The 144,179-nt window shown below is 29.1% G+C and overlaps 4 protein-coding genes and 8 pseudogenes across 4 annotated transcripts; all 12 read right to left on the reverse strand.

Annotated features, from left to right (window-relative positions):
* Positions 1-8,942: 8,942 nt before the first annotated feature.
* On the reverse strand, positions 8,943-10,402 carry LOC111279935 (UPF0481 protein At3g47200-like). The gene has a single exon (XM_022867007.2). It carries the CDS (start codon positions 10,311-10,313, stop codon positions 9,186-9,188), a length of 1,128 nt encoding a protein of 375 aa, XP_022722742.2. The 5' UTR covers positions 10,314-10,402; the 3' UTR covers positions 8,943-9,185.
* A 3,664-nt stretch (positions 10,403-14,066) lies between these two features.
* Positions 14,067-20,045, reverse strand: LOC149510983 (wall-associated receptor kinase-like 1; annotated as a pseudogene).
* A 12,532-nt stretch (positions 20,046-32,577) lies between these two features.
* LOC149510984 (uncharacterized) lies at positions 32,578-33,677 on the reverse strand. Its single transcript, XM_089756362.1, has 5 exons — positions 33,500-33,677; positions 33,288-33,386; positions 33,092-33,165; positions 32,737-32,964; positions 32,578-32,655 (listed from the first exon to the last, which is right to left on the reverse strand). The coding sequence occupies exons 1-5, from the start codon at positions 33,675-33,677 to the stop codon at positions 32,578-32,580; spliced, it is 657 nt and encodes a 218-aa protein (XP_089612488.1).
* A 2,943-nt stretch (positions 33,678-36,620) lies between these two features.
* LOC149510985 (uncharacterized) lies at positions 36,621-38,002 on the reverse strand (annotated as a pseudogene).
* Positions 38,003-47,891: 9,889 nt separating this feature from the next.
* On the reverse strand, positions 47,892-62,494 carry LOC149510986 (putative wall-associated receptor kinase-like 16; annotated as a pseudogene).
* On the reverse strand, positions 59,716-61,395 carry LOC149510987 (wall-associated receptor kinase-like 1; annotated as a pseudogene).
* A 31-nt stretch (positions 62,495-62,525) lies between the features above and the next one.
* Positions 62,526-63,160, reverse strand: LOC149510988 (wall-associated receptor kinase-like 3; annotated as a pseudogene).
* A 2,800-nt stretch (positions 63,161-65,960) lies between these two features.
* On the reverse strand, positions 65,961-68,272 carry LOC149510989 (UPF0481 protein At3g47200-like). Its single transcript, XM_089756364.1, has 3 exons — positions 67,782-68,272; positions 67,465-67,710; positions 65,961-66,667 (listed from the first exon to the last, which is right to left on the reverse strand). Exons 1-3 carry the CDS (start codon positions 68,270-68,272, stop codon positions 66,094-66,096), a joined length of 1,311 nt encoding a protein of 436 aa, XP_089612490.1. The 3' UTR covers positions 65,961-66,093.
* A 4,059-nt stretch (positions 68,273-72,331) lies between these two features.
* LOC149510990 (wall-associated receptor kinase-like 1) lies at positions 72,332-76,767 on the reverse strand (annotated as a pseudogene).
* A 7,475-nt stretch (positions 76,768-84,242) lies between these two features.
* LOC149510991 (wall-associated receptor kinase-like 1 pseudogene) lies at positions 84,243-85,158 on the reverse strand (annotated as a pseudogene).
* Positions 85,159-90,311: 5,153 nt separating this feature from the next.
* Positions 90,312-98,138, reverse strand: LOC149510992 (uncharacterized; annotated as a pseudogene).
* A 19,807-nt stretch (positions 98,139-117,945) lies between these two features.
* LOC149510993 (wall-associated receptor kinase-like 6) lies at positions 117,946-119,292 on the reverse strand. Its single transcript, XM_089756163.1, has one exon. The coding sequence runs from the start codon at positions 119,028-119,030 to the stop codon at positions 118,338-118,340; it is 693 nt and encodes a 230-aa protein (XP_089612289.1). The 5' UTR covers positions 119,031-119,292; the 3' UTR covers positions 117,946-118,337.
* Positions 119,293-144,179: the final 24,887 nt, after the last annotated feature.

Genomic DNA, 144,179 nt, shown 5'->3' on the forward strand with positions numbered 1-144,179 from the left:
AAATTATGCATTTCAGGAAATTTCTTCCAATATGTTGATAAGATTCATGAAAATTATTTCTTTTCCAAACATATTTTTTAAAACCAATATAATTTTTCAATATGTCGTTAAAATCTTATTTAAGATTTTAGAATTACAAAACCTTTTAATATGTTAGTAAAGTTTTATTTTTTCAGATCAACTTATTCTTCAAAAATCTATTTTTAATTCGATAAACTCTTCAATAAATTAGTAAGATTTTTATTTTTTTCTAATTTTTTTTTAAATTTCAAACCTTTCATTATGTTGGCATGGTTTTATTTCTATTTTTTCAAAACAAAAAATTTCATTTTCAATCAAATCTTCTAATATATATATTGGTAGAATTTATCTCAAAATTAGTTTAAAAAAAGGAAAAAAAAAAAAACCGAAATCTGAAAAGTCAACATAAAGTCAAAGATTGAGTCAACTCTGGTCAATATTTCCAACCGGTTTGATCCGATTTAATCTGGTTCAAGTTGGTTTTTGGTGGTTTAGGAGCTTAAGAAATGCAGGTCAGGTCACATGGGTCGGTTTGCCTAGTGGGTTGTGCATATTTTTCCCATTGGACCAAAATAAACCCTAAAATGCCAAAATCGTGCAAAATCATAACACTAAACATTGGAACTTGAATTACCACTACCTAAAAATTCTTTTCCTCGCTGATTTCTGCTCTCCTTGTTATCCTTTCTATTGAATTGCGTGATTATTTATAGGGCAAGAGTCGTGATCATAACCGGCTCCTAAAAGATTAAACCTCTAAGAAACCCTTTATTATCAATAAAATTCCTATTTTAATCCTAAAACTAGAAATTATCTTCAAATAATCCTAACCTAAATCCAATTTCGGTTATCACTAACAATAAAAACATTCAACATTAGCCAAACCTTCCCTTTTTATTTTTTTTTATTTTCAGTCTTTTCTTTATTTTGTTATTTTTTATTATAAAAAAATAGGTAAAGATAAATCGGATAAATAAGACGAATGAAAAGAAAATTATAAATAAATAAATAAGATAAATGATAAGTAAATTAAAGTAAAAATAAATTAAATAAAAAAAATAAAGATAAATAAGATATACGAAAATAAATAAAAAAATGATAAATACAATTGTGAAGATTAAAATAAAACTAAGAATGAAATAAAATATAAATATAAAAATTGAACATTTGGGTTTGAAACTAAATTGAGCCCAATTGGTTTAGACTCTGAATAAAATGGGGTTTCTATATCTACAAGATTTAGGCATAAGGATGTTTTTCTAAAATTATCAACAATATTTCTATAACTTTTGCACTTAAATTTTCAGTACATTGCATTCTTATTTTATTTTGAAGTTTATCATCGGTTCCGTAAAAGTATAGTTAAAAATAGCATGGATTAATCAACTCTAACTTGAAAGAATTCAAAATTGAAATTAAGTTTAAATAAAATTTTTATTCATTTTAAATTTTAGTTTAATTACAAATATTATAATACATATAATTATAAAAATAAACTAACTTGACTTAATTTCAATGGATTTTAAAAATTCAATAACTTAATAGTTATGTAAAACCCGAAATAATTGAATATAATCAAATTCTGAATTGAAATAGTAACCAAATTAGAGTATTCATCTTCATAAATAATTTAGAAGTTCCTTATTTAAACTTCTTTTTTTCCTTTATATTCAATGTCTCATTTGTATTATTTTTATGGTTAAATTAGTTAATTAATTTTTAAGGATGCTTCTAAAGTAAAATTGTAATTATAACTAACTGAGTATATTTTTTTGTTTATTTGGATTTAGAATGATTTGAATATAACTTTTTAAACAAAGAGAAGCATACACCAATTATTGAATCAAATTTGCTCAAGTGCAAAAATAAATAAATGAATATACAATGAATAGAAGTAGATAAAAACACTTGACTAATGCAAACACTTGATTAAGTCTAAATCCAACTTGAAATTATGAAAAATCAAAATTCAAAATAATTGAAATACTAAATACACAATTAAATAAAGATTTATCAAATGAGCATTACTAATAAATGCTCTTAAATCACCTAAGTTTAATTAAATTATAATTTATAGTAATATTTTTATATTAAATGCAATAGTGATTATTAATTTGATGAATTCCAATACTTTTGAATAAATATTACATAGTATAGTAACCTTCATGAATATTCTTCAATTGATATAAGGGAGAAAATGAAAGAGTATACAAAGTTTCTTCTAATAAAAAAGTTTTATATTAATTCTAAAGAAATTTGAAATCAATACATTTGTATATTCTTTAGTAAAATATCATATAGCACTAATCTTGTTTGTCATATGAAAAAAATAGAGCTACACATTACAAGTTAAATTTTCATCTCAATTTTTTGCTAAAGATAATCTTCAATTGGTGTTTCCATCAATTAAATGTAATTTTACGTCCTAACAATTGAAAGTATAAATTTTCTTTTATTTGAAATTTTTATTGTACATAAATTCTTATTATATAAAAATATATAATTTCAAAAATTAAAAGGAAATAAAACAAATTCTCAAAATAACAAACTTGTTATGTAGCACATATACAATTTAAAATAATTTCATTTTCAGCATTGATAAATTAAATTTTCCTAAATGAATGTAATTTTAACATGAACACATTTAAAATATGGTTGTAATGAATTTTATCACATATTGAAAGAGTTCACTAAAAATAATTAATTTTACTTCACTTAATAATTCTCTACTTATAAAAATTCACATTAGATCTTTCAACCACTTGGATGAAAAAAAATGAGTAATTTAATATAATTAAGAAAGATTAAATCAGCTTGAGATAGAAATTAATCGTATATATGGACGTTAAGATAAAAATTAAGAGCAAATTAAATTGTTTATTGTTTTAGTCAATGTGAATAATTCTTATGGCAAGTTTGTGAGATCCAATCCTAAGCTATTGATAGTCCTATCATCTCCTAAATCATCTAATTCTATAGGCAGGAAGTCAAATTAAAGTGTTTAAAGTGTTTAATGAATCACATAGTGCTAATTGTTTCCAAATTGTGTGCAATTATATTTGATTTAAAATTATTTTTGTTAACTAGAATAACAAATTATAAAATTTTAGAGGAAAAATACAAAAGGGAAATTAATTATAGAAGTTAGACTAAATTGTAAGAATAATATATATTAAAGAATTATTTCAAGGGACTAAAAGGATTTAATTATGTTATCAATGATCAAATGATCAACTTATAAAACATATAAACAATAAAATCATTAACATACATATATAGTTAGCAAATCAATTAAAACAAAAAATTGAAAGGAAAAAAATGGAAAAAAATAAATATACTTCGATAACTTAATTACGATTATTTTTAATGAATTTATTTATCAACATAAACTGTATGTGTAATTATTTTTACAATAATTAAAGAAACAAACTATTGTCCTATTTTTATGCACACAAATAAGCTTTGATCTCGTTTTATTTGCATTTTTATTTGATGTGGAAAATAATAATTTGTATCTTAATATGAGTCTAATTAAAAAAAAGGAGTCTAATAATTAAAATTTTATTTAAATTAAAATTTATAAAAAATTTACAAATGGTATTTTAATCAACAATTTTAACATTTTTGGAATTAAAATTTTATTAAAGGTATTTTAGTCAATTAATATTTTTGAGTCTAATTATAAAAAAATTCATTTAAATTAAACTTTATAAAAAAATTACAAGCACACTACCATAAAATTGTTTAATATTGACAGAAATTTTCCATCGGTAATAATTGATAGATTGCCAATGGTTTATTGACAGATCATAAAAAAAAAAAAAAAACCACAAATTTACCAGCAGAAAAAGAATCTGTGAGTATTTCGTAGGTGATGTTGGTGCAGAAATTTTACAAATCAGAAGATGCAGCAGCATAGTGATATGTTTTTGAGGACTTGTATGATGGATTTTATGGATGTTGGGGATGTTATAGATGTTAATTTTCTAATTTGGATTCTTTTGTAATTTGTGATGTGAATTTGATATTTTATTTTAATTAATAATAATAGACAAATAATAAACTTTTTAAAAAATTACAAATGTTTTAATTTTAATTTATAAGTTTCTTAAATAATTGTAAATCGAATTAAAAAAATTATCGACCAAATTATAATTTTATCGATGAAATTTGTTGATGGAATTTCACTATTACCAATAGAATTTAGACTATTACCAATGGATTACTAATGTAATACCAACGGAATATAGATGGATTACTGATGGAATATTAATGGAAATATTGATGAATTATCGACAAAATATCAATGAAATTTATTGACGGCTTATTGATGAAATTTACCAATGAATTTCTGACAAAATTACTAATAAAATATTATCGATGAAATTTTACATTTACCGACAGATTGGTATTACCTACTTGCTTACGACCAATGGAATTTTTCATTGGTAAATTCCATCGATAAAAGTATTATCGATGGAATAGAAGCTATCATCAATAGAAAATTCCATCGGTAATAACGTTTTTTTTTGTAATGAGATATTTTAGTCAATCACTTTTAATGCTTTTGAAATTAAAATTTTAAATTTTCAAATAGTTTAATTTCACATAAATTCTATTTTTAATTTTTTAATTTACATTAAACTTAAAAATAAATTATGAAAAGCTACAAATTTAAAGATAAATTTGTTAATTTAAAATTTATAAGAATATTTAGTTCAATTACTTTTAATACTTTTAGAATTCAGACTTTTATATAACTAACTAAATAAATAAAAAGATGATATATATACATATACATACATATAAAATATATATGTATATATTTATATATATATATATATAAATATATCCACGAAGCTCACTTCATGCAATATGAACCAGTCCAAAATTTAGCTTCCATGGCAACAACTAATATGTCAATATAAAGGAACAATAATATTAAACTAGATATATAAAAGTAACATAGCAAAGAATTAAAAGAAACAAGCATGACTTTAATTTACCTTGTGTCAAAGTTCAGAATTTAAATTTGGTTTAAATCTTCCAAAGACCTTCCAAAATAATCCAATAACTGATAAATTTGGATTTAAAGTTATGAGTTATTGAATTATTTCACAACAGATAGTGGCAAAATCTTATCAAGACGAAAAATTGTCAAAATGGTCTGAGATCAAATTTTAATTTGATTTAAATTGACTAAAAAACTTAAAGTTTGAATGTGAAAAAATTCGAATCAAAACAATATGAAGTGAAAGCAACTTGAATGTAAATTAATCTAAAAACAAACTTGAGATGGATTCAATTTAAAACCTAAAAAACTTGAATTTTTAACTTTAGAATATTCACATTATAATAATCCAAGATCGATCAAACTTAGAAAAGAAAAACCCAAAAGGGAGTAAACCCAAAGTAGCTCGAATTTGATAGGATCCAAATCTAAGATGGTTCAAACCCAAAATTGTTTCGAGATAGACTTAATAATTTAAAATACGATACGATGATATGATATAAAAATAATATGAATAAAAAATACGAAGATGACATGATTTAAAATTTTAATAAAAATTATATATGGATTTAACAAAACAAAAAAAATTATATTTTATATTTTTGTGTTGACATGAAATATAATACGTAATTTTCGTATAAAACATTATACGAATATACAAATTATCACTATTTTTCATGATATAAATACATAAATTGTCATGTCTATCTTGAGGTGACCCAAACTATCTATGCCAATTTAAAGATATAATCTGTCCCGTTGCTCTTTAGGTGTGTTTGATTCAAATTATGTTAAAGCGCATGCTATTAAAGTGGCTTTGGAAGCTTTTTGCAATTGTGTTTTGTTGGTACTAAATCTTTAATTATCGAGGCTGATTCAACGATTAGAGTGCTTAATACGAGTAAAAGACCTTGGAAGTTATGGAGATTCTAATAGAATATCCTCACTTAGGGAAAAAAAAAAAAAGAAAAAACCTCAACGTTCAAACTTGAGTTGAAGCATTAGGGACTTTTATCCGCGAAATAGTATTTTTTAAAAAATTATTATAATTACCATCAAATATTTTATTAATATAATTAATTAAATAATTAATTATTATATTATAATTAAATTATAATCTTCTAATAATCAGCTCACAATCTAAAAAATAATTAAACAATCAAATTCATATATAATAAAACTTAAAATCTAAAGCCTCATAATCGTAGGTTTCATGCAAATGTATATAGCAATAATGAAAAGGTAATTTATGGAATAAAAATTAAATTAAAATAATTAAAAGGAAAGATTTTTCGTACTATTCTATCAAAATAAAGGGCACATTAATGAATGAAAAGATGAGCAATAAATATAGAGTTTATATAGTATTACTATGATTTCAGACATTAATGACTGTTGGTTATACGTAAATGTATGTGTTATAAGATGTCAGACATTATACTTGAGAGGATGAGTACATGTACATGTCAGATTGCATTAATTTAATGAGAACAATAAAAGTCAATATTAAGAAGGTAAATAAGAACATAGATGATAAAAATTTGTAAAATTTAACTAATAAAACATATCAGTTAATGGAAGTTTATTTTAATAATTAATTAAGGACTTCAATTTCAAAAAGAAAATAAATAAAATAATTAATACGATAATTTAACAAAAAGGAAAAAGAAAGGTTATCAGCAGAGCGGGAAAGAATATGAGGCCGAGGAAACAAGTGGTGATTGTAAACCCCAAGGTAGATTGCAACATTGCGTAAGTATCTGTGCTGAAAGCAACCACCATCGCTGCCATTGCCAAAATAGTTTACCAATCCGCCGGATGTTTCCAACGAACTAAGAAATAGACTTTGGTCCGAGGAAAAAGCACTGAGAGAAAGTGAAGGAAGATGGCTATAAGAGGGGAAACAAATGCCAGTGTATCTGTTATGATGAAGGCTTGAAAAGCTGAGTCACGACTCAAGGTCGCAGTGCCTTGCTCACTCTTGTATCCACCAGGTACTCTGAATGGTGCGGCAAACATTACGGTTGCTATAAGTGTTGCCACCAGTAAATGGGCCTCCCTAGCTTTTTGGTCAATTTCGTGTTGGGGAATAGCCTTCTCCTCCTCATTCGCATTCTTATCGAAGTTGCAGTGAACCGGAGTCCCCACCACTTCTGCATTATTAGCTATATCTTTCAACAATTCCTTAATCTGTTCCACACATAATTACGCGTTGATTTCAACAATGATTAATTTTTATCATTCTATAGAATTTTGGGATGGAAAAAGTGAGATATACGAAATGATAGAGCCCTACTTCTCATAGCATAATCCAATGTTACAAATAAAACAAATCTATTAATTCAATATTTAAATAAAAATACTTTGTTTGCTGTTAAAGATATTTTTATTTGTAATATTTTTTATTTATTGAATTACAAATGATATAAACTATTTATTTATGTGAAAAAACATAAGAACACACACATTTATATATATATTCCTATATATGTATATATATAGGAAGAAATTGCACGTGTTAGGCTTCCTCTGTTTTCTCTTCAACACCTTCTTTTCTCCTAATCTCTTCTCTCATCTCCTTGTCATTCTTCGCCGCTAGCTTCTTCTGCTTCCTCCGATCCATTCCAGCCCTAAACCCTCGTCCGAATAAAAGCTGAGCCTCGTGAGGGTTTTGGTACAAAGAATTCATGTCTCTCGAAGTATCTTCGGTGGAGGTCTTCGAGGCGGCGTTTCTGTTGGGCGCGTTGCTCTTCGAGGCGTTGGAGGGCTAATTGCTCGCGTTGGGCTTTGATTAAAAACACGGGTTTTGGAGGATTGTTGTTGTTGCTCATGGCTTTCTTCAAAGAAAGAAAAGAGGATTTCGCTTGGTTAATTGCAGGAGGGGAGATGTTCAAAGGAAAGGATGGGAGATTTCCAGAAACCTTCTGTAAGTAAATTTTGATTACTGCTTTAGGTTTTCATTTCATTTTCTTTCTGCTTTTTCTTACTGTTATCCCCTCCATTCCCCTAGCAAATTTCCACTTTTACCCTTCTAGTTCGATAAGACAATTTCACATCCAATCGATATTTTATGATTTGGCATTGCATGTGAATTTGACACCTTATAATTATATTGACGTACATAAAATTTTGTATATACAAAATCGCTATGTAAAAAATAAAATAATATAGTCTGTATCATAAATTTTTAATGTATTATTTTAATTTAAAATTTAATATTATTAATATAATTTATCTATATGATAAATGATAGGTTAAATTAAATTTGTTTTGTAAGAGTACTCAATTTTAGTTGTTAAATGAATGCAAAAAGTTTTATTTATTAAAAAATGTTATTAAATTAATATATGAAAAAAGTTATTATATAGATACATATTTTTTATAAATTATATTTTTGATCACTTAATTTAAATATATTAAAACAAATAAAAAATAACTCAAGCAGTATACATTCTAGTTAATAATTAATTTTGAATAGTGGCAAAAAGAAAACAATTAATTCTGAATTATTCTTTTGAAGTGCATAATGAACGAATTTAATTATTTTATATAAAAAATTTATCTTAGAGTTGGCATTACAGTTTAGTTTCATTACTCATTTAATCAATTATTATAATTTGATTTTCTACTTTGTATTTATTTATTTTTTTTAAGAACTTTTGAAGCAGCTATAAAAGTAAATAAAAAGACAGAGTTAAAAGTAAATACATAAAAGCAAACCTTAACCATATATTTATTTAATTTATCCAATCAAACATCAAATCAAATCCATACCAATCTGCCACAACAAAGCTAAAGAGACGGTTTCAAACATTTTGAAACGATGAAAGCATACATTTTCTGAGTACATAAATCTATTATTGAATTTGAACACACATACCAACTAATTAAATACTAGTGATGATTACTTCTTTTGTATGATGGTGAAATAAGTCTGAAGAAGAGAGAGAAGTAGTCCTGCTATGGCGCCCAAAAAAGCAAGAAAACTCCAGTTTCTACTAAAATAATTGGAAGATATACGTATTAACCACGAGTTGCAGTATCTTTGGATACTTCCCATGACTTCAAAATATAAAAGAAGATTTGGTGTCGTCAAGGCCTCGCTTATCCCATTGAAAAGATTAACCACTTCTTCATCATTGCCGAAGAAATTTTAAAGGACACCTCTAACTCGCAACTCCTTAACATCTTCTGGTGTTTGAAGCAAAGAAGAAATGAACCATAAGTAAGAGGTGACGGCATGATCATTATCAAAATCTCGACACATTTCTAAAGCTACCAAGTTCACGAACTTGGAGGCTGCTGGCCCATCCAACCCAAGGCATGGCATCTTAAGGCTTCCCAGAATGTTGCAATGGAAGGAAATGTTTCGAAGGTTGTCTGTCATGTTGGGGCTCACTTGAATTCCTGATTCTTTAAGATCCTTGATGCTCAGAACTAGCTTTTTATTCTTTGCGCTGTCTCCGCACCAAAAAAGCATCTTACCAATCACGCCACTGCTACACTTTTCTACTATTCCTGTGAATAATTCTGTCCTCAACCGCTCCAGAAGTTGAGCGTAATCTTGCCTTTTTTTTTCTTCTTCCGGTTGTTTGCTCTGTATCCTACCTGGTATATTTGTCATAAGGTTCCAATTCATGTATTTTGTGATTGATAGTTCCCACATTCTGGGTTCTTTGGTTAAGCCAATCAATATCTTGAGGACTCTGTAAGGAAGTTGATTTTCTAGCAAGAATAAATCAAGTTGCGCAAATGACAGATCTACGTTTTCTGAAATGAATAACTTCTTAGGGTCAGCGATGGACTTTACGGTATGCAACACCGCACAACCGTCCACGAGGAACATCCAAGCTAGCTCATCATCATCGTAGTCTTTTATGTCCTCCCATTTATAACACTTCCTAAGGTCCTGTATCTCTGCTTTAATCTCGAGGAATAGAGCATTGTCACTTGTTTGGTTCTCCTGTATGAAGAGAGCTGCCCATTCACGTTTCATTCGCTCTGCCGGATCGAACTTCGGGTTGCCATGATGCAAAGGGCCGAAGGCTACCATCCTCGGTTCAAAATATGTCTTCAAGTTCTCCTTGATACCGCTAATTAGGAGAGGTGTAACTCTTTGTATTAGCGGTTTGGTTGTTTGAGGTACATCAATTCTCCGGTTTGGGATTTCAAGCGATGCTGATTTCAATTTCTTCCTCTCCTCGCTTATGAAATCCGATTGTTGCTCTATCTCAGGGATTGAAATTGTCACTTCCCGCGGGTACCCCTGCTTGCTCGTCATCAGATTCTACCAGCTAGCTTAACGGTTCAAAGGAGGTAACACAACGACAGTTAAAGGGAATTTGGTAATCTAGTGGGTGGTTGGGGCTAGAGTTCCTGAAGAAACGAAGGACGAAAGGATAGAAGAAATGGTGAGTTAGGTTTCTCTGTTTCTACATGCTATATTGGGGTACCCGAGCTGCAGAATTTATACCTTACACTACCCTGCAGATAGTTTCTAGCTTTAACTTTAGATTGATCCAATCTTCTTTATACTTTATTAAAATAACAAGTTTGGCATATTAATTTATATGCTTTATCTTTTTGAAACAGTGATAGTCAAGACCAAATTCATGAAATAATACGGATCGATCAAAAAAAAAATTATACTCTGGAAAAATCCAAAAATTTTATATCGCTAAAAGAAAAAAATCTCGCGTTTTCTTCTACTCACTCTTATTCTCTTTTGGCTGTGCTTGTAATTTGTTTAGAATGAATCACTATAGGTCTTTTCGTTTTTGCTGGAAAGATAATAATATTTTTTCACTCACAAAATAATTCAACTGATTTATATATTATATTTGAAAGGTAATATCTAATAGATCGAGACTCAAACTTCTATTATCATATTATAGCCTACTTCATGAAAAAACTTGTCAAGTATAGTATATCAATTAGTTTTATTTTTATCGAATATGTTCAGTAATATACATACCAACTCGAGGTATGTGTGCAATTTTTTAATTAATTACAGCTTAAAATAAAAACCAAAAAAATATAATTATATTCAACATGATTCACATGATCTAAGAAGAATTATATTCTTACTTATGGAATAAAGATTAGAATAAAGTATTTTAAAGTGAAAAGGACTGCGTACTAACCAATAAATGCAAAGGTATTATATTTTGTAATAGTGAAGTTTATTGATGGAATAAAGATTAGAGTGATAACGAAGGCAAGATGATTGGAATGAGACCGATGGATGATTGAAGATATATCAAGGCAAGAGGATTCCATGATTTGGTTCATTAAAATCCATTGCCTAGCTATTTGGTTAATTTTTTTGAACACTTTTAGTATTTACCAAAAAAAAAATGATATTGGTTGTACAGCAGAATCTGCTCTTGGAATTAAGACTTTTCAAAACCTGGAGATTAAATTGTGTAGGACCATAGAAGGATGCCATTGTTCTTCACTTTCTAGCTATAGTGTGGAAGTCGTAGCAATCATTTCTAACGTAATTGCTTATTAGAGTCAAAGTTCATGTAAAATTGAATCTAAAGTTTAATTTGATTTATGCAGTTTTTCTTATAAGATTATATTTAATAAGTTTAAGATTTAAATTTTAGTAGTTATAATTCTATCTTCTATCTCTTTTATAATTTTTTTGTAAAAAAAATTAAAAATAAAATGAAATTTCACCAAAAAGATTGAAACAAGCTCAAGTGGATCAACAATAAGCAATTTAGGAAGGTCTTGATCACTCACATCATCCCAAGAGTGGCTTTGTGCGTAGTAGCCGTTAGTCTTAATTTCTTAGTTAAATGGGAATGTTCATTGCTCAATGTAATAGAATAATAATATTTTTTTATGAAATTACAATTAAAAATAAAAGTTACAATTATAATCAAACTTTATATTTTATATAAAAATTATTAAATAAATCGAACTAATTAATTTATTAAGGGTTAATAGCATCTATAGTTTCTAAATTTTAATCCAAATTCTATTTTGATTTCTAAACTTTAAAAAATTCTAATTAGATCCCTAATTGCCTAATATCATTTTATTTTAGTCTTTTTATCTATAGAATCATCTAAATTGATAGCAAGAAATTACGTAATAACGTTAGTTAGCTCACATGGCATATGAAAGATAAAAATAGAATTGTCTCAAATTTTGGAGACTAAAGATGAAATTATCTCAAAATTTTATATATTTCATACAATTAAAAATTATAATTATAAGCAAAATTTATATTCTATATAAAAATTAATAAATAAATCAAAATAATTAATTTATTAAAGGTTAATAGCACTCGTACTCTCTAAATTTGATCTAAATTGTATTTTGATTTCTAAACTTTAGAAAGCTTTAATCGGATTTTTAATTGTACAAAATTATCCTATTTTGGTCATTTCGTCTATAAAACCTTTTAATTGATAGTAAATGTCAGTTGATACCACATGATGATTTCAAATAGCTCACATAACAGATAAATGACCAAAATAAAATTGTTTCAAAGTTTAGAGACCAAAGATAAAACTATCTCAAAATTTTATACATTTCATACATGTCTTATAAAAAAACCTAATTTTAAATTATATTTGCAAATTTTTTATAATATAACTTATTACATAGATTTTTGTTTTAAATAGAAATTAAATATTCAAAACTTAAAATTAAGTTAAAATTTTAATACGTTTTAAAAACAAAAGAAAATTCTTAAAAATATTATTTTACTCGTATGTCATAATAAAACATATTATTTATTATCCAAAAAATGTAATTTTTAAAATATTAAATATCTTTTATTTTTCCTTTTTAAAATAACTTAATTTTAATTTTTAAAGAACTATTTTCTATTAAAAGCAAAAAAATATAACTAATATATCAAAAAATATAAAAATATAATTTTAAATTTAATATTTTATAAAATATATATAGAATATACAAATTTTTGAGATAATTTTGTCTATGATCCTAAACTTTGAGAGAATTTTATTTTAGTCCCTAATATGTCACGTGAAATATTAGTTGATATCATATGTGATGCCAATTAGATTTACCATCAATTTGGGTGGTTTCATAGATAAAAAGATCAAAATAGGGCAACTTTTGACAATTAAAGATCTAAATAAAATTTTTTAAAATTTAGGATCAAAATTTAGAGATTACGAATGTGATTAACTTATTTATTAATCAGTAAATAATTGAATAAATTAATATACAATTAGAACAAAACTTGATTCTAAAACTTTATAATTCCATAATTAAAACAAAGCCTCATGCGCACAATACAATAACAGGTCGCAAGCATTAAAATCGAAGAGCAAGATACAAGAAAAAAATAGTTTAACCAGAAATAATTAAATCATTAAAATTAATCAGGGCCTTTTTGATGAGTTAAAAAAAATAAAATTTTTATAAGTAAAATATGATGTTCGATGCAATTAAATCGTTCCGAGTACTTAAATAATAATGACATTACTTATGAATTTTTTATTTATTACATTTACATCTTTCAAAAAGAGTAAAATTTTCATATTATTGGATAAAATATATAATATTATTCTTTTTTATAAATAAAATAATAATATCATCCTTATGTTAATGATAATATAGCTCGCGCACAAGTCAAAGAATCGCAAACTAATTTAAAAGATGAAACATAGATTTATTTAATATAATACACAAGAATAAGATTTTAAGTTGATATGAACTTTTTCATTTTGGGATATGAATATTGGGAGAGATAGACAAATTTGTTTTGAGCCGGAAAAACATGTACTAACTATGGACAAAAGGTTCAAAGAATCACAGGTTGATTTGTTTATTGTGTTAAGACTTTTAATTGTAGTGATTTGGAATCAAACCCTTATAGTCTTGAATAAAAACAAAAAAAGAGCACGATGAGGAAATAAAACAAAAATAGTTGAATTTAGAAGGAGGATAATAATATAAACTAAACATGAAGATATATTACATCGAGTACACACCAAAGGAAAAACGTTTAAAAACTAGTTGATAACTAGGAGTACCATGGATGTAATTACAATGGCAACTACAAATTGTTTGTAATTGACATAGTTGAACAAGAAGCAATAGTCCAAGGATCGATAATGTCATCTGTATCAGATTCTTCATTGCCACTCGGATCAATCGCATTAGCTTCTTCGGACGATTTAATCAACTCCAACTCCATTGCAACTTGTTTCATTGTAGGCCTTTTCTTTCCATTAAGATTCAAGCATCTTTTTCCTAGCTTTGCGACTGCTAGAATCTCTTCTTCTGGACCATCATTCATTACCATTGGATCAATAATGTAAAACAATGAATTCTTCTTCATTGAAAGCAGAAAAATTGGTACGAAGCTTCTCACTTCCTCTGATTGTCGAGAGGAGATGGGTTTTTGTCCCGTCAAAAGTTCAACAAGAACAACCCCAAAACTATAAACATCAGTCTTCTCTGTGAACTGACTTGATCGAAAATACTCAGGATCCAAGTATCCGAAAGTTCCTTGCACTCGAGTGGTTAGATGGTTTGTTCAAGTGCAATTGATCTTGATGTTCCGAAGTCCGATACTTTGGCTCTGTATTTATCATCCAAAAGTATGTTGCTGGATTTGATGTCTTGATGATAAATGGGGACAGAAGCAGCCGAATGCAAATAGGATAATGCATTGGCAATTTCTATAGCAATTCGTAAACGCATTTTCCATGTCATTGGAAATTCTTCATTTTGATCATGTATGAGTTGAGACTGTGTTCCATTTGGGATAAACTCATACACTACCGAAGGGACCTTTGTCTCTAGGCAACATCCTAAAAGCTTAACCACGTTTCTATGGTTAATCTGCGATAAAATTATCACCTTATTGATGAACTGTTCAAGCTTCTTTTCATCAAATGTCTTCTCTTCCACCATTTTAGACTACTTGATTGCCACAATGCTTCCATCTGTTAACATTCCTTTATAAACAGTTCCTTGCCCTCCTTGACCAAGGATTCGATTCTCGTTATAGTAATCTGTCGCCTTTTCCAACTCCTTTGAAGTAAACAACCCTATTTTTTCAACATTACCTTCATTGCTGGATAATTGTTGTTGTAGTAGTAAACCTTCTTTCCTTTTAAAGTATATTTGCTTAAGCTTGATGTCTTTTCATCTTTTTGGTGCTTTGTACATACCCCATGTACCTGCTGGGAATTTTTTAAGTGGAAACAAATTCCACAATGAGATCAACACAAAATAAATCACACGCAAAAGGTAATATTTAACGTGATTCGATCTAATTGCTTACATTATCAAATGAGAGAGAAAATTCACTACAAATGTAGAGATTACAAAAAGTACAAAGCACCATAAACAAACACTATTCTTGAGTCTCTGAAATAATCATTGTTTCTATACTCCCTAATATTTAACTTATGAAATATCTTTTATCTCATGCATCCAGTATTTTTCAAAACAAACTCTTTTTCACATCCTTACAAATCTATCTCTCATATAAAGATCTCATAATTTTTTCTCATAATTCTATGAGTTAATACTCACTCTACATCTATAAAGCTGAATTACTTGATCATCGAGAATTCTTATGTACTAAGAACTCTTACCCATTAAAAATATTTATTCTTAATTACTAAGTATTTTTTTAATTAGAATTTGAGTCAATATCTAACAAATCTACATCTTGATACAAATTCTACCACAACATTAACCTTTAAGAAATCTCGACCACACATGGTCGAATTAGTGCTGACTCCACTTGATTCAAACAAGATAGTCAATACTCATGTGTAGCCAAATCAATTTCACCCGGTTGACTTTACCTACAACTAATGCCTTGTTGCAACATCATCTCTTGCATGTCTTTGATCTCACGAACATAGTCTACAATAACAAATCTTCTTTCACAATTGATGTGGGATAACTTCAACAATATGAGCAGTTATTGGGAGATTTGTCATACTTGGAGCTATGGGAGCACATCAAAGAGCCTATATATACATGTTGGACATCACTTGAATCCAAAAGTTTAAGCTATTGGGTTTTTGGGTTCTCCATGTATATATAAGACATTTCATTCAAATTTCTTTATGATGTGAGATTCTTTACTAACATGTGAACCTTATTCTAACAATCTCCCCCATTCACTTATGAGTTTTGATCAAATCCTACCTTGGTTATCCTATGCGAGTAAGTCTTATCAACACTTTCTTTGGGCCAGGCAATCTCACATCTCTAATGCGCTTTTTAGGCCAGGTTACAGCACTCAACCTTGTCACCTAGGTTGTCTCAATGCCTCTTCAAGCTTGCACTCTAGGTTGACTCAATACATCGTCCATTTAGGTGTTTCACTTCTGCATATTATTATATACTTGTTGTATCCAAGTCGAACCTTACACTTTAATGCCAATATTCAAGCACATGGAGTTGATAGACATGGCCAACCTCAAATTTACTAACAATCTCCCTCAACAACACCACTGAGACTCGAACTCGTAACCTTGACTTTGATACTAGTTGTTGGGATATTTGCCACACTTGGAGCCATGAGAGCACATCAAAGAGCTCATACATGTTGGACATCACTTGAATCCAAAAGCTTAAATTATTGGGTTATTGGATTTTTTATGTATATATAGGATATCTCGTTTACATTTTTTTATGATGTGAAATTCTTTATTCACATGTGAACCTTAACTCAATTGTACCAAGTAACATAAATATTGTTTCAATACTTGTGCTGCAGCCTATATAGGGCAAAAATTTTATTAATTTAAAGGGTAAATTTGAATACTAGTGATAAGAGGGGTGAAATTTGAATTTACATAGTAAGGTTTCATTAATTTTGGAGTCTAATTGGAAGGCTCACGCTGCACCGAGAGAGGGTACGTTTATAATTCGACTCAATTATAAAACCAATCTTCCAATGCAATGAGAACCCTTAAATGAAGCTGTCAAATGGACTGTAAGTTTGGTTCTCTTGCATAAAAAAAAAGAAAAAAGAAAGAGCCAGTTTGACACGTACCTATAATGATTGCCAAGTCTCGTTCCTTTTTGGCTGGCAACGTTGGTGAATCAATCGCTATACGCACGCACCTCTCTTCAGCAGTTACGTATTTATATTTATCAGGGCATGGCGACGAACAACAGTTGCAAGGAGTATTCCGATAAAGCATATGACAATACTTATATTTAGGATTCCCACATTTACGTGTTTCTGTCATTTATGAAATGAATAAAATAAAGTTAGAAACACATATAGTATAATCTCATATGGTATATCAGAAGACATGAATTAACATGTTACCTCTGCGGACATCAATAGAATAACACTCAACAAAGTTGGAGTCGACGCTGCAAACACATAGATGCCTAGAGCTCATTTTGGACCAACAATATCGACCATCGGAGCTACAAAAGGCGTTTGAACCTTCTTTCAACTTGCACAGCCCACGTTTTGGTATGCCTCATTGCAGTGTTGTATTAACATGTGTCCAACTGCTTATCTCTTGGCGGTCATGTTTTATTGTCAAACTTTCATTGAAGTAACTGAAGTCACTCACGAAAGCAAATACACATAATCTGTTGCAGCCATTATTAGGACCAATCTCTGCCATGTTTGCGGTTGCAGGCAGCCACCAATGGGATAAACATTGGCTTGATTCCGGAAAACAGTGGCCAAATTGCCGCAACCTGAAGACCAGAATGCGCTGTGGATATTTGAGAAGTAAAATGGGCTGCCTGTCAGGTTGACACTAATCCCATTATCATCTTTATCGCGACAGTTGACATAAGTAACTGGATATTTGATGAGAACATTGCCTTTGGAAAATGAAACAGAGTAGCTGTAGATTGATGCTACTTATGAAAGGCTTTTGCCCATCGTCGTTTTCATTGCTAGTTACCCTAAACCAATCGTTCATGTGACAGCCGCCTTCAATTCCAAACGGGTACCGAATATCAACATCGCCACATTTTTCTTTGCACGACTTGTGACTTACTGTGCCTATTTCTTGGCGTAACGAGGCTGCTTAGCAAGAAGTAAATTATACCAAGTTAACATCAATTAAAATAAATAACTAAATAAAGTTTTTAATAATAGGGGGATCCACCCTTTGATGTAGGTGTTTATATCCCATTATCATCTTTATTGCGACAGTTGACATAAGTTACTGGATGTTTGATGAGAGCATTGCCTTTGGAGAATGACAGAGAGCTGAAGCTATTTGGGATTGGCCCAACAAAAAACCTTAATCTAATTAAAGCAAAATCAACTAATTAATCAATTACATAAGATATAGCAATTTAATGTGATTTGACTCAATCTATTTATATTCACAGATGAAAAAAAAATTCACTAATTGTAAAGAATTATAAACATAAAATCAAAGTAAATACTCACAATTAATACTCATTGACCCTCTCATTCTTCTCTTGTCTTATAAATTATTCTCAACCTAAATAAATGTGTACCTATATGCACCCATGCACCATTCTTATGTGGACCATCTTAATCTCCCATTGTTTACTCAAAACATTCAAACATATATACCCATAAGACATAAATCTTCCATAGTGTATCTATATCATAAAATCCTACTACTATTACATATTTTTCTCATACTGTAAAGACTTTATATATTTATAAATATACAAATTTGTCTATAAAGAATCTTTTTCGTTTTAGAATTTTTTTTCTTACAAGTTTTTTTATCAATAAAGCAATATCTAACTAATCTTAATTAAATTTGTTATGGAATTTGAGTCACTATTTCTAGTAATCTCCATCTTGACTCAAACTCTATCAATCATTAGTCTTTATGCTAGACATATTTGACTCCACTTATAATGGAAGTCTCGCAATCATCTTCTTTTGTGTGCTTTCAAACTTCATGCAAACTAATATATTAAAGTATAAACTCGAACTCTTCCCTTGAATCGACTCTTATAAGCTTGTTTTTTCTCTTTCCAACCTTACTTTGATACTAGTTGTTAGGCAAAAAGCCTGAATCCAATTGAACATTTACACAAACAAAAACAAAATCAAACAATCAATCAATAACACAAAAGACAATAATTTAACATGATTCGGCCCAACTGACCAATGTCCATGGATAAAAAAAAAGATCTATTAATTGTAAAAAATCACAAACATACAATTAAAACAACCACTCACAATTAATACCCATAGACCTTCTCATTTTCCTCTAGCCTTATGGATTATTCTTAACCTAAACAAACGCATACCTATATGCACCAATGTACTATCCATATGTAGACTCTCTCAATCTTCTCTAATTTACTTGCAAATATTTAAATATATATATCATAAGATGTAAATCCCAAGTAGTTCTATGAGGTGCCTATCTCATAAAATCTTATAACTCTCTTACATTTTTTTTTTCATATTTAACATTGTAGAGACTTTATCTATTTATAAATATATAAATTTGTCTATCAAGAATTTTTTTTCTCTTAGAATTCTTATGTTATAAATCTTCTTGTCCATAAAGTAATATCTAACTAATCTCAAATAAATTTATTATGAAATTTGAGTTACGATTCCTAACACCAACAAAGTCAGTTTCATTGCAAGATATGCCCAGCTCGCCACATCCTGGTTGTATGAAGCCACGCAAGGGATGATCAGTCTGGTTACCAGAAATAGCAGCCAAATTGCCGCAACCTACTGACCCGAATATGTTGTATTTACTCGAGAAGAAAAATGGAGTGCCAGTCAGGTCGGAAGCACTAATATGAGCAGAGCCATTACAATTGACGTCTGTTACTGGATTATTGACGAGGACCTCGCTGCCTAGCGAGAACGAAACGAGGAGCTCCAGATTGATCCGACTGATGAAAGGTTTTTCCCAATCAGCTATTATTGCAGGTTACTCTAAACCACGAATCTGTATAGCAGTGGTCTCTTATTCCAAATGGGGATGGAATCGTAACATTCCCACATTTTTCTGTACAACCGGACTTGTCTGGCTTTTGTGATACTGCTGCTTATGTCAGCCATGGCAGCAGGATGAAGAAAAGCACCAAGTGAACACCCATGATCTATCTTGATTTCTCCCTCCTTCAATTGTTAATTTCTTTCGTGGGAAACGACGATTTAGCTTCTGCTTGAAGAATTCATTAATAAATATATAGACTTATGGTTATTGTGTGATCCATCATTTTGACAAAGGAGGTGATAGTCCCATAATAAAGAATGGATTACAAGTGCTAAAATTTTTATCATAAATTTATTGGATGCTATTGATAGTTACATCAATCAATTGAATTAAATTTAAGAATTTAGTGTGATCTGTTGATAAACAGTTAACTTTCATAATTTAATCTTGATAAAGTCAAGTACCTAATATATATATATATATATATATATATATCATCTATCATCTATCATTTATATCTATCTATCTATATATAAGAGTGTAAACTTTAAAAATACTAATAGTGATGGTGCCTAAATATTTTTATAAATTTTTAAATTAATAAATTTATCCTTAAATATATAATTTTTATTCATTTATTTAAATTTAATTTAAATCTAACTAAAATTAAAAATAAAATTTGTGTGAAATTAAACTACTTAAAATTTAAAAATTTTAATTTCAAAAAATATTAAAAATAATTGATTAAAACATCCCTAGTATTTATATAAGTTTCAAAGAAATTTCTTAGGTCTTTAGCTCCCATTTTGCACTTTCACGCCACTAAAGGGACGAAGAGAAACATATGCAATTAATGAAGCTGGAAGCTTTAGCACAAGCAGCTTTTCAATTTTTAATAGTGGATAATATAATATATAATTTGCACTCTTGTGATAAAATATTCAGTCTACCAATCTTGAATAATTACAAGTGATCTTGTTATTGCCCCTTTACTATGTGTTTGGTAAAAAGAAATAAAAAAGGGTGTAAGACTAGATCAATTCAAAGAAATAAAAAGCACATGATGACACAAAGGCTCAAACAGGCTACTGCTAATATTGCAACAAGTCTCACATGTGTCTGATTCTATAGATATCATGCTAAATTACAACTACACCACTATCGGATATTGACTCAAATGGCAAAAAAAAATTGTTGTTAAAAAATTACAAAGAGACTAATTATATGGACATAGCACTATGGATTCTCATTAGGAGCAATTGGGGCAATTCGGCTAACCACTTAATTCCTCAATCCGTCTCTGTAAATGGACAATTATATAAGAATAGAAACCAAATCAATGGAAAATATGGAAATTCAAGAATGGAATGAAAATAATAAGCAAAATGCAGAGAACCACAAGATTGCTTAAGACCTTGTGCTTGATTCATATGGAAGAACTAGATAATTGAAAAGGTTTCTCCCTTACTTTTGGCTTATAAAAAGGTACGTACGTAATGCAAATATGTGTTATATTACTCAAAATTGAATGAATTTTCACATACACATACACACACATATATATATTCCTAGTCTTCGATTTACACACAATTTTCTTTCCGGTTCAAATAATATTATTTTATATTAGAATGAAATCCGTTGCAGGACCATTATTAAATATTTGATGGCATAAACTTTATCAATAATTACTAAAAATATATTATAAGTTATTAAAATTATATGAAATGCTACCAAATTACATCAAAAAATTATCAAAATTTTATTAAAGATTACCAAAATTATATTAAAAGTTACTAAACTAATAACAAAGGTTACCAAATTTTTTTAAAGATTATCAGCCTTCTAACAAAGGTTATCAAACCATATCAAATGCTATCAAAATAAAAAATATATTAAAAGTTAATAAAATTTATTTATATTATACTAAAATCGAAATTAAATTGTTAGTATTATCTTTATTATCATTGTATTTAAAAAATATTTACTAAATTGAATTTTTAGAAATAAAAATTATAAATGCGTCACACATGTGCAAAAAACTAGTAAACATATATACAAGACAAAAGGGAGCAACAAATTAAAAACAAATAAAAAGATGTGATAATTCATGTATTTATATTATATTTGTTTTGTGTCAAACTCATTTAAAAATACAAAAATTATCGTATCACAATTTATGTCAACACGTTAAACATAAAATATATATTTTTTTAATTTTTGAAACCCATGTATAAAATTTTTTCAATTTTAAACCATGCAATTTTAAATTTTTTATATCATTTTTCGTATCGTATTATTATGTCAAATATAAAATATCATGTAAAATGTAAATTGACATATTGTTAAACTCTTATAATTTCAATAATTATGATTTAATCATAACAAATTCAATTATCAAATAGTGGGTAATATATATAACTTGCATAGTTGTGATAAAATATTCAGCCTAATAAGCTAAGGCAGTATAAAAACATTATATACAAGACAAAAGGGAGTAACAAATTAAAAACAAATTAAAAAAGTAACAATTTATATATTTGTATCATATTTATTTGGTGTCAAATTTTTATAAAAATATAAAAATTATCATATCACAATTTGTATTTAAACATCAAATATAAAATATAATTTTTTTTTTTATTTTTTAAAACTATTATATGATTTTTTTTCAATTTTAAACTATGCTATTTTTATTTTTTTACATCATTTTTAGTATCAAATTATCATACTAAATATAAAATTATCATATCTAATGTATATTAATAGATTGTTATTCAATGTCATTCAATAAATTTAAATTCAAATTTTAATATTTATAATCTCTTCCTTTATCCTCAGCCTACTATCTTCTTTATCTAAAATAAAAAAAAAGTTTCTTATAATCTTTTCTTTATCATAATGTTAATACATCTTCTCAATCCACCATTATCATCTTTTGGAAATTTAAAAAAGAGAAAAAGAAATAGCAATTCTCCTAACTTACAACGAACAATTGTCAATAAAAAGACAAAAAACAAAGGAAGGAAAAGACTTGGAATGTACAAACTAGTGGACAGGCTCTATATAATATATGGTGCATGAACCCAAATATTCTTGTTTATTAACAATTTAGTCAATCCCACTATCAATCGTCTTTCTGCTCCCCAAGTCGCTGCCATCATTCTGAAATGACACTGGCATATCATTTGGCGTCTTGGAGATTTGAAGAAAAAAAATAAAAATAAAAAAGAGAAATTATCCAAGCGCACAATGATCGTCGACCGACTGTCGAAAAAGGAAACGAAAAAAGAAAGACTTGGAATGAAAAAGCAGTTGACCAGGTTTTCTAATACGGAGTATGAATCCAAATATTCTTATTTTATAACCATTTCAGCAACAAATTGAGTACCAAAATTCCCATTCTCCACCAAAATAAACACAACCCAATCTGATAAAGCTGCCATTGGCTTCGGCCAGAAATCAGTTTCTTATCAAACATGCACTGTAAGATGTCCCTTGTTCTCTCAATACTTGTCCTGCTACTATCACGTTCACTACTCTTGAGTCCTGCCTCCAACTTTAACCAGAAAGACACGCTTTGGTAAGTGTAAAACTTTATATGAAACGTTCTTCTTATTTACTTGTATGATCTCCCCTTTGGGTTGTTCAGTACTCTATTTTTTTTTTTATTTTGGGGTTATTGTAGGAAGAATGCCGACGAAGAGATTCAGAGAAATCTAATAGCTGTAAGGCCACCAGATCCATGTAATCGTAAACATGCACCAAGTGGCTGTTCTCTTCCTTATCTTGATGACGAGAAGGAAAAATTTATTCCGGCAACCAAGACCCAGGGCCATAACTAGTAATTTACCTTCACAAAAGATTATCAAATATAAACACTTTATATAACTCGGGTATAATTAAAATATTTTAGTTGATGCACAAAATTCATGTGCTTTCATAATATAAGCAGTAAGGCAGCGACTTAATTTTTATGAAAGTATACATTTTTCTATAAGAACTTATTTCAATAAAGTTTGCTATAATACCTTTCTTTTTTATAAATCACCTACAAGTCTTTGCTATACATGTGCCATTACTCTTCATGTATGTCTTTAAAATTAAGTTTGTAACAATTAATCTTATATATTATACTTAAAAAAAAAACTTAAACATTTTATCAATAGATAAGCTCGTCAATACGTTTAATTGTACGTCATGATCGTGATCATCATTTGTAAATTTAAATTAGAGAAGAAGAGTTGGCAGTTCTCCTAACTTATACAACGAGCAATTGTCAAAAGAAAAAGACAAAAGAAAAAAAAAGGACTTGGAATGTACAAACAGGTGGACAGGCTCTATATCATGGAGCATGAACCCAAATATTATTGTTTATTAGACAATTATAACCTTTAACAATTCAATCCCACTATCAATCCTCTTTCTGCTTCAAGAATAATCAGACTCTCAATCCGATGAAGTTGCCATTGGCTTCAACAAGATGCCAGTTTCTCTACAAACATGCCTTTTATAAGATGTCTCGGATCAAGATAAATTGAAACTTTTTAGATATAAATTGTTTTGATATTTTTATCCATTAATATTTTTTTATAAAATATATTTAATTAGAAAATAAAAAAAAATCAAATAAAATGTCACGTGACGAATTATTAAAAAATATACTTTAATTTAAACAACATAAAATAAAAAGACAGGAAAAAAAAAAGAAAAAAAAACCAGGAAAAACCAAGTAAAAGTTAAAAAAATTAAAAAAAAAAATTCATTGGGGTACTTACATGGACATCCTAAAATAGTGGGGATCCATAGGATATGAATTGTTTTATCCGGCTCCCCTTCCGGCTCCTCTGGCTCCCCCTCCGGTGTCTTTCTCCGGTGCGACTTTCCCCAAACTTAAAGCCGCTTGTTCTTCGACTAGGCCCCACTCCAAACGTGTTCGTGTTGGGCGGTTGCTCCTCCTCAGCTTGCACCCTCCAACTATTTGACAAAACTCCTCACTCCTTAACACTCTTTTCGCCCAAGCCTTTGCTCGCACTAGCCCTTACCTGCTCTTTTGTCCTTGCACGTCCAAAGCTCTGCTCGCTCCAATTTCCACTACGCTCACGACCTCTATATTAGCCCACGGATTTAGAGGTTTTCATTAATGCTGTGGGAAAAAAATTTTTCATCAGGACAGTGAATCCTAGTCTTGAGGTTCTTGCGTAATCACAGGTTTATTTTGAGATGCTATCTAAAGGAGAATTAAGGAGAGTTTCAGAGTAGCATTCTATAAGCCAGAGAGATCAGCAACACCAGCAAACTGATGCAAACTTCCACGGTGAAGGTATATCAGTGCCTTTTCATTTTACTAACTTCCCTGATCTATGGTTCACTGCTCATTTCTGGGACTTGTTCAAGTGGTACGGTGACATTGTCAATATATACATTCCTGCTAAAAGAAATGTTCGAGGTCAAAGATATGGGTTTGTTAGTTTCAGGAATGCTAAGAATTGTGAGGTTTTACTTTTAGCTTTAAATGGCATTTGGATTGGTTCTTATAAACTTAGAATTTTCAAAGCGAAAGGAATATCCGATGTTCTAGACCAAGTTCAACATGCTAAGACTGCTAAGATTAGTGAAACTAGTAGTAGGCCTGAGGTCCCTTTAAACAATTGCAAATCTTATGCAGAAGTGGTTAAATGTAGGTGGCAAGAATATGACTCTTGCAGCCATAAAAAGAGCTTGTCGGAACCTGGAATAAAGAAAATTATTGATTCTTGCATGGTTGGTGGGGATAAGGTTACTATGAGTTCAGTTTCTGTTTCTTATGGTGTTGCATATAATCATTTTCAAGTTTCTTCAGACAAAGGGTCTTTAGTTATCAAAATCAATCTAGATGAGATATTAAAAGCTTTTGTCTAACCATGTACAGGCTAAGGAGCTATGGGAGCATGCAAAACAGTGAGAAGGTGTTGTCACATGAGAATCTGTCTTTGAAGGTGGCTAACCATGTATAGGCCAAGGAGTTAGGGGATGAACCAGTACAAGCCTGCCATTTTATTGATGACAAGCAGTCTCTAAGTGGTGCGGTGTCTTTGAATATTCCTAATATTGATCCAATTTAAGAAAATAATTGGAGTCCTGATCCTTTAGTGAGTTGTGAAAGAGGAGTTAAAAGCTATGATGACTGTGATGTGGTTCCAAACTATTATGAAGTAGCGGGAGAACCTAATGACATTAGTGGTGGTCTAGATATGGTTAAATATGGTAAAGGTGAAGGGGTATTCAAGGACAGGAAGTCATTAGAAGATCGGCTGAGCTCAAATTCTACTAATTTAGTTGAGGAAGTTGAGAAGGAGAAAGACAAGGAATCTGTACAAATGATGAGAGTGATCTAGAAAAGGACGATGAGGAGTATGGTGGTAATTGTGAAGATATTGTCGACCATTTTGATCACTCAGGTAAGAAGAATCTGAAAGGTCATAAAGTCAAGAAAAAGAAATGAAAAAACTAAAGTAGTGTAGGAAGGAGATTTCAAGGGTTCCATTGTGTATTCCTGATCCCTCTGTGATCCTTGAAAAGGATAATAGCATCTCAGATAATGATATTTGATGGGTAAATTCAATGCATAGAGAAGAGGCCATCAAAACCTAGGAGCTTGGGAAATGTCTCAGGTTGTCATTTAATGGTAATGAAGAAATTATTATTGAGAAGCTAATGGAATTGGAGCAGAGGAATTTAGATGATAATGCTAGCAGCTAGTGTTTGATAGTTGGTACATGGTGGTTCTATGTCTTATGATGGTGTGGTTTATTCTCTATCGACTGGTCATTACTTGATATCTCTGAATCCATAAATATATCCTTTTCTTGCTTTCAATGATTAGTTGTCTATATTTCCTTCGAAACTCAAGTGTGGTGGGCTCTTGCATAATTGGTCATATTTTGGATCCCTGGCTTTGGATCTTGATTACTCATGGATTTTCTGGAGAAATTGTAGGGTGTTTTTCTTTGTTTTGCTGTTAGGTGATCTTTGACACTCATATAGGTTTGTAATGGTATTGGGGATTTTGTTTTTGCTAGTCTTTACTAGCTTTGTAACCTTGTGGTTACTTTAATAAATTTTGGCTTAGCAAAAAAAAAAAAAAAAAGGAATTGTTTTGCCGTTTCTATCTATTGATTCCATTCGTTGCAAAATTTATTTAAATAAAAAAAGGTGCAAAAGGGAAAAATCAAATCGGAGTATCATGCGGACACCTACATTGTTTCTTTTTTTGTTTTCTTATAGAATTTATATCCTTATATTACCCGAAGATAGTAGCTAGCTTTAGATTAAAGTAAAAAGTTTGGTATATAAATTTATATGCTTTATCTTTTTAAAATAGTGATAGTCAAGATCAAATTCATGAAATAATTCGGATCAATCAGGAAAAAAAATGTATCCGGTAAAATTCATAAACCCCGTGTTACTTAACAAAAATAATTATTGCGTTTTCTTCTACTTATAATTTGTTTAGAATGAATCAATATAGGTTTTTCCTTTTTTGCTGGGAAGGTAGTAATTCTTTTCAACTCAGAAGATAACTATGGTTCATGTGTTATCTTTAACGAGTGATAATTAATAGTTTGAAGCTTAAATCTCTATCCCACACTGCAGTTCATTGTGTAAAAAAAAATGTCAAGTTTAGTATATCAATTAGTTTTATTTTTACCAAATGTGTTAAGTTTAGTAATACTTTTTTTTCATAAATAAAATCAGTGATAGACTACTAAAAATCTTAAAGAGAAGTAGTATATATGCAATTTTTTAATTAATTACGGCTTCAAATAAAAACCGAAAAGTATAATTATATTTAGTATGATTCACACAATCTAAGGAGAACTATATTCGTATTTATGGAATAAAGATTAAAATAAAATATTTTAAAGAGAAAATGATTGTGTACTAACCAATAAATGTAAAAGTATTGTATTTTGTAGTGTTAAAGTTTATTTATCGAATAAAGATTAAAGTGATAACCAAGGCATAACGAATGGAATGAGAGCAAAGAATGATGAAGATATACAAAAAGGCAAGAGGATTCCATGATTTGGTTCAGGAAAAATCTATGACTACTTGCCTTGGCTTAATTAGATTGAATAAGAAAGCTTTAAATATTAGCCAAATTAATTATAATGATGCAATTGAATCCTTCAATTAGCTCATTCCTTCTTAGCGGCCTGTGCAAGTGGAGGCTATCACCTACGTGAACCATGATTGGTTCAAAGCTACATTGGTTGATGATATTAAGTATCCAATTTAAAATCAATTGATAATAAGTAGATGAGCTCAACTTGAATATAAAACTATAAAAAATTGAATATTTATTAAATATGAAATAATATAATTTAACAGGTTTTCCTCACATGTAGATGAAGATGAAAAAAGCTTATTAGTGACAGATTTGGAAAGGGTAATAGAAAGAAATCATGGTTCTAATACCATGTTAAGTATCTAATGGAAAGGGTAATGGTAAAAAATCATGGCTCTGATATCATGTTAAGTATCTGATTTAAAATCAATTGATAGTAAGTGAAGAAGCTCAACTTCAATATAAGACTATAAGATATTGGATATTTATTAGATTTGAGATAACACTACACTAACATGGCTCAACTTTAATATGAGATTATAAGATATTAGATATTTGTTAGATGCGTGATAACACTATACTAATAGACCAAGTGACAAATTTGGAAAGGGCAGTAGAAAGAAATCTTAACTCTGATATCATGTTAAGTATCAAACTTAAAATTAATTGGCAATAAGTGGAGAGGCTCAACTTGAATATAAAACTATAGGATATTGAATATTTATTGAATATGAGATAACACCACACTAACAAGTGACATGGAACTATTTAATAAGTAACAAGGTGGTCTTCATTGCCTGGTTTACGGAAAACACACTGCTTCATATTTTCTCCAAAATCGGAGGATGTCAGTAGTCAAATAAAGTACGCAAGCTAAAGAGTATATGATATAACCTAAACGTCAAGGTAATTCATGGAATAAAGATTATTAGGATAAAATATTTTGTTAAGCATCTAACTTAAAATCAATTAGTAATAAGCGAAATGACCTAATTTGAATATAAAACTATAAAATATTAAAAATTTATTAGATATGAGATAATTCACTTTAATAGGCTCACATCATGTGTGGGAGAAAATACAAGAAGTCATCCACGTGACAAATTAGAAAATGACAGCGGAAAGAAATTTTGACATTGATATCATGTTAATCATCCAACCTAAAATTAATTGACAATAAATGGAGCGTCCAACTTGAATATAAGACTACAAGATATTAAAAATTTATTAAATGTGGAATAATCCGCTTAACATATTTAACAAAAGAGAAAATGAGTGCTTACCTAGTAACCAATAAATGCAAAGGTATTGTATTTTATAATATTAAAGTTTATTGATAGAATAAAAATTAAAATGATAAACAAGGCACAACAAATAGAATGAGAGCAAAGAATGATGAAGATATATAAAAAGGCAAAAGGATTCCATGATTTTTTTTCTTTTGCTAAATCATAAGTTTATTAATAATGATGTTCAAGATACAGTACAGAGTACGTTATACAAGTCACCTTTCGTGCCTTCATAGCCAGGCCGCAAACAATTTCGACTGATGTACTCCCTGCTTTGCCAAGGCATCAGCCATGCCATTGGCTTCACGTAATACAGTGACAAACCTCACCATACCAAGTTCCTTATTCAAGCAATCAATCGTTACAAAAGCCCTTTGGTGGAGGTTTCCAATGTTCACCACCTCTACTATCACCATTCTGTAATTTCAGAACACACTTTCTAGCGCACTCCCACCACTCCGATTCTTGAATCACCACCTTCTTCTCCACTACCTTTATCCAGTGAAACGTCCTCATCTTTGTCAGGAACATTAGATCATTCACCATAAAGGTTTTATGATCGAAAACCAGTTCGTTTCTAGCCAATCAAATGGTCCACAATGCAGCTAATATAGAAACTAGCCACCACTTTTTGCAATAACCCATAAACAATGAGTCGAAACCTTCTAAGAAAAATGTCCTTAGCAACTGAGGTTGGCACCCACTCACACACCACCATTCAATAAGCTTGCACCAAAAACCTCCCACCTATACACATGAAAACAATACATGATCTGTACACTCTTCCATCCTTTGACACCATGGACTTCGCAGATCGATTATCAGAATTCTGTGTTTCGCTAGAAAAGACTTAGTAGGGATCCTATCCAGCACTACTAGCCACATGAAACATTGAAACTTTGGAGGTATTTTGACTTTCCACAACTTACTAAATTCAAACAAATTAGAATGACCAGGGAAAGCATTCATTAGAGATGAAATTTCTTTAACTCAAAATTTACCATACAATTCCTATTCCCACACAATCCTGTCTCGCTTTCCTTTTACTAGCTGAATCATCTTATAATTTGTGCATAGTTCTTGCAGCATCTCCTCCTCCCATTGAAAGAAATCTCTCTTGAAAAAAGAGGCCCAATTCAGATGATCTAATTTGTTGTTTACTGCATAATCAACTACCATTGCATACTCATCAGGTGCGATCCGAAACGATCTTGGGAAACATTCCATCAGAGGCTCATTACCACACCATTTGTCAAGCCAGAACAATACGTCCCAACCATTTCTTACCTACCATCTACACGCCCTTATTCGAATGTACTTTTTAAGTGGCTCTTTTGACTGTGTCCCATTATGACTTGCCAAACCATTGACATCTTCTTCATTTTTGTGTCTGCAGGAATCCAAGTCTGAATATTCTCACCATACTTCGCCACCACTACCTTCCACCAAAGTGAATTCTGTTTGTTAGCATATCTCCACCACCACTTTGCCAGCAAAGCCAAGTTCTTTAGTCGTAGATCATGAATCCCCAGCCCCTCCGCTTTCCTAGGTCGACAAACTCTGCCCCAATTAACCTTTGCCATTTTCTTCTGTGATTCGCTTCCTTCCCACAGAAAACTCCTTCTAATTCTATCAATCTTCTTAATAATACCAATCGGTGCCTTGAAAATGTACATATAATATATGGGCAGGCATGATAGCGTTGAGTTTATTAGCATAACTCAACCCCCAATAGCGGTGTAGTTGTGGTATAGTGGCCGCTATTTTACAGTAGCATCACAACCTGCCACCATTATTTAAAAAATATGGGGTGAGAATTTAAATTTCATTGATAATGGAGTGTCACGGCACAAAAAAAAAATGATGTAGCAGTGAATAGCGGTCTTAACGGACCGTTATTGCCGCTGCTCCATTTTTTTTGTCAGAGAACCAGAATAAAAAAATAGCAGCCCCCAAAAAACTTTAATTTGATATCAATATCAATCCAGCCTCAAACAAACTCAAATTTAATCTCAAATTAATCATCAATCCATCACAACCAATAGTTCAACACAAGTAATTATCATTGTAAAAAAAATTGCAAATTTCTGTTGAATTTTAATGGGACTAAACCGATCGGTGAAGTTAGCCTCTCTATCTTACATCTTTTGCTGAGTGAGGGCTCTGACTCTGATAGTGAGGGATTGGGGCTCAGCCACCAGAGTGGGGCACTGGGTGGTGGCGATGAGTTTTCTTGGTAGAGAATTAGGATTTGGGATAATGAAGAAAATCAGAGCCTAAGCAGAAGCCAGACGCATGTCGCCATGATTGAATCGCCTAATCGGTAGGGCCATATCTGGTGGGAGGGGGAAGCTTCTATTTTGGACTTTTGGTTTGAGTTTGAGAGTTGAGAGAGTGCACATTGAGAACTAATGATAAGTAAGAGGTTAAGATGAACGAGAGTGCGAGAATGAACTATAGAAAGTAAAAAGGAAGAAATGTCGAGTGGAGAGTGATTAGAGGGGAATAAAACCAAAATTTTAGTTTTGGGGTAGGGACCATGGGTTTTGTTTTCATGTGAAATTTTTTTTTTTAGGGAAAATTTTGTTTTTAGGAAAATTTAAAGGTTAAATTTTATGGTAGGAAAATTTAAAATTAAATAAATTTAAGAATTAATGTGAGATAGATAGAGAAATTTTGGAGAAATTAGATAAAAATTGAGGTGAAAAATTTTTTGCATAACTTAAATGAAAATTAATTAAAGTTAAATGACTATATATTGATTTATTATTTTATATTTTATATTTTATATTTGAATTTTATTAATGATATTTTGTTTTGGTATTTGTATTGTTAATTTTCTTAATATTAGATTAATTTTTATTATTATTATTTTTGTGTACTTAAATAAAAATTTAAAGTTCGATCCCTTGTATAATAATTTAAAAGTAATTTATGATAATAATTTTAAATTAATTAATGTGTAAAAAATTAAAATACTTAAAAATTACTGCATTTCAAAATCAGAAAATAATAAATATTTAATAGATTATTACATTTAAAAATCAAGTAAATAAAAGATATGTGACATTATCAACTATTTTAAATAAAAATTTTTATAATTATAATTTTAATTATAATATTTTATAATATATTGTACGAAATTAAATAAATTCATGATCACAGTAACTGTGATAATTGCAATAATTTTTGTTATGTCAGTAATCACGATAAACGTGATACGACTAAAAACACGATCAAAATCGTAATTTAAATCCCTCAAACAAAAGAAATTTCCTTTTCCACATTGCCAACTTCTTCTAGAACTTTTCTATCACCAGATTCCAAATAGACAGCCTGTTTGGGCTTACACCTAGGGAATTCCCAGATACTTTAATGGCAGATATCCCCTTGTACAACCAAACTCCTGCGCCAAACCTTCCACCAACTGACTACCACCCCGCATTCAACCAGGTTACACTTCTCATAATTCGGCTCTAGTCCAGACATCAACTCAAAACATTTCTTAATCTTCCTTGAACTCTTAACCGTCATTTTATTTGCTTCCAGAAACAGGATGGTGTCATCTACAAATTGCAAGTGAGAAATAGTGAACTCAGAGTAAGGGAACATAGTACCTTTTATCAGTGATTTGTTTTCTGCCTCCTAAAGCAGAACGTGCAAAACTTCTGTAATAAGGATGAAAAGGAAAGGAGATTGTGGATCTCCTTGTCGAAGCCTCTTTTCGATATGAAACTGATTTGTTGGAGAATCATTGACCAGCATAACTAACCACACTGTTGAGATACACTTTCGAATGCCCCCTCTCCATGTCCTTCCGAAACCCATCCTCTCCATTACCTAATCCTTAAACATCCAGGATACACTATCCTATGATTTCTCAAAATCCAGCTTTAAAATGATTCCTTCCTTTGCACACCCATGTCCTTGCTTTAAATAATGGATCACCTCGTTTGCCAAAAGAACACCATCCATGATCTGCCTTCCAGCCACAAACGCACATTGTGTGTCACTAACCAGATTACCCATAACCTTCTTCAATCTCCTTGAAACACTTTTGCCAAAATCTTGTACAGGGAATTAATAAGCGATATAGGTCCATAATGATTCCATGCTGTTGGGTTGTCCACTTTCGGTATTAACGATATAAATGAGGCGTTTACTACTTTTTCTAACTTACTACTACTGTAAAAATCCCCTATGAACTTCCTCACATCTTTAATTATATGCCAGCCTTTCTTGTAGAAGCTAAAATTAAAACCATCAGGCCCAAACGCCTTGTCCCCTTCACAGTCCCAAACCGCATCTTTCATTTCCTCCGTAGTAAATGGCATCTCCAATTCTTCCATCTCTTCCATCTCTTCAAGGAACAGACTTTTCAGTGGGAGAGCGAAGTTCACAAGACCTTTCTTTCTGTTTGCTTTGAACTGATCCCTAAAGTAATCAAATACCACCCCTTTCACTTCCCTTCGATTTGAAATCCAGTCTCCATTTTTGAAAAACCAGGGATCAAATTCCACGGTTCAGGAAAATCCATTGCCTAGCAATATGGTTAATTTTTTGGGAGCACTTTTAATATTTAAAAGAGAAAAATATATTGGAATCCAAACATGTTTTCCTTGAGGTTGGGATTTAGAGACTTGTTGGAAATCACACAAGTTATTTCTTTTCACATAATTTAGTCAGAGAGGAAAGCAAAAGCATCGCAGAGTCTGCTTGGAATTGCTACTTGTCGAAACTTGGAGATTAAAGTGCGTAGGACCATCGAAGGATGCCATCGTTTTTCACTTTCTAGCTATAGGTAGGAAGTGGTAGCAATCATTTCTGATGTAATTGTTATTAGAATCAAAGCTAAAGTGGAACTGAATCTAGAAGAGAGCTTAGTTTGATTTGTATAATTATTCTTATAAGAGAATTTTTAATAATTATAAAGTTCATATCACAATATTTAAAAATTCATCCTCCATTTTTTATAGCTTCTTTCATAAAAGAAAATTTTCAAGTGGAATTTCACCAAAAAGATTGAAACAAGCTCAAGTGGATCAACAATAGGCAAATTTAGAAGGTCTTGATCACTCACACCATCCCAAGAGTGGCTCTCTTTGTGCGTAGCCGGCCTTGGTTTTAATTTCTTAGTTAAATGGGAATGTTCATTGCTCAATGGTAATAGAGTAATAATATTTTATTTATGAAATTATTACAATTAAAAAGAAAAGTTGCAATTATAATCAAAATTTATATTTTATATAAAAATTAATAAATAAATCAAAATAATTAATTTATTAATTAGTATATAATTGATAAATTTAATATATAATTAAAATGAAACTTGAATGTAAAACTTTATGATTCTATAACTAAGACAAAGTGTCATGGGCAGATTACAATAACAACTCACAAGCATGAAAACCCAAGAGCAAGATTCAAGCTTGACTAGAAATAATTAAATCATCAAAATTAATCAGGGCCTTTATGATGAGTAAAAAAAATAAATTTTTAGTAAGTAAAATATGATGTTTGATATAATTTAATTTTTTCGAGTACTTAAATAATAATGACATTGCCAATGAATTTTTTTATTTATTATCTTTACATCCTTTGAAAAGAGTAAAATTTTCATATTATTAGATAAAATATATAATATTATTCTTTTGTATTAAAATAATAATAATAGCATCCTTATGTTAATGATAATATAGCTTGCGCACAATTCAAAGAATTGCAAACTAATTTAAAAGATGAAACATAGATTTATTAAATATAATACAAAAGAATAAGATTTTAAGTTGAAATGAATTTTTTCATTTTGGGATAAGAATAGTGGGAAATAGACAAATTTGTTTTAAACAGGAAAAAACATGTACTAACTATGGACAAAAGGTCAAAGAATCACAGGTGTTTTTAAGAGTTTTCATTTGATTTGTTTATAAAGTGTTGGACTTTTAGTTATAATGATTTAAAATCAAACCCTAGAAGTCTTCAATAAAGAAAAAAGAAAGCAACATGAAAAAGAAATGAGACAAAAATAATTGAATTTAGAAGAAATTCTAAATTCATTAAGACAATCTATTTTAATTGAATTTTGATTTATGACATATCACTTTATCATAGTTTAATTTGTTAGCTAATAACAATTTATTTAAAAAATAAAAATAAAAGACAAAAAAGATCATTAAGAAAATTTTAGTTTGCATGATTAGAAATCATATTGGAAAATTGATAGTACTAGATACAAACATTAAATAATAAAAAATTCTTAAAATTCTAATTTTTAAGAATGAATAAATTGTAGATTATTAAAATAATAAAAATAGATTAAACGTTAAATTATATTATGCTAATATAATTTAAATTCTGTTAGGACTTAAATTTTGTCTTAAGAATTTTATCTCTTTGTCATAAATGTGGACATAATATACCAATAAAAAAAGATTAAATTGTCTTGGTTTGTGTGGGTTAAGTTAATATAAGTTAACAGTGTTTAGGTTACCAACTTTATTAGCCACTTAAATTTACTCTTGTAAATTATGTTTATAAAAGAACTTTTATTCATAATTAATTAAATTTATATAAAATAATTAAACATTATGTGTTTAATTTAATTTGGTTTTACTTATTACCATCACATGTTTTGCATGTGAATATTTATATTTTATTTAATTTTAAATAATAATTATTATATTTAAATACAAATTATGTATTTAACATGGTCGTTTGAAAATATGATTACCACTAAAAAATCACTCTACACTATTTAGTTATTCTAAAATAAATAAAAAATCACTCTCATACTATTTAGTTATTCTAAAATAAATAAAAAATTACTCGAGCAGTATATATTCTAGTTAATAATTAATTTTGAATAGTGGGAAAAAGAAAACAATTAATTCTGAATTATTCTTTTGAAGAGCATAATGAACGAATTTAATTATTTTATATAAAAAGTTTATGGTAAAGTTGGCATCACATTTTAGTTTCTTTACTCATTTTAATCAATTATTATATTTTGACTTTCTATTCTATATTTAATTTTTTTTTTTTTGAGAACTTTTAAAGAAGCAATAAAAGTAAATTAAAAGACAGTAAAAAGTAAATAAAAGCAAACCTTAACCATATATTTATTTAATTTATCCAATCAAACATCAAATCAAATCCATACCAATCTGCCACAACAAAGCTAAAGAGTGCTGTAAAAACATATTTTCAAACATTTTGAAACGATGAAAGCATACATTTTCAGAGTACATAATTCTATAATTGAATTTGAACACACATACCAACTAATTAAATACTGGTGATGTTTACTTCTTTTGTATGATGGTGAAATAAGTCTGAAGAAAAGAGAGAAGAAGACCTGCTATGGCGCCCCAAAAAGCAAGGATCCTCCATTTTCTACTAGAATAATCGGAAGAGATACGTATTAACCACGAGTTGCAATACCTTTGGATGTGGTCTATAACATCATAATATAAGAATATATTTGGCGCCAAGTTCCTGCTTATCCCACGGAAAAAATCAACCACTTCTTCATCACTGCCCAACTAATTGTGAAGGGTACCTGTAGCCCGCAACTCCTTAACATCTTCTGGTGTCTGAATGAGAGAAGAAATGAAGCTTAAGTAGGAGGTGACAGCATAATCATTATAAAAATCTGGACACTTTTCTAAAGCTACCAAGTTCACGAACATGGAGGCTGTTGACTCATTCAACACGAGGCCTGGCATCTTTAGGCTTCCCAGAATGTTGCAATGGAAGGAAATATTTTGAAGGTTGCGTGCCATTTGGGGCTCACTTGAATTCCTGATTCTTTAAGGTCCATGATGCTCAGAAATAGCTTTCTATTTTTTGCTTTGTTTCCGCACCAAAGAAGAAACCTACCAATCACGCCCCAGCTTTTCTGTTCTACTATTCCTGTCAGTAATTTTGTCCTCAACCCGTCCAGAAGGTGAGCGTAATCTTGCCCTTCTGCTTCGTTTTCGTCCAGCTGTAGGCTCTTCATCGCACTTGGTATATTTGTCATAAGGTTAGCATTGATGAATTTTTTGATTGATAGCTCCCAAAATGTGGGCCATCGGTTTGAGCCAATCAATATCTTGAGGATTCTGTACGGAAGTTGGTTTTCTAGCAAGAATAAATCAAATTTCGCAAATGTCATGAGATCTAGCATATCTGAAGTGAATGACTTCCAAAACTCACTGTATAAACCGTAATCTACGGTATACAACACTGCACAACCGTCCACGAAGAACATCCAAGCTAGCTTATCATCATCGTAGTCTTTTATGTCCTTCGGATTATAATACTTCCTAAGATCCTTTATCTCATCCTTAATCTTGTGGAATAGATCATCGCCAGTCGTTTTGTTCTCCTCTACGAAGAGAGCTGCCAATAAATGTTTCATTCCCTCTCCCCGATCGAACTTCGGGTTGCCATGATGCAAAGGGCCGAAGGCTACCATCCTTGGTTCAAAATATTTCTTAAAGTCCTCCTTGATAACGCCAACTAGGTGAGGTGTAACTCTTTGTATTAACGGTTGGGTTATTTGAGATACTCCTCTTCCCCGGTCTTGTAATTCAAGCGATGCTGATTTTAATTTCATCCTCCGTTCTCTCATGAAATCCGATTGCTCTATCTCAGGCATCGGAATTCTCACTTCCTCCGGGTTCCCCTGGTCGCTTGCCATCAAATTCTACCAGCCAGCTTAACGGTTCAAAGGAGGTAATACAACGACTGTTAAAGGAAATTTGGCTGGAGTTGCCTGAAGAAACAAAGGACGAAAGGATAGAAGAAATGATGAGTTAGGTTTCTCTGTTTCTACATGGCTATGTTGGGGTACCGGAGCTGCAGAATTTATGGCTTACACTACCCCGAAGATAGTAGCAAGCTTTAACTTTAGATTGATCCAATCTTCTTTATACTTTATTAAAGTAACAAGTTTGGCATATAAATTTATGTGCTTTATCTTTGTGAAACAGTGATACTCAAGACCAAATTCATGAAATAATGCGGATCGATCAATACAAAAATTATACTCTGGAAAAATCCAAAAATTTTATGTCGCTTAACAAAAAAAAAAACTCGCGTTTTCTTATGCTCACTCTGATTCTCTTTTGATTGTGCTTGTAATTTGTTTAGAATGAGTCATTATAGGTTTTTTCTTTTTCACTGGAGAGGTAGTAATATTTTTTCACTCACAGAATAATTCGATTGGTTCACATATTATTTTTAAAAAATAATATTTAGTAGATCTGAGACTCAAACTTCTATTTTCACATTACAGTCTATTTTGTAAAAAAATCAAGTTTAGTATATCAATTAATTTTATTTTTATCGAATATGCGTTCAGTAATATACATACCAACTAGAGGTATGTATGCAATTTTTTAATTAATTACATCTTAAAATAAAAACCAAAAAAATAATTATATTCAACATGATTCACATGATCTAAGAAGAATTATATTCGTATTTATGGAATAAAGATTAAAATAAAGTATTTTAACCAATAAATGCAAAGGTATTATATTTTGTAATAGTGAAGTTTATTGATCGAATAAAGATTAAAGTAATAACGAAGGCAAGATGATTGGAATGAGACCAGTGGATGATTGAAGATATAAAAAGGCAAAAGAATTCAATGATTTGGTTCATGAAAATCCATTGCCTAGCTATTTGGTCAATTTCTTTTCAACACTCTTTTAGTATTTACCCAAAAAAAAAATTGATATTGGCCGCACAGCAGAATCTGCTTGGAATTACGACTTGTCAAAACCTGGAGATTAAAGTGTGCAGGACCATGGAAGGATGCCATTGTTTTTCACTTTCTAGCTATAGTGTGGAAGTCGTAGCAATCATTTCTAATGTAATTGCTTGTTAGAGTCAAAGTTCATGTAAAATTGAATCTAAATTTTAATTTGATTCATGCAGTTTTTCTTATAATTAAGATGATATTTAATAAGTTTAAGATTTAAATTTTAATATTTATAATTCTATCTTCTATCTCTTTCACAATATTTTTGTAAAAAATTAAAAATAAAATGAAATTTCACCAAAAAGATTGAAACAAACTCAAGTGGATCAACAATAAGCAATTTAAGGAGGTCTTGATTACTCACATCATCCCAAGAGTGGCTTTGTATGTCGTAGCCCTTAGTCTTAGTTTCTTAGTTAAATGGGAATGTTCAATGCTCAATGTGACAGAGTAATAATATTTTTTCATGAAATTACAATTAAAAATAAAAGTTACAATTATAATCAAATTTTATATTTTGTATAAAAATTAATAAATAAATCAAAATAATTAATTTATCAAGTGTTAATAGTACCCGTAGTTCTTAAACTTTGATCAAAATTCTATTTTGATCCCTAAACTTTAAAAAGTTTTAATTGAATTTTTAATTGCCCAAAATTATATTATTTTAGTTCTTCCATCTATAGAACCATCTAAATTAATGACAAATGTCAACTGGTATCATGTGATGACGTTAGCTAGCTCATGAGGCAAATAAAAGACCAAAATAGAATTTTCTCAAAGTTTAAGGATCAAAGATGAAGCTATCTCAAAATTTTATATATTCCGTACATGACTTATAAAAAAATACTAATTTTAAATTATATTTGCATATTTTTATAATATAACTTATTAGATAAAATTTTGTTTTAAATTGAAAATAAATATTCAAAACTTAAAAATTAGTTAAAATTTTCAAATTCCTTTTTCAAAAATTTTTAATGCATTTTAAAAACAAAAAAAAATTATTAACAATATTATTTTACTGATAAGTTATAATAAAACATATTATTTTCTATCCAAAAATTTTATTTTTTAAAATATTAAATATCTTTTATTTTTCCTTTTTAAATATATTTTATAAAATAAGTTTTATAAAAAAGAAAAAAATTAAATTGTTTTAAATTATATTTTTTATTTAATATGAATTCAAAGTTTTTATATTTTTGAATAGATTAATAAATTTATTTTAATTTTAAAAATGATTTGAAAATTTTTACATAATATTTTAACATTATATAGAGTTTTTATTTAATTTTTTAAACCAATATAAAAACTTTTACTTAATTTTTTAAAATGATATATAATTTTAACAAAATTATTTTCAAATTTTCAAATTAATTTTAATTTTTTAAAAATCTATTTTCTATTAAAAATATTATTTTATTGATAAATCTTATCATAATAAAAATTAAAAAATATTTTAATTTATAGTATTTTATAAAATATATTTGAAATATATAAAAATCAAAATTTTCTTGAATTATTTTTATCTTTTCCTTTATATATTTTGTATAAAATAAATTTCAAAAAGGAAAATAAAAGACATTTAATATTTTAAAAAATATATTTTATTGGATAGAAAATAATATTTTTATTATGATTTACAAGTAAAATAATATTTTTAATAGAAAATAATTTTTTTGTTTTTAAATGATTTTGAATTTTTGAAAAAAGAATTTGAATTTTTAACTTAATTTTAATTTTTAAAGAACTATTTTTTATTAGAAACAAAAACTATAACTAAAACAAAAAATATAAAAATATAATTTTAAATTTAATATTTTATTAAATATATATGAAATAAATAAAATTTTGAAATAGTTTGATCTTCGTTCTCCAAAACTTTGAGATAATTTTATTTTGATCCTTAATCTATCACGTGAAATATTAGTTGACATCATATGTGGTATCGATTATTATTTGCCATCAATTTACATAGTTTCATAGACAAAAAAAAAAAAAAAAAGAAAATGGGATAATTTTGGACAATTAAGAATCTGATTAAAACTTTTTAAAATTTAAAGATCAAAATAAAATTTAGATCAAAATTTAAGAATTACGAATGCTATTATCTCATTTATTAATCAATATATAATTGAATAAATTAATATATAATTAGAATGAAACTTAATCTAAAGCTTTATAATTCCATAATTAAAATAAAGCCTCATGGGCACAATACAATAACAACTCACAAGCATGAATATCCAAGAGCAAGATACAAGAAAAAATAGTTTTCTCTGTTTCTACAAGGCTATATTGGGGTACCCAAGCTGCAGAATTTATGCCTTACACTACCCCTAAGATAGTAGCTGGCTTTAACTTTAGACTGATCCAATCTTCTTTGTACTTTATTAAAGTAACAAGTTTGGTATATAAATTTGTATGCTTTATCTTTTTGAAATAGTGATAGTCAAGACCAAATTTATGAAATAATACAGATCGATCCAAAAAAAATTATACTCGAAAAAATCCAAAAATTTTATGTCGCTAACAAAAAAAAAATTCTGGCGTTTTCTTCCAGTTATTCTGATTCTCTTTTGGTTGTGCTTGTAATTTGTTTAGAATAAATGACTATAGGTTTTTTCTTTTTCGCTGGAGAGGAAGTAATACTTTTTCACTCACAGAATAATTCAGTTGGTTCATGTATTATTTTTAAAAAATAATATCTAGCATATCTGAGACTCAAACTTCTATTTTCACATTACAGCCTATTTTGTAAAATAAAGAAAGTCAAGTTTAGCATATCAATTAATTTTATTTTTATCAAATATGTGTCAGTAATATACATACCAACTAGAGGTATGTATGCAATTTTTTAATTAATTACAGCTTAAAATAAAAACCAAAAAATATAACTCTATTCAACATGATTCACACGATCTAAGAAAAATTATATTCATATTTATGGAATAAAGTATTTTAAAGAGAAAATGATTGCGTACTAACCAATAAATGCAAAGGTATTATATTTTGTAATAGTGAAGTTTATTGATTGAATAAAGATTAAAGTGATGACGAAGGCAAGATGATTGGAATGAGACCAATGGATGATTTAAGATATGAAAAGGCAAGAGGATTCCATGATTTGGTTCATTAAAATCCATTGCCAAGCTAATTTTCAAAACTTTTAGTATTTAGAAAAAAAATGATATTGGAATCCAAACATGTTTTCCTCGAGGTTGGGATTTATAGACTTGTCGGAATCATTCAAGTTATTTCTTTTCACGTAGTTTAGTGAGAGAGGAAAGCAAAAGCACTGCAGAATCTGCTTGGTATTATGACTTGTCAAAACTTGGAGATTAAAGTGTGTAGGACCATGGAAGGATGCCATTGTTTTACACTTTCTAGCAATAGTGTAGAAGTCGTAGCAATAATTTATAATGTAATTGCTTATTAGAGTCAAAGTTTATGTAAAATTGAATCTAAATTTTAATTTGATTCATGCAGTTTTTTTTATAAAATGATATTTAATAAGTTTAAGGTTTAAATTTTAATATTTATAATTCTATCTTCTATCTCTTTTACAATTTCTTTTGTTAAAAAATAAAAATAAAATGAAATTTCACCAAAAAGATTGAAACAAGCTCAAGTGGATCAACAATAAGCAATTTAAGGAGGTCTTGATCACTCACATCATCCCAACAGTGGCTTTGTCTGTAGTAGCCCTTAGTCTTAATTTCTTAGTTAAATGGGAATGTTCATTGCTCAACTTGATAGAGTAATAATATTTTTTTATGAAATTACAATTAAAAATAGAAGTTACAATTATAATCAAAATTTATATTTTATATAAAAATTAAAAAATAAATCGAACTAATTAATTTATTAAGGGTTAATAGCACTTATAGTTCTTAAATTTGATTCAAATTTTATTTTAATCCCTAAATTTTAAAAAGTTTTAATTGAATCCCTAATTACCCGAAGTTATTTTATTTTGGTCATTCTGTTTATAGAACTATTTAAATTGACAACAAATGTCAGCTGGTATCATGTGATGACGTCAGTTAGCTCACGAGGCAGATGAATGATCAAAATAGAATTTTCTTAAAGTTTAGGGACCAAAGATGAAACTATCTTAAAATTTTATATATTTTATACATGACTTATAAAAAATATTAATTTTAAATTATATTTGCATATTTTTTATAATATAACTTATTAGAAAGATTTTTGTTTTAAAAAGAAAATAAATATTCAAAACTTAAAATTAAGTTAAAATTTTCAAATTCCTTTTTTTTTTTTAATTTTTAGTACATTTTAAAAACAAGACAAATTTTATTAAAATATTATTTTACTCATAAGTTATAATAAAACATATTATTTTCTATCTAAAAATTTTATTTTTAAAATATTAAAATTTTTTATTTTTCCTTTTTAAATATATTTCATAAAATAAATTTTATAAAAAAGAAAAAAATGTTTAAATTATATTTTTTATTTTATATGAATATAAAGATTTTATATTTTAGAATAGATTAATGAATTTATTTTAATTTTGAAAAATGATATGAAAATTTTTACATAATACTTTAACATTATATAGAGTTTTTATTTAATTTTTGAAACCAATATAAAAAATTTTACTTAAATTTTTAAAATGATATGTAATTTTAACAAAATTATTTTCAAAATTTCAACTTAATTTTAATTTTTAAAAATATTTTCTATTAAAAATATTATTTTATTGATAAATCATATCATAATAAAAATTAAAAAAATATTTTAAATTATAATATTTTATAAAACATATTTGAAATATATAAAAATAAAAAATTTTGAATTATTTTTATCTTTATCTTTTTTTTATATTGTATAAAAAATGTCGTAACGTATAAATTCATAAACCTATCACTTGATATAAATTAAAAGAATCACTACAAATTTTTTTTTGTTTAGGTGTAATTGACACTTGAAAGAATTTGTTCCATTTAAAGAGAAGTCCCAAGATTGACTTAGATACTTTAAATAGTAAATTTTAATTCACAAAATCAGATTTTAGATTCGAAAGTACGATTACGCGTGATAAAGATTATAGCACTATCACAACACATATATAAAGGATGGTACTAATTTGGTTTTAAATTTTCCAAGCTTTAACTATATTTGTGATTTACCAAAATATTTAATATTGAAAATTGATTTTAAAATTATTTCAATAATTTGGTAGCAATTTAAGATAATTCTCTTACTTCAAGAGTATCTATAGATATTAGTATCCTACTTTGAAGAAGCTCTATCATCCGATTCTTTTAATTTTGCTTTTAGAAATAAATATCTATAAATTGAGTTTATAGTTAGAAATGTCCTTCAATTTGTTAATAAGATTTTTTGTTGAAAACTATCATTCAATTTGTTGGTAAGATTTTATGCAAAAAATATTTATAGAAATATTCATTAAGTCCTTTAATAATTTAATGAGACTTAATTCGAGATTTAAATCCTCCAATAGTTTGGTAAGATTAAAAAAAAAAATTTTGTGAAAACCTTTTTTAAATTTGAAAGAAAATAAAAACAAAAATTATCATGCAAATAATATCACGTAATATCATGCAATAATATAGTTTAGTATATCAATTAATTTTATTTTTATCAAATATGTTCAGTAATATACATACCAACTCGAGGTATGTATGCAATTTTTTTAATTAATTACAGCTTAAAATAAAAACCAAAAAAATATATATTCAACATGATTCACATGATCTAAGAAGAATTATATTCTTATTTATGGAATAAAAATTAGAATAAAATATTTTAAAGAGAAAATGATTGCTTACTAACCAATAAATGCAAAGGTATTACATTTTGTAATATTGAAGTTTATTGATCGAATAAAGATTAAAGTGATAACGAAGGCAAAATGATTGAAATGAGACCAACGGGTGACTGAATATATAAAAAGGCAAGAGGATTCCGTTCACTAAAATCCATTGCTTAGCTATTTTTCAAAACTTTTAGTATTTAGAAAAAAAAATGATATTGGAATCCAAACATGTTTTCCTCGAGGTTGGGATTTATAGACTTGTCGGAAATCGTACAAGTTATTTCTTTGCACGTAATTTAGTGAGAGAGGAAAGCAAAAGCACCGCAAAATCTGCTTGGTATTATGACTTGTCAAAACTTGGAGATTAAAGTGTGTAGGACCTTGGAAGGATGCCATTGTTTTTCACTTTCTAGCAATAGTGTAGAAGTCGTAGCAATAATTTATAATGTAATTACTTATTGAGTCAAAGTTCATGTAAAATTTAATCTAAAGTTTAATTTGATTCATGCAGTATTTTTTATAAGGTTTAAATTTTAATATTTATAATTCTATCTTCTATCTCTTGTACAATTTTTTTTTGGTAAAAAAAAAAAATAAAATGAAATTTCACCAAAAAGATTGAAACAAGCTCAAGTGGATCGACAATAAGCAATTTAAGGATGTCTTGATCACTCACATCATCCCAAGAGTGGCTTTGTATGTAGTAGCCCTTAGTCTTGATTTCTTAGTTAAATGGGAATGTTCATTGCTCGATGTGATAGAGTGATAATATATATTTTTTATGAAATAATAATTAAAAATAAAAGTTACAATTATAATCAAAATTTATATTTTATATAAAAATTAATAAATAAATCAAACTAATTAATTTATTAAGGGTTAATAGCACATGTAGTTCTTAAATTTTGATTCAAATTCTATTTTAATTCCTAAACTTTAAAAAGTTTTAATTGGATCCCTAATTGTCCAAAATTGTTTTATTTTTATCCTTTCATCTATAGAACCAACTAAATTGACAGCAAATGCTAGCCGATATCACGTGATGACATTAGCTAGCTCATGTAGCAAGTGAAGGACCAAAATAAAGTTCTTTTAAAGTTTAGGAACCAAAGATGAAATTATCTCAAAATTTTATATATTTCATACATAACTTATAAAAAAAAGTTAATTTTAAATTATATTTGCATGTTTTTTATAATATAACTTAATAGTTAGATTTTTGTTTTAAATAAAAAATAAATATTCAAAACTTAAAATTAAGTTAAAAATTTCAAATTCTTTTTTTATAAAATTTTTAATACATTTTAAAACAAAAAAATTTATTAAAAATATTATTTTACTCATAAGTCATAAAAAATTATATTATTTTTATCCAAATTTTTTTAAAATATTAAATATCTTTTATTTTTCCTATTAAAATATATTTTATAAAATATGTTTTATAAAAAAGAAAAAAAGAAAAATGTTTTAAATTATATTTTTTATTTTATATGAATATAAAGTTTTTATATTCTTTAATAAATTAATAAATTAATTTTAATTTTGAAAATGATCTGAAAATTTTTACATAATATTTAACATTATATAGAGTCTTTATTTATTTTTTAAACAGATATAAAAAATTTTACTAAATTTTTTAAAAATGATATGTAATTTTAACAAAATTATTTTCATATTTTCAATTTTAATTTTTTAAAAATCTATTTTCTATTAAATATATTATTGTATTGATAAATCATATCATAATAAAAATTAAAAAATATTTTAAACTATAATATTTATAAAATATATTTGAAATATATAAAAATCAAAATTTTCTTGAATTATTTTTATCTTTGCTATTTTTTATTTTGTATAAAATAAATTTGAAAAAGGAAAATAAAAGACATTTAATATTTTAAAATATATATTTTATGGATGGAAAATAATATTTTTATTATGATTTATGAGTAAAATAATATTTTTAATAGAAAATAAATTTTTTTGTTTTTGAAATGATTTTGAATTTTAAAAAAAATTGAATTGTTAACTTAATTTTAATTTTTAAAGAACTATTTTCTATTAAAAAAAACTATAACTAATAAATTATATTACAAAAAAATATATAAAAATATAATTTTAAATTTAATATTTTATAAAATATATATGAAATATATAAAATTTTAAGATATTTTTGTCTTTGATCCTTAAACTTTGAGAGAATTTTATTTTTATCCCTAATTTGTCGCATAAAATGTTAGTTGATATCATATATGGTGCCAATTGGTATTTGTCGTCACTTTAGACTGTTTCATAGATGGAAGTACCAAAATAGGATAGTTTTGGATAATTAAAAATTTGATTAGAACTTTTTAAAATTTAGAGATCAAAATAAAATCTAAATAAAAAATTAGAGATTATGAATGCTATTAACTCATTTATTAATTAATATATAATTGAATAAAATTAATATATAATTAGAATGAAACTTGAATCTAAAACATTATAATTCCATAATTAAAACAAAGCCTCATCGGCACAATACGATAACAACTCACAAGCATGAAAATCCAAGAGCAATATACAAGAAAAAATAGTTTAACTAGAAATAATTAAATCATTAAAATTAATTAGGGCCTTTTTGATGAGTAAAAAAAATAAAAATTTCATAAGTAAAATATGATGTTTAATATAATTCAATCGTTCCGAGTACTTAAATAATAATTACATTACTTATGAATTTTTTATTTATTACCTTTACATCCTTTGAAAAGAGTAAAATTTTCATATTATTGGATAAAATATATAATATTATTCTTTTTTATAAATAAAATAATAATATCATCCTTATGCTAATGATAATATAGCTTGCGCACAAGTCAAAGAATCGCAAACTAATTTAAAAGATAAAACATAGATTTATTTAATATAAGACACAAGAATAAGATTTTAAGTTGATATCATCAACTTTTTCATTTTGGGATATTAATATTGGGATCGAGATAGACAAATTTGTTTTGAGCAGGAAACAACATGTACTAACTATGGACAAAAAGTTCAAAGAATCACAGGTTGATTTGTTTATTGTGTTGGACTTTTAATTACAGTGATTTGGAATCAAACCCTTATAGTCTCGAGTAAAAAAAAAAAAAAGGAACGCAATGAAGAAATGAGACAAAAATAGTTGAATTTAGAAGAAGGATAGTAATATAAACTAAATACGAGATATATTACATCGAGTACACACCAAAGGAAAAACGTTTAAAAACTAGTTGAAAACTAGGAGTACCATGGATGTAATTACAATGGTATCTACAAATTGTTTGTAATTGACATAGCTGAACAAGAAGCAATAGTCCAAGGATCAAGTATGTCATTTGTATCAGATTCTTCATCGCCACTTGGATCACTCGCATTAGCTTCTTCTGACGATTTAATCAACTCCAACTCCATTGCAACTTGTTTCATTGTAGGCCTTTTCTTTGCATTAAGATTCAACCATCTTTTTCCTAGCTTTGCGACTGCTAGAATCTCTTCTTCTGGACCATCATTCATTACCATTGGATCAAGAATGTCAAATAATGAATTCACCTTCATTGAAAGCAGAAAAAATGGTACCAAGCTTCTTACTTCCTCTGATTGTCTAGAGAAGATGGGTTTTTGTCCCGTCAAAAGTTCAAAAAGAACAACCCCAAAACTATAAACATCAGTCTTCTCTGTGAATTAACTTGATCGCAAATACTCAGGATCCAAGTATCCGAAAGTTCCTTGTACTCGAGTGGTTAGATAGTTCGTTCAATTGCAATTGATCCTGATGTTCCGAAATACTACACTTTGGCTCTATATTTATCATCCAAAAGAATGTTGCTGGATTTGATGTCTCGATGATAAATGGGGACAGAAGCAGCCGAATGTAAATAGGATAATGCGTTGGCAATTTCCATAGCAATTTGTAAACGCATTTCCCATGTCATTGGGAATTCTTCATTTTGATCATGTATGAGTTGAACAGTGTTCCATTGGGAATGAACTCATACACTAGCAAAGGGACCTTTGTTTCCAGGCAACATCCTAAAAGCTTAACCACATTTCTCTGGTTGATCAGTGATAAAATTATCACCTCATTGATGAACTGTTCAAGCTTCTTTTCATCAACTTTCTTCTCTTCCACCATTTTAGACTTCTTGATTGCCACAATGCTTCCATCAGTTAACATTCCTTTATAAACAGTTCCTTGGCCTCCTTGACCGAGGATTCGATTCTCGTTATAGTAATCTGTTACCTTTTCCAGCTCCTTTGAAGTGAACAACCTTATTTTTTCAACATTACCTTCATTACTGGACAACTGTTGTTGCAGTAGTAAACCTCCATTCCTTTTAAAGTATCTTTGCCTAAGTTTGATGTCTTTTCTACTTTTTAGTACTTTGCACATAACCCATTCACCAAGTAGCCAAAATATTGTTCCAATACTTGTGCTGCAGCCTATATAGGGCACAAATTTTGTTAATGTAAAAGGTAAATTTGAATACAAGTAATAAGAGTGGGGTGAAATTTGAATATAGATAATAAAGTTTCATTAATTTTGGAGTCTAATAGGAAGGTTCCCATCCCACCAAGAGAGGGTACATTTTATAATTGGACTAAATTATAAAACGAATCTTCCAATGCAGTGAGAACCCTTCAATCGAGTAATCGGAAGTTTGGTTCTGGTATATATATATAAAAAAAAAAAAAAAGAGAAAGCAAATTTGACACGCATCTATAATGATTGCCAAGTCTGGTTCTTTTTTGGCTGACAACGTTGGTGAATCAATCGCTATGGGCTCGCATCTATCGTCGATACTTAAATATTTATATTTATCAGGGCATTGCGACGAACAATAGTTGCCAGGAGTATTCAGACAAAGCATATTGCAATTCTTATATATACGATTCCCACATTTGCCCGTTTCTGTCATTTATGAAATGAATAAAATAATTAAAGTTAGAAACACATATAGTTTAATCATCTTTATTGCCACAATTTATGTAAGTTACTGGATTATTGACGACTACCTCGCTGCTTGGCGAGAACGAACCGAGCAGCTCCAGATTGATCCGACTGATGAAAGGCCTCGGTCCATCAGCTGTTTTGTTGCAAGTTACTCTAAGCCACGAGTTTGTATAGCAGCGGTCTTTTATTCCAAGTGGGGATGTAATTGTAACATTCCCACATACTTCTGGTACCAGTGAACTTGTCTGTCTCTTGAGATGCTTGTGCTTGTATTAGCCGTAGCAGCAGGATGAAGTGAAACATCAAGTGAACACCCATGATCTGTCTTGATTTTTTAACTCCTTCGATTGTTAATTTCTTTCCCTGCTGCAGGAAATGAAGATTTAGCTTCTGGATGAATAAATAGAAAGTAGATTGACAGACCGCTAAGCTCCTATAATTTCAATAATTATGATTTAATCCTCAAAAATTCAATTATCAAATATGTAGAGAGAATTCAAGGTTTAGCTCGATTAGATTATGTAATTATTCATAAAGATTAGATTATGTAATTATTCATAAAGAGTGACATTTAACAAGTAAAGATTTAAATCTCAATATTTACAATTTTTTTTCAATCTCCAAATCGGTGCCTTACAAAGAAATTTATTAGGTGTCGCGCTCTCATTTTGTAATTTCACACCACTAAAGGCACTAAAAATGTTCATATGAAGAGAAACATATAGAACTAATAAAAATGGAAACTTTAACACATGCTTTTCAATTTTTAATAGTGGATAAAATATGTAATTTGCATGCTTGTGATAAAACTTTCAGCCCACCAATCTTGAATAATTACAAGTAATGTTGCTGTATGTTTGCCCCTTAATTTGCTATGTGTTTGGCAAAAAGAAATTTTAAAAAAAAATTTTAAAAAGAGGTGTAATACTAAATCAATCCGTGGAGATAAAAGAGCATGATGACACAAGGCTCAAACAGGCAAAGATACTGCTAATATTGCAACAAGTCTTGCATGTGTCTGATTCTATATATAGCTAGCGTAGTAGCAAGTTAAATTACAAAAGAGATTATGAATTGACGTTGGTTTAAATGATAAGATAGTTTGTTTTTTTTCTTAATTGTTTGAATTTGAATCTGTTGAAAGATTATAAAAAATAAGTTATCATGAATTAACTAATTCAGACATATATAAACCTGTTGAACCCTGTTGAACCGGTATTTATTATGATATATTGTTAGAACATATGGATGAAACTTTATTTTGTTGGAGGTATCGTGTGACAAATTTTGTTCATATTTTAGCATGGTATTGACGGATTGACGGGTTTGAAACAAATTGAAAACATCAGAAATGAAAATATTGAGCTTTTTTATAGTGCAAATAAAAATAAAACATTAAGAAAATATTAAATGGATGACTAATATGCAATTTACTCATGGTAAATTAGTAATGTTATTTGAGAAGGAAAGAAAAAAGTGTATAAATTGAGGACCGGAAAATATGTGTGAAAATTGATTAAATATGAATGAATTTGAAGTAAATTCAAAATATTTAAAACTAAAAAAAATTAAATACTAATAAAATGTAACTTGAGAAATGACCACTTACTAATGATGCAATTTACTCCCATTACTTGAAAATAAGATGTTTAAGCTTGAATTTTGTTTTTTTTTTTAAATTTTTTTATATAAACAACAACAAACTCATCTGATCTCTCTTTTTTCATTCTGATTATATTACAAGTTTTTTTTTCATTCTAATTATATTACAAGTTTTTTCTTAGCATACATGCCCTGTAAGATGTCCCCTGTAAGTTTTAGATTCTATGAATTGTTGAGTACTTTGTTTTTTGTTTTCAGGTTATTGTAGGAAAGAAAGTCAATGAAGAGATTCAGAGAAATCTAATAGAGGGGAAGGGACCAATTTGTCATGTTCATGCAGGAAGTGGTTATTTCCCGACCGAGTGTCCTCTTCAAGCCAATAGCGAGAAGAGAAAATTTACTGGGGCAACAAAGGGCCATAACTAGTTGTTACAAAACAAAGCCTTGCTATGTGAGAAATAATTCTCTGAAATTAAGTAGCAGATATAAAAGAAATAAAGAGATTAAGTGAGGAGAATGCTACAAGTGTTCCTGAGCAAATAGCCTGAAACATAACTCTATCCCTACTCTACATGTTCTTCTCTCACCTATTGAATTGAACACTAGTAAAAATATTTTTTGGTTCTCCTTTTCTCCTTCCATTCTCCCACTTTATTCTACAAAAAGGAAGCGTTAATTTCTAACTTACAGGTTACCACTCAATATAGTGGGGTTGCAATGTCAATGAACTCAGTGTTTCTATCTTAATTTGTTGACTAAAAGATGGCTAATGTATTCGACAGCATAATTGTGATTATGATTATTATGATGATTATTCCTCAAAAACTTAGAAGTTGCTAGAGTGATAAAGATTATATAGATTCCTTTTCTTTTTCTTTTTTTCTTTTAACAGGATAATTGAAGATCATATAGATTCCATCAAAAGAATTTTACATGCAGTTTGTGATGCTCTTTGCACATGTTACAGATTTTATAGGGGTATATGATCTTATATATGTACTGCTCATACCACTAACCTACTGGCCTTGAACAATCGAACTTATGAAATTTTGCCTTCAACTTAAAAGCCATCACTGAATGTTTGCTCCTGCCAACTTTCTTGGTCCCAAAGTACGAAGCAACTCGTAATCCTGCATATTTCGATCCATTAGAAGTGCTGAAACAAGCACAAACAGACAATTTCATTTCATCGTCCTATTGTATGGACTCATTGCCACCTTTACAAGACTACTGGCATGGTGTATTGCAACAATTTTGGCATCTAAGACAACCAGTAATTTGAACTTTATACGGAAAAAAAGTGAAACTTATGCTAGTTCAGTTACAGCAACATGGCAGAGCAAAAGAATGCAAAAAGTACCTGTACAATAGACTGTGCACAAAGCTTCCCTTGGAGAACAGCACCTTCCATCGAAGCTAAATACTTTTGCTTTGTGTAATCACCTGCTAGATAGAACCCCTCCATCGTAGATCTTTGCAAGGGGCAGCAGGTTTCACAATTTGGAACAGTTTTACATACAGACCTGAAATGATAATTAGCTTTTAGTTTCAGTAGGAATCTAGTGATCAAGGTACAAACGTAAATTGATTTAAGGCTGCAATCCATTTAAAATAGGTGTACAGTTCCACATATTGATACATGCATTCATGCATTTATGTGCAATATGTATGTAATGGTACTGAAATCATGTTTAGAGATTGTCCGAACGTTTGTCCAAGATAGTATTAAAAGCTTCCATGAAAATTTTGAAATAAATATTTATGTTACATGTTTCTAGCACAATTATACTCTTTGATGCATCACTACATAAATATAAAGGGAAGCCATCCCCGGCCATGTATTTTTCAGCCACAACATAACACTTCAAGCAATGACTAGAACTTGATTTAAAAAAAAAAAAAGTACTAAGAGAGATTCTATATAAATGCACTGAGTCTAACCTTGGTGTTTCAACAATATGGTATGTTGCGACTTCTGTTTTGCTCTGATCTGCAGAAATTTCATCAGGAAAGAGCTTTGCAAGTTCCTTCATTGTAGCATCAATAATTTCTGAGTCACTTAGTGCAATCCATTCTTCTGCAGGAGCAAAAACTAACTCCAACATGGATTGGTTTGGATTGTAATATTCCTGCATAAAAGCATAAACCATTAATTAGTGGTCACATGCACGAATGAGAAGACAAGAAGCTAATGAAGTTAGCCTCTTTTTATATAAAAAGAATTATTAAAAAGGGGGAGAAATGCTCATGTCTTGGCACCTATCTTTTTATTCTTTTATAATTATTACTTTCTCAAATTTTCCATTTTCTCGATTCCCATGGAAGGTTGAGTCAAAATTACACTTTAATTTCCAAATGTTCTTTGGATTTGAAAGTTACCAATAATTAAAAGGTTCCCCTAACAAGGCTAAGTCAATTTAAGTCCCTAGCATCTGCCATTTCACCATATTCTATGTTTCAGGATTTGGAACTTAACATGATACATTTCCCCTCATTCCTTCATTTGTTTTCTATTTAGGGAAAATGGAAAGGTGTCAATCAACAATTAATAACTAAAGCATTTTTGTTAGATGTTTTCTTGGTTTCTCATTATTAGTAGATAAAAGAAGGATTTTAACATCCAACAATTTTGTTAGCCAAAGAAACCACACTGTAATTAACACATGTAATTATATCATACATCGAAAAATTCTTGGAAGATTGCAATTAATGTCACTGATATCTAATATGTAGGAAAATATAGGCAATATTGTGGTCTAAAGAACATGAATTCAATGGCAATAAACAAGAAATTTTAGAGAGGCTTTACCTTATATGTTACAGACATGTCAGCATAAACACTTAGAAGGGGACTTCTGCGAGCAAACAAGAACAAAAGTGAGGAGAATGTAAAAGAAAGTAGTTGGTACGAGAGGGAGCTATGCTCAAGAGATTCACCCTAGTAAAGGAAAATGAATAGAGTGAAAGACACTATTGCAATATAGTTCAATACAAAAGATTTCCCAATGACTTGGTTAGAGAATGAAGGAAAACCATTCTCCTTAAACCCCACAGTCCCTCATGGGATTATTTCAAGTTTTTTGAATCTGGAACAACATTGTTACAAATATTTAATAATGCACCAAATGGTCAACTATAATATATTCAATAGCTTTGATTGTGTTGAATTCATGTATAATTTTGTTATATTCAATAATATTTTTTATTTTATTAAATTCATATATAATTTTTGCTATTATTTTCATTTTTTAATATCGTATTTGTTTAAAATTATCAAATTTAATTCACTTGCACACCTTCATTAGTTTATTACGTTTGGTGGGGTATGTGAATTATATTTTATCACGAATATTCCTGAGCATGTTTTATATGTCTATCTATCTCCCACTACTAAATTTGAGAAGAGTTATGTTTTAAAAAAAATTAAGAAAAAATTGGATAATCTTTTAAATGGATTTTTTTAAAGAAATAAATAGATAAATGCATCCTTGATTTTAAATATTTTATAATAATTTATTTGATATTTTATTCAATTTATCTCATTAAATTAATGTCTTTGACTTATGAAATCAATAATTTTTTATTATAAAAGAAAAAAATAATAATAAACTAATAATATTTTTAAAAAATAATAATATATTTTTTAAAGAGTAGAAATTTTTATTGATGAGAAACTGAGATACAAAATAATGACGAGAACAACAAATAACTAGTTGCATATCCTGTCAAAAGAAAATTACAACTGAAGAGACAAAACCAACATCTAATTATACCATTCTAGAACGTTTCGGGATCGATTCACTCCTAATTTGACAATGCTATCGGCAACATCATTTGCCTCCCTTGGTATGTGATGGAATCGCCAACTTCTTGTTTCTTCAAGGTTTCCAAATATATTATGTGTTTTCTGAACCTCCAAAGAGTAGTTTGGGGTGATTTGATTCAACTGACCGCATAAAAGAAATCGTTTTCAATCACCAATATATGCATATTTGTCCAAAGAAAAATTATATAAAGAACAAATGCCTCCTTTATTGCCATCAAATCAGCTTTATTTGCGTCCGCTTTTCTCACGGATTTAGAAAATTTCCCTTTGACGGCCCCAAATTCATCCTTATGTATTCCACTTATTCCTGCATTACCATCAATCCATCCACATTAAATTTCAAAGATCCAAATATAGGTTTCAACCGTATAACTTTGTCTTTGTTTAACTTGCGTTTCCTAGGAAAAACCCATTTCTTTTGGGGATCTAATTAGCTCACTGACTACACTTTCGACTATTGGCCACATGGCCTTGAACCACCACACCACTCTCAATTTGATGATATCGACAATTTGTGAAAAATCAAACACCTTTCCATTGAAGATCATTTCACTTCTACATAGCCAAAGAGACCAGATAATAGCACAAAAGTTCAGTCGCCATACCTTGTTACATTTTCCCTCTGGTATAGTGAATTGCCAAATAATAATTTTTTAAACCATTAGAAACTCTACTCCCATGCATGAGCTGAAAAAAGATGCGGAGACTTAAATTGAAAGTATATTTTACTATTCACATATTTATGTTTGTTTATTTCGTGTTTAATAAGTATAAAATACAAAAAATTATTATATTACAATTTATGTTAACACGATAAATACAAAACACATTGTTTAGCTTTTATCAAACTTATATATGATTTTTATTAAAATTTTAAATCAGGTTACTTTCATTTTTATCTTGTTATCCTATCATATTTTAAATTGATAAATCTAACTAAAAAATAATAGAATTTTAATATCTATATCCCTATCATATTCTGGTTTTGCCAAAAACATGTGCACATTCGTATGGAGATTAAGTGAGATTTTTTTTCCCAAAACATTCTTACCCCATGTTTGGTTGGATGGAATTGAGATTTCATTCCAACTATTTTCCTTATGCTGTTTTTTTTTTTTTTTTTTTAATTCTATTGTTTGTTTCCTTTTTTTAGCAAAGAAAGTAATTCCATGGAATGTCAATTTCTTAGAAACAAGTAATAACAATTCTTTACTCTTTCCTAGGAATTACAATTTCTACCTCATCAGGAATTAAGAATACCATTTATTGGATAATTTTATCTTTATATATTTGATTAATTCTAAATTTACCCTTTTAATATTTAAGAAATAAATAGTAATTCCAAGGAATTATAATACAAATATAGATATTAAAATTTTATAATATTTGAATTTGAAGTTTAATTCAATTGATTTATACAATTATTTTTAAGAGATAACATATACTAAATTTATATTCAAAATTTAATATCTATAATTTTTTCTCTTATTTTCAAACTACAAATTCCTTCATACTAAAAGAAATTAAAATATCTTTTCATTGAGGTCTTAGCGCTTTTTTTTGGTTGATTAGCGTTGATGCATGGGAATAGAGTTTTTAGGGGTTTAAAAAAATTATAATTTTATTTTTTTATTTTTTCTTTGTAATTCAAAAAAAATATTGATGTAACGAATCAAGTAATATTAATCCAGTAAAATAAATTGGCTAAATTATCAAATAAAATTATCATAGAATATTTAAAATTATGGACTTTGTTTTTCTCTTTTTTTCTACACAACCTCAGTCATTAAGATCAAGAAGGGTAAAAATAACTTTTTTTTTTTATAAATTTAAAACTTGTCATTTCCTTTAATGTAATAATTTATTCCTATTGCACCAATTAATAAAAATTTGTAATAGACCGGAGCTTTTTCTAATTCTCCCTAAAATATAATTCAGCTACCCCACCAAACTTTAAAAAATAATGTTACCGAAGCATGAATTACACTGCTATTATTGCAATCAGTCTCATCAAACTTTGTGAACAAGTGGAAATGCATTTACCAATTTAATGCAACCAAACCTATAAATGGAAATTAATATCATACTTATCTTTTTTTTTTCGAGTGAACATAATAATCTCTTAACTGTTAAGCTGACTAGCTAGTAACCAATTAGGCTTATAAATTTTAAAATAAAAAATAAAATCTTAAATTAGAAATATTCAATAATTTAATAAAATTAATTGTGACAACTATTTATAAATAGTTTATTTTATTTTGTTTTAAGTAGATATTAAGTAGCTGCCAAAGATAATAGCTTAAAATGCAGCCGAAGAAGAACAAGATTAATGACTTTCTTCATTTCAATTAAAAAAGTTACCATTACCAATTATTTAAATTTCATAAATAAACTTTAACTTTTAATGAAAAAAAGACTTAATTCAATATTATTTACATTCAAAATTTTTCATAGCTTTTTTTTTTAAAAACTTCTCAATGAAATTCTAATTATAACATACAAGAAATTAATTAACACCACTTCTAACTTTTAAAGTTATGGTTGACCTTGCAAATCTTAACCATAATTATGGTGAATTACTAATAATCAATGAAATGAAAATAAAAAGTAAATATCAATCAATCAAAAATTATAAATTGTATTTTTGAAAGAAAATTTTTAATTTCTTATATAAAATAATTCCAAATTACAAAATGACTTTTAGTTAACATCTTTTTTTCCATTGTGATTTAGTGATTTTTGTAAATTTTATGTAATACAAAAAATTCAAAATAAACCCAAAATGAACAGAATGTTAAAAAAAAAGTCTCGAGTTCATGGTTTACGTGTCAAAAACCAAAAAGACAAGCAAAGAAAATTCTCAACATCAACTCAAAAAGAAATTTTCATAAACCAATTTAATCTTTTACATAATCATCAAGTTAGAGAAAATTTAAAAACATGAACATCGTATCATGGATTGTTGACAGTGGATTTGTTGTTGGTTTTATCCTTTTTTTGTTATATTGGATGATTCTCACGTATATTTTGTGTTTTTTATTTTTTTTTCATGATTTTTTTACATAGATAGCAGCTTGAGAATAAAAATTTTTTTGTAAGTATTAAAATTCGAATTTTAAATCTGTTGAATGTAAACTTTTGAAATAATTACATAAATCAATTGAATTAAATTTTAATTTTTTTCTTATTCCTTGCAGCAACATCTATTGATTTATATTTTGTTTAGTTGATTGGTTTGGATTGATTATATTATTGTTATTATTATTATTATTGTTGTTGTTGTTGTTGTTGTTGTTGTTGTTGTTGTTAGATGGTTTTTATGTATATCTTGTGGTCTTTATTTGCATTTTTTATGCCTAATTTGAGAATTTGTATTCAGAATTCGGTTTGTAAGTGAGAAATGTATGGTTTCACTTTTAATAGTTTGATTGGTGGTGATCCATAAACTCATTTAAATAATATTCCATAACATACATTTAAGAGTCTCATGTTCACATCTTATGTGTAGGAAAAAAAAAACACAAATTAGAAAAAGGAAGAAAATTGTCATCGACCAAATTTCTCTTATACATGATACATTTAAGAGTCTCATGTTTACATCTTATGTGTAAAAAAAAAAAAAAGAATCAGAAAAAAGAAAAAAATTGTCATTGACCAATTTTCTCCTATAAATGATACATTTAAGAGTATGATATTCACATCTTATGTGTAGAAAAAAAGAAAAACACAAATTAGAAAAAGAAAGAAAATTGTCATTGACCAATTTTCTCTATAAATGTGTATAATAGAAATAATACTTCATTTGTCCCTAAATTATTATGCTTTTTTCTAATATGGTATCTAAATAAAAGAATTTCTAATAAGGTACCTAAACAAAAAATAATGTTATTAAATTAAGATATTAAATAATAATTTGATTAATATAATGCATAGATATAAATATAAATATAAAACAAATAAATAATTAAAAATATAATTTAATATCTATTAAAAGTAAGACAAAACATTATAAACTTGTCTCTGACTCGAGTTTGATTTTAGGAGAAAAACCTCAATTAGATCCCAAACAAAAAACATATCCATAGGATCTAGAAGAATCGAAACTCATTTATATAAATATTTTTAACATATAAATATATACATATTCAATACAAGACAAAACATTCTAAATTTGCCTTTGATCCGACCTCGATTAAAAAAAAATCTTGAATTTATTTAGAATTTTTCAAAACATGGACATATTAGATAGGGGGCAATCAAAATCTATGAAAAATGGATTGTTTCGTCATCTTTACTTTTATTAAATTTTTTTCTTGCAAAATGTATCTAAAAAAATTGAAAATATAAAAAGAAGTCTTCAATAAAAAAAAAAAAAACATGAGGAAGAAATGAGACAAAAATAATTGAATTTAGAAGAAGAATAAAAAAATGAACTAATCATGAGGATATATTACATCGAGTACACACCAAAGGAAGAACGTAATTACAATGTTAAACTACAAATTGTTTATAATTGACATGTTTGAACAAGTAGCAATAGCCCCAGGATCGATTATGTCATCTGTATCAGATTCTTCGTGGCCACTTGGTTCAATCGCATAAGCTTCTTCTGACGACTTAATCAACTCCAGCTCCATTGCAACTTGTTTCATTGTAGGCCTTTTCTTTCCACTAAGATTCAAGCATCTTTTTGCTAGCTTTGAAACCGCTACAATCTCTTCTTCTGGACCGTCATTCATTATGATTGGATAAAAAATGTCAAATAATGAATTCTCCTTCATCGAGAGCAGAAAAAATGGTACCAAGCTTCTCACTTCCTCTGATTGTCTAGAGGTGATGGGTTTTTGTCCCGTCAAAATTTCAACAAGAACAACCCCAAAACTATAAACATCACTCTTCTCTGTGAATTGACTTGATGGAAAATACTCAGGATCCAAGTATCCGAAGTTCCTTGTACTTGAGTGGTTAGATGAGTTTGTTCAAGTGAAATTGATCTTGACGTTCCGAAATCCGACACTTCTTTCTGTATTTATCATCCAAAAGTATGTTGCTGGATTTGATGTCTCGATGATAAATGGGGATAGAAACAGTCGAATGCAAATAGGATAATGCATTAGCAATTTCTATAGCAATTCGTAAACGCATTTCCCATGTCATTGGGAATTCTTCATTTTGATCATGTATGAGTTGAGACAGTGTTCCATTGGGGATGAACTCATACATTAGCAAAGGGATTTTGTCTCCAAGCTCTTGTCACGGATCGAGACTTAAGCTCCGACCTGCGAGGCTCCAGGACTCGGGCATGCACTCATTTGGTGTCTCAGATCAGCCTTCCTCACGGGTGCTTATATACCCCCTCACCCAATCTCGTGACGACTTTGTCAGGGAAGCTGACTACCCTACTTACCTCCCTCGAGGGGCTTGACGTGGATCGAACGGTTTATGACTGGCTCTGATACCACTTGTTAGGGAGATAAACCAAACTTGGAGCCCATAGAAATACCACTTATTGGGGAGATAAAACCAAACTTAGAGCCCATAGGAACACATCAGAGAGCCCATACATACAACACCACTTGAACCCAAAAGCTTAAGCTATTAGATTCTTGGATCCTTCATGTATATATAGAACATCTCATTCAGATTTCTTACTAATGTGGGATTCTTTACTCACATGTGAACCATATCCCAATACAGGCAACATCCTAAAAGCTTAACCACATTTCTGTGGTTGATCTGTGATAAAATTATAACCTCATTGATGAACTGTTCAAGCTTCTTTTCATCAACTTTCTTCTCTTCCACCATTTTAGACTTCTTGATTGCCACGATGCTTACATCAGTTAACATTTCTTTATAAACAGTTCCTTGTCCTCCTTGACTGTGGATTTGATTATCGTTACAGTAATCTGTTGCCTTTTCCAACTTCATTGAAGTAAACAACCTTATTTTTTTCAACATTACCTTCATTGCTGACAATTGCTGTTGCAGTAGTAAACCTCCATTCCCTTTAAAGTATCTATGCTTAAGCTTGATGTTAGTTCTTCTTTTTAGTACTTTGTACATACCCCATGTACCAAGTAGTACAAATAATGTTCCAATACTTGTGCTGCAGCCTACATAGGGCACAAATTATATTAATGTATTTAAAAGGTAAATTTGACCACAAGTGACAAGAGTGGGTTGAAATTTGAATATAGATAATAAACTTTCATTAATTTTGGAGTCTAATTGGAGGACTCCCGCCGCACTGAGGGTACTTTTTATAATTGAACTCAATCATAAAACGAATCTTTTGATGTAGTGAGAATGTTCAATGGAGCTGTCAAATAGACTGTCAGTTTGGTTCTCTAGTATAAAAAAGAAATGGGAACCTGACACGCACCTATAATGATTGCCGAGTCTCCTTCCTTTTTGGCTGGCAACGTTAGTGAATCAATCGCTATAGGCTTGCATATATCTTTGTCCCTTGCGTATTTATATTTGCTAGGACGACGAGCTATAGTTGCCAGGAATATTCAGACAAAGCATATGACAATTCTTATATATACGATTCCCACATTTTCCAGCTTCTGTCATTTATGAAATGAATAAAATAATTAAAGTTAGAAACACATATAGTATATCAGAAGACATGAATTAACATGTTACCTTGGCAGACATCAATAGAATAATCCTCGTCAAAGTTGGAGTCGACACTGCAAACACATAGATGCGTAGAACTCATGTTGGACCAGCAATATAGACGATCGGAGCTACAAAAGGTGTTTGAACGTTCTTCCAACTCGCACAGCCCACGATTCGGTATGCCCCATTGCAGTGTTGTATAAACATGTGTCCAACTGCTTATCTCATGGCGGTCATGTTTTGTTGTGGAATAACTTTCATCGAAGTAACTGAAGTCACTCACGAAAGCAGATCCACATGATCTGTTGCGGCCGTTATTAGAACCAATCTCTGTCATGTTTGCAGCAAAAGAATTGAGGCCCGGAGGAATCATCATAAGGCAGCCACCAATAGGATAAATATCAGCTTGATTTCAAAAAACAATGGCCAAATTACCCCAACCTGAAGTCCATAATGCGCTGCTGATATTTGAGTAGAAAAATGGGCTGCGTGTGAGGTTGACACTAATCCCATTATCATCTTTATTGCGACAGTTGAAATAAGTTACTGGATGTTGGATGAGCAGTGCTGGAACATGCGTCGTTTCATTGTTGATGTGAATGGGAAATGTTAAATCTGACTATAAAATATTTGTCATCACGAAAGCAATGAGCATCTCTTGCTGTCCAGCTTACCAGGATTAATCTCCGTCACATTTACAGTATAGAAAGTGAGATTTTCACGAAACTGCGGGTCAAAGCAGCCAGCTTCAGAACCCAGGTCGCCACATCTTGATTGTATGCAGCCACCGACGGGATGATCAGTTTCGTTACGAGAAATAGTAGCCAAATTACCGCAACCTACCGACCTGAATATGTTGTTTTTACTTGAGAAGAAAAATGGAGTACCGGTCAGGTTGAGAGTACTAGCACGAGTTACTAGCACGAGCAGCACCATTGTCATCTGTATTGCCACAATTGACGTAAGTTACTGGATTATTGACGAGGACCGCGCTGCCTACCGACGAATCGAGCAGCTCCAGATTGATCCGACTGATAAAAGGCTTTCATCCATCAGCTGTTTCGTTGCAAGTTACTCTGAACCACGAATATGTATAGCAGCGGTCTTCGATTCCAAATGGGGATGGAATTGTAACATTCCCACGTACTTCTGTACAAGCGGACTTGTCTCTCTCTTGGGATGCTGCTGCTTGTATTAGCCATAGCAGCAGCATGAAGTGAAACACCAAGTGAACACCCATTATCTGCCTTGATTTTTAACTCCTTCGATTGTTAATTTCTTTCCCTTCTGATTCAGCTTCTGGATGAATAGATAGAAAGTAAATTGATAAACAGTTAAACTCTTATAATTTCAATAATTATGATTTAATTTTGACAAATTCAATTATCATATATCTAAAGGAAATTTAAATTTTAATTCGATTAATTTATGCAATTATCATAAAAAGTAATATTTAATAAATAAAGATTTAAATTTTAATACTTATAATTTTTTTAATCTCTAAATCCATGCCACACTAAGAAATTTCTTAGGGGCTAGCGCTTCCATTTTGAAATTTCACACCACTAAAGGCGCTAACATTGTTCATATTAAGAGAAACGCATAGAATTTCTCAATTATTTTCAATCTGTCAATCTTTCAATTATGTGATCTTTTCAATGTATTTTCAATCTGTCACTCTTTCAATACACTACTACAATATGAACGAAATTTCTCATGCGGTATTTCGCTAAAAATAAACATAAAAGATTTCATCTATATATATTCTAATAATATATTAATAGAGATGTAGATAAATTTAAAATATCATAAATTAAAAAATTTTTAAATATGAATAAAATGTTTAAACTTGTATAAAATTCTGATTCTCTCACTTTTTTTTTTTTTTTATATAAACAACAACAAAGTCATTTGATCAGTTTTTTCATTATAATTATATTATAAGTTGTTTTTGCAATTGAAAATTTATTCAATTAATTAAAGAAAGTTAGAACGATCAATGCAAAGACGCTAGATAAGGAATACTCGTGTAAAGTGAACTTTGAGAGAAAAGCAAACATTGACTTCTAAAGTCCACAATGAAGTCAAAAGTCACATTTCTTTATTAAAAAAAAAAAGCCACATTTCTCTTCCAAGAATTTGTTTATCTCTGTAAAAATCAAAATAGAAAAAAGTGAAAAAGTCTTTGTCGTATTTATGTTGGGGGAAGCCGAAATGCATGAAAAAATAAGTGTAAATGCATGGGCGAATTTTGGAGCATCAATTGCTTAAGGATATTGCATTTGAAAAAGAAAAGAATGACAACCAAAACCCCACTAAGCCAAATTATAGTAATCTCGTAGCTGTTAAGCTATATAAGCACCAAATTTTTAAATAAAAAAATAAAATTTAAATTTAATTCGATTGATTCATAAAATCATTTAACAAATTTGAGATTTAAACTTTAATATATACAATCATTTTTTTTTTTTATTTTCAGACTACAATGTCAATTGTGTCAAAAAATTTTCAAATAAAAATATAATTTAATTTTAAGTTCATTGAAAATAATTAAACAACCAAACCTCAATACCTTTAGTTTTTATTAAATATACGTGTACATCTCACATATGTATAATTTTATATATACTAGTTTACGCTATATGTATAATTTTATACACTCCAATTTAGATTTTATATATATATATATATTTTCCGCATTGATAATTTAGTTAAGATGTTAATATAATAATTTGTTCATAGAATTTTAATTTTTTAATAATAAAAAGTGGTATTTCCATAATAAGTAATAGTAAAATGATTTTTATGGAATAAATACATTGTCTAGATTATTATTATATTAAACATTTAAATTTAATTGATTAAATAATAATTAATTAATTAAATAATAATTAATTAATTAAATAATTGATTAAATGGAATAAATACATTGTCTAGAAATAATTAATTAAATAATAAGAATGAATAAATTGTATATTATTAAAATAATAAAAATAGATTAAAAGTTAAACTATATTATGCTAATATAATTTAAATTCTGTTAGGACTTAAATTTTGTCTTAAGAATTTTATCTCTTTGTCATAAATGTGGACATAATATACCAATAAAAAAAGATTAAATTGTCTTGGTTTGTGTGGGTTAAGTTAATATAATTTAACAGTGTTTAGGTTACCAACTTTATTAGCCACTTAAATTTACTCTTGCAAATTATGTTTATAAAAGAACTTTTATTCATAATTAATTAAATTTATATAAAATAATTAAACGTTATGTGTTTAATTTAATTTGGTTTTACTTATTACCATCACATGTATTGCATGTGAATATTTATATTTTATTTAATTTTAAATAATAATTATTATATTTAAATACAAATTATGAATCATGGTCGTTTGAAAATATGATTACCAATAACAAGTCGCTTCCATACTATTTAGTAAGTATTAATTATGAATTCATGGGAGTTCAATAAACATTAACATCTGAATGTTTAAAATGAAAATGATAAATAATACGTTAGATTAAATAAATATGTTTTGTGAGAGTACTCAGTTTTAGTTGTTAAATGAATACAAAAAGCTTTATTCATTAAAAAATGTTATTAAATTAATATATATGAAAAAAGTTATTATATATAGATATATATTTTTTATAAATTATATTTTTATCACTTAATTTAAATATTCTAAAATAAATAAAAAAATTACTCGAGCAGTATACATTCTAGTTAATAATTAATTTTGAATAGTGGCAAAAAGAAAACAATTAATTCTGAATTATTCTTTTGAAGTGCATAATGAACGAATTTAATTATTTTATATAAAAAGTTTATGGTAAAGTTAGCATCACATTTTAGTTTCTTTACTCATTTTAATCAATTGTTATATTTTGACTTTCTATTCTATTTTTAATGTCTTTTTTTTTTTTTTAAGAACTTTTAAAGAAGCAATAAATGTAAATAAAAAGACAGAAAAATAAATAAAAGCAAACCTTAACCATATATTTATTTAATTTATCCAATCAAACATCAAATCAAATCCATACCAATCTGCCACAACAAAGCTAAAGAGTGCTGTAAAAACACATTTTCAAACATTTTGAAACGATGAAAGCATACATTTTCAGAGTACATAATTCTATAATTGAATTTGAACACACATACCAACTAATTAAATATTAGGAATGTCTACTTCCTTGGAATGATGGTGAAATAAGTCTGAATAAAAGTGAGAAGAAGTCCTGCTGTGGCGCCCCAAAAACCAAGAATCCTCCATTTTCTACTAGAATAATCGGAAGAGATACCTATTAACCACGAGTTGCAATACCTTTGGATGTCGTCTATAACATCATAATATAAGAATATATTTGGCGCCAAGTTCCTGCTTATCCCACGGAAAAAATCAACCACTTCTTCATCACTGCCCAAGTAATTGTGAAGGGTACCTGAAGCCCGCAACTCCTTAACATCTTCTGGTGTCTGAATGAGAGAAGAAATGAAGCTTAAGTAGGAGGTGACAGCATAATCATTATAAAAATCTGGACACTTTTCTAAAGCTCCCAAGTTCACGAACATGGAGGCTGTTGACTCATTCAACACGAGGCCTGGCATCTTTAGGCTTCCCAGAATGTTGCAATGGAAGGAAATATTTTGAAGGTTGCGTACCATGTTGGGGCTCACTTGAATTCCTGATTCTTTAAGGTCCATGATGCTCAGAAATAGCTTTCTATTTTTTGCCTTGTTTCCGCACCAAAGAAGAAACCTGTTGGGGAACACCACAGCTCTGATACCATTTGTTGGGGATCACCACAGCTCTGATAACATTTGTTGGGCTAAAAGCCTCCAATCTAATCATACCAGCGGAAGCAAAATCAAATAATAAATCAAACACACAAGAGACAACAATTTAACGTGGTTCGGTCCAACTGACCTACATCCACGGATGAGAAACAAGATCCACTAGTTGTAGAGAATTACAAACATACATCATATCATCAACCTCACTCAACAATCAATACTCATAAGACACTCTCAATCTCCTCTAGTCCTATGAAGTATTCTTTACCCAAACAAACACAAACCTAAACCCTTGTGCACTCTTTCAACATAATCAAACACATACCCATATGCTCTCATATATCATACCTATGTGGACCCTCTCAGTCTACTCTAGTCCACTCACAAACAAACACACACACCCATAAGATGTAAAGCCCCAATACTCCTGGGGTGTCTATCCCACAAAACCCTACAACTCTCTTACATCTTTTTCTCATACCTAACCCTGTAGAGACTTCACTTATTTATAACCAAACAAACTTGCCCATTAAGAATCCCTCTCTTCTTAGAATTTTTCTCCTGTAAGTCAAACTTGCCTATTAAGAATCCCTTTCCTTTTAGAATTCTTCTCTTGCAAGTCAAACTTACCTATTAAGAATCATCTTTCTCTTGAAATTCTTCTTTTGTAAGTCTTCTTGTCCATCAAGCAATATCTGACAAATCCCAAACAAATCTCAAACAAATCTCTTATGGGATTTGAGTCAATATTCCCAACAAAACCTACCAATCACGCCCCAGCTTTTCTGTTCTACTATTCCTGTCAGTAATTTTGTCCTCAACCCGTCCAGAAGGTGAGCGTAATCTTGCCCTTCTGCTTTGTTGTCGTCCAGCTGTAGGCTCTTCATCGCACTTGGTATATTTGTCATAAGGTTAGCATTGATGAATTTTTTGATTGATTGTTCCCAAACTGTGGGCCATCGGGTTGAGCCAATCAATATCTTGAGGATTCTGTACGGAGTTGGTTTTCTAGCAAGAATAAATCAAGTTTCGCAAATGTCATGAGATCTAGCATATCTGAAGGGAATGACTTCCAAAACTCACTGTATAAACCGTAATCTACGGTATACAACACTGCACAACCGTCCACGAAGAACATCCAAGCTAGCTTATCATTATCGTAGTCTTTTATGTCCTTCGGATTATAATACTTCCTCAGATCCTTTATCTCATCCTTAATCTTGTGGAATAGATCATCGGCAGTCGTTTTGTTCTCCTCTACGAAGATAGCTGCCAATAAATGTTTCATTCGCTCTCCCCGATCGAACTTCGGGTTGCCATGATGCAAAGGGCCGAAGGCTACCATCCTCGGTTCAAAATATTTCTTAAAGTCCTCCTTGATAACGCCAACTAGGTGAGGTGTAACTCTTTGTATTAACGGTTGGGTTATTTGAGATACACCTCTTCCCCGGTCTTGTAATTCAAGCGATGCTGATTTTAATTTCATCCTCCATTCTCTCATGAAATCCGATTGCTCTATCTCAGGCATCGGAATTCTCACTTCCTCCGGGTTCCCCTGGTCGCTTGCCATCAAATTCTACCAGCTAGCTTAACGGTTCAAAGGAGGTAATACAACGACAGTTAAAGGAAATTTGGCCCGAGTTGCCTGAAGAAACAAAGGACTAAAGGATAGAAGAAATAGTGAGTTAGGTTTCTCTGTTTCTACATGGCTGTATTGGGGTACCCGAGCTGCAGAATTTATGCCTTACACTACCCGGAAGATAGTAGCTAGCTTTAACTTTAGATTGATCCAATCTTCTTTATACTTTATTAAAGTAACAATTTTGGTATATAAATTTATATGCTTTATCTTTTTGAAACAGTGATACTCAAGACCAAATTCATGAAATAATACGGATCGATCCGAAAAAAAAATTATACTTGGTAAAATCCAAAAATTTTATGTCGCTTAACAAAAAAAATTATCGCATTTTCTTCTACTTACTCTGATTCTCTTTTAGTTGTACTTGTAATTTGTTTAGAATGAATCGCAGTAGGTTTTTTCTTGTTTTGCTGGAAATGTAGTAATATTTTTTCACTTACAAAATAATTCAATTGGTTCATATATTATCTTTAAAAGGTAATACCTATTAGATTTGAGACTTAAACTTTTATTCTTACACTGCAGCCTACTTTGTAAAAAAAAAAAAAATGTCAAGTTTAGTATATCAATTAGTTTTATTTTTATCAAATATGTCAAGTTCAGTAACATACGCACCACTCGAGGTATGTATGCAATTTTTTAATTAATTACAGCTTAAAATAAAAACCAAAAAAACCTATATTCATCATAATTCACATGATCTAAGAAGAATTATATTCGTATTTATGGAATAAAGATTAGAATAAAGTATTTTAAAGAGAAAATGATTGTGTACTAACCAATAAATGCAAAGGTATTATATTTTGTAGTAGTGAAGTTTATTGACCGAATAAAGATTAAAGTGATAAAGAAGGCAAGATGATTGGAATGAGACCAATGGATGATTGAAGGTATAGAAAGGCAAGAGGATTCCATGATTTGGTTCATGAAAATCCATTGCCTAGCTATTTGGTCAGTTTTTTTTCAACACTTTTAGTATTTACCCCCCCAAAAAAATTGATATTGGTTGCACAGCAGAATCTGCTTGAAGTTACGACTTGTCAAAATCTGGAGATTAAAGTGTGCAGGACCATGGAAGGATGCCATTGTTTTTCACTTTCTAGCTATAGTGTGGAAGTCGTAGCAGTCATTTCTAATGTAATTGCTTATTAGAGTCAAAGTTCATGTAAAATTGAATCTAAATTTTAATTAGATTCATGCAGTTTTTCTTATAATTAAGATGATATTTAATAAGTTTAAGATTTAAATTTTAGTATTTATAATTCTATCTTTTATCTAGTTTACAATTTTTTTGTAAAAAAAATAAAAATAAAATGAAATTTCACCAAAAAGATTGAAACAAGCTCAAGTGGATCAACAATAAGCAATTTAGGAGATCTTGATCACTCACATCATCCCAAGAGTGGCTTTGTATGTAGTAGCCCTTAGTCTTAATTTCTTAGTTAAATGGGAATGTTCATTGCTCAATGTAATAGAGTAATAATATTTTTTTTATGAAATTACAATTAAAAATAAAAGTTACAATTATGATCAATATTTATATTTTATATTAAAATTAATAAATAAAATGAAATAATTAATTTATTAAGGGTTAACAGTAGCTGTAATCTCTAAATTTTAATTTAAATTATATTTTGATCCTTAAATTTTAAAAAATTTAATTGGATCCATAATTGTCCAAAGTTGTTTTATTTTGGTCTTTCCGCTCATAGAACCATCTAATTTGACAGCAAATGCTAGCTGGCATCATGTGATGACATTAGTTAGCTTACATGGCAAATAAAGGATCAAAGTAGAATTCTTTCAAAGTTTAGGGACCAAAGATGAAATTATATCAAAATTTTATATATTTCATACATGACTTATAAAAAAAATACTAATATTGAATTATATTTGCATATTTTTATAATACAACTTATTAGATAAATTTTTGTTTTAAATAGAAAATAAATATTCAAAACTTAAAATTAAGTTAAAATTTTTAAATTCCATTTTTTAAAAATTTTAATACATTTAAAAAAATTGTTAAAAATATTATTTTACTCATAAGTCATAATAAAACGTATTATTTTCTATCCAAAAAAATTATTTTTTTAAATATTAAATATCTTTTATTTTTTCTTTTTAAATATATTTTATAAAATACATTTTATAAAAAATAATAATGTTTTAAATTATATTTTTTATTTTATATGAATATACTGTTTTTATATTTTTGAATAAATTAATAAATTTATTTTAACTTTAAAATGATCTGAAATTTTTTACATAATATTTTAACATTAAATAGAGTTTTTATTTAATTTTTGAAACTGATATAAAAACTTCTACTTAATTTTTTAAAATGATATGTAATTTTAATAAAATTATTTTTGAATTTTCAACTTAATTTTAATTTTTTAAAAATATATTTTTTATAAAAATATTATTTTATTGATAAATCATATCATAATAAAAATTAAAAAAATATTTTAAATTATAATATTTTATAAAATATATTTGAAATATATAAAAATCAAAGTTTTCTTGAATTATTTTTATCTTTTCCTTTGTTTATTTTGCATAAAATAAATTTGAAAAAGAAAAATAAAAACATTTAATATTTTAAAATATATATTTTATGGATAGAAAATAATATTTTTATTATTATTTATGAGTAAAATAATATTTTTAATAGAAAATAATTTTTTTTGTTTTAAAATGAATTTGAATTTTTAACTTAATTTGAATTTTTAAAGAACCATTTTCTATTAAAAACAAAAACTATAACCAATAAATTATATTACAACAAAAATATAAAAATATAATTTTAAATTTAATATTTTATAAAATTATATAAAATATATAAAATTTTGAGATAGTTTCATCTTTGGTCCCTAAGTTTTTAAAGGATTTTATGTTGGTCCTTAATCTATCACGTGAAATGTTAGTTGACATCATATATGGTATTAATTGGTATTTGTCATCATTTTAAACGGTTTCATAGATATAATGATCAAAATAGGACAACTTTGGATAATTAAGGATTCAATTAATACTTTTTAAAATTTAGAAATCAAAATAAAATTTAGATTAAAATTTAGGGAGTACGAATGCTATTAACTAATTTATTAATCAATATATAATTGAATAAAGTTAATATATAATTAGAATGAAGCTTAATTAACTTTATAATTCCATAATTAAAACAAAGCCTCATGGGCATAATACAATAAAAACTCACAAGCACGAAAATCCAAGAGCAAGATACAAGAAAAAATAGATTAACTAGAAATAATTAAATCATTAAAATTAATTAGGGCCTTTATGATGAGTGAAAAAAAATAAAAAATTCATAAGTAAAATATGATGTTCGATATAATTCAATTGTTCGGAGTACCTAAATAATAATGACATTACTTATGAATATTTTATTAGTTAAATTTTTTATTTATTATCTTTACATCCTTTGAAAAGAGTAAAATTTCATATTATCGGATAAAATATATAATATTATTCTTTTTTATAAATAAAATAATAATATCATCCTTATGTTAATGATAATATAGCTCGCGCACAAGTCAAAAATTGCAAACTAATTTAAAAGATAAAAGATAGATTTATTTAATATAATACACAAGAATAAGATTTTAAGTTGATATGAGCTTTTTCATTTGGGGATATGAATATTGGGAGATAGACAAATTTGTTTTGAGCAGGAAAAAACATGTACTAACTATGGACAAAAAGTTCAAAGAATCACAGGTTGATTTGTTTATTGTGTTGTACTTTTAACTATAGTGATTTGGAATCAAACCCCAATGGTCTCGAATGAAAAAAAAAAAAAAAAACATGATGAGGAAATAAGACAAAAATAGCTGAATTTAAAAGATGGATAATAATATAATCTAAACATGAAGATATATCACGTCGAGTACACACCAAAGGAAAAACATTTAAAAACTAGTTGAAAACTAGGAGAACCATGGTTGTAATTTAAAATGGCAACTAAAAATTGTTTGTAATTGACACAGTTGAACAAGAAGCAATAGTCCAAGGATCAATTATGTCATCTGTATCAGATTCTTCATCGCCACTTGGATTAATCGTATTAGCTTCTTCTGACGATTTAATCAACTCCAACTCCATTGCAACTTGTTTCAATGTAGGTCTTTTCTTTCCATTAAGATTCAAGCATCTTTTTCCTTGCTTTGCGATTGCTAGAATCTCTTCTTCTGGACCATCATTCATTACCATTGGATCACAAATGTCAAATAATGAATTCTCCTTCATTGAAAGCAGAAAAAACAGTACCGAATTTCTCACTTCCTCTGATTGTCTAGAGGAGATAGGATTTTGTCCTGTCAAAAGTTCAACAAGAACAACCCCAAAACTTTAAACATCAGTCTTCTCTGTGAATTGACTTGATCGAAAATGCTCAGGATCCAAGTATCCGAAAATTCCTTGTACTTTAGTGGTTAGATAGTTTGTTCAAGTGCAATTGATCTTGATCTTCCGAAATCCGACGCCTTCGCTCTGTATTTATCATCCAAAAGTATGTTGCTGGATTTGATGTCTCGATGATAAATGGGGACAGAAGCAGCCGAATGCAAATAGGATAATGCATTGGCAATTTCTATAGCAATTCGTAAACGCATTTCCCATGTCATTGGGAATTCTTCATTTTGATCATGTATGAGTTGAGACAATGTTCCATTGGGGATGAACTCATACACTAGCAAAGGGACTTTTGTTTCAAGGCAACATCCTAAAAGCTTAACCCAATTTCTGTGGTTGATCAGTGATAAAATTATTGTTAGAAAATTTAAGAAAAACAGAAATAATATGAAAGAAGAAAATATGTCTTTTAAGGCATGAAGAACACTATCTTAAAGGTAATTATCCTTATAAGATACAACAAAATCTTAAAAACTCTCTAAATTAAAAGTAGTGAAATTAGTCAGGTAGAAAGATTTATTTATAACAAATGAACAGTCATCAATTAAGTCAATTTAAAAAATCATGACATTTTGTATAATCATGTTTTCATGTTTAAATAAACTTTATTTAAACAATTATATTTTCTCTGTTCAAAATATGTTTATTCAGAATTGATAATATTTCAAAATAAATAAATAAACAAAAAAATTTAAAAGATTTAAAAATTAAATTTATTTGTCAAACAAGCCCAAGTGCTCAAGTACCTATCTTTTTACTTTTAAAATTGTTTGACCCATTAAAAAAACTCTTAACAAATCCAAATGACTTGGCCCACTTCAACGCTTAGTTTAATTACTTAATTAATATAAATAATCTCTTTTAAATCACATATAAATAATCTTTCCACTCAATGTGAGATGCACTATATTCTAAACTACCAACAATTATTACCTCATTGATGAACTGTTCAAGCTTCTTTTCATCAACTTTCTTCTCTTCCACCATTTTAGACTTCTTGATTGCCACAATGCTTCCATCAGTAAACATTCCTTTATAAACAGTTCCTTGCCGTCCTTGTCTGAGATTCGGTTATCGTTACGGTAATCTTGATTGCCACAATGCTTCCATCAGTTAACATTCCTTTATAAACAGTTCCTTGCCGTCCTTGACTGAGGATTCGATTATCGTTAGAGTAATCTGTTGCCCTTTCCAACTCCTTTGAAGTAAACAACCTTATTTTTTCAACATTACCTTCATTGCTGGACAATTGTTGTTGCAGTAGCAAACCTCCATTCCTTTTAAAGTATCTTTGCTTAAGTTTGATGTCAGTTCTTCTTTTTAGGACTTTGTACATACCCCATGTACCAAGTAGTACAAATATTGTTCCAATACTTGTGCTGCAGCCGACATAGGGCACAAAATTTATTAATGTAATTAAAATATAAATTTGAATACAAGTGATAAGAGAGGGGTGAAATTTGAATATAGATAATAAGCGTTCATTAATTTTGGAGTCTAATTGGAGGGCTCCCACCGCACTGAGGGTACATTTTATAATTGAACTCAATCATAAAAAGAATCTTTTGATGTAGTGAGAATCTTCAATGGAACTGTCCAATAGACTGTCAGTTTGGTTCTCAAGTATTAAAAAAAAAAAAAAAGAAGGGAACTTGACATGCACCAATAATGATTGCCGAGTCTCCTTCCCTTTTTGGCTGGCAACGTTGGTGAATCAATCGCTATGGGCTTGCACATATCTTTGTCCCTTGCGTATTTATATTTATTAGGGCATGGCGACGAACCATAGTTGCCAGGAGTATTCAGACAAAGCATATCACAATTCTTATATATACGATTCCCACATTTGCCTGTTTCTGTCATTTATGAAATGAATAAAATAATTAAAGTTAGAAACACATATAGTATATCAGAAGACATGAATTAACATGTTACCTTGGCAGACATCAATAGAATAATCCTCGTCAAAGTTGGAGTCGACGTTGAAAACACATAGATGGGTAGAACTCATGTTGGACCAACAATATAGACGATCGGAGCTACAAAAGGTGTTTGAACCTTCTTCCAACTCGCACAGCCCACGATTTGGTATGCCCCAGTGCAGTGTTGTATTAACATGTGTCCAACCGCTTATCTCATGGCTGTCATGTTTTATTGTGAAATTAATTTCATCGAAGTAACTGAATCAGTCACGAAAACAGATTCACTTGATCTGTTGCGGCCATTATTAGAACCAATCTCTGTCATGTTTGCAGCAAAAGAATTGAGGCCCGGAGGAATCATCGTAAGGCAGCCACCAATAGGATAAACATCAGCTTGATTTCGAAAAACAGTGGCCAAATTACCGTAACCTGAAGACCAGAATGCGCTGCTGATATTTGAGTAGAAAAATGGGCTGCCTGTGAGGTTGACACTAATCCCATCATCATCTCTATTGCGGCAGTTGAAATAAGTTAAAGGATGTTTGACGAGAACATTGCCTTTGGAAAATGAAACAGAGACTAGTTGCAGATTGATGCTACTTATGAAAGGCTAAGGCCCATCGTCGGTTTCATTGCAAGTTACTCCAAACCAATCGTTCATGTAGCAGCCGCCTGCTTCTATTCCACATGGGTATGGAATATCAACATTCCCACATTTTTCTGTACAGGACTTCTGTCTTACTGTGTTTGTGTCATAGCATGCTGCTTAGCAAGAAGAAGTAAATAGCCCCAAGTTAACACCAATTAAAATTTTTAACTATTAATTTTTTTCATAAAAATTACATATTTAATATAAAGTTAAACTAAACATATGGATTTGAGCTTGAGATCGTAAAATTTTAAAGGTCTCTTTGTTACTATTAAGGTAAGATCACATTTGCTTGACTATTGAATTTCTAATTACTGTATAATCAAATTCTATTTTCAATTTAATAGTATTTGAGACCGTATTTAGTATTTTTTTTATATGAAGGAGGTTGTAATATAAGAATAATAAAAAGGATTGTAAATATTGAAATTTGAATTACAGATTTAAATTTTATGTGATTATATGAATTAATTGAATTAAACCGTAAATTTATTTATTTATTTATTACTATTTGCTATATATTCTTCAACAATATGTTTAATAGTATTGTACAGTTTATGTTTTTAACTTGATTTAATTGACTTGATTCTTTTGATGCATATCGAAATTTATTCTGAAAATAATAAAGGAAAAAATAGAACGGAATATATGGGAATGTCTAATAATTTAATAAAAAAATTGAAAATCATAAAGTAATTAAAGTGATAGTGAGTGGTGACCTTCCAAATCGCAATCGACAGGATTCCACTCCAGCGTTGTTGGAACATGCGTTGTTTCATTGTTGATGTGAATGGGAAATGTTAAATTCAACTCCACAATATCTGTCACGAAAGCAGACGAGCATCTCCTGTCGTCCCCCTTACCAGGATTAATCTCTGTCACATTTACAGTATAGGAAGTGAGATTTTGAAGAAACAGCGGGTCAAAGCAATCGCCTTCAGAACTCAGCTTGCCACATCTTGGTTGTATGCAGCCACCGACAGGATGATCAGTTTCGTTACGAGAAATAGTAGCCAAATTGCCGCAACCTACTGACCTGAATATGTTGTATTTACTTGAGAAGAAAACTGGAGTACCGGTCAGGTTGAGAGTACTAGCACGAGCAGCGCCATTACCATCTTTATTGCCACAATTGACGTAAGTTACTGGATTATTGACGAGGACCGCGCTGCTGCCAACAAATCGAGCAGCTCCAGATTGATCCGACTGATGAAAGGATTTGGTCCATCAGCTGTTTCGTTGCAAGTTTGTCTAAACTACGAATTTGTATAGCAGCCTTCTTCGATTCCGAATGGGGATGGAATTGTAACATTCCCACATACTTCTGTACAAGCGGACTTGTCTCTCTCTTGGGATTCTGCTGTTTGTATTAGCCATAGCAACAGCATGAAGTGAAACACCAAGTGAACACCCATGATCCGTCTTGATTTTTAACACCTTCGATTGTCAATTTCTTTCCCGCTGCGGAAAATGAAGATTTAGCTTCTGGATGAATAAACAGAAAGTAAATTGATAAACAGTTAAACTCTTATAATTTCAATAATTATCATTTAATTTTGACAAATTCAATTATCAAAAATATATAGAGAGAATTTGAAATTTAATTAGATTGATTCATAAAATCATTCATAAAACATAATATTTAATAAGTAAAAATTTAAATCTGTAAAAATTTAAATCTCAACACTTATAAGTTTTTTTTTTTCAATTGCCAATTCGGTGCCTTACAAAGAAATTTCATAAGTGTTGCGTCCCCATTTTGCAATTTCACACCACTAAAGGTACTAACATTGTTCACATTAAGAGAAACGTATAGAATTTCTCAATTATTTCCCATCTTTCATTTAGGTGATCTTTTCAATTTATTTCCAATCTGTCAATTTTTCAAATTACTATAATATGAACGAAATTTCTCATGCTGTACTTCCATAAAAATAAACATAAAAGATTCCATCTATATATTCTAATAATATATTAATAGATATTTGGATAAATTTAAATTATCATAAATTAAAAAATTTTTAAATATTAATAAAATGAAACTTGATAAAATGACCGAATACTAATGATGCAATTTATTCTTATTACTTCAAAACAAAATGTTTAAAATTGTATAAAATTCTGATTCTTTCATTTTTATTCTTTTTATATAAACAACAACAAAGTCATTTGATCTGTTTTTTCATTATAATTATATTATAAGTTGTTTTTGCAATTAAAATTTTATTCAATTAATTAAAGAAAGTTAGAACGATCAATGTAAAGACGCTAGACAAGGAATACTCGTGTAAAGTGAACTTTGAGAGAAAAGCAAACATTGACTTCTTAAGACCACAATGAAGTAAAAAATGCCATATTTCTCCTCCAAGAATTTGTTTTTCTCTGTAAAAATCAAAATAGAAAAAAGTGAAAATGTCTTTGTCATATTTAAGTTGGGGGAAGCCGAAATATATGAAAAAAATAAGTGTAAATGCATGGGCGAATTTTAGAGCATCAATTGCTTGAGGATATTGCATTTGAAAAAGAAAAGAATGACAACCAAACCCCCACTAAGCCAAATTATAGTAATCTCGTAGCTGTTAAGCTATATAAGCACCAAATTTTTAAATAAAAAATAAATTTTAAATTTAATTCGATTGATTCATAAAATCATTTAACAAATTTGAGATTTAAACTTTAATATATACAAATTTTTTTTTTTTTAATTTCCAGACTACAATGTCAATTGTATCAAAAAATTTTCAAATAAAAATATAATTTAATTTTAAGTTCATTGAAAATAATTAAACAACCAAACCTCAATACCTTTAGTTTTTATTAAATATACATGTACGTCTCACATATGTATAATTTTATATACTCCAATTTAGATTTTATATATATATTTTTTTTCTGCATTGATAATTTAGTTAAGATGTTAATATAATAATTTGTTCATAGAATTTTAATTTTTTAATAATAAAAAGTGGTATTTCCATAATAAGTAATAGTAAAAATGATTTTTATGGAATAAATACATTGTCTAGATTATTATTATATTAAATATTTAAATTTAATTTAATTTAATATTTTATTTTTTTATATATAAATGATATTTTCATTCCATCGTCGTTGGTTTTAGATTAAAATCAACAAATGAAGCATTTCATCTAAGTTTGACAAGTCTTTTTTTTTTTATTTTGGATATTTTCATTAATTATATATATTTATATTCCTTTAACTTGAATTTTAAACTAATAAAAAAATATATTAAAATAATATTTTATCACATCAAATTTATAGTCAAACTTGTAACAGAGAGGATTAATGTGAAAATTCTTAAAATGAATGAACCTTTTTTTTAAAATTTAGCTAGGAAATTTTGATAAAATTTTCAACACGAATGAAATTCATATATTTCTAAATAAAATATTCTATTATTTGTAATAAAAAATTTTTATAATAAAAAGAATTAAAGAAATTATTTTAAAATATTAATTAGGATTATTTTAATAAGGTTGCGACAAATAATATATGATTAATTAATACTATTTTTGTACAGACGTTATTGGAAGAGCTAACTTTTTCCTTGTAAATAACTATATTCCCAAATCCTAAATTTATTTTCTTAGACACAACTTGTTCTTTTTAATAAGTTTTAATTAAAGATTGTCAGATTTTCCAAAGCCAAGCACTGCATCAACTTGAAGATATTAATTATATTTTGTCCCAAACTTTGATTTAGTGGTCTTAATTTAATGTTTAACTTTAATTCCTTTAATTTTAAATAATTTTGCTTGCGCCCATTTTTTATTGTTTATTTTTAATAAAGGTTGATATATTTCCGTTCACATATTGCACATTCATTTTTATGTACAAGCTATATATCCAAACTCTTAACTATTTTAAAAAGGGTGAAGTACTTATTCTCTTGCGACGTATTAACCTTAGTAATGGTTAATGACATATTACTAACAAGATTAAAATATTTCAGCTTGCCGCCTAGAGTGCATGAGGATCAGAAGTATTCCAATGCAAAACATCAAAGAGAAACAATCTAAGAACCTTTTAGCCTCTTGTGAAACTCAAATCCAATGTGTAAAAACCCTAAAAAGCTAACTTGTAGATAGAACTACACTAACACTTGCTTCTTTATGACTATTAAATTTACAATATTTCATATTCAATTTTAGATCTCTTCAATTTAAAGTTTAGAGATTCTAGCGTATGTCTTGACGATATTAATTATATTTTATCCTAAGCCTTCATTTAGTGGTTTTAATTGTTTAACTTTAATTCCTTTAATTTCAAATAATTTTGCCTGTACTCATATTTTAATTATGTCACTTTTTATTGTTTTATATTGTTTATTTTTAATAGAAGTTTATATGTTCCCTTCTACACATATTACACATTCATTTTTATGCATGAGCTATGTATATCCAAACTTTGACCATTTTAAAGGAGTGAAACATCTATACTTTTGTGATATGATAACTTTAATAACGGCTAATGAAATACTTCTATTAAAATTGAAATATTTTGACTTGCTGCTTGCAGTGCATGAGGATCAGAAGTAATCCAATGCAAAACATCAAAAGGAAACAATCTGAAAACCTTTTAACCTTTTGTGAAACTTAAATCCAACATGTTAAAAACCCTAAAAAGCCAACTTGTAGTTGTAGGAAGAACTATACCAATAATTTTTTTTTTATAGATAACACCTGCAATTAGGGTACATGAGCAAATCCAATTTTTGTCTCAACATCCTATTTGTTAACAATACTAAAAAAACAAGAAATTACATTATTTTCCTGTCAAAAGACCTTTTCAAAAACCAAAAAGAAGTATTTTTTTTATTATTCTTGTGTTTTTCTTAAAAAAAAAAAAACTTGTAATATTTCTTTTGTTTATTAAAATGAAAAACCTTACTTTCAAAAGGTTTTGTGCATGGTGTTGGACGGACTGATATTCTCATCGCTGAACTCTAGGCTATTTATTTGACTTAAACTATATTGGGATCTAGGAAGCTTATTCCTCAGTATCTAAAAAAAAAATTCTAAAAAGAGTGAGCTCTTCGGTTTAGTAAGTAACAAGATCTCTCTGGCTGGATCATGTATTATAAAACAATACTTTCAAATCACAATATTTTACCATATAATCACAATTCTAATCCACGTTCTCTTCCATTTGTATCACAATCCACAATAATAATAATAAATTATCACCAATGTTTACAATACACAATTCAATAAAACATTTTCAATATACCAAATTTTATTTTGACAATACTCACAATAGTTGAAAACCCAAATCATTTACTATTTCATGCTTGACCCGATTTTAAAAAACAATTCTATTTTCACAAGTCATAAAACGATCAATTTCACAATATCTAATATTATTTTTTTATTTTTTTAAAAATAGATATCCAATTATATCATTTAATAAGACAACTAGTAAATGGTAGAACATTTAGAAAACACCAATCTTCTAAAATAACCACAAGGTCTGTCAACTTACCTGATTTTCTTGACGTATACAACATTTGACAATTTTTGAATTACCATTATGAATTAATAACCAACCACATTTCAAATAATTAATGCATGATCCTTTTACCCTTCAACCAGACCTAAACACTTTTGGAGGCGTGTTTGGAACCTTCAAAATTATTTAAAAACTCATGTTCTCAAAATTTCACAACTTTGGTATTATTCAATAATACTAAAAAATATAGATCTTCACTTTTCAAAGGAAATATTTTGTTAATACCTTACAAATATTAATCCTGACAAAATTTATATTTTTCTGTAATTTTCTCAAAAATAGATCCTTGATAGATAAATTTTATTTTCTTGAAAATCAATATTTTCTTTATAACATAACAATAAATAATTGGTGAATAAAAAAAATTATAATTTACCGAAAACTGAATAATAATATTTAGAAAACATTCCCAAAAAAATGGTGACCATTGAACTAGAAGAAATATGTGAGAGTAAAACTTGTAAAATGTCACTAATCATCTCACTATTCATCACCAGTATTTATTAATCATTTTCTATAATTTACAAATCTTGATAAATCTAATAATTTAAACATAATTAAAAAAAAATACGATATGATAAAAAATATTAAAAATTTTAATAATAATAATGATAACAATAATACATAAACAAGAGGAATGCTAGGGACACTGATTTCTAACACCCGCTACAACACTCGAGCAATTTAAAAGTCCACGTCATCCTACAAACTAAAACTCAAACCTATCACCCTAGCTTCCGGTAAATTTATTTGCCGCAAGTAAAAGTACTTCGTATTTTTAAGAATTTTTGGCAAAAACAACCAATACTCTTAAGAATTTATCATAAAGACTAAACTACCCTTCATATACACTAGTTCTTTTTTTCTTTTTTCTTGGCCTAGTCATATATACAGTTCACTAAGGTAGACAGGTAGTGAACTGGTTAATTTTCTGGAGCATTACCATTTTTTTGCACTATTACTTTAAACTTAGTCTATTTCATTTTAATTTTTTTTAATTAGTTTACAATCTAAAATTTTTAGAAATCTAAATCTAGTGCATTTATATTTTTTTTGCTGATTATTTTTTGTTTAGCTAGATAAAATATTTTTGAATAAGAAATCAACTAAAGTAATATGAATATAAAATAAGAAAGTTGAAATAATAATTAAAATTATAAAGTATTTTGACATTGTCAAAGCTAGTTTACCTTTTAACTTAATCAATATTGAAAAATTAGCTAATACATTGATAATAGAGTATTTTAGATTTCATAAGTGAAATGAGAAGGGTGATACATATTCATTCAAATATATTAAAAAATAAAAGCACTAATTAAAAAAATATGTGTTATTTTTTAATCCCGTTTGTAAAGTTAAAAAAAACTTTATTAACAGTTTATCGAATAATAACTCATAAAATATTATGCTATATCTCATTATTAGTGTTATTAGTGTTTGAATTTAATTTTTTCTAATCAAACTTTTTAAGTTTGGCCTTTGTTTATAAAGTAGTATTAATTAAAATTTTAAAATATTATACATTTTAAATTTTTTATTTTTAAAATATATATTTATGACATATCTAAAACTAAAATTTTTTTATTAAATAAGATTAAACTAGGATAATATTTATGAGACAGAAAAAATATATCATGAATAATTTTGAAAAAATATTTTTAGCTTAAAATTTTTTGTTAATATTGTAAATTATACACAAATAATACATTATATAAAGAAGTTGATATATAAACAGATATCTCTTTAAAAAAATATATAAAAAAACTCTAATCAGGTTTTATATGAAATCATATATATAAATATGAAAAAAAAAGAGATAAATTATTATTTAAAATTTACACCAAAATAAAATATAAATATGAAAAAATAAAAGTGAATTGTTTAAATAATATATTTTTTACAAAAAAGATTTAGTGATGGGAGGCTATCTCATTTTAGTGTTAGAACATGCTTCAAGTCTCAATAATGACTTGCGTTAAATTTATAAATCATTCACCAAGAGATTTTTAATCGAAAATTAAACCTCAATCTTACAAGTGAACAAGGTGGATCCACGGCTTAAGGTAGAGTTTCCATAAACCCTACAAAATTTTGAAAGTAACAAATTTTGAAGGAAAATTTTCTCGTGTATACTTTTTTATCAATAAAATTAATAAATTTGTTAATAGTTCTTTAGTAAACATTGTAAATTCAGAGTGATTTGCAAATTAAAAATTTTATTCTTGGTTGAATGATTATGTAGTTAGATATATGAAAAAAAAAATTTTGATAATATTAACAATGATGCAATTATATTTCTTTTAAGATATGAGATCCCTTCGTTCATATTTATAATAATATAACAATATATTATTTAAATTTTTTATTCATAATTTCTATATATTATAAGTTGATATCTCTAAAAAAAATTCCTAAATCTATTACTACTAGCGAAGTATTTAATCCTTATAACGCAATCAATTTTTCTTGGTTATTTAAATATTATATATTATCTTTATTCAATTAAATAAAAAATGAATTTAAAATGAATTTTGTATAAAATGAAAAGGAAATATGCCAATAAAAATTACATACGATGAAAGGAAAAGAATTATATATATATACATATATATATATATGTTGTCTCTAAATCCAAGAAGAATAAATTTCTCTTTATTTATCCTACAAAGCTACCTTTTTACATAATTTTGTCTTTATACTATCGTATATCGTACAAAGCTACAAAGTTAACAACTTGCTATACAAAGTTTCCGTTTGTAACTTTAAAAAGTAGCATAACGTGGCTTTTTGAGAGAACGGGTGCTAAAAGCGGCTGGCAAAGGTGAGTGCCCTTAGCTGCCTTATAAACAAAATTAAAAAATATATATTATATATTTTCGATGGCTAAACTAATTAAATAGTCAATCAAGTCTACTCTTTTGTATCAAAACCAAAAATTCCACAATCTTATCAAATCATTCAAAAATTATTTCTAGCCATCTCCAATGAATCCTTGGACGGATATTAATTGTAGAAGAACACCGAAACAGCCAGCGTTTGATTACTTTTAAAAAAAAAAAAAGAAATCATTAATCTCAGATGAAAGGGAATAATAAAACAAAAATTATTAATCTCAGAATTGGTGTGTTCAACCATCGTCAAAAGATTATTCTAATCAATCATTACATTTGAAAAGGAGATGGTCTTAGACGTGCATTTGAGACCTTCTATGAGGGGTGAGCAGAAAGTAACGAGATGAAGGAAAAATGAAATAAAAAGAGTTAGAAATTAAAACAAGGATGAGCTGAATGACACAGGCAGATAACTTACAGAGAAAAACACTCCGAAGGCGGAAAGTTTAACAAGTTCTGTTGGAAACTAATTAGGGGTATGCATCCAATGGCAGAGTTACACTATCGTTTATAATTGATCTAGACGTTGAACAAGAAGTAATAGCCCAAGGTTCGATCATCTCATCTATATCAGAATCTTCATCCACACTCTGTTCAATAGCATTAGCTTCTTCTGATGCTCTAATCCTCTCCAGCTCCATTGCAACTTGTTTCATTGTGGGTCTTTTCTTTCCATTAAGATTCAAGCTTCTTTTCGCTAGCTTTGCAACTGCTATAATCTCTTCATCTGGACCATTATTCCTTACCATTGGATCAAGAATGTCAAATAGGGAATTCTCCTTCATTGTAAGCAGAAAAAAGGCTACCAAGCTTCTCACTTCCTCTGCTTGTGTTGAAGAGATGGGTTTTTGTCCTGTTAGCAGTTCAACAAGAACAACTCCAAAACTATATACATCACTTTTCTCTGTAAATTGACTCGACCGAAAAAACTCCGGATCCAAGTATCCGAAAGTTCCTTGTACTTGAGTGGTTATATGAGTTTGCTCAAGTGCACCTGATCTTGAAATTCCGAAATCTGACACTTTTGCTCTGTATTTAATTAAAACTCTTAAACTGACCCAAATCAAAATATTTAAATCAAATATAAAAATAGATCAAAATCGAATCGTCCCATATAAAATTGGGGGTCTAAGCTAATATGCTATTTACTCATGGTAATCTGGTAATGTTATTTGAGAATGAAAGAAAAGTGTATAAATTGAGGATTAGGAAAATATAAGTGAAAATTCATTAAAATAATTTCAAAATAATAAAAACTAAAAAAAAAATTAAATACTAATAAAATGTAACTTCAGAAATGACCACAAACTAATGATGCATGTTTCTCCTGTTACTTGAAAATAAAATGTTTAAGCTTGAATAAAATATAAACAACAGCAAACTCATCTGATCTTTTTTCTTTTTTCTTATCATTATAATTATATTATAAGTTGTTTTTGCAATTAAATTGTATTGAATTAATTAAAGAAAGTTAGAAAAATCAATGAAAACACGTTGAAGAATACTTCTATTTAGATAAGGAATAATCATGTAAAGTGAGTTTCCACATCAACTTTGAGAGAAGAGCAAACATTGACGTCGAAAGTCACATTTCTTTATTATAAAAACTTGTCACATTTCTCTTCCAACAATTTGTTTATCTCTGTGAAAAAAAAAAAAAAAGTAACGAAGACCTTGTTACGTCTAAGTTGGGGGGAAGCCAAAATGTAAGAAAAATTAAGTGTAAAGGCATTGGCCAATTTTAGAGCATCAATTACTCAAGGATATTGCATTTGAAAAAGAAAAAAAAATGACAACCAAGTTTCCGTAAGCCAAATTATAGTAATGTTATAGGATCTTGATATTTGATATTCGTGGAGGTAATAATATTTATTAAAATTTAATTTACTAAAATATTTAAAATAATTTATAACAAAATTTAAAAAATTAGATCAAAATATGTCAAGCTAAGATAGTATATAAACATTATGTACAAGACAAAAAGAAGTAACAAATTAAAACAAATAAAGAGAAGTGAATTTGTGTATTCATGTTGTATTTATTTTATGTTAAATTTATATAAAAATATAAAAATTATAGTATCACAATTCGTGTTGATACATAAAATATAAAACATGTATTTTTTTATTTTTTTAAATCCATATATTATTTTTTTTCAATTTTAAACCATATTATTTTATATTTTTTCATTATTTTTCATATCATATCATTTCAAATATAAAATTATTAGATTTGATGTGTTAATAGCCAATAACATACCTTTAAGCTTATTATTTTTTGATATTTAAAGTTGTTCAATAAAATTAAAAATCTAGGTGTCTTTTCATTAGAGTCTACTAGGGCCATACATTCTCCCAACTTTTGAAAACTTTTTTGACATATTATTTTTCAATAATTTTGAGATTTCTTTACAAATAAATTAATTAGGCTTTTTCAAACTTAAATTTATTGTGTTCAAATATATTATTCTTTAATTTAGATTTACTTATTATAAATAATTTTTAATTTAAAATAAATAAGTTAATTATTATTATATTTTCAGAAAGATGTAGATGTAAGTTTAACATATATATATATATATATATATATATGAGTCTTATAATTATTAAACCAATTAAAAAATATTCAATTGACATCCTTTTCTCTTTTTTTAAATCAAACTTCTTTTTACTATACATTGCATGGTCATTTTTTTGTGAATATGAGCTAAAATAATTAAAATTGTTAGTTTAAGTATCTTTTCATTTTTATTAATTTTAAAATTATCATGTAAAAAATTAGATGATTTTATTCACTCGTATCAAAGTCTCTACTCTATTGTTCTAAAATCTATTTTTATTTAAAAATATTTTTCTAACCTTTTTTACTTTAATACTTAAGCATGCTTATTTCCTTTGAAAATTGCTACGTACCAAAATAATTAATATGACTATAACTTAAGTACCTTTTCATAATTTAAAGGTACCATTTAAAAAATTATAAGGTTTCAATTTATTATATTAAAATCTTTACTCTATTGTTTTAAAATCTATCTTTTATTCAAAAAATATAATTTTTTATGATTTTTTATTTTAATATTTAAAATATTAAATATGATAAGATAATATATTAATAATGTAAAAGATATAATTTTTTTTAATAAAAAATGTTGCTAGTAATTTATATATATATTTATATATCTTTTTGATACAATGATGAGATTCAAATTCTCACTTTACATTTTTTTAAAGTCTTTTTAATTACTTGATTAAGAAGTGGAAGACATATTTTATATATTAACATATTTATAATTATAAATTTTGTTTTTATATTTACATTAAAAAAATTTTTATTATTAACAAATTTAATTTTTTAAAAAATAAAAAATTATTATCGTAAAATATTATTTCAATTCCTCAAAGTTAAACATTAAGATTCATTACTGTTAAACGTTAATATCATGCCGACATCATCATTTGGAAATTCAAAAAGGAGAAGAAGAAAGAGCAATTCTACGAAACTTACAACGATTAATTGTTCAAAAAAAAGACTTGGAATGAACGAGTGGGCAGCTTTATATAATGGAGCATGAGCCTAAATTGAGTACCAAATCCTCTTTCTACTTCAAGATAATTAGAATCCCAATCGAATCAAGCTGCCATTGGCTTCATCCAAAACTCAGTTTCTCAGCAAACATGCCCTGTAAGATGTCCCTTATCCTTTCTATACTTGTCCTACTATTTTCACTTTCACTACTCTTTCCTCCAACTTCAACCGGAAACACACGCTTGGGTAAGTTATAACTACATATATGAAACATTCTTCTTAATTAATTCCCTTTCTCTATTCTGAGTTTGTCAGGTTTTTTTTGCTAAAATTATTAAAAAAATCTTTAAATAAAAATTCAATAGTCATTTATTTTATTACAATCAATTAGATTTTGAATTTTTTACTTTACATCAATTAAATTTTTAAATATCTATTTTTATCTAAATAAATCTTTAAACATTTTTTTCATCAAATTAACCCATCGATTGGATGAAGTTAGTTAATAAATTTTCCTCTAATAAGGACTCAATTGATGAAATTACATATTTGAGGAGTTAATTAATTAAAAAAATAATAAAATTTTGAATGATTATTGAATTTTAGTTTAAAATTTTTTTATTTTTTATTTTTTATTGGATTTATTGTAGGAAAGAAGGTAAATGAAGAGATTCAGAGAAATCTAATAGAAGCAAAACCACCACCCAGATTTCAACATGCAGCAAGTGGTTTCCTCTGTCCTCATCGTATAGATGATAGTGACAAGACAACTGATTGTTGGGCAACCGAGACACGGCCATAATTAATGGTTACAAAAGGCTTACTATATATGTGCCATTGTTCTTCATGTATGCCTTTCTGATTAAGTCTGTACCCTTCATCTTATATACACCAAAGAATGAAGTTGGAAAAATTATCCAAATTTAATATTTTTCGACAAGTAATTAGTTTTAGAATTCGTATTTGATATACTATTTTTAATTCTACAAACATATTAAGAGGCTAACATATATTTTACTTTTTTTAATATAACTTATAAGGTTCATGTACCTTACCACTATATTACCTCCAACTTCAACAAAAAACACACACTTGTTTGTTACTAATAACTATATATGAAAAATCAACGGAAGGTTGGCTTAAATGATAAAAAAATGTACTTTTTTTCTTGTTGCTTAAGTTCAAATCCATTGAGAGATCATGGGAAAGTAATATCCCATAAATTCGTCTGAGTCGACATAAAAAATCTTGTTTGGACTGGTTGAGAGAAAAGATGTACTGGGTAAAGCCCTGAAATCCTCGACTACTTCGGCAACCAAGGGCTATAACTAATTGCTACAAAACAAACCCTTCCTATATGAGTAAGAATTCTCTGAAATTAAGTAGCAGATATATAAGAAATAAAGAGATAAGTGAGAAGATGCTTTAAGGTGGTGTTTGGTATGAGGTTATTACACTAAAAATTATGATGATTTACACATAATAATTAGATCATTATGTTTAATAAACACTGATAATTCTATGTGGCAGTGATTTTGGATTATTAAAAGTAATTAAATCACTGTCTTGAAGAGTGAACTTTAAAAGAATAAGAAATTTTTATCATTGGAATAAAGTAATATATAAAATTAATAATAATTGATATTATCTATTTAATATGTGGATTCAAAAATTTTTTTCTTTTAAAAGTGTAATTATTTTATGTTATAAATTCTTATATTTTCAAACTAACATTCATTATAACAAGTTCAAAAATAATTTTTATGCCTTTTTCTACTTTTTTAATATTTTATATATAATATATATTTTTTATGATTTTAATAGATTAATTTTATTTTTTAATTTAAATGCTTTTAACATAATTTATATTATAAAACCTATCAATAAATATATTTATTAATTTAAGAACTTAATTATTTTTATCATGAAATAGATAAAATATTATTAATATTTTACACATTATTATCTTTAAATAATTTTAAAATCATTAACTTGTATAAATATTACCATATGTAAGTTATTTTTTTATTTTTAAACAAAATAATATTTGATTTTTAGTAATACCAAATATAGTGATTTTTAATTCTTAAAATAAAATAAAGTGATTTCAATTCAAGAGTGATAATATCTTGCTAATAAGATCAACGCAATGATTAAATTGACATGATGATCTTGAAAATGATACCAAATGTTATCTAAATAATTTTGAGCCAATAATATATTTATGATTATCACTGATATCATAATCATAAACTTTTTTAATTATAAATATAAATAATAGCAATTTCAAACTGTTAATCAATTTAATAATATGATAAATACGTTGAATATTTGGCAAAAGAATGAAAGAAAAACGAATTAAATTAAAATAAAAAAGGAAATGAAATGAAATCATAGCAAAAAAACGAGGTACTGGGTCATTTGTCTTACATGCACAAATCAAAATCGGATAGATCTTTACTCGAAGTAGAACATAAACCTAAAAAAATTAAATAAAAAATGACAAACCCCATTCAAAAACCAAAAAAAAAAATGATATCCTGATTTGGATTGAATCCCAATAAAGATATATATATATATTTTATTTGAGACAGTTAGGATTTGAACCTTGATTAATAAAACTAAGAATTTAACACTACATCTACATACCACATAACTGTTGGCCTATATGTTATTTTTACCCTTTTAGTGATTCGAAAAAGTGTCAGTTTTGATGTTTTTTCAATGATAGGAGGTTAGATGATTTTTGAATCTGAGTTCAGGTGCCTTTTTTCACCTTTTTGCCGTTCCCTTTTGCTTTTTGCTTTTAACAGGCTAACTGAAGATCATATAGATTCTATCACAAGAATTTTACAAGCGGTTTGCGAAGCTTTCTTGGCACATGTTACAGATTTTATAAGGGGTATATGATATATATGTACTAGCGAATGACATCACTAACCTACTGGCCTTGAACATCGATTTAAGGATGATCCTCCGTAACTTGAGAATTTTTTACTTCAACTTAAAGGCCATCAGTGAATGCTTGCTCCTGTCAACTTTCTTTGTCCAAAAGTACGAAGCAACTCATAATCCTGCATATTTCAATACATTAGAAGTTCTGATACAAGCACAACAGATAACTTCCATTTTCAACCTCCTATTGTAATTTGTAAGTATGGACTCATTGCCACCTTTACAAATTAGCAAAAATTCATAACGCTACTAAGTGGCAGGCAGATAATAAACATGAAAGCTGTATAAATAGCAAAGAAGGGGAAAAAGAGAGGGCTGATAGATGAGGTAGGAAGACCTGCTGAAGAGTAGATGATCACAGGAGTTCTTCAATTTCCTATCAAACCTGCAAATGGGGATAATCTACATCACTTAACCAGGGGCAATCATTTAAACTTTTGGTGGGAAAGGTATAAATATATAGACATTGCATTTTAGAAAACCAAAAAAGAACTATCATAGCACTATAGAAAATAAAGCATCTGCTTATAGGGGAATAGCATACATGTATCACTAAATTCATTTCATCAGTTGAGTGCAGTGAATTTTTTTACTAGCATTTTTTTACATCTAGTTTTGCAAAATAATATATTTTTATTTTATTAAATTCTTATATAATTTTTATTAACATTTTAAACCATATTATTTTTATATTTTTATATCATATAATTATATTGTGTTTAAAATTATCAAATTTAATTCACTTGCACGACAACATTACTTTGTCAAGTTTACTGGAGTACGTGAATTATATTTTATCACGAATATTCCTGAGCATGTTTTATATATCTATCCAGCTCCCACTATTAAAAACTGAAAAGAGTTATGTTTAAAAAAAAACAGAAAAAATGGATAATCTTTTTAAATGGATTTTTTTAAAAGAAATAAATAGATAAATGCATCCTTGATTTTAAATATTTTATAATAATTTTATTTGATATTTTATTCAATTTATCTAGTTAAATTAATGTCTTTGACTTATGAAATCAACAATTTTTTATTATAAAAAATAATAAAATAATTTTTTAAAAAATAATATATATTTTTTGAAGAGTAGAGATTTTCATTGATGAGAAACTGAAATACAAAACAATAACAATAATTGCAAACAACTAGTTGCATATCCTGTCAAAAGAAAATTACAACTGAAGAGACTAAACCAACATCTAATTATACCATTCTATAAGGTGTTGGGATCTATTCACTCTTAATTTGACAATGCTATCCGCAACATCATTTGCCTCCCTTGGTATGTGATGGATTTGCCAACTTCTTAGTTGTTTCTTCAAGGTTTCCAAATATAATGTGTGCTTTCTGAACCTCCAAGGAGTAGATTGGGGTGATTTGATCCAAGTGACCGCATGTGAGAAATCACTTTTAATTGCCAATATATGCGTATTTGCCCAAAGGAAAATTATGTAAAGAATAAATGCCTCCTTTATCGCCATCAATTCAGCCTCCTTTGTATTCGGTATTCCTACGGATTTAGAAATTTTCTCTTTCACAGCCCCAAATTCATCCCTAAGTACTCCACCTATGCCCGCATCTCCGTCGATCCATCCACATTAAATTTCAGAGATCCAGACATAGGTTTCAATCATATAATTTTGTTTTTGTTTAACTTGCATGGGAATAGAGTTTCTAGGGGTTTAACAAAATTATAATTTTATTTTTTATTTTTTTTCTTTGTAATTCAAAAAAATATTGATGTAACGAATCAAGTAATATTAATTCAGTAAAATAAATTGGCTAAATTATCAAATAAAATTATCATAGAATATTTAAAATTATGGACTTTTTTTCTCCTTTTTTTTTCTACACAACCTCAGTCATTAAGATCAAGAGGAGTAAAAATAACTTTTTTTTTATAATTTAAAACTTGTCATTTCCTTTAATGTAATAATTTATTCCTATAGCACCAATTAATAAAAATTTGTAATAGACCGGAGCTTTTTCTAATTCTCCCTAAAATATAATTCAGCTACCCCACCAAACTTTAAAAAGTAATGTCACCGAAGCATGAATTACACTGCTAGTATTGCAATCAGTCTCATCAAACTTTGTGAACAAGTAGAAATGCATTTACCAATTTCAGAGCAGCCAATTACAAATGATTTGCAACCAAACCTATAAAAGGAAATTAATATCATACTTATCTTTTTTTTTTCTTTTTTCGAGTGAACATATTAATCTCTCAACTGTTAAGCTGACTAGCTAGCAACCAATTAGGCTTATAAATTTTAAAATAAAAAATAAATTTTTAAATTAGAAATATTCAATAATTTAATAAAGTTAATTGTGACAACTATTTATAAATAGTTTATTTTGTTTAAGTAGATATTAAGTAGATATCAAAGATAATAACTTAAAATGCAGCCGAAGAAGAACAAGATTAAAGATTCTTTCTTCATTTCAATTAAAAAAGTTACCATTACAAATTGTTTAAATTTCATAAATAAACTTTAACTTTTAATGAAAAAAAAGCCTTAATTCAATATTATTTACATAGCTTTTCTTTTTTCACTTCTCAATGAAATTCTAATTATAACATACAAGAAATTAATTAACAACACTTCTAACCTTTAAAGTTATGGTTGACCTTGCAAATCTTAACCATAATTATGGTGAATTACTAATAATTAATGAAATGAAAAGAAAAAGTAAATATCAATCAATCAAAATTATAAATAATATTTTTGAGAGAAAATTTTTAATTTCTTATAAAAATAATTCTAAATTAATAAATGACTTTTAATTAACTTGTTTTTTTCCGTGTGATTTAGTGATTTTTTTGTAAATTTTATGTGATGCAAAAATTCAAATTAAACCCAAAATGAACCGAATGCTAAAAGAAAAGTCTCGAGTTCATGGTTTATGTGTCAAAAACAAGACAATGACAAAGAAAAGTCTCAATTTCAACTCAAGGAGTAATTGTCATAAACCAAGTTTCTCGTTTACATAATCATCAAGTGAGAGAAAATTTAAAAACATAAACATTGTATCATGGATTGTTGACAGTGGATTTGTTTTTGGTTTTATCCCTTTTTTGTTATATTGGATGATTTTCACGTATATTTTGTCTTTTTTATTTTTTTCATGATTTTTTTTACATAGATATCTGCTCGAGAGTCAAAAAATTTTGTAAATACTAAGATTCGAATTTTAAATCTGTTGAATGTCAACTCTTGAGATAATTACATGAATCAATTGAATTAAATTTTGATTTTTTTTTATTCCTTGCAGCAGTATCTATTGATTTGCATTTTGTTTAATTGATTGGTTTGGATTTATTATATTATTATTGTTGGTGTTATTGTTATTGTTGTTGTTGTTGTTGAATGGTTTTTGCGTATATCTTTTGGTCTTTATTTATGTTTTTTATGACTAATGTGAGAATTCGTATTTAGAATTGGGTTTGTAAGTGAGAGATGTATGGTTTCACATTTAATTGTTTGATTGGTGGTGATCCGTAAACTCATATTTAAATAATATTTTATAACATACATTTAATAATCTTTTGTTCATATCTTATGTGTAGAAAAAAAAACACGAATTAGAAAAAGGAAGAAAATTGTCATTGACCAAGTTTCTCTATAAATGTGTATAATAGAAATAATACTTCATTTGCCTTAAATTATTACACTTTTCTTAATGTAGTATCTAAATAAAAGAATTTCTAATAAGATACCTAAACAAAAAATATTGTTATTAAATTAAGATATTAAATAATAATTTGATTAATATGATACATAGATATAAATATAAATATAAAATAAATAAACAATTAAAAATATAATTTAATATATATTAAAAGTAAGACAAAATATTATAAATCTGTCTTTGACTCGAGTTTGATTTTTAAAGAAAAACCTCGATTAGATCTCAAATAAAAAACATGTCCATCAAATTTAGAAGAATCGAAACTCATTTAAATAAATATTTGAAAAAATATATTTATATATATGTACACCCGGTACAAGATAGAACATTCTAAATTCACCTTTAATCAGATTTCGATTAAAAAAAAAAGAAAAACCTTGAATTTATCTAGAATTTCTCAAAATATGGACATATTAGATAGGGGACAATCAAAATCTATGAAAAATGAATTGTTTTGTCATCTTTACTTTTATTAAATTTTTTTCTTGCAAAATATATCTAAAAAAAATCAAAAACATAAAAAAAGGAAATACTAAGAAAAAGAAAAAAGAAAGAAAGGAAAATCGAATAGGAATGACTTGCAGATTTATTAAATAAAGGTATTAACTAATAATTTTATTAATATAATACATATATATAATAATAAAATAAATAATTATATTTATATTTATACATGCTTGAATGGGATAAAATATTTTAAACTCACATCTGATCTAATGTTGATTTTTGAAAAAAATCTTGATACAATCTAAAAAACAATGCTACTATTGGATTCAGACGAATTGAAACCAATTGAATATAGGCCTCGCACATTAAAAAAATGAAAAAATATATAATTTTAATCAATAATATCAATTGGGTTCATCATTTTAAATTATTTAAAAAAATGGTAAAGTGTTTAAATTTAAAAAAAGAAGAAAGAAAATCCCTTGGAGTGCACATAACACCCTTAGAACATTTGTAACTATGGAAAATTTAAAATATAAACCAAGAAATGACAAAAAAAAAAGAAAGCACAAGAGGACACGTAGATTTTTTAAATTAAAATATTAAATATTAATTTTATTAATACAATACATATATTTAATTAAATAAATAATAAAACATATATTTATATCATGTATTTCCAAAAAAGCAAAAAAAAAAGCCCAACAAAAAGAAACAAAATTCAAATCTTAATATAACAATCACACCTCCATATTTTTTAAAAAAAAATATCAAAATAAAAAATATGTTTTTATTCAAAAATATCAAATGGGTTTCCAATAAAGTTTAAAAATTTTATTAAGTATTAAAAAAAGGAAAAAAATAGAAAAAGAAAATAGACAAAAATTTTTGTAAAAAAGAAAGCAAATGACTTGATTGTGACATACCCTCGATATCAAGTAAGTTAAAAAAAATTCAAAATCTTATTCATTAAATATAAAAAAATTTTAAAAAAAATTTTGTATCATATTATCATACCGTATTTAAAATTAATAAATCTAATTAAAAATAATAAAATTTAATATCAATATCCCTATCATATTCTAATTTTGCCAAAAACATGTGCATATCCATATGGAGATTGATTGAGATGCTTTTTTCCTTAAACATTCTTACCCCATGTTTGGTTGGATGGAAATGAAATTTCATTCCAACTATTTTCCTTATGCTTTTTTTTTATTCTATCATTTAGTTATTGTTTTAGCAAAGAATAGTAATTCCATAGAATATCAATTTCTTATAAAAAGAGTAATGGCAATTCTTTACTCTTTCCTAAGAATTACAATTCCTACCATGTCGGGAATTGAGATAATATTTATTAGATAATTTTATCTTTATATATTTAATTAATTTGAACTTTATCATTTTAACATTTAATTATTTTTAATTATTATGATTAACAAATATTATTTTATTGTAATTGTTTAAATAATATTAATTATAATATTTAATTTGACGATTAATTAAATTACTTTAATATAATTAAGTAGTATTCAGGATTAAAATATTATTAAGTTAATATTTAATATTGAAATAATATTAAAATAATATACTATGTTAAAATCTTATTAAATTAAATATTTAACATTAAAAATAATATTAAAATATTATGAAAATAATATAATAGTAAAATATTTCAACTTAATTTTTAATATTAAAATACTATTAAAATATAATTAAAATAATAATTACAATAGTAAATATTAAAATATTGATAAATATATTTAAAATTATTCAATATTAAAATAAAATAAAATAAATATTTAATATGAAAATAATATTCTGATAATATAATAGATTAAAATATTTTGAAATTAATATTTAATAATAAAAATATTAGTAAGATAATATGAAAATATTAAAAGAATCTTATATGAATTTTTATTTTGATTAAATAATAAAATAATATTAAATTAGTATTTAATAGTATTAAATCTTATTAAAATAATATAATAAAATATTATAAAATTAAAGTTTAATATAAAATATTATAGAAATATTATAAAAATAATATACTATATTATGATATTATTAAATTCAATATTTAAGATGAAAAATATTATGAAAATAATATAATATATTAAATTATTATAAACTAATATTAAATATTAACATAATATGAAATATAATAATTAAATATAAAAATATTATTAAATTAAAATTTTATATTAGTAAATATTAAAATATTATTAAATGAACATTTAATATTAGCATACTATGCAAATAATATTAAATATTTAAATATTATTATATTAAAATTTTATATCATTAAATAATATTTAATATTGTTAAATTAACATTTAATATTATGGAATTAATATTATTTAAAATTTAAAATTTAATATTATTAATTTAATATTAATATTTAATTTTTATATTCAATTATTATGAATTTTATTTATTTTTACTAATTTATAATTTTATGATAAATTATAATGCGAAAATGATCTTTTGAGTTTATTCCTTTAATATTCTTTGAATAAACCAAACATATTAATATTAATTATTTCTCTATTTTATTGTAACGAATCAAATTTAATAATACATATTTGATGCTATTATTTTTATTTTTAATTTTCACAAAATATTAATTCCATTTCCTCTGTATTACGGTAACCAAATGTGCAGTTAGTGCTTTAGTGGGATCAAATGTAGAAAGCTGGGGCGCAAAAGCCAAGATATTTCTTTGAACCTTTTGAGTATACGCCGGGCTATATCTATTTGACATATGCAGCCAGCAAATTCGTCATCGAAGATGGGAAAAATTAAGAGAGAATGGGCGTTTACTTCATCCTGCTACTATGGCTTATTCAAGCAGCTACATCGCAAGAAGTAAACGAGTTTGGTTGTGTAGAAAAATTTGGGCATGTCGTTATTCCATCCCCATTTGGAATAAGAACTGGCTGCTATAAAAATTCCTGGTTTAGAGTAACTTGCAACAAGACCTTTCAAATCGTATTTGATGGGATTCCAATCCAGCGTTGCAGGAACATGCGCCGTATCAATGCTTATGTCGTGGGGAATTCGATACCTGGACCTGATGAGTTAAACACGGGGAATTCGATGTCTGGATCCGATGAGTTAAACATGGAAGGGTAAAAAATGAGAGCAGATGTGCATCTCCTGCTGCTTTCTTGCTTGCCAGAATCAATGATCTCTGTCGTGGTTGCAGTATAGGATTTCAGATTTTCAGGAATTATGGCATAGCAGCCTCCTAATTTAGAAGTCAGGTCGCCACATCTTTGTTGTAGACAGCCTGCGATGGGATCAGTTTGAATATTACGAGAAACAGTGGCCAAATTACCGCATCCTACTGACCCGAATATGTTGAATCTACTTGAGAAGAAAAATGGACTGCCTTTTGGGTTGACAGTAGCAGGAGCAGTGGTGCCATTGTTTGCTTTTTTGCCGCAATTGAGATAAGTTACCGGATTGTTGACGGTGACAGGACCGTCTGACCAACGCGCACTGACTAGCTCCAGATTGATGCGACTGATGAAAGGTTTTCGCCGATTACCGGTTTCGTGGCAAATTACTCTAAACCACGAATTTTCATAGCAACCAGTTTTTATTCCAAATGGATTTCGATTAATAATACCCCCACAGGTTTCATTACAACCAGACTCGTCTGCTCCTTACGATGTTGCTGCTTGAATAAGCCATGGTAGCAGGATGAAGTAAAACACCAACTAAACGCCCATTCTCTCTTAATGTCACCCACCTTTGATTGTTAATTTCTTTCTATCAGGGAAATCAATGAAGATTTAGCTGGGTGCATGTAAGTATAGGCCGGGCGTGAACTCAAAGTTTCAAAGAAATTTCTTAGCTCTTGCACTCCAGTTTTCTACATTTGTCCCCCACCAACGCACTAACCATGTTTAGTGATAAAAAAAAAAAAAACTCTATTAATCATAAAACCTTTGACATTGGTGCACAGATGTTTTGGCAAAATCGAATTATAATACAAATATAGATATTAAAATTTTATGATATATGAACTTCAAATTTAATTAATTGATTTATACAATTATTTTTAAAAAATAATATCTAATAAATCTAAATTCAAATTTCACCATTTATAACTCCTCTTATTATCAAACTACATATTTCTTTATACTAAAAAATTTATAATTTCTTTCCATTGTGATCTTAACATTTTTTGGTTGATTAGCGGTTTTTTGGTTGATGCATGGGAATTGAGTTTTTTCAGGGGTTTAAAAATATTATATTTATATTTATATTGTTTCTTTGTAATTCAAAAAAACGTTGATGTAACAAATCAAATAATTTCAATCCAGTAAAATAAATTGACTAAAATATCAAATAAAATTGTCATAAAATATTTTTAAAATTAAGGACCCATTAATCTATTTATTTCTTTAAAAAATTATCTATTTAAAAAATAGTATCCATTTTTTTCAGAAAAAAAAACTCTTTTCAATTTTAATAGTGGGAGATGGATTGATATAAGATTGTATGCTCAAGAATCGTGATAAAATGCAGGGGAAATTATATTTTGGTGCAATGCAGTGAGAATAATTATTGAGTACAACCATAAAAATATAATTACTAGAAAGAAAATATCAACTCTTAAAATTTGTTATAAGAAAAATTACTTTTACAATTTTGTCCTTATACTGATTCTCTGAATTTTTTTTTAAAAATTTTTTTTGCATATAAACGACAACAAACTCTTCTGACCTTTATTATTATTATTATTGTTATTATTATTATTATTATTTTAATTATATTATAAGTTGTTTTTGCAATTAAAATTTTATTGAATTAATTAAAGAAAGTTAGAAATATCAATGAAAACACGTTGCAGAATACATGTTTTAGATAAGGAATATTCATGAAAAGTGAGTTTCCAAAGCAACTTTGAGAGAAAAGCAAACATTGACTTCGAAAGTCACATTTCTTTATTATAAAAACTTGTCACATTTCTCTTCCAAGAATTTGTTTCTCTCTGTGAAAACTTAAAAAAAAAAAAAAGTAACAAAGACTTTGTTGCGTCTAAGTTGGGGGAAGCCAAAATGTATGAAATTTAAGTGTAAAGGCATTGGCCAATTTTAGAGCATCAATTACTTAAGGATATTGGATTTGAAAACGAAAAAATAAACGACAACCAAGATTCACTAAACCAAATTATATATATTTAAAGTTGTTCAATAAAATTAAACTTCTAACATTATATCTATAGATTAAGCTCACGAGCAGGTAGGGGGAACTCTTCATTAAAGCCTAGTGAGGCCATGCCCTTCCCCAAATTTTGAAAATTTTTTTAGACGTATATTATTTTTTCAATAATTTTGAAATTTCTTTACAAATAAATTATTTAGGCTCCTTCAAACTTAAATGTATTGTGTTCTAATATATTATTCTTTAATTTGGATGTATTATTATAAATTATTTTTAATTTAAAATGAATAAATTAGTTATTACTATATTTTCACAAATACGTAGATTTAAGTTTAACATATATACGAGCATTAGAATTATTAAAATCAATTAGCAAATATCCAATCGGCATCCTTTGCTCTTTTTTTAATCAAAATTTTTTTACTATATGATGCATACTTATTTTTTGTGAAAATTGTTATAAGCCAAAATAATTAAAATGATTATTTTAAATATCTTTTCATTTTTCATAATTTTGAAAAAACCATGTAAAAATTAGAAGATTTTAATAGCTAGAATCAAAGCTTCTACTCTACCGCTCTAAAATCTATTTTTATATAAAAATATTTTTTCATCTTTTTTACTTTAATACTTAAACATGCTTATTTTCTTTGAAAATTGTTACATACCAAAATAATTAATATGACTATGGCTTAAGATCCTTTTCATAATTTAAAAGTACCATTTAAAAAATTATAAGGTTTCAATTTATTATGTTAAAATCTTTACTCTATTGTTCTAAAATCTATCTTTTATTCAAAAAAAATATAATTTTTTATGATTTTTTATTTTAATATTTAAAATGTTAAATATGATAAGATAATATATTAATATTAAACTGGTAACGTTATTTGAGAAGGAAAGAAAAGTGTATAAATTGAGGACTAGGAAAATATAAGTGAAAATTCATTAAAATAAATTCAAAATATCAAAAACTAAAAAAAAAATTAAATATTAATAAAATGTAACTTCAGAAATGACCACAAACTAATGATGCCGTTTACTCCCATTACTTGAAAATAAAATGTTTAAGCCTGAATAAAATATAAACAACAGCAAATTCGTCTGATATTTTTTTATCATTATAATTATATTATAAGTTGTTTTTGCAATTAAAATTGTATTGAATTAATTAAAGAGAGTTAGAAATATCAATGAAAACACGTTGAAGAATACATGTTTTAGATAAGGAATATTCATGTAAAGTGAGTTTCCACACTTTGAGAGAAAAGCAAACATTGACTTTGAAAGTCACATTTCTCTTCCAAGAATTTGTTTATCTATGCGAAAAAAAAAAAAAAGTAACGAAGACTTTGTTGCGTCTAAGTTGGGGGGAAGCGAAAATGTATGAAAAATTAAGTGTAAAGGCATTGGCCAATTTTAGAGCATCAATTACTTAAGGCTATTGCACTTGAAAAAGAAAAAAAAAATGATAACCAAGCTTCGGTAAACCAAATTATAGTAATGTTATATATCTTGATATTTGATTTTCGTGGAGGTAATTTTAAAATATATTTATTAAAATTTAATTTGATAAAATATTTAAAATAATTTAGACCAAAATTTAAAAAATAGATCAAAATACGTCAAGCTAAGATAGTATATAAACATTATGTACAAGACAAAAGGAAGCAACAAATTAAAAACAAATAAAGAGAAGTGAATTCATGTATTTATATCGTATTTATTTTATGTCAAATTTTTGTAAAAATATAAAAATTATAATATCATAATTCATGTCAGTATATTAAATATAAAACTTTTATTTTTTAAACCCATATATGATTTTTTTTTCAATTTAAAATCATACTCTTTTTATATTTTTTGTATCATTTTTCATATCGCATAATTTTAAATATAAAATTATTAGATTTGGAGTGTTAATAGCTGATAACATATCTTTAAGCTTATTATTTTTTGATATTTAAAGTTGTTCGATAAAATTAAAAATCTAACATTATATGAATAGATTAAGCTCGCGAACAAGCGCGGTGGCTTTTCATTAGAGTCTAATGGGGCCATGCACTCCCTTAAAATTTGAAAACCTTTTAAACATATATTATTTTTCAAGAAGTTTGAGAATTTTTTTACAAATAAATTAATTAGGCTCTTTCAAACTTAAATTTATTGTGTTCAAATATATTATTCTTTAATTTAGATTTTTTTTTCAATAATTTTGAGATTTCTTTACAAATAAATTAGTTTGGCTCTTTCAAACTTAAATTTATTATGTTCAAATATATTATTCTTTAATTTAGATTTAGTGTTTTATGATATTTCAATGAAAAATATATAAATGTGTTGATTTTGAATTTCATTAGGATTAATATGAAACTTATTTGTTTTCTCCATTATATCGATTGAAAAAATATTTACTGTTATAACTAATATGGTGCTAAAAAGTTTCAATACGAGTCTCTTTCTTTTTATTGTCAAACCAGTCAGGTTAGCTACCACTTCTAGTCCAGAACAATTATATGATTTTTTTTGCATCTCAAGAAAGAAACCTTTGAATTTCGAAAACATAGTGGATCTTCCAACAGTATGTTCTCATTCATATCTTTTGGAGCTAGGTTAGATAAAGATCTTACATCAAAATTAAAATAAATTTTAACTTATATGGTTTTTCTTTTAAATTAGACTTATATTGCAACACAAAATATGACTTTCACATCACATAAAAATACAAATAAAACTTATTAGTGTACATAGCAAAAAGCAATTATATGAAAATTGTTTTTTCTTTTTTATTGTTGTGAAAATAATTGCACATGCACTTTATATTGATAAATAAATTAATTAAAGATAATCATAATTAAGTCATTAGAAAATATTTAATATTTTATTTTTTACTGTTCAACTTTTTGTTTTAATTGATTAGCTAACTATATTTGTATGTAAATGATTTTATTATTTGTATGTTTCATGAGTTAATTATTTGACCATTGATAACATAATTAAATTCTTTTAGTCTCTTGAAATATTTCTTTAAGATATATCATATTCATAATTTAACTTTACCTCTATAATTAATTTTTTTTATATTTTCCTTAAAAGCTTATAATTGTTATTCCCACAAACAAAAACTAATAAAAAATCAAATGCAAATTATTTACACACCTTTCACCAATAATTAGCTCCGTCTGATTTATTGAACACTTCAATTGGACTTGCAATTTATAGAATTAGATGATTTAGGAAGTGATAGAGCTACCCATAGCTTAGAACTAAATTGTCTTAAGAATTTTTTTACCTTGATTAATTTCTATGTCAAGATGATTTAAACATTTTCAATCGTATTAAATTACTCACTTTTTTATTATCTAGGTGGTTGAACATACTAATGTAAATTATTTTAAATAAAGAATTATCAAGTGAAGTAAGATTAATGTTTTTTGCAAATTCATTCAAGGTGTGACTAAATTTAGTAAAATCATCTTTTGAATGTGTTTATTCCATAAAAATTTATATTGTTAATACTAAAAATGAAATAATTATAAATTATATAGGTGTTATATAATAAATTTATTAGTCTTCAAATTGAAATTTTCTTTAAAAAATATGACAAGTAAAAAGGTTAGAAATTTATTTTTTTAATGTTTAAAATGATGTTTTTTTAATATTTTCTATAATAAAATTTTATATATAATAAAAATTTTTGAATAAAAGAAAATTTAAGCTTTCAACTGGTGGAACATATAATTATATTTAATCAATAGAAATACCAATGAAAAATTATTCTAAACAAAAAAATGAGACGAAAATTGATTTATTGACTAGTTATACATAACTTTATCTTCATATGATGAATAAAGTTAGTGTTATATGATATTTAAATGTATTTAATATACAAATGTATTGATACCATTTATTGCTCTGATACCATATGATATTTAACCATAGCTCTGATACCATTTGTTGCTCTAAAAGCCTTCAATCCAATCACACAAGTAGAAGCAAAATCAAACAATAAATTAAATACAAAAGAGACAATAATTTAATGTGGTTCAATCCAATCAACCTATGTTCACGGATGAGAAACAAGATCCACTAGTTGTAGAGAATTACAAACATACATCAAATCATCAACTTCACTCAACAATCGATACTCATAAGATACTCTTAATTTCCTTTAGTCCTATGGAGTATTCTCAACCTAAACAAAAACAAACTCAAACCTTTCTGCACCCTTTCAACATAACCAAACACATACCCATATGCTCACATACATCATACCTATGTGGACCCTCTCAGTCTCTTTTAGTCCACTCATAAACAAACATACACATCCATAAGACATAGAGCCCTAATACTCCTATGGGGTGTCTATCCCACAAAACCTTACAACTCTCTTACATCTTTTTTTCATACCTAACCCTATAGAGACTTCACCTATTTATAACCATACAAACTTGTCCATTAAGAATTCCTCTCTTCTTAGAATTCTTCTCTTGTAAGTCAAACTTGCCTATTAAGAATTTTTTTTCCTTTTAAAATTCTTTTTTGCAAGTTAAACTTATCTATTAAGAATCATTTTTATCTTAGAATTCTTCTTTTGCAAGTCTTCTTATCCATCAAGCAATATCTGACAAATCTCAAACAAATCTCTTATGGGATTTGAGTTATTATTCCCAATAATCTCCACCTTGACACAAATTCCATCAATCATCTGTCTTCATTCTAGACATGCTTGGCTCCACCTGCAATAGAAGTCTCACACTTATCTTCTCTTGTGTGTCTTCATGCTTCATACAAACTGATCTTTCAATCCTCAAAACTTGAACTCGAACTCTTCTCTTGAATCGAGCTCTTCTAAGCTTAATTCTTCCCATGTCTCAAACCAAGCTCTTCCCATATCTCGAACTATCAATTCTTCTCATGTTTCAAACCATCAACTCTTTCCACTTTTCGAATCTTTGACTCTTCTCACGTTTTGAACCTTCAGTTCTTTTCACATCTTGAACCTTTGACTCTTTTCACGTTTCAAACTTTTAGCTTTGATATCACTTGTTGGAGAACACCATAGCTCTGATACCATTTGTCGCTCTAAAAGCTTACAATCCAATCACTCAAGCGAAAGCAAAATCAAACAATAAATTAAACACACAAGAGACAATAATTTAACGTGGTTCAATCCAATCAACCTATGTTCACGGATGAGAAACAAGATCCACTAGTTGTAGAGAATTACAAACATACATCAAATCATCAACCTTGCTCAACAATTGATACTCATAAGATACTTTCAATCTCCTTTAGTCCTATAAAGTATTCTCAACCTAAACAAACACAAACTCAAACTTTTCTGTACCCTTTCAACATAACCAAATACATACCTATATGCTCACATACATCATACCTATGTGGATCCTCTCAGTTTCTTCTAGTCCACTCACAAACAAACATACACACCCATAAGACATAGAGCCCCAATACTCCTATGAGGTGTCTATCCCACAAAACCTTACAACTCTCTTATATCTTTTTCTCATACCTAACCCTGTAGAGACTTCACCTATTTATAACCATACAAACTTATCCATTAAGAATCCCTCTCTTCTTAGAATTTTTCTCTTGTAAGTCAAACTTACCTATTAAGAATCCTTTTTCCTTTTAAAATTCTTTTCTTGCAAGTTAAACTTACTTATTAAGAATTATTTTTCTCTTAGAATTTTTTTTTTTGCAAGTCTTCTTATCCATCAAGCAATATTTAATAAATCTCAAACAAATCTCTTATGAGATTTGAGTTATTATTCTCAACAATCTCTACTTTGACTCAAATTTTATCAATCATCTGTTTTCATTTTAGACATGTTTAGCTTCACCTGTAATGAAAGTCTCACACTTATCTTCTCTTGTGTGTCTTCATGCTTTATGCAAACTGATCTTTCAATCTTCAAAACTTGAACTCGAACTCTTCTCTTGAATCGAGCTTTTCTAAACTTACTTCTTCTCATGTCTTAAACCAAGCTCTTCCTATATCTCAAACTGTCAACTCTTTCCATGTCTCGAACCATCAATTCTTCCCACATTTTGAACCTTTGACTCTTCTCACATTTTGAACCTTCAGCTCTTTCTACATCTTGAACCTTTGACTCTTCCCACGTTTCAAACTTTCAACTTTGATATCACTTGTTAGGGAACACCATAGCTCTGATACCATTTGTTACTCTAAAAGCCTCCAATCCAATCACACCAGTGGAAGCAAAATTAAACAATAAATTAAACACACAAGAGACAATAATTTAACGTGGTTCGGTCCAATCAACCTACGTTCACAGGTGAGAAACAAGATCCACTAGTTGTAGAGAATTACAAACATACATCAAATTATCAACCTCACTAAACAATCGATACTCATAAGACACTCTCAATCTCTTTTAGTCTTATAGAGTATTCTCAACCTAAACAAACACAAACTCAAACCTTTCTGCACCCTTTCAACATAACCAAATATATACCCATATGCTCCCATACATCATACCTATATGGACCCTCTTAGTCTCCTCTAGTCCACTCACAAATAAACATACACACCCATAGGACGTAGAGCCCTAATACTCCTATGGGGTGTCTATCCCATAAAATCTTACAACTCTCTTACATTTTTTTATCCTACCTAACCCTGTAGAGACTTCACCTATTTATAACCATACAAACTTACCCATTAAGAATCCTTTTCTTCTTAAAATTCTTCTCTTGTAAGTCAAACTTACCTATTAAAAATCACTTTCCTTTTAGAATTCTTCTCTTGCAAGTTAAACTTACCTATTAAAAATCATTTTTCTTTTAAAATTCTTCTTTTACAAGTCTTTTTATCCATCAAGCAATATCTGACAAATCTCAAACAAATCTCTTATGGGATTTGAGTCATTACTCCCAACACGCCTGCCTTGGCTTGTACTCTATCTGGAAATCAAATTCTGTAAGAAAATCTTGTCATCCGTCTGCTTGGGGGATGGTTTTTTTTGTGTCTGGAAGTAGCTAGTCATCACATTATCCATCCTGACCATGAACTTCAACCCTAACAGGTAATGGTGTCAAGTGCGCAAGCAGTGCACCATTGTAGTCATCTCCTTCTCTTGGACCGTGTACTTACGCTCAGTCTCGTTCAGCTTCTTATTTTCAAACATGACTGGATGTCCTTCTTGCATCAACATGCCCCCTATGGCAAAGTCTAATGCATTCGTATGCACCTCATATGGCTTGGCAAGGCCAAGATTGGCTCCTCGATCATAGCTTGTTTCAACCGATCAAAAGCTTTCTGGCACCCTGTGCTCCATTCTCATGCTCTCTCTTTCTTGAGTAAGTCAGTCAATGGCATGGCTATTGTTGAGTGGCTTTTGATGAAGCGTCTGTAGTAGTTGACCAGCCCAAGGAATGACTTCAACTCAGTGACCTTGGTTAGCAGTTCCCACTCTAGGATGGTGCACACTTTGCCTTCATCCATGTGTATCCTACCACCTCCCACTATATGGCCAAGGAATGAGATCTCTTACTACGCAAATGAACAATTTTCCCTCTTTACAAACAGCTTGTGTGCCCGTAGCACCTCAAACACCTACCTCAAGTGGTCTACATGCTCTCCTGACATCTGGTTGTAGATCACAATGTCATCTAAATAAATCACAACAAACCTATCAAGGAACGATTGAAGTACCTTATTCATAAGGATGCAGAATGTTACTGAAATTCGTGAGTCTGAATGACATGACCAAGAACTCATACGAACCATACCGAGTGACACATGCTGTCTTAGGCTCATCTCTTTTCGTGATCCTAACTTGGTAGTAGCCCGACCTCAAATCTAGCTTGGTGAACCACCTTGCACTCTTAAGTTAGTCGAATAAGTCCATAATTAGTGGGATAGGATACTTTTTTGTGACGATCATCTTGTTCAAAGCCCAGTAGTCTATGTACAGCCACAATGACCCATCATGCTTGAGCTGGAATAGAATCGATATACCATATGGTGCCTTCGATGGCCTGATGAAGCAGCATCAACTAACTTTTTGAGCTATTTCTTTAACTTTTTCAACTCTGGTGGGAACATTCGATAAGGGGCTCTAGCTGGTGGTTTGGCCTCTAGCACCAGTTTGATCTTGTGATCCACCTTCCTTTTAGGTGGTAGCTTGTTAGGCAGCTTTGTGAGCATTACATCGCTAAAGGTCTCCAGCATTTTTAGCACCTTTAAGGGTGACTCGGTCTCTTTCTCCCTTGGCTCATCATACTTCAGGGCTACTAAGAAGGTCTCCTAATCTCTACTTATTGCCTTGGTAAATTGGATGGCTGACACTACCATCGACCCAACTTCGGACCCTCTTCTCAACAATACTAAGCATTGGCATCGTGCATCCAAGATGCAAATACAATTGGTAAAAAGCACAATGAGGGTGTTAATCCAAATAAGGAAATCCAACCCAATCACAAAGTCATAATCATCAAGGGGTATTACCTTAATACTCTCCTTGCCCTTTCAGTCTCTGAGCTGTAACTCTACTCCCTGCACTACTTCAATGGCTATGACCTCCTTGAAGTTCACTGTTTTAATGGTATCAGTCCCTTTCTGCACCTTCATTCCGAGCTTCTGGGCTTCATCACCTAAAATAAAAAGATGTGAAGCACTTGTGTCCACTAGTACGGTCATCTTCTAGCCCACAACCAACATATTCACAAACATCAAGCCCTTTGGCCTACGATTCCCCTTACTCTAGATAGCATTAAGCACCAACGACCCAAGCTTTACTGCCCTTGACTCTAGCTCTTCGTCAGACTCCTTGTCTATAGCAGTCGACTTGCCCTTCTGTGGGCAGTTACGCGCTATGTGGCTCCTTCCACATAGGTAACATGCAAGTGGCTCTCGATCATCCTCTACTTTCCACTTACCTGCTGATGGCTTCCTCTTGCCATCCTTGTCTGAATGCTCTCGATCCCCATCTTTAGACTACCGATCATAATCCTTCCCTTTGGACTACTTCTTTCGGTCCCTCTCGTCCTTGCCCTTACCCTTGAGCTTGGAAGACTCGAACTTGTTCAGTGGTTTAAACTCTATCAAGGACTTAGCAATAGTCATGGCTTTGGCCAAGTCATGAACTCCTCTCCGTTGTAGCTCATGCTTCACCCATGGCTTCAGCCAATCCATGAAAGCAAACAAGGCATCCTTCTCGCCTAGATCCGAGATCATAGCATTAGTTCAGAGAACTTCTAAACATACTCTCTTATGTCCCCTTGTTGGCTGAACCTGCATAGTTTTACCCATGCCTTATCATCGGCATACTTCGGGTAAAATTGCTCCTTAAACTCCTTTTGAAACTCTGTCCAGGTTCTAATCTTGGCGCTCCTACGCCACACATCATCACTCATGCGCCTCCACCACAATAAAGCTACATCAGTAAGATACATAGCAACGGTGCTTACCTTAATTGCCTCGTCTTGCATGCCCATAGCCTGGAAGTACTGCTCTATACCCTATAGGTAGTTGTCTACTTCCTTGGCTGCCCTAGTCCCCTTGAACTCCTTAGGCTTAGGGACATCCACACGGGCCTTAGACGCTCCAACAAACATGCCATTCCCAATGGCAGTCTTACATGCAATGAGCTTATTGGTGAGCTCCTCTATATCATCGTGCATGGCCTCTATACCATCGCACATGGTCTCCATTTAAGCCTTCAAGGTCTCATTCCTTTGGGTGATCATGTCTATACCTTGATTGAGAACCGCTTGTAACTCACCCCTAAATTCCTCTCCCACAGAGTCAACGCTTCAACGTGAGTTTCCATCTCCGCAATCTTCTTCTGCATGTCGCCTATGGTCACTTCCACCTTGGCTAGCCTCCTCTTATCCATAGTGGACCAGATATCCTTCGAACTAGCTTTCTTGCCTCTTCCTTGACCTTGCTCCTGAGCCTCTGGTTGTTGGCTAGCAACGTCGCTTTGGGATGCCATCTCCCCAATCATGATCTAACCTAGACAACACAAACATGCAGAATCGAACTTACTCTGATACCAACTGTCATGGATTCTGACCTTAGACTCATAATTCTACAACCTTAGGCTTGGAATCTCCTCTTTAGTGCCTAAGTCAGCCTAAAACACAAGCGTACGGGCAATAGAACAAAATGAAGGGCTGATTAGGATAACAAGATAGATTACTAGAATATGCTCTATATTACTGAAACAGAAGTGTGTATGATGATGTACAAATGATGATGGAGCAACCCTCTATTTATAGTTGAGGCTCCAGCTACATTTAATGGCAATATCCCTAGAATCAAGGCTAAAATTAAAGAATTACAAAGATTACAATCAATCAAGATTCTAACTTCTAAATTCTAGGGTCAACCAAATTTGTCAGGAGGCTCCTGCTAATCCTGAAGACTTCTATAAGATCTCCTTGCGTATCTCCCCTCTTGGGCCCCTCTAAATGTGGTGCGGGCATCATGCAAGCCAGGCCTGCAGGCTGTGCGGGTGTTCTAGCCTTGTCTCTTAGGCCTTGTGTGCAAATACCTATAAGTGTGCCTGGTGTGCGGGCTTCAACCTCTGGCTCGCGTGCTGGTGCGCTTGATGTGCCTGGCGCGACCGTCCAGGGCGTGACACATACACTATCCTAACTTTTGAAATCTTTTTTGACATATTATTTTTCAATAATTTTGAGATTTCTTTACAAATAAATTAGTTAGGCTTTTTCAAACTTAAATTTATTGTGTTCAAATATATTATTCTTTAATTTAGATTTACTTATTATAAATAATTTTTAATTTAAAATAAATAAGTTAATTATTATTTTATTTTCACAAAGATGTAGATGTAAGTTTAACATATATATATATATATATATATGAGTCTTATAATTATTAAATTATTAAAACAATTAAAATATATTCAATTGACATCCTTTTCTCTTTTTTTAAATCAAACTTCTTTTTACTATACGTTGTATGCTCATTTTTTTGTGAATATGAGCTAAAATAATTAAAATGATTAGTTTAAGTATCTTTTCATTTTTCATAATTTTAAAATTATCATGTAAAAAATTAGATTATTTTATTTACTCGTATCAAAGTCTCTACTCTATTGCTTTAAAATCTATTTTTATTTAAAAATATTTTTCTAACCTTTTTTACTTTAATACTTAAGCATGCTTATTTTCTTTAAAAATTGTTACATACCAAAATAATTAATATGACTATAACTTAAGTACCTTTTCATAATTTAAAGGTACCATTTAAAAAATTATAAGGTTTCAATTTATTATATTAAAATCTTTACTCTATTGTTTTAAAATCTATCTTTCATTCAAAAAATATAATTTTTTATGATTTTTTATTTTAATATTTAAAATATTAAATATGATAAGATAATATATTAATAATGTAAAAGATATAATATTTTTTTTATAAAAAATGTTGCTAGTGATTTCTATATATATATATATATATATATATCTTTTTGATACAATGATGAGATTCAAATTCTCACTTTACATTTTTTTAAAGTCTTTTTAATTACTTGATTAAGAAGTGGAAGACATATTTTATATATTAACATATTTATAATTATAAATTTTGTTTTTATATTTAGATTAAAAAAAATTTTATTATTAACAAATTTAATATATTTTAAAAAGTAAAAAATTATTATCGTAAAATATTATTTCAATTCCTCAAAGTTAAACATTAAGATTCATTACTGCTAAACGTTAATATCATGGCCGACAATATCATTTGGAAATTCAGAAAAGAGAAGAAGAAAGAGCAATTCTCCAAAACTTACAACGAGCAATTGTCAAAAAAAAAAAAAAAAAATGGACTTGACTACTAAATCCTCTTTCTGCTCCAAAATAATTAGAATTCCAAACCAATCAAGCTGCAATTGGCTTCATCCAGAACTCAGTTTCTCAACAAACATGCCCTGTAAGACATCTTTTGTCCTTTATATTACTTGGACTTTGAACTTTTAAACTCACATAATCTAATTTTAAATCAATCAATTAAATTGCAATAGACTTGACTCATGTAAAATAATCCAGAAACAATTAATCTGACATAAAATTCGTTCATAAATTTGATTAAAACACTTAAACTGACCCAAATCAAAATATTCAAATTAAATATAAAAATAGATCAAAATCGAATCATCTCATATAAACTAAGGGTTCTAAGCTAATATGATATTTACTCATGGTAAACTGGTAATGTTACCAGAGAAGGAAAGAGAAGTGTATAAATTGAGGACTAGGAAAATATAAGTGAAAATTCATTAAAATATATTCAAAATATCAAATACTAATAAAATGTAACTTGAGAAATGACCACACACTAATGATGCCGTTTACTCCCATTACTTGAAAATAAAATGTTCAAGCTTGAATAAAATATAAACAACAGCAAACTCATCTGATCTTTTTTTTTTTATCATTTTAATTATATTATAAGTTGTTTTTACAATTCAAATTGTGTTGAATTAATTAAAGAAAGTTAGAAATATCAATGAAAACTCGTTGAAGAATACATGTTTTAGATAAGGAAGATTCATGTAAAGTGAGTTTCCACATCAACTTTGAGAGAAAGCAAACATTGACTTCGAAACTGACATTTGTTTATTATAAAAACTTGTCACATTTCTCTTCCAAGAATTTGTTTCTCTCTGTGAAAAAAAAAAAAAAGTAACGAAGACTTTGTTACGTCTAAGTTGGGGGGAAGCCAAAATGTATGAAAAATTAAGTGTAAAGGCATTAGCCAATTTTAGAGCATAAATTACTTAAGGATATTGCACTTGAAAAAGAAAAAAAATGACAACCAAGCTTCGGTAAACCAAATCATAGTAATGTTATAGGATCTTGATATTTGATTTTTGTGGAGGTAATTTTAAAATATATTTATTAAAATTTAATTTAATAAAATATTTAAAATAATTTACACCAAAATTTAAAAAATTAGATCAAAATACGTCAAGCTAAGATAGTATATAAACATTATGTACAAGACAAAAGGGAGCAACAAATTAAAAACAAATAAAAAGAAGTGAATTCATGTATTTATATCATATTTATTTTATGTCAAATTTGTGTAAAAATATAAAAATTATAATATCACAATTTGTGTCAATACATTAAATATAAAACATTTATTTTTTTATTTTTTAAACCCGTATATGATTTTTTTTTCAATTTTAAACCATACTATTTTTATATTTTTTTTATCATTTTTCATGTCGTATAATTTCAAATATAAAATTATTAGATTTAGAGTGTTAATAGCCGATAACATACCTTTAAGCTTATTGTTTTTTTTATATTTAAATTTGTTCAATAAAATTAAAAAAATCTAACTTTATATCAATAGATTAAGCTTACGAACAAGCACGGTGGCTTTTCATTAGAGTCTAGTGGGGCCATGCACTCCCTGAAATTTTGAAAACATTTTTAAACATATATTATTTTTCAAGAAGTTTGAGATTTTTTTACAAATAAATTAATTCAGCTCTTTCAAACTTAAATTTATTGTGTTCAAATATATTATTCTTTAATTTAGATTTATTTTTCAATAATTTTGAGATTTCTTTACAAATAAATTAGTTTGGCTCTTTCAAAAATGACAAAGGCAAAGAAAAGTCTCAACGTCAACTCAAAAAGAAATTGTCATAAACCAATTTTCTCTTTTATGTAATCATCAAGTTAGAGAAAATTTAAAAACATGAACATTGTATCATGGATTGTTGACAGTGGATTTGTTCTTGGTTTTATCTCTTTTTTGTTATATTGGATGATTTTCACGTATATTTTGTGTTTTATATTCTTTTTCATGATTTTTTTTTTTTGCATAGATAGCAGCTCGAGAGTTAAAAAGATTTTGCAAGTACTAAGATTCGAATTTTAAATCTATTGAATGTTAACTCTTGAGATAATTACATAAATTAATTGAATTAAATTTTCATTTTTTTCTTATTCCTTGCAGCAATATCTATTGATTTATATTTTGTTTAATTGATTGGTTTGAATTGATTATATTACTGTTGTTGTTATTATTGTCATTGTTATTGGATGGTTTTTACGTATATCTTATGGTCTTTATTTGCATTTTTTATGACTAATGTAAGAATTTGTATTCAGAATTGGGTTTGTAAGTGAGAGATGTATGGTTTCACATTTAATTGTTTGATTGGCGGTGATCCGTAAAATCATATTTAAATAATATTCCATAACATACATTTAAGAGTTTCATATTCACATCTTATGTGCAGAAAAAAAAAAAAACGAATTAGAAAAAGCAAGAAAATTGTCATTGACCAATTTTCTCTTATACATGATACGTTTAAAAGTCTCATGTTCACACCTTATGTGTAGAAAAAAAAAAACACGAATTAGAAAAAGGAAGAAAATTGTCATTGACCAATTGTCTCTTATACATGATACATTTAAGAGTCTCATGTTCACATCTTATGAGTAGAAAAAAAACACGAATTAGAAAAAAGGAAGAAAATTGTCATTGACCAATTTTCTCTTATACATGATACGTTTAAAAGTCTCATGTTCACACCTTATGTGTAGAAAAAAAAAAACACGAATTAGAAAAAGGAAGAAAATTGTCATTGACCAATTGTCTCTTATACATTATACATTTAAAAGTCTCATGTTCACACCTTATGTGTAGAAAAAAAAAAACACGAATTAGAAAAAGGAAGAAAATTGTCATTGACCAATCTTCTCTATAAATGTGTATAATAGAAATAATACTTCATTTGCCCTTAAATTATTACACATTTTTTAATGTAGTATCTAAATAAAAGAAAATCTAATAAGGTACCTAAACAAAAGATATTGTTATTAAATTAAGATATTAAATAATAATTTGATTAATATAATACATAGATATAAATATAAATATAAAACAAACAAAAAATTAAAAATATAATTTAATATATATTAAAAGTAAGATAGAACATTATAAACCTGTCTTTGACTTGAGCTTGATTTTTGGGAAAAACTTCGATTAGATCCCAAATAAAAAATATGTCCATCATATTCAGAAGAATCGAAACTCATTTAAATAAATATTTTAAAATATATATTTATATATATGTATACTCGGTACAAGACAGAACATTCTAAATTCACCTTTAATCCGATTTCGATTAAAAAAAAAAGAAAAACCTTGAATTTATCTAGAAAATTTCAAAATATGGACATATTAGATAGAGGCAATCAAAATCTATGAAAAATAAATTGTTTTTTCATCCTTGCTTTTATTCATTTTTTTCTTGCAAAATGTATCTAAATATATATATATATATAAAGGAAATAGTGAGAAAAAGAAAAAAGAAAGAAAGGAAAATCGAATAGGAATGACACGCAGATTTATTAAATAAAGGTATTAACTAATAATTTTATTAATATAATACATATATATAATAAAATAAATATTTATATTTATATTTATACATGCTTGAATGGGATAAAATATTTTAAGCTGACATCTGATCTAACATTGATTTTTGAAAAACATCTTGATACAAACTAAAAAATAATGCTACTATTAGAACCAGATGAATCGAAACCAATTGAATATAGACCTCACACATTAAAAAAATTAAAAAAAAAAACAATTTTAATCAATAATTTCAACTGGGTTCATCATTTTAAATTATTTAAAAAATTGGTAAAGTATTTAAATTTAAAAAAAAGAAGAAATAAAATCCCTTGGATTGCACATATGTAACACCCCCAATCCCACATCAGAAGGATGTGTGGATAAGGAATGATATATATGTAGAGATCTAATCCAAAACTTGTGAGGTACTTTTTGTGGGACAAAATCGTGAGACATTTAGGTCAAAGCAGACAATACCTCATTGGTTGGGTGTGGGTCTCCACAAATGGTATTAGAGCGGTCACCAGTCAACAACTGTGGAGTCACTAAGTGTTACACGGTGGGGCCATAGAAGTCACTAAGTGCTACACGATGGTCTGGTGTGATCTTGGTCCTGTGGATAGACTCAACTTGATAGGGACATCAAGCATTAAGGTGGGGAAATTATAATGTCCCCAATCCCACATTGGAATGATGTGTGAATAAGGAATGATATATATGTAGAGATCTAATCCCAAACTTGTGAAGCACCTTTTGTGGGATAAAACTGTGAGACCTTCGAATCAAAGCGAACAATACCTCATAGGTTGGGTGCGAGTCTCCATAACATAACACCCTTAGAACATTTGTAACTATGGAAAATTTAAAATATAAACCAAGAAATGACGAAAAAAAAAAAAGAAAGCACAAGAGGACACGTGCATTTTTTAAATTAAAATATTAAATAATAATTTTATTAATACAATACATATATATAATTAAATAAATAATAAAACATACATTTATATCATGTATTTCTAAAAAAGCAAAAAAAAAAAAGCCCAACAAAAAGAAACAAAATTCAAATCTTAATATAACAACCACACCTCCGTATTTTTTAAAAAAATATATCAAAATAAAAAAAATATTTTTATTCAAAAATATCAAATGGGTGTCCAATAAAGTTTAAAAATTTTATTAAGTATTAAAAAAAGGAAAAAGAAAGAAAAAGAAAATAAAAAAAAAGAAAGCAAATGACTTGACTGTGACATACTCGATATCAAGTAAGTTAAAAAAAATTAAAAATCTTTCTATTATTCATTAAATATAAAAAAATTAAAAAAATTTGTATCATATTATCATATTATATTTAAAATTAATAAATCTAATTAAAAATAATAAAATTTAATATCAATATCCCTATCATATTCTAATTTTGCCAAAAACATGTGCATATCCATATGGAGATTGATTGAGATGTTTTTCCCCTAAACATTCTTACCCCATGTTTGGTTGGATGGAAATGAAATTTCATTCCAACCATTTTCCTTATGCTATTTTTTTTTATTCTATCATTTAGTTATTGTTTTAGCGAAGAATAGTAATTCCATAGAATATCAATTTCTTATAAAAAGAGTAATGGCAATTCTTTACTTTTTCCTAAGAATTACAATTCCTACCACGTCGGGACTTGAGAATACTATTTATTACATAATTTTATCTTTATATACTTAATTAATTTCAAATTATCATTTTAACATTTAATTATTTTTAATTATTATGATTAACAAATATTATTTTATTTTAATTGTTTAAATAATATTAATTATAATATTTAATTTGATAATTAATTAAATTACTTTAATATAATTAAATAATATTCAAGATTAAAATATTATTAAGTTAATATTTAATATTGAAATAATATTAAAATAATATACTATGTTAAAATCTTATTAAATTAAATATTTAACATTAAAACTAATATTAAAATATTATGAAAATAATATAATCGTAAAATATTTCAACTTAAATTTTAATATTAAAATATAATTAAAATAATAACTACCAGTAGTAAATATTAAAATATTGATAAATATATTTAAAATTATTCAATATTAAAATAAAATAAAATAAATATGAAAATATGAAAATAATATTCTGATAATATAATAGATTGAAATATTTTGAAATTAATATTTAATAATAAAAATATTAGTAAGATAATATGAAAATATTAAAAGAATCTTATATGAATATTTATGTTGATTAAATTATAAAATAATATTAAATTAGTATTTAATAGTATTAAATATTATTAAAATAATATAATAAAATATTATTAAATTAAATTTTAATATAAGATATTATAGAAATATTATAAAAATAATATACTATATTATAATATTATTAAATTAAATATTTAAGATGAAAAATATTATGAAAATAATATAATATATTAAATTATTATAAACTAATATTAAATATTAACGTAATATTAAATATAATAATATTATTAAATTAAAATTTTATGTTAGTAAATATTAAAATATTATTAAATGAATATTTAATATTAGCATACTATGCAAATAATATTAAATATTTAAATATTATTATATTAAAATTTTATATCATTAAATAATATTTAATATTGTTAAATTAACATTTAATATTATGGAATTAATATTATTTAAAATTTAAAATTTAATATTATTAATTTAATATTAATATTTAATTTTTATATTCAATTATTATGAATTTTATTAGTTTTACTAATTTATAATTTTATAATAAATTATAATGGGAAAATTGATCTTTTGAGTTTATTCCTTTAACATTCTTTGAATAAACCAAACATATTAATATTAATTATTTCTCTATTTTATTGTAATGAATCAAATTTAATAATACATATTTTATTCTATTATTCTTATTTTTCATTTTCACAAAATATTAATTCCATTTCCCCTGTATTACGATAACCAAATGTGCAGTTAGTACTTTAGTGGGATCAAATGTAGAAAACTGGGGCGCAAAAGCCAAGATATTTCTTTGAACCTTTTGAGTATACACCGGGCTATATCTATTCGACATATGCAGCCAGCAAAATCGTCATCGAAGATGGGGGAAATTAAGAGAGAATGGGCGTTTACTTCATCCTGCTGCTATGGCTTATTCAAGCAGCTACATCGCAAGAAGTAAACGAGTTTGGTTGTGTAGAAAAATGTGGGCATGTTGTTATTCCATCCCCATTTGGAATAAGAACTGGTTGCTATAAAAATTCCTGGTTTAGAGTAACTTGCAACGAGACCTTTCAAATCGTATTTGATGGGATTCCACTCCAGCGTTGCAGGAACATGCGCCGTATCAATGCTTATGTCGTGGGGAATTCGATACCTGGACCTGATGAGTTAAACACGGGGAATTCGATGTCTGGATCCGATGAGTTAAACATGGAAGGGTAAAAAATGAGAGCAGATGTGCATCTCCTGCTGCTTTCTTGCTTGCCAGAATCAATGATCTCTGTCATGGTTGCAGTATAGGATTTCAGATTTTCAGGAATTATGGCATAGCAGCCTCCTAATTTAGAAGTCAGGTCGCCACATCTTTGTTGTAGACAGCCTGCGATGGGATCAGTTTGAATATTACGAGAAACAGTGGCCAAATTACCGCATCCTACTGACCCGAATATGTTGAATCTACTTGAGAAGAAAAATGGACTGCCTTTTGGGTTGACAGTAGCAGGAGCAGTGGTGCCATTGTTTGCTTTTTTGCCGCAATTGAGATAAGTTACCGGATTGTTGACGGTGACAGGACCGTCTGACCAACGCGCACTGACTAGCTCCAGATTGATGCGACTGATGAAAGGTTTTCGCCGATTACCGGTTTCGTGGCAAATTACTCTAAACCACGAATTTTCATAGCAACCAGTTTTTATTCCAAATGGATTTCGATTAATAATACCCCCACAGGTTTCATTACAACCAGACTCGTCTGCTCCTTGCGATGTTGCTGCTTGAATAAGCCATGGTAGCAGGATGAAGTAAAACACCAAGTAAACGCCCATTCTCTCTTAATGTCACCCACCTTTGATTGTTAATTTCTTTCTATCAGGGAAATCAATGAAGATTTAGCTGGGTGCATGTAAGTATAGGCCGGGCGTGAACTCAAAGTTTCAAAGAAATTTCTTAGCTCTTGCACTCCAGTTTTCTACATTTGTCCCCCACCAACGCACTAACCATGTTTAGTGATAAAAAAAAAAAAAACTCTATTAATCATAAAACCTTTGACATTGGTGCACAGATGTTTTGGCAAAATCGAATTATAATACAAATATAGATATTAAAATTTTATGATATATGAACTTCAAATTTAATTAATTGATTTATACAATTATTTTTAAAAAATAATATCTAATAAATCTAAATTCAAATTTCACCATTTATAACTCCTCTTATTATCAAACTACATATTTCTTTATACTAAAAAATTTATAATTTCTTTCCATTGTGATCTTAACATTTTTTGGTTGATTAGCGGTTTTTTGGTTGATGCATGGGAATTGAGTTTTTTCAGGGGTTTAAAAATATTATATTTATATTTATATTGTTTCTTTGTAATTCAAAAAAACGTTGATGTAACAAATCAAATAATTTCAATCCAGTAAAATAAATTGACTAAAATATCAAATAAAATTGTCATAAAATATTTTTAAAATTAAGGACCCATTAATCTATTTATTTCTTTAAAAAATTATCTATTTAAAAAATAGTATCCATTTTTTTCAGAAAAAAAAACTCTTTTCAATTTTAATAGTGGGAGATGGATTGATATAAGATTGTATGCTCAAGAATCGTGATAAAATGCAGGGGAAATTATATTTTGGTGCAATGCAGTGAGAATAATTATTGAGTACAACCATAAAAATATAATTACTAGAAAGAAAATATCAACTCTTAAAATTTGTTATAAGAAAAATTACTTTTACAATTTTGTCCTTATACTGATTCTCTGAATTTTTTTTTTTAAATTTTTTTTGCATATAAACGACAACAAACTCTTCTGACCTTTATTATTATTATTATTGTTATTATTATTATTATTATTTTAATTATATTATAAGTTGTTTTTGCAATTAAAATTTTATTGAATTAATTAAAGAAAGTTAGAAATATCAATGAAAACACGTTGCAGAATACATGTTTTAGATAAGGAATATTCATGAAAAGTGAGTTTCCAAAGCAACTTTGAGAGAAAAGCAAACATTGACTTCGAAAGTCACATTTCTTTATTATAAAAACTTGTCACATTTCTCTTCCAAGAATTTGTTTCTCTCTGTGAAAACTTAAAAAAAAAAAAAAGTAACAAAGACTTTGTTGCGTCTAAGTTGGGGGAAGCCAAAATGTATGAAATTTAAGTGTAAAGGCATTGGCCAATTTTAGAGCATCAATTACTTAAGGATATTGGATTTGAAAACGAAAAAATAAACGACAACCAAGATTCACTAAACCAAATTATAGTAATGCATCTTGATATTTGATTTTGGAGAAGATAATTTTAAAATATATTTTTTAAAATTTAATTTTATAAAATATTTAAAATAATTTATGCCAAAATTTAAAAATTCGATCAAAATACGTCAAGTTAAGACAATACAAACATTATATACAAGACAATAGGAAGCAAAAAATTAAAAACAAATAAAAGAAAGTACAATTTGTGTATTTATGTCATATTTGTTTCGTGTCAAATTCATGTAAAAATACAAAAATTATTATATTACAATTCGCGTTAACACATAAAATATAAAACATATATTTTTTTTTGTTTTTTAAAATCTATATACAGTTTTTTTCAGTTTTAAACCATGCTATTTTTATATTTTTTGTATCATTTTTCATATTGTATCATAGTGTCAAATATAAAATTATCATATTTGGAGTCAATTACATAACTTCAAGCTTTTTTTTTTATATATATTTAAAGTTGTTCAATAAAATTAAACTTCTAACATTATATCTATAGATTAAGCTCACGAGCAGGTAGGGGGAACTCTTCATTAAAGCCTAGTGAGGCCATGCCCTTCCCCAAAATTTGAAAATTTTTTTAGACGTATATTATTTTTTCAATAATTTTGAAATTTCTTTACAAATAAATTATTTAGGCTCCTTCAAACTTAAATGTATTGTGTTCTAATATATTATTCTTTAATTTGGATGTATTATTATAAATTATTTTTAATTTAAAATGAATAAATTAGTTATTACTATATTTTCACAAATACGTAGATTTAAGTTTAACATATATACGAGCATTATAATTATTAAAATCAATTAGCAAATATCCAATCGGCATCCTTTGCTCTTTTTTTAATCAAAATTTTTTTACTATATGATGCATACTTATTTTTTGTGAAAATTGTTATAAGCCAAAATAATTAAAATGATTATTTTAAATATCTTTTCATTTTTCATAATTTTGAAAAAACCATGTAAAAATTAGAAGATTTTAATAGCTAGAATCAAAGCTTCTACTCTACCGCTCTAAAATCTATTTTTATATAAAAATATTTTTTCATCTTTTTTACTTTAATACTTAAACATGCTTATTTTCTTTGAAAATTGTTACATACCAAAATAATTAATATGACTATGGCTTAAGATCCTTTTCATAATTTAAAAGTACCATTTAAAAAATTATAAGGTTTCAATTTATTATGTTAAAATCTTTACTCTATTGTTCTAAAATCTATTTTTTATTCAAAAAAATATAATTTTTTATGATTTTTTATTTTAATATTTAAATTATTAAATATGATAAGATAATATATTAATATTAAACTGGTAATGTTATTTGAGAAGGAAAGAAAAGTGCATAAATTGAGGCTAGGAAAATATAAGTGAAAATTCATTAAAATAAATTCAAAATATCAAAAACTAAAAAAAAATTAAATATTAATAAAATGTAACTTGAGAAATGACCACAAACTAATGATGCCGTTTACTCCCATTACTTGAAAATAAAATGTTTAAGCTTGAATAAAATACAAACAACAGCAAACTCATCTGATTTTTTTTATCATTGTAATTATATTATAAGTTGTTTTTGCAATTAAAATTGTATTGAATTAATTAAAGAAAGTTAGAAATATCAATGAAAACACGTTGAATTACATGTCTTAGATAAGGAATCATCTCTCATGTCCAATGAAATAAGACTTGCTATCGTGTCATCCATTAGTAATACCATGCATGCACATTACATAAGCTACCATAGACTTGCATTTAACTTGAAATTAAACATCTATCCCTAATCATAGCCAAACTTCCTTTACACAATTCTTGAATTTTTTGATATTTTCAACAAGATTCATCAATTCTAACTCCAATAGATTCGACAAAGTAAATCTTATAGAAATTTATCAATTCAATTTACGATTTCCAAGAATCAACAAGAACACATCAAGAACAGTCCAAGATTATTTCAAACATACCAAGAATCATCCAAGATTGATCAAGAAATTCTAAGATTCTTCAAGATTCTCCAAGATTCAATCTTTTCTTTAGGATTTCCTACAATATAGCAATTTAAGCACATTAGGAATAAAAAAAAAAACTTATTTTAACAAAAACAAAAGAAAACTAACTCATTTAAGCACTAAAAATAACTTTATTTAGTAGAATTATCAATGCTAGTGATTTATATATATTTTCACATATTCTTTTGATACAATAATGGGATTCAAACTCTCATTTTACATGTTTGTCTAAGTCTTCTTAGATACTTGATCAAAAAGCTAAAAACATATTTTACATATTAACATCCTTACAATTATAAGTTTTGTTTTTATATTTACATTAAAAATCTTCTTTTTTATTATTAATAAATTTAATATATTTTAAAAAATAAAAATTATTATCGTAAAATATTGTTTCAATCCCTCAAAGTTAAACATTAAGATTTGTTACTGTTAAAAGTTAATAATATCATGGCCGACATCATCATTTGAAAATTCAATAAAGAAAAGAAGAAGAAGCAGTTCTCCGAAACTTACAACGAGCAATTGTTAAAAAAAAAAAAAAAAAAAGGAAAAAAGGGACTTGGCTACCAAATCCTCTTTCTGCTCCAAAATAATTAGAATCCCAATCCAATCAAGCTGCAATCGGCTTCATCCAGAACTCAGTTTCTCATCAAACACGCCCTCTAAGATGTCTCTTATCCTTTCTGTCATAACGTCTAGATCCGGGGATCTATCGCTAGACATTGACTTTCAGGGAGTCGCCACCAATCTTTTTTGTCTAGGTGCGATTGGCCACCTAAGGAATCTGTCCTTTCAGGGAACACCTAAGTTCAAGGGTCCCTGAAAGAATAGGTTCGGGTCTGCTAACCAGAACAGGGTTCGGGAGTTCGGTTACGTGTGAGGAAGGTTGTAGCACCCTCACAACGCCCATCAAAAGATGGTACCAGCTTAAATTTGTGTTATCCAAAAGCCTTAAAATTTTACCAAGTAATTAGTTGTTGGAAATGATTCTCAATTGACTCTAATACTTTTAGCAGAAAATTGAGAAAATTCCCTCACCTCAGGAGTATGCAAGAAAAACTACTGTTTCACTTGCAGGGGCTCCGTCGTCGGATTTATTAAAGAAAAAACAAAATCATCCAATTAATTATTGGAAATTATTCTCAATTAACTCTAATACTTTTAGCAGAAAATTGAGAAAATTCCCTCACCTCAAGAGTATGCAAGAAAAACTACTGTTTCACTTGCAGGGGCTCCGTCGTCAGATTTATTAAAGAAAAAACAAAATCATCCAATTAATTATCGAAAATTATTCTCAATTGACTCTAATACTTTTAGCAGAAAATTGAGAAAATTCCCTCACCTCAAGAGTATGCAAGAAAAACTACTGTTTCACTTGCAGAGGCTCCGTCGTCGGATTAATTAAAGAAAAAAAAAATCAAAATCAGCCAAGTAATTAATTATCGGAAATTATTCTCAATTGACTCTAATACTTTTAGCAGAAAATTGAGAAAATTCCCTCACCTCAGGAGTATGCAAGAAAAACTACTGTTTTTACTTGTAGAGGCTCCGTCGTCGGATTAATTAAAGAAAAAAGAAAAAAAAATCAAGATCAAAATCAAAGTCAAATAAAAAAAATTCAAAAAAAAAAAAAAAAAAAAAACCTGGAGCGGCTCGGATCGCGGCTCGGCTCGGCTCGGCTTGGCTCAGCTCGGCTCGGCTCGGAGGGGCTGAAACGCGCGGATCAGAAAGCGGGTCGACGCTTCGGGTCGGGTCGGGTTCGGCAAAACGCGCGGATCCTCTTATTAACTTAAAGCCAAAACGACGTCGTTTTGGGAGGGTATAAAAGGCACCTTCCTCCGTTTTTCAGCAGACCGTTCCTCCCCTCTCTCTCTCTTCTTCCCTTCTTCTCTGCCTTCTCTCTAGAATTTGAAGAACGCCGGTGCCGGATTCTGGAAATTTCGCCGGAATCTGGGAATTTCGCCGGAAAATGGCCGGAAGTTGGCCGGATGGTCGCCGGTTTCTGGGATTCTCCGCCGAAAACTGGGTCTGTCGCCGGAAACTTCAAAGTTCGCCGGAATTATCACCGGAAAATTCAAAAGTTGCCGGAATTTTCGCCGGAATCTGGAAATTTCCCAGAAATTTCCAGAAAATTTTTTCGCCAAATTTTTCTAAAAAATTTTTCTCACTGCCAGAACAGTCCTAAACTTTTCCTTAGCTCTCTAAACACCCCTATTCTCTCAATCAGTAGCTTTTGCTTCTGTTTTCTGTGTGTTTTTGACTGTTCCAGGGGGGTCCCTTTTATAGGGATTGATCAGGAGTTTCTGATCAATCCCAATTCCTCTTTGGACGGGAATTCAGTCTTTGAATCCAATTGGACTCTTCTGATTGAATTCCCCTCCAGAGTGGGAGTCTTCAACTTTGAATCCTAGCCCTCCAAAATAAAAATTAAAATAAAATTAAAAAAAAATCTAGATAATTGGAAAGATAAATCAAAAGATAAAAAAAAATTTCAAATAATATCTGAAACTCAGAAAAAATCAGAACAGATAATTTAAAAAAAAAGATAAGAATAATAATATAATAATAATAAATATATAACTATATACATATAAATCTATTCTAATGAAAAAAAAAAGAATATATATATATATACATATATTAATACATAATAATAATAAATAATAAAATACACAAGAGGAAAAAAAATATAAATAAATAAAAAATAAAAAATACGGGGTAAAAATTCAATTGGGCCTTGCCCATTTGGGCCAGGCCCAAATGATCTGGGTCAGGCCCAATTGATCCGGGCCCGGACCTGATTGGGTGTCTACAGCTGCCCCTCTTTGCGTATTCTCTGTGAAACAGAAATTGCGCAAAGACGTAGACACCCAGTCAAGACCCGACTCGACATTTTCATTTTTTTTTTTTTTTTTTTTAGCTCCTCTTGACAGAGGCTCTACGACTTTGAAAAATAAATTGCTCCTCTAAACAGAGGCACCACGACTTTGGAAAAGTAAAATGCTCCTCTCAACAGAGGCACCACGACTTTAGAAAAGTAAATTGCTCCTCTCAACAGAGGCACCACGACTTTAAAAAGTAAATTGCTCCTCTCAACAGAGGCACCACGACTTTGGAAAGATAAATTGCTCCTCTCAACAGAGGCACCACGACTTTGAAAAGTAAATTGCTCCTCTAAACAGAGGCAACGGAACTTTGAGAAAGTAAATTGCTCCTTGACAATCATGTCCAAAGGAGTTGAAAGTTGTGTTTGAAGGGATTTCAGGTGATTATGCCCAAAGGTCTTATAAATCAACCCTGATACCAAAAGACATCCTATTTCAAGGATTAGGAACTTACCTGACAGGCTTTCTCTTTTTCAGTTTTGTAAAATATCTTCATATTTGTCTTCTCCATATGGGATGTTGGAACACCCCTGCTTCTTGAGTTTATACACTATATTCTCCTAAAAGTAGTGTATGCTGTGCAAATGCATGAATTTCAATGCATGTTATGCAAATGTTGGTCAATTAATTCCTGTTCAATGTATGGTACTCAAGTTTCTCAAGCTCTTTTTCTTTCTTGGGTGTCAAGCCCTTGGATTCATCAAGGATCCAATTGCACTGCTCTTCTAAGATCGAACCAGTGTAGCTCTCAATTGTCTCTTCCACTCACATTCTTCTTGTAAGAAATCTCTTCCTAGATTCAATTTCCTAATTAGGAACTGAACATGTCGATTCTGCCTTTTTCACTCTTGACTCATTCAATGTAATGTAAAAATCTTTCCTGTTGTTATTCATTCATCAATCATTATTTCAAATTCAAAAAGTAAGAATGCATTTGTACATTTCTTCAATGGTGGGGTATTAAAAGAATCTGAATGTTGAGAAACAGTCATACGAAAAAGACACAAAGAATGGAATAGAATGTCTCTTATTAGCAAAATGTTGGCAAACTTTGGTCAAGAAAGAAGTACAAGGATAGGTATGGGGACAAAGCCCAAAATGAACAATCAGATAATCATGATAACACATCTCAAAGTCTTTTCTGAAAACCCGACCCTCTGATGTATTTAACAACTTGGAACTCTTCCGAACTTGTTGGCCCCCATATCAGCAGACTTTTAAATTCGATGCTGTATCCTCCTTATCTAAGCTGCCTTTTCAGGTTTTCAACTTAGACAAACCCCCTATGACTCAAACCGCCCTTTTTGGGTTTTCGCCTTGAGTCCTCCTTTTTCATTCACTTTTTCTTTTTTCCATTTTTTCATTTTTTCATCATTTTTCATTTTTTCATTTTTTTCATTTTTTTCATTTTTTCTCATTTTTATTTTTTTTTATTTTTTTTCAAGCATAGTATTTCTTCACAGCATCAGAATTTACAGGATGGGGTAAATCATTTCCATCCATCTCAGTCAGTATCAATGCTCCACCCGAAAAAGCCCGTTTTACCACATACGGCCCTTCCCAATTCGGAGTCCATTTTCCTCTACCATCGTGCTGGATTGGGAGAATTCTTTTCAAAACCAACTCTCCTTCTCGAAAGCAACGGGGCCGAATCTTCTTATCATGAGCCCTCATCATTCTTCTTTGATATAGCTGACCATGGCACAACGCAGTCAATCTCTTTTCTTCTATGAAATTTAACTGCTCATAACGTTCTCGAATCCATTCAGCCTCTTCCAACTCAACTTCTTTTAAGACTCTCAAAGAGGGGATCTCTACTTCCACTGGTAGTACAGCTTCCATCCCATAAACCAAAGAAAATGGGGTTGCCCCAGTAGAGGTGCGAACTGACGTTCGATATGCAAGCAAGGCAAATGGCAACTTCTCATGCCAATCTTTGTAAGTCTCGGTCATCTTCTCCAGAATCCTCTTTATGTTCTTATTGGCTGCCTCAACTGCCCCATTCATTTTCGGACGATAAGGTGCCGAGTTATGATGCTTGATCTTGTATTGAGCACATATTTCTTGCATCATCTTACTATTTAGATTCTTGGCATTGTCTGAAATAATTCTCTCCGGAAGTCCATATCTACAGATGATCTCTTTCTTTATGAACTTACAAACCACGGAGCGTGTCACATTTGCATATGATGCTGCTTCCACCCATTTTGTGAAGTAATCTATCATCACAAAAATGAATCTGTGCCGGTTAGAAGCTTTTGGAGTGATTGGACCAATGACATCCATGCCCCACATTGAAAATGGCCATGGTGATGCCATAACATGTAAAGCAGATGGTGGAGCAAGGATCTTATCAGCATATATCTGGCATTTATGGCATTTACGAGCATAATCAATGCAATCATTCTCCATCGTTAACCAGTAATATCCTGCTCTCATGATCTGTCTTGCCATCATATGTCCACTGGTATGTGCCCCACATATTCCCTCATGCACCTCTTTAATGATTTTCTTCGCTTCAGTCTCATCTACACACCTCAATAATACTTGATCTTTACTTCTTTTGTACAGGACATCCCCATCCAGAAAAAAGCTCATAGCCAATCTTCGGATGACCCTTTTATCATTTTCTGTTGCATGAACTGGATACTGCTGATCCTTGACATACTGTAAGATGTCATAATACCAGGGTTTTCCATCTCCTTCCCCTTCTACATTAGAACAATACGCTGGTATATCCTTAACATCTAACTTGATGGGCTGAATGTCCGTATTATGATTAATTCGAATCATCGCAGCCAGAGTAGCCAATGCATCAGCAATCACATTCTCTTCCCGGGGTAAGTGATCAAACTGGACATCTTCAAATTGTTTCGTCAGCTCTAGAATATACTTATGATACGGAACGAGTTTTGAATCTCTCGTCTCCCATTCTCCTTTCAACTGGTATATGACTAGAGCTGAGTCTCCAAATACTTTCAGTACTTTCACTCTTTTTTCTATAGCAGCTTGCAGGCCCATGACACATGCCTCATACTCAGCGATGTTATTTGTGCAATTAAAATTTAACCTCGCTGTTACAGGATAGTATTGTTCTTCTGGAGAAATCAAAATTGCCCCAATTCCATGCCCCAAGGCGTTAGCAGCTCCATCAAAGTACATTCTCCAACATCTTTCCATATGCTCCCTTTCCTCCAGTCGGGAAATAGTCATTAAGTCTTCGTCAGGGAATTCCAGCTTCATCGGCTCATACTCTTCAGTAGCACGATCTGCAAGAAATTCTGCTATAGCGCCTCCTTTTATTGCTTTTTGGCTCACATATATAATGTCATATTCTGAGAGCATTACTTGCCATCTAGCGACTCTTCCAGACAAAGAAGGCTTCTCGAAGATGTACTTGATGGGATCCAGTTTCGCTATGAGCCACGTAGTGTGATAAAGCATATACTGTCTGAGTCTTTTGGCAGTCCACGCTAATGCACAACACATTTTTTCTAATGAAGAATACTTGGATTCATATTCCGTGAACTTTTTACTCAGGTAGTAAATAGCTCTCTCCTTTCGGCTAGCTTCATCTTGCTGCCCCAGCACACATCCCATTGAATTTTCATTTACAGTTAGGTACAGAATTAAAGGTCTTCCTGGAATAGGTGGCACCAATATTGGAGGGTTCGATAAATACTGCTTAATTTTATCAAACGCCTCTTGACATTCTTCATTCCACTTCCCAGGATTATTCTTACGGAGAAGCTTAAATATGGGATCACATTTGTAAGTAAGCTGAGAGATAAACCGAGAAATATAGTTCAATCTCCCCAGAAATCCTCGAACTTCTTTTGGCGTGCTAGGAGGTGACAAATTTTGGATGGCCCGTATCTTATCGGGATCGACTTCGATTCCTCTTTCACTGACCACAAAGCCTAGCAACTTCCCTGACCTTACCCCAAAGGTGCACTTGGCTGGGTTTAATTTGAGCTGAAATTTCCTTAACCTCTCAAATAACTTTCTGAGGCTAGTAACATGATCTTCACCCTCACAAGACTTTGCAATCATATCGTCTACATACACCTCAATCTCTTTATGCATCATGTCATGGAAGAGTGTTACCATAGCCCTTTGATATGTTGCCCCAGCATTCTTTAACCCAAAAGGCATGACTTTGTAGCAGAAAGTTCCCCACATGGTCACAAAAGTAGTCTTTTCCATATCATCTGCAGCCATTTTTATCTGATTATACCCCGAGAAACCATCCATAAAGGAGAAAATCGAATGCTTAGCTGTGTTATCTACCAGTGTGTCGATATGAGGTAAAGGAAAGTTATCCTTTGGGCTAGCCTTATTCAAATCCCGATAGTCTACACACATTCGTACTTTTCCATCTTTCTTAGGAACTGGGACTATATTGGCTACCCATTCTGGATACTTGGCCACTTGTAGAAAACCTGCATCAAATTGTTTCTTCACCTCCTCTTTAATCTTTAGCAGCATTTCGGGCTTCATCCGTCTCAGTTTCTGCTGAACTGGCTTACATTCTGGCTTTAGGGGCAATCTGTGCTCCACTATCTCTGTGCTCAGTCCTGGCATATCCTGGTAAGACCAAGCGAATATATCTATAAATTCTCGAAGTAGGTCTGCCAACCTTTGCCTATCTCCAGATGGAAGTGAAGTGCCCATTCTAACCTCTTTCTTATTTTCTTCATTTCCCAGATTCACTAAGTCCACTACCTCCTGATGAGGCTCAATTGGCTTATTCTCTTGTTCAATCATCCTCATTAGGTCTGGAGGCATAACATATTCTTCAGAATTCTCTTCATTATCAAGTTCATCAGTATTGATTGAATTCTCAAAGTTAACCTCTTGATGGTTATCATGATTATCTTCTTGTTCATTTAAAGACCTGAAATTGAATGAAATGGGATATGTTGGCAAGATGTGCTTGAAAGGTGAAAATAATGAAGGCATGAGAAGAAATGAATGTAAATGCATCCTCCCTATTTTTTATTAAAAATAATAAATGATGAATGGCCCAAACAAAAAAAATCACCCCATAGCCTTGGGCAAAAGCTATTGAGATGTTACAATTACATTGAATCAAAATCAAAAGTTAGAGGCATTTCAATGGCACTCCAATTGTTCAGCTCATAGTCTTGTGGACAAAGGCGAACCCATTCTTCTTTGTTGAGCCCCACTTCATCTTCAACAGCATTAATGGCTAACTGGGCAAAGTCCTCTTCCACACTTTTCTTTGCATCTGGGTTCATAAATCCTCAAGGTCTGAAGGTTTCGTACAAGTGTGGGATAAACATCAGTCTTGCTGTCTTTCTTGATGGCCTTCTTTTGACTTCCCACTCTGCCATCTCATATCCTAAGCCTGCCCTGTCGCTATTGTCCGCTATTGTCGGAGGTTTTTTAATTCCCTGTAAATTTTTGCCTAGCCCAAGTCCTGGACACCAGCCTTTGTTGATGACTTGGCTCACCACTATGTTTGAAAAAGGCTGACTTTGAAATCCTTCGCCTACAGTATTGACCAATTCAAAAGATCGATAGGAGCATTCCAAAGCTTCTTCAGCAGCCTCTACATATGGAGTGTTCAGTGGTTGGGTCACTAGCATATCTTCTTCTCCAACTACCACTACTAATTGACCTTCCACATTGAACTTGATCTTCTGATGCAAAGTAGAGGGAACAGCTCCTGCCATGTGAATCCATGGCCTTCCTAACAAACAGCTGTAGGACGGAGATATATCCATCACTTGAAATTTTACATTAAAAGTGCATGGCCCAATTTGTAAGGGTATCTCAATATCCCCCAGGACTTCTTTTCTGGTCCCATCAAAGGCTCTCACAATCATTTGACTGTCCTTCATATGAGAGTAATCAATGGGTAATCTTGCCAAAGTTGACATAGGCATGACATTGATGGCAGAACCATTATCGACAAGGACTTTGGCTATGATATGGCTCTTGCACTTGACTGTGATATGCAGAGCCTTGGCACTTCTCTTTCCCTCCAAAGAAATCTCATCATTACTGAATGAAATGTGATTTGGCATAACTAGATTTCCAGCTAAGTGGTTCACATATTCAACAGACACGTTATGTGCCACGTATGCCTGATTCAACACTTTCAGCAAGGCATTTCGGTGTGGCTCTGAGTTCAGCAGCAATGATAATAATGAGATTCGAGCTGGCATTTTGTTCAACTGTTCCACAACTGAATACTCACTATGTTTTATCAGCTTCAGGAATTCACAAACCTCCTTTTCTGATACTGGCTTTGGCTGATCTTCTTCAGGCTCTATCTCCGGATTATTTCGCTTTTCTCCTTCTTTAACCTTCTCTCTTCTGGCTCTCTCTAGCATTTCTGGAGTGTAACATCTCCCACTTCGAGTAATGCCTCCTACACCAGTTATATTGGAAGCATCAGCTTTGGAGACCTCTTCTTTTTGCCCCTGAATTACAGTGTCACAGCCATATTTCCAGGGTACAGCTTTATCATCTTTATATGGAAAAGAAGTTGGGACTCTAAAAGTTACCGGTCTAGGAAGGAGTTTATCTATGACTGACTTTGGTTTGTTTCCACACTGAATTGTCACTGGTTTTGGAAACAACTTTACAGGCTTATCAGTCATGTATACTTCAGCATTCTTTAGGCCTTCTTTTTCTTCATAGACTTCCATTTGGTGTGAATCCAAGAGTCTTTGCACCTCCTGGTGAAACTGCTCACAGGTTTCAAGAGAATGGCCCATTCCCCCACTATGATACTTACAACTGGTACCAGCTATATATACTCCATGATAGCTGTGTGGACTTACCAGTTGTATCATGTCTGCTTTTCGTAAAACGTTGAACAGTTGGTCGAGAGGTGTCTTGATATCTGCCACTTTTTTCTTCACATGGCGCTCCTGTTCTTCTCCTATAGCATTCACATTATGATTCGGTAGAGGATTTCCACTAACATTAGGCGCAGTCGTCCCTCCAGTGTCAAAGCAGATCATCCCATCTTTGATCAACCGTTGCACTTTGTGTTTCAGGGTAGTGCAATTCTCGGTAGAATGATCGGCGATCCCATAATGGTAGTCACAGTGGGCAGTGGGATCATACCACTTAGGGTAAGGTGGCTTAAGGGGTTCCAATTTACTTGGAGCAATCAAGTGACTGTTGTAGAGCTCCTTGTATAACTCCGTATATGTCATTGGAATTGGGTCAAAAGTAGGTTTTTCACGAGTGGTTCGTTGCTCCCGCGAACCACTAACAGGGTTAGTTGGGCGAATTTGTGGTCTTGAGGTAGGTGGGATGTTAGTACTGTACATGGTGTTTTGGGGTCTATGAGGGGTTTGATAGGTTTGGGGGTGTGGTGGTTGTGTAAATGGTTGGTATGGGTGAAAAGAAGTGTTATTTACAGCAGGGTGATATGGCAAGTATTCTGGTGGTGGGTAGGGTGAATAACCTCTAACCTGTTGTCTATCAAAGCTCACAGCCTGAGTTTCAGTTTCTTTTTTCTTCGAGACTCTTTTGCTAGATGCTTCACTTCCTTCTAGCTTGCCATTTTTGATGGCACTCTCAATGATCTCTCCCGAGATTACCATATCAGCGAAATTTTTTGTTGCATTCCCTATCATCTTTTCATAATAGGGAGGTTTTAAAGTGCTAACAAATAGCACTGTAATTTCTTTCTCAGTCAAAGGAGGCTGTACCTGAGAAGCAACATCCCTCAATCTTTGGGCATACTTTTTAAAAGATTCGTTTGACTTCTTCTCCAGGTTCTGCAAAGACAAACGATCTGGGGCCAAATCGATGATATGTCGATATTGACTGATAAAGTCATGCGCCATATCGCTCCAAGAGCGAATACGAGTTCTGTCCAGCTGAACATACCATCTGGCCGCAGAGCCAGTAAGACTGTCTTGAAAAACATGCATCAATAGCTTTTCATCATGCGCATGAGCTGTCATTTTCCTACAGTACATGGTGATGTGGGTTTTGGGACACTTTGTACCGTCATATTTTTCAAATTTCGGTACTTTGAACTTATGGGGGATAACCACATCAGGAACCAGGCAAAGCCCAGCAGCATCAACTGACCCATAAAAGCTAAATCCTTCTACAGCCCTTAGCCTTTGCTCTAGCATGCTAATCTTGGAACTTTCCTCAGCTTTTACCTTCATCTTTTCCTTTTCCTTCTCTTTTAGATCATCCAGATCAGGAATTGGTTCTACTGCCTTTTCAGTGAAGACAGGATTTATATAACTGTTATACTGCCCTGGGTTGAAAGTTGATGGCATTCCAGGATATGTTGGATATGCGAAATGTTGTGGTGGGACCTCTTGGGCAGACGGAGCTTGAGGCGGGCCAAAACCTGGAGGGTACAAAGGGTCAGCCACTTCTTGCTGGCTTGTACTTCCTTCAACTCCTTTTCCTTTGTTCATGTTATTTAGAGCCTCCAGAATCTTGCTTAGCTCACTTTCAATCTTCTCCTGAGCTTTTTCTAGCTTTTCGAATCTATGAGAATTTTCCTGCTCCATTTGCCTTGCTCTGGATCTTGTGTTGAAACGATGGGCAGGGTTTTCGCTAGATGGAGCTATCCTTGGAACCTTGAGTACCATACCTCAGAATTAGTAACTTTGCATGATTATCACATGGTTAAAGTGTAATGAATGAGAATGCAATGAATGAAAAATGCATGTATGCAGAGAACATTTGCCTTAAAACGGTATTCAACTAAAAAAATTTCATTTATTCCAAAAAACTTTGATCTACATTGAGTTTATCCCTCTAGAATTATAGCCATAAAATTGTTTGATCTGTTCATACTGGGCTTTGGCTTCTTCTATGAAGTTCAACAGACGCTGTCCATGTTCTCCTACTGGGGCCACCACTTGTCTTAATGCTTCTGCCTCTTCCACCATCTCTTTTGCCTTACATACCCCTTTATGGATCTGGGTTGTTAAGTGCTCAATGTATTTTTGCCTTCCTAGGTTCTCTCTTTTACCACACCAGACTTGGTATGATAATTCTCTATGTTCTCTGACCAGTGCAGCGATGCGATCTCCTTGTTCTTCCAACCTTTGACTTAGCCCGCTCAAATAACTGTTCAGCATGTTAAGTTCTGCCTGTGCTTTGGTACTTTCTTCTTCCAATTCGGTATACTCTTGCTTCAATCTTGTATTTTCCTCAGTCAGCTCGGTAATGGTTATCCCTTTGGCTCTTTCCCTCACACATAGCCTCTTATGCTCCTGGTGTAACTTTGCTAGATCTTCAGTAGCTGTATCACGTTCTCTAGCAATCTTGTGAACTTCAACTTCATATCTTTCGGCTCTACCTTTCCACTGGGCTTTTTCTTCTTGAAGTTTCTGAATCTCTTGCCTTAACTGGCTCTTTTCAGACTCAAATTCTTTTGTTGTCAGTTCTAACTCTGATGGTGTCTCTTCAAGTCTTTCTTCTGTTGGTGGTTGAGAGATTTCATAAGTGAACACCATTTCTTGTCTTCTCTTTGCTCTCCAAACCAAGTAACCTGGGGTGACTTTTTCAGTGAATGGTCCAGGACTCACTCTTTGGGGATTTTTCCATGCTTTGATCATCTCATTCATCCTCTGAAATGCTTTAGGCTCACTGTAAGAGAAATCTAACTGATGAAGCCCATAAGTCACAGGAATGAACTGTTCTCCCCCCAATTGCCTCCTTACTAGGAGCGGTGCATAATTCGTCACTCCCCATAAACCCAGAAGTGGAACCTCTGTACTATCCCCACATTGGTATAACATAGGCTCACGATTCATCCATGGGGCTAACCATCTCACCCTGGCACTTTCTAATTTTTGTAAGAAAGTTATCCATTCTTGTTTAGACCTCCGCTTTGACCAACCACTTTCGCAGAATTCCTTGATCGGAAAGCGATTACGGATATAAATCTTCGAGAAAGCACCATTTCCATGTTCGAAATGGCTTTTCATCCACACATACAATAACTGTATGCATCCTATGAAGCGCCCTCCATTCCGACGACAATAACTCAAGGATCTGATAGTCTCTGCTAATATCACCGTTGAGGGATTACAGCCATTGATCACACTCTCGAAGAAATCAACTACCTCTATCTCAATATGTCCCAAAACCTTTGGAAAGATTACCAGTCCGTATATAGCCAAGGCAAATATGTCCAACCCCCGTTCTTCATTGGCATGTTTCATCAGAAACTCATGAAAGAACTTCCAAGGTAGGCAGACCTGTTCCTGTTTCTTCTTTGTATGAGAATCCACAACTTCCTTGTTTATCCCCATGAGTTGAGCCAGACTTTTACGAAATCCTGACTTATGCTTTTTGACATATATCTTCTCAGGAGTCTTGAGATACAAACCCAACAAGACCGAATATTCTTCTATGGTGGGAGTCATATCAACTTCATTAAAGATGAAACACCTGTATGTAGGATCCCAGAATTGTGTTGCAGCTCTAATTAGTTGATCATCAACAGCCACTGCTAGAAGGTGTGCTATATGCCCATGTTTCTGACAAAACTGCTCTTGTCTTGACGGACTCATCTTCTTCCAGATGTCAACCAAATCTTCTAAATTGTTCTGTTTGAGGAGGATAGATGTTTCTTGAGACAGAGTAGACTCATACCCAATTGGCAAGCAATCTCCCATCTTCAGTTGGGTCTTTTCTGACAAGGCCCTTACCTCATTAGGTGTCCCACAGGGTGCTAATACTGATGAAGAACAAACTAGGCGTTCATTGGTGTCCATGAAAAAAAATTTGTTGAAGACCGTTTTTCAGGCAAATGTTCTTTATGCAACTTTATGATGTGCACATGAACCAATGCAAAAGAAAAAAAAGGTTAGTATACCCAGAAAAAGAATAAATAACAAAAAAAAAAATTTTAACATCACACAAAGTAAAAGGATGGATCCTAGCCTTTGGTCAATTCTAGCAGGGAAAAACGATGGCTCTATCTATGGGTTAGGCACTCTTAAGGTTCACTATATGTGGTTTTAGGGTTAAAGTCTAAAGGTCCTCAAATTGTTCCTTACATCCTTGTCCATCACAGACTAGTAAGGCACCCTAATCCTCACCCATTACAGGCTACAAGCGGAAAAGGTTCAATTTGAGTGGGAGTATTTCGCTAGCCACTGCGGAGGCATTAGACCTCACGAAAGCAATAGGTACTTTACTCCCTCCTAGAGGGACAGAGCTCGGGTGTAGAGCTCATGTTATGCACATGCACATGAATGACATAATTAACAAGGTAAACAAACATGAATGAATACATATACACAAAAATGGTTCAATTTTATTAGGCTTTTGGATAACATAAATTATTTGCTGGCCTGACTCTCAAGGTCCCCAGCGGAGTCGCCAAGCTGTCATAACGTCTAGATCCGGGGATCTATCGCTAGACATTGACTTTCAGGGAGTCGCCACCAATCTTTTTTGTCTAGGTGCGATTGGCCACCTAAGGAATCTGTCCTTTCAGGGAACACCTAAGTTCAAGGGTCCCTGAAAGAATAGGTTCGGGTCTGCTAACCAGAACAGGGTTCGGGAGTTCGGTTACGTGTGAGGAAGGTTGTAGCACCCTCACAACGCCCATCAAAAGATGGTACCAGCTTAAATTTGTGTTATCCAAAAGCCTTAAAATTTTACCAAGTAATTAGTTGTTGGAAATGATTCTCAATTGACTCTAATACTTTTAGCAGAAAATTGAGAAAATTCCCTCACCTCAGGAGTATGCAAGAAAAACTACTGTTTCACTTGCAGGGGCTCCGTCGTCGGATTTATTAAAGAAAAAACAAAATCATCCAATTAATTATCGAAAATTATTCTCAATTAACTCTAATACTTTTAGCAGAAAATTGAGAAAATTCCCTCACCTCAAGAGTATGCAAGAAAAACTACTGTTTCACTTGCAGAGGCTCCGTCGTCGGATTAATTAAAGAAAAAAAAAATCAAAATCAGCCAAGTAATTAATTATCAGAAATTATTCTCAATTGACTCTAATACTTTTAGCAGAAAATTGAGAAAATTCCCTCACCTCAGGAGTATGCAAGAAAAACTACTGTTTTTACTTGTAGAGGCTCCGTCGTCGGATTAATTAAAGAAAAAAGAAAAAAAAATCAAGATCAAAATCAAAGTCAAATAAAAAAAATTCAAAAAAAAAAAAAAAAAAAAAAACCTGGAGCGGCTCGGATCGCGGCTCGGCTCGGCTCGGCTTGGCTCAGCTCGGCTCGGCTCGGAGGGGCTGAAACGCGCGGGTCAGAAAGCGGGTCGACGCTTCGGGTCGGGTCGGGTTCGGCAAAACGCGCGGATCCTCTTATTAACTTAAAGCCAAAACGACGTCGTTTTGGGAGGGTATAAAAGGCACCTTCCTCCGTTTTTCAGCAGACCGTTCCTCCCCTCTCTCTCTCTTCTTCCCTTCTTCTCTGCCTTCTCTCTAGAATTTGAAGAACGCCGGTGCCGGATTCTGGAAATTTCGCCGGAATCTGGGAATTTCGCCGGAAATTGGCCGGAAGTTGGCCGGATGGTCGCCGGTTTCTGGGATTCTCCGCCGGAAACTGGGTCTGTCGCCGGAAACTTCAAAGTTCGCCGGAATTATCGCCGGAAAATTCAAAAGTTGCCGGAATTTTCGTCGGAATCTGGAAATTTCCCAGAAATTTCCAGAAAATTTTTTCGCCAAATTTTTCTAAAAAATTTTTCTCACTGCCAGAACAGTCCTAAACTTTTCCTTAGCTCTCTAAACACCCCTATTCTCTCAATCAGTAGCTTTTGCTTCTGTTTTCTGTGTGTTTTTGACTGTTCCAGGGGGGTCCCTTTTATAGGGATTGATCAGGAGTTTCTGATCAATCCCAATTCCTCTTTGGATGGGAATTCAGTCTTTGAATCCAATTGGACTCTTCTGATTGAATTCCCCTCCAGAGTGGGAGTCTTCAACTTTGAATCCTAGCCCTCCAAAATAAAAATTAAAATAAAATTAAAAAAAAATCTAGATAATTGGAAAGATAAATCAAAAGATAAAAAAAAATTTCAAATAATATCTGAAACTCAGAAAAAATCAGAACAGATAATTTAAAAAAAAAGATAAGAATAATAATATAATAATAATAAATATATAACTATATACATATAAATCTATTCTAATGAAAAAAAAAAGAATATATATATATACATATATTAATACATAATAATAATAAATAATAAAATACACAAGAGGAAAAAAAATATAAATAAATAAAAAATAAAAAATACGGGGTAAAAATTCAATTGGGCCTTGCCCATTTGGGCCAGGCCCAAATGATCTGGGTCAGGCCCAATTGATCCGGGCCCGGACCTGATTGGGTGTCTACACTTTCTATTACTTGGATTTCGAACTTTTAAACTCGCATAATCTAATTTTAAATCAACTAAATTAAATTGGATTAAGCATTGACTCATGTAATCTAAATTTAAATCAACTAAATTAAATTGGATTGGACTTTGATTCATGTAAAATAATTCAAAAATGATTAATTTGACATAAAATTCGTTCACAAATTTAATTAAAACACTTAAGTTGACCCAACTCAAAATATTCAAATCAAATTTAAAAATAGATCAAAATCAAATCTAAAAATAGATCAAAATCAAATCAGCCCATATAAAATTAAGGGTCTTTGCTGATATGCAATTTACATATGGTGAATTGGTAATTTTATTTGAGAAGGAAATAAAAGTGTATAAATCTACGACTAGGAAAATAAAAGTTGAAATTCATTAAAATAAATTCAAAATATAAAATACAAAAAAAAAAAAAACTAATAAAATGTAACTTGAGAAATGACCACACACTAATGATGCAGTTTACTTCCATTACTTGAAAATAAAATGTTTAAGCTTGAATAAAATACTTATTCTCCCAATTTGTTTATATACATATATATATATATATATATATATACACACATATATATAAACAATGGCAAACTCATCTGATCTTTTTTTTTTTTTTGCAATTAAAATTGTATTGAATTAATTAAAGAAAGTTAGAAAATCAATGAAATCACGTTGAAGAATACTTTTATTTAGATAAGGAATATTCATGTAAAGTGAGTTTCCACATCAACTTTGAGAGAAAAGCATATATTGACTTCGAAAGTCACATTTCTTTATTATAAAAACTTGTCACATTTCTCTTTCAAGAAATTGTTTATCTCTGTTAAAAAATAAAAAAAGTAACGAAGACTTTGTTACGTCTAAGTTGGGGGGAAGCCAAAATGTATGAAAAATTAAGTGTAAAGGCATTGGCCAATTTTAGAGCATCAATTACTTAAGGGTATTGCATTTGAAAATGAAAAAAAAATGACAACCAAGCTCGGTAAACCAAATTATTGTAACTTTATAGGATCTTGATATTTGATATTCGTGGAGGTAATTTTAAAATATATTTGTTAAAATTTAATTTGATAAAATATTTAAAATAATTTACAACAAAATTTAAGAAAATTAGATCAAAATAATTCAAGCTAAGATAGTATATAAACATTATGAACAAGACAAAAGGTAGCAATAAATTAAAAACAAATATAGAGAAGTGAATTCATGTATTAATGTCCTATTTATTTTATGTTAAATTTATGTAAAAGTATAAATATTATAACATCACAATTTGTATTGATATGTTAAATACAAAACATGTGTATTTTTTTATTTTTTAAACCTATATACAATTTTTTTTCAATTTTAAATCACGCTATTTTTATATTTTTCATCATTTTTCATATCGAATCATTTCAAATATAAAATTATTAGATTTGAAGTATTAATAGCCAATAACATACCTTTAAGCTTATTATTTTTTTATATTTTAAATTGTTCAATAAAATTAAAAATCTAACATTATATCAATAGATTAAGCTCGTGAACAAGCATGCCGTCTTTTCATTAGAGTCTAGTGGGGCCATGCGCTCTCCCAAAATTTGAAAACTTTTTTAGACATTATTTTTCAATAATTTTGAGATTTCTTTACAAATAAATTCGATAGGCTCTTTCAAACTTAAATTTATTGTATTCAAATATACTATTCTTTAATTTAGATTTACTTATTATAAGTAATTTTTAATTTAAAATGAATAAGTTAATTATTATTATCTTTTCACAAAGATGTTGAGATAAATTTAAGATATATATGAGTATTATAATTATTAAAACTAATTAACAAATATTCAATTGACATCCTTTTCTCTCTTTTTTTTTTAATCAAACTTCTTTTTACTATATATTGCATGCTCATTTTTTTAATAAAAAAATACTTGCTATTATGTCTTTCATTAGTAATTCCATGCATGCGCATTACATAAGCTACTATGAACTTGCATTTAACTTGAAATTATATATTTATCCCTAATCATAGCTAAACATCCTTTACACAAATCTTAAATTTTCTGATATTTTCAAATAGATTCATCAATTCTAATTCTAATAGATTTGACAAAGTAAATCTTATAAAAATTCATCAATCCAATTTCAAGATTTTCAAGAATTAATAAGAACACATCAAGAACAGTCCAAGATTGTTCCAAATATACCAAGAATCATTTAAGATTGATCAAGAAACTTCAAGATTCACCAAGATTCAATCTTTTTTTTAGGATTTCTTACATTACAATAAATTAAGCATAGTAAGAGTAAAAAAGAAAAAACTTATTTTACCAAAAACAAAAGGAAAAGTAACTCATTTAACCACTAACAATAACTTTTTTAAAAAAATTATCATTGCTAGTGATTTATGTATTTTTTCACATATCTTTTAGGTACAATGATGGGATTCGAACTCCCATTTTACATGTTTGTCTAAGTCTTCTTAACTACTTGATCAAGAAGTTAAAAATATATTTTACATATTAACATACTTACAATTATAAGTTTTGTTTTTATATTTACATTAAAAATCTTCTTTTTTATTATTAATAAATTTAATATATTTTAGAAAATAAAAATTATTATCGTAAAATATTATTTCAATCCCTCAAAGTTAAACATTAAGATTTGTTAGTGTTAAAAGTTAATATCATGGCCGACATCATCATTTGGAAGTTCAAAAAAGAGAAGAAGAAAGAGCAATTCTCCGAAACTTACAACGAGCAATTGTCAAAAAAAAAAAAAAAAGGAAAAAAAATGGACTTGACTACTAAATCCTCTTTCTGCACCAAAATAATTGGAGTCCCAATCCAATCAAGCTGCAATCGGCTTCATCCAGAACTCTGTTTCTCAACAAACATGCCCTGTAAGAAGTCTCTCATCCTTTCTGTTACTTAGACTTTGGACATTTAAACTCACATAATCTAGTTTTAAATCAACTAAATTAAATTGGATTGAACTTTGATTCATGTAAAATAATCTAAAAATAATTAAATCTGACATAAAATTCATTCACAAATTTAATTAAAACTCTTAAACTGATCCAAATCAAAATATTTAAATCAAATATAAAAATAGATCAAAATCGAATCATCCCATATAAAATTGGGGGTCTAAGCTAATATGCTATTTACTCGTGGTAATCTGGTAATGTTATTTGAGAATGAAAGAAATGTGTATAAATTGAGGATTAGGAAAATATGAGTGAAAATTCATTGAAATAAATTCAAAATATCAAAAACTAAAAAAAATTAAATACTAATAAAATGTAACTTGAGAAATGATCAAATACTAATGATGCAGTTTACTCGCATTACTTGAAAATAAAATGTTTAAGCTTGAATAAAATATAAACAACAGCAAACTCATCTGATCTTTTTTTTTTTAATCATTACAATTATATTATAAGTTGTTTTTGCAATTAAATTGTATTGAATTAATTAAAGAAAGTTAGAAAAATCAATGAAAACACGTTGAAGAATACTTCTATTTAGATAAGGAATAATCATGTAAAGTGAGTTTCCACATCAACTTTGAGAGAAAAGCAAACATTGACTTCGAAAGTCACATTTCTTTATTATAAAAACTTGTCACATTTCTCATCCAACAATTTGTTTATCTCTGTTAAAAAATAAAAAATAAAAGTGACGAAGACGGTGTTACGTCTAAGTTGGGGGAAGCCACAATGTAAGAAAAATTAAGTGTGCATTGGCCAATTATAAAACGAATAAGTTAATTATTATTACATTTTCACAAAGATGTAGATGTAAGTTTAGCATATATATGAGTATTATAATTATTAAAACCAATTAACAAATATTCAATTAACATCCTTTTCTCTTTTTTTTTTTTTTAAATCAAAGTTCTTTTTGATACAATGATGAGATTCAAATTCTCACTCTACATTTTTTTAAGTCTCTTTAATTACTTGGTTAAAAACTTGAAGGCATATTTTATATATTAACATACTTATAATTATAAATTTGGTTTTTATATTTGTATTTAAAATTTTTTTATTATTAATAAATTTAATATATTTTAAAAAATAAAAAATTATTATCGTAAAATATTATTTCAATTCCTCAAAGTTAAACATTAAGATTCATTACTGTTAAACGTTAATATCATGACCAACATCATCATTTGCAAATTCAAAAAAGAGAAGAAGAAAGAGCAATTCTCCAAAACGTAAAACAAGCAATTGTCAATAAAAAAAGGGACTTGACTACTAAATCCTGTTTCTGCTCCAAAATAATTAGAATTCCAATCCAATCAAGCTGCAATCGACTTCATCCAGAACTCAATTTCTGAACAAAGATGCCCTGTAAGACGTCTTTTATCCTTTCTATTACTTGGACTTTGAACTTTTAAACTCGCATAATCTAATTTTAAATCAATTAATTAAATTGCAATAGACTTGACTCATGTAAAATAATCCAAAAAAAAATTAATCTGACATAAAATTCATTCACAAATTTGATTAAAACTCTTAAACTGACCCAAATAAAAATATTCAAATCAAATATAAAAATAGATCAAAATCAAGTCATCCCATATAAAATTGGGGGTCTAAGCTAATATGCTATTTGCTCATGGTAATCTGGTAATGTTATTTGAGAATGAAAGAAAAGTGTATAAATTGAGGATTAGGAAAATATAAGTGAAAATTCATTAAAATAAATTCAAAATAACAAAAACTAAAAAAAAATTTAAATACTAATAAAATGTAACTTCAGAAATGACCACACACTAATGATGCAGTTGTTAGGCTAAAAGCCTCCAATCCAATCACACTAGCAGAAGCGAAATCAAACGATAAATCAAACACACAAGAGACAACAATTTAACGTGGTTCGGTCCAACTGACCTACATCCACGGATGAGAAACAAGATCCACTAGTTGTAGAGAATTACAAACATACATCAAATCATCAACCTCACTTAACAATCAATACTCATAAGACACTCTCAATCTCTTCTAGTCCTATGAAATATTCTCAACCCAAACAAACACAAACCCAAACCCTTGTGCACCCTTTCAACATAACCAAACACATACCCATATGCTCCCATATACCATACCTATGTGGACCCTCTAATCTCTTCTAGTCCACTCACAAACAAACATACACACCCATAAGACGTAGTCTCAATACTCCTATGGGGTGTCTATCCCACAAAACCCTACAACTCTCTTACATCTTTTTCTCATACCTAACCCTGTAGAGATTTCACATATTTATAACCATACAAACTTGCCTATTAAGAATCACTCTCCTCTTAGAATTCTTCTCCTGTAAGTCAAACTTGCCTATTAAGAATCCCTTTCCTTTTAGAATTCTTCTCTTGCAAGTCAAACTTACCTATTAAGAATCTTTTTTCTCTTGGAATTCTTCTTTTGCAA

The sequence above is a fragment of the Durio zibethinus genome, chromosome 27 (genome assembly GCF_047325235.1).
Source record: "Durio zibethinus cultivar Kanyao isolate XHJ-2024 chromosome 27, ASM4732523v1, whole genome shotgun sequence".
Taxonomy (NCBI): domain Eukaryota; kingdom Viridiplantae; phylum Streptophyta; class Magnoliopsida; order Malvales; family Malvaceae; genus Durio; species Durio zibethinus.

Bases quoted from the DNA above. Each gene is read 5' to 3' on its own strand.
- LOC111279935 (XM_022867007.2), bottom strand. From the start codon at position 10,313: ATGACGAGCAAGCAGGGGTACCCGCGGGAAGTGACAATTTCAATCCCT.
- LOC149510984 (XM_089756362.1), bottom strand. From the start codon at position 33,677: ATGGAAGAGATGGAAGAATTGGAGATGCCATTTACTACGGAGGAAATG. The intron at 33,387-33,499 runs GTAAGTTAGAAA...TCCCTGTACAAG, and splicing joins AGGGGATTTTTACAGTAGTA to ATTTTGGCAAAAGTGTTTCA. The intron at 32,656-32,736 runs GTTTGGCGCAGG...AAGCCCAAACAG, and splicing joins TGGTAGTCAGTTGGTGGAAG to GCTGTCTATTTGGAATCTGG.
- LOC149510989 (XM_089756364.1), bottom strand. From the start codon at position 68,272: ATGGCAAGCGACCAGGGGAACCCGGAGGAAGTGAGAATTCCGATGCCT. The intron at 67,711-67,781 runs GTTTTGGAAGTC...TATTCTTGCTAG, and splicing joins GATTACGGTTTATACAGTGA to AAAACCAACTCCGTACAGAA. The intron at 66,668-67,464 runs GTTTTGTTGGGA...GTTCCCCAACAG, and splicing joins AGCTGGGGCGTGATTGGTAG to GTTTCTTCTTTGGTGCGGAA.
- LOC149510993 (XM_089756163.1), bottom strand. From the start codon at position 119,030: ATGGGCGTTTACTTGGTGTTTTACTTCATCCTGCTACCATGGCTTATT.